Source organism: Cryptomeria japonica, chromosome 5 (assembly GCF_030272615.1).
Source record: "Cryptomeria japonica chromosome 5, Sugi_1.0, whole genome shotgun sequence".
In the NCBI taxonomy this organism is placed as follows: domain Eukaryota; kingdom Viridiplantae; phylum Streptophyta; class Pinopsida; order Cupressales; family Cupressaceae; genus Cryptomeria; species Cryptomeria japonica.
Window position 1 is genome coordinate 146,923,070 of NC_081409.1, and position 144,179 is coordinate 147,067,248.

A 144,179-nucleotide genomic window follows, 5' to 3' on the forward strand; every position below is an offset into this window, starting at 1 on the left:
GTAGGGGAGTGTAGTCTTTAGAGAGTGGCTCAAGACCCGGATGGTCCCGATGAGCCTAAAGTCTCTGGCTAGAGCATATCCTATTCTTATGAATAGATGCCTACCCCGTTTGGGTAAATGCCTATCCCAGATTGGATAGATGAAACCTCATGTCTCTTATGGACAAATGCCTAACCTGTATGGTTAGATGCCTAGTCTCGTATGGTTAGATGCCTAACCCATATGGTTAGATGCCCATCCCAGTTGGATGGATTCCTATCTTGTTTTGATAGATGTACCTGAGTATGCGATTGAATCAAACATAACTAAGAATAGGTAAGAATAAGTAATCATCATCTAAAAAAATAAAATCAGTTGAGTTTTTGGATTAAGTTAAGTGGGTTATTACACTAGCCTTATATTTTTCAATACTACCATCAACATTATGTTTAATTTTAAATAACCATTTAGAGGAAACAACAGATTTACCTTTGGGTCTAGGCACAATGTCCCAAACATCATTCTTGATAATTGACTGATACTCTCCGTCAATAGCAAGCTTCCAGGCATGATGGTTCAAGGCTTCTTCAACATTGCAAGGTTCAGATTCAATGAGATTGCACATCAATGCAACGTAGTTGGAGAATACTTGAGGTCTCTTGGTTTCTCGGAAAGTGCCACTAGGAGTAGGAAATCTTTCGGCTTCTTGAATGGTATTTCTTACCCAAAGTGGCCTCTTTTTGGTAACAACAATGTCACTAGGTATGTCATAGGGATTCATAGGCTCTAGTGGATCATTATGTTCTTCTTGAGGTGGAGGTCCAACAGGCTCCCTCTGCATCTCAAGGTTAGTATCAACATTCATATCTTGATTGTCATTAGCTTCAACAATAACATAAGAACCTTTTGATTTCTTAAAAGCAATATCTTCTTCAAAAGTGACGTCCCTACTTACCTCAACATACCTTTGACCAAGAATAAGATCCTGAAGGCCTTGGAGGATTCATTGTATCCGATTGGCATGCCTTTCTTCCCAGGGGGCTCCAACTTGGTTCACTTTTCCTTGGGCACATGAACATAAACAGGACTTCCAAAATTTTTGAGGTGACTAATGTCCGATTTGGATCCTGTGAAGGCTTCTTTAGGAGTCATGTTCTTTAGAACATGGTGAGGGCATCTATTCAGAATATATATCGTTGTTCTATAAGCCTCAGCCCATAGAAAGGTCTGCAAATCTTGATCATGAATCATAGCCTTTGCAACCTCAACAATAGTTCTATTCTTCCTTTCAGCAACTCTGTTTTGCTGAGGATTGTATGGAACACAAAACTCCCTCTTAATTCCCGACTCAACACAAAAGTCATAAAAGCTACTGGAGGTGTACTCACCTCCATTGTTAGATCTTAAACATTTAATTCTTTTACTAGAGGAGTTTTCAGTCAATGCCTTAAACTCTTTAAATTTACTTAAGACTTCATCAGATTCTTTAAATTTCAGGAAGTAGATCCAAGATTTCCTAGAGAAGTAATCTATGGAGATTACGTAATAAAGAAATCCACTATGAGATGCTATAGACATAGGACCACATAAATCAAAGTGAACAAGCTCTAGTTTATCTTTAGCTCTATTTTCACTTTTATGAAAAGGGCTTTTAACATTTTTACCTATAGCACAACCTTTGCAAGTATTATCATGAATTTGACTGAGTTTAGGCATAGCTTTGACTAACTTTTCAAGAGAGGGAAGTGCTTGATAGTGTAAGTGTCCAAGTCTTCTATGCCATAGCTCACAGGATTCGGGAGCCTCATTAATGAGGGCTTGAACAGGGTTAGTAGAGAGCTTATATAAACTATCATATCTATTACCAATTACACGAGCAGATTTAAAACTAGATTTCTTAGGCCAAGTAAGTACTTTTCCCTTAGAAAATGCAATTTGATAACCTTTATCTTCTAGAGCAGAAATGGAAATTAATTTTCTTTTAATTTTAGGAACAAACAAGATGTCACTAAGGTGAAGTGAAATACCGGAGTGTAAATTTAAAGTAGTGCCAGAACCTCTTACCGAATATCGAGCATCGTCACCAATTACCACGTGAAGACTGATATCCTTTTCTACTAAGTCTGAAAGATAATCACGGTAGCCTGTGATGTGTCTAGAAGCACCATTGTTAATCAGCCATGTATTACCGTCTATAGGTATGCTGCTTGACAAGGCAGAGATGAATAAGAAGTCATCATTTTGTTCTGAGATTTCATTTAGGTTGGATTCTCTTTGAGTAGGATCATTTTGACATTCTTTACCATAGAAACCAAATTTGTCACATCTGAAACATCGAACATGAGAGATATCTCTTGGTTTCTTCCAAGAATGCTGAGAACTAGGTGGTTTGAATTCTCTATTTCTCTTTGGATAATGCTTCTTCCAATTTCCACCTTTCTTGCATTGGGCTGCAAGCATGTGATGATCATCTACATGAGGACTTTTGAGTTGCCCCCTTGTGATAAGGTGTGACTCTTCTTGAATGCAATCATTCTTAAGGTGATCAAGGGTAGGTAACTTGGTTCTACCACTTATGGTTTGAATAAAAGACTCTCATGAGTGTGGTAAACCATTTAGGGCAATCATAACAAGGTCCTTGTCTTCCATGTTATGTCCAATTGTACCTAGCTGATTCTTTAGTTCTGAAATTCTCATAAAATAAGAACTAACAAAATCTTCTTTTGAAATTTTGGTATTAAGTAATTGTTGTCTTAAAGTAATTGCCCTACTGAGATTGTTAATTTCATAGGTACCTTGTAGATGACTGAACATTTCCCTTGCAGTAGTGAATGAGGCAATGGAGGTGACTAGGTGATCTTTAACTGAATCAATGATAAGCTTTCTGGCCTTGACAACATCCTTTTTGAATTGTTTTAACTTAGCTGCATCTGTAGGTTCAGTTAGCTCTTTCGCTTCTATGAAGTGAAGAAGATCTTCTTCCTCTAGAGCCAACATGATTTGAACCTTCCATGCAGCAAAATTGAGATTTCCATCAAGCCCATCTTCAACTTTCAGCCCCATAGACCTGACCTGTGAATGAGACAACAATATGAAAATAAAAGAGTACTAAATTTTGAAATCTGAAAGTTGATCTAGCCTATAGCTCCGATACCATGTTGAATTTAATACTTTCAGATTAATATAAAACTTAGAAATCAAAATTTAGTTTCTAACTAGATTGATTAGCTAAAAGATTTAGAGATTTCTAGATTTAGGCATAACATAGAAATGAACAAAAATAAGAACAAGACACGGTTAACCTAGGAAAACATCCTAGGAGGAAAAACCCATCCAGAAAAGATCCTCAGATTTGATTATGGATTATATTCATAAAATGATTACAACACTTATCTCAAGTACTTGAAGATGTCTGAGATGTTTGCTCTTAGGGCTGATGAAATCAACAACAGGTTTGCACTTCCATGAGCATCAGGTCTACCCCTTTAACACACCAACGAACACTCAGGCTCATACCCTAGATCTGCACTTTTAGTGCATCTTAAGTCTACACTTTTGCTTGAGACTGGACTGCAACCTTAGCGCCTTGAATCTAGAATAGTTCGCCCTCCTTTATGATGGTATTTTCTCTTAATGTAGCACCTTCGATGACAAAGATAATTTACAATTATTCCTTCTTCAAACTTCACACGAGGCAGATGTATAATTCGCATTTAGAGATCTTGTGTTAAGTGAATAATGAGGTGAAGTTGTCATTTATTTATACGTGGTGCAAGATCTTAGTTAGGTCAGCTTTTGCTTTATAATTAACTTATTTATTAATTTCCTTTTGAGCGAATTGCCTTGATAGAATAGGGTCGGCCCTATTTTGTGGGAGCATGTTTTGAGTGTGGCGTGAGGATTTAGGGGTGCCGTGAGAGATAGGGCCCAACCCTACCCGTTGAAGGAGGGGCCAACCCTTTGGGCGGATTCCAATGTTGCCTAAGGCAATTAGAATCCGCCATTCCTTCCTAATTACAATCAACAATTGATAGTGTTGATTTCATGCTCTAAACTACCAATCCCATAGTCGGGTATTGTGTGTCTCCTTAGGACTGAAGGTAGCAAGAAAAATCGCTAACAATTGGCATTGTATATGCATTATTCCCCATTCATGGGAATGAGATGAGCTTGGGTGTGGATATTAGAGTCAATGAGGGGAGTGACTCTCAATGGGGGTCGAGGCCCGAAGTGGCCGCTAGGGTAACTCATTGGAGAGTTAACTAGTGCAAGTGAAAACTTAACCAAAACATTAGGGAAAACATACCAATTAGATAATTGAGGATGCCCCTTGCATTCCATGAGTGCTTGGTTAGGCTAAGGGCGTATTAGGAAGGCCTGACTGTTTGTGGGGCAATGATTTAGCATGATCGAGTCTCATTGTCTTCATGAAAGGACTACTCGGTTCTATATGAGCCATCTCTTCGAGTTATGCAATGACACTCCTGCCTCTTGGTCTCTAATATCCAACCACATGTAGACTTGAGTAGTGACCCTATGTGGATTCATGACTTGGTACCATCTATATCATTGACATTGCATTGCATTGTTGTGAGCCTTGATGTGTCGTGTATGCTTAGTGTATGCTGTGTGTAAGCCTATTGTACCCTTGCTTGTTTTGTATGAGTGTATGGGTATTGTGACTATCTCCATGAGCATTGTGGGGTGGACCTACAAGTACCACATGGTCGGGTGGCGTTGCACACCATTGTTGGGGACCGATGGACTTAGTTCGTGATCACCAAGTTGAGAGCTTCATCCCATTCCTCAACACATGATCTCCTTCTTCTTTGCAAGCTGTAAAATGAATGTAATTTGATAAAAGCATTGTAATTATTTGTGAATTTTATATTGAGAACACTCCAAGTGGAGAAAAATGTAATGAATCGTATTTGATAAGGATTAGTATATATTTCATGGACCAGTGTTGGAACCAACCACCAAACATGCTCATGCATGCTTCTCATTTTATGATATACTATGTTGTAATCATAGGAGCACTTACATTGGTTCTTTAAAATGGACGTAGATGTGTTTCTCATAGTGTCGAAGATTGATTTAATCATCTCCTATTGTGGTCATAAGTTTTTGACCGAGTTATAAGGATTTGAACCCTTTGGAGCCAATCCAGGTTCATCCAGAATCACTGAGTGGGTGTTTCTTGGAGTCTGATTGTGGTTTCTAGTTACATGGGACTCTTTTGTATTGGTTTGTTTTGGTTGTGAGTGTTGTAGGCTAAGAGGTTGTGTGATGAGTCCACTCAAACTCCGCCTAGTCTTGTAGGTGTTATTCGGTGACTCGATGTCATTCATCTTGACCCATTTCTGTACCTTTTTGCCCAATTCTCTCAATTCAAGGGACATAAGGATATATTGACTTCACCTAGGGGTTCAAAGTATATGGGATGTCAAACTATCCAATTGGGAAGTTCATTTGTTCAAACGAGTGTGCATCTTGGAGGACGACAACACGAGTTCACCAGTCTGAAGGATACTAATGCGTCTTAGGGACACTTGCGTGAGTCATGGACACTTGCTCGTTGCGCTAGTGTCCTCTCATGACACTTTAGAGATTCCTAAAAAAATTCTTTTGACACTTGTACAGATGCCCAAAAACTGTCCTTAGACACTTGTGCAAATGCCCGAAAACTATCCTTGGACACTTGTGCAAGTTCTTGAAAACTGTCCTATGCCATTTTGTTTGGAGAGGATGTGTTGTGAAGGTAGCAATGCCAGGGAACCCTTAGAGGTGGTTTGAGTAGGTTTTGTTTGGGTTTGGATTGTGTTGAGGGTGTCTCTTTGCGACTAAGGTTTCGTGAGAGCTCATCCATGACACCTAGGGCCTAGTAGTTGGTCTTGTTTGCTGATTCAAGTCTTGCAACTTTAGGGGTGTCTTGCATGGTCCTAATTACCTCTTGGACCTTTTCCTAAGGTTAGAGAAGCCTACCCCCTTGTTTGTTTGGAGTTTCAAGTGTTTAGTCTTCCACATGTGCATTGTCAATCATTGGAAATTTAATCTTATCATGAGGTTTGAGTGTTATAATTATATATGTTATGCATGATGACACTTTATTACTTCAGAGACAATATTTCCATGCATTTTATGTGTATTTTGCTCTTATCCTTTAGGGTTCCTTGGTGGGTCGTTACACTAATTATTTATTAATTAGGTGTTTTAATTATTTTTTCACTTAAGCTAAACTTAAGTTTTTTTTGTTAGCTATAGTTTGATTTTCTAATTGTAATTGAGATTAATTTAGTTCCTACTTTGCATTGATTTAGTTCTCCTAATTTTAGCATTAAGGTTTTGCACCTAGGGTTTCATTCGTCTTTTAATAAGGATTCATTCATTCATTGTAATTGTATCTCTAATCAATTTCGTACAATCAATATAGAATTCTCAGGTTGTTATAGAACATATAAGTGTTTTGCTCACAAATGAATCCTAGCTTCTGTTGTTGAACATCAACTTCTACATTACTTTCTTTGATTTTTGTGCTCTACTTTATCTTTATATTAGAAGTAGGCTCTAACACACACTTCTATGAACACAAGAAATTTAAAAATTAATAAAATTTTAAATATACAAATACTTAATAATAAAAATATCAATAAATAATTAATAATAATCACTAATACATTATTAATTATTTTTTAATTATATTAGAAGTGGGCTCTAACCCACAATTCTATGGAAAAATAATTAAAAATTAATCAAATTTTAAATATACAAATAAATAATAATAAAAATATCAATAAATAATTAATAATAATCACTAATAATTATTAATTATTTTTTAATATTTTTAAGTTAAAAATGAGAGGCAAGTTAAATCACTTTACAATTTGACATTTTAGGAAGTGGGCTCCAAGAAGTGAACAAAAAAAATTAAAATTTAATAAAATTTTAAATATACAAATAAATAATAATAAAAATATCAATAAATAATTAATAATAATCACTAATACATTATTAAATATTTTTTAACGCTGAAGGCATCTCCTACTATGGAATGCACTGGCTAACTTTTGCAAATCTATGGTTGATACTTGCTCTTGGGCGTGCAAGATGATTGAATAATCAATGCCTCTCGTATTGTCTGAAATGTGTGTTAATGTGTGGCTGCCATTATGTCGTTCTGTATCATCTGCATTGCTAGCACTCCTTGCTTCATTCCTCGCTGAAATTTCAAAGTGAAATTGAAATTAATTATATAATATAAATTTTACTTTCTATCAGAAATGGCCGTGTAGTTTGAATCCCTTTAATATAAATGATATAACATTGTATTCTTCCAAAAGAGGAAGAAATATAATTATTAATATATAGTATAATGTGATTTAAAAAATAAAATAAAAACATGTTATGAAACATAATATAATGTGGTGCATATTTATAATTCCGAATTTTAAAAAAATATTGAATACTTTATGAAAGATATATATTAAATAAAACATTAAAAAATATATATATTATTTTTAAAACTAATTAAAATAATTTATAATTTTTTTCTATCATAAAACTCTTTTTACATATAATAATATTTTTTTATTTAATTTTAAAATAAAACTCAAAATTATATATAAAATAAATAATTGGTAAAAATTATGCTTAGCTTTATTTTTATTATTTATATATTGTTTACTAATTTATAATATATTTTGTTTACACATAATAACATATTAAAATAAATTTGAGAAATTTCACATTTAATAAAATAATAATAAGATAGTTGAAAAACAAACAAATAATTTATTTTTTAATTTCAATGATTGATTAGTTTTAAATTTTGATCTTTGATTAAAAAGAATCTCTAACAATATTTAAAGGTTATATTAATTTGAATAATATTTTTCTTTAAAGCATTGATTAATTTTTCAAAAAACAACTTCAATAATATTTTATATTAAAAACATCAAACTTCAACATCTACGATATCAAGAGATAATAAAAAATATATATAATCAAAATCATAATACTTCATTGGTTTCATTTATCCACATAAATTTCAATCTATCAGAAATAAAGAGCTTAAATATAAGACCTACTAATCATTAAAAAACTGAATGTAATATAATATGAAATCATTAGATGAATTCATTTAGAGTGGAGATTAAAGTTCTTATTTATCAATTAAGGTATATCTTTATTTCATTTAATTTCATAGTATCACTTGAGGTAGATAACAAGTTAAAGTAAGATCATGATCTTATTCCTTAAAAAATGTTGAGCCTTTGTACCCAACAAAACTTGACACTTAATATAATATTTGTGAGACATTCAAAGGCCACTCAATGAAAGAATTATTTTATAATAATAATGCTAATTTTTGAATTTATAAATTATCCCTTTCAATAATAATGATATTTATTTTATTCTAAAAATTAAATTATTTTTATCAAAATTACGACTAACATTTTTCTATATAAATACTTTTTTGATTTATATTCTTGGTAAGAGACCAATTGCTTTCTAATTTTTGGGAATAGCTAATATCAGGCATGCATAGACTTAAATTTTAACCTTTTTTGAGGAAAAAAATGCTTATTCTAATGTGAGATTCAAGTTTATAGTTAATTACATTCTTTTAATTTCTGCTGCACTTCATCACCTAAGCTTTTACTTTAGTAAGCGGGCTAAGGCTCATCTCATAAGCCATGTCCAGGTCAATTTGACAAAAAAAACAAAAATCGGAAAGAAAAAAACTGTCTAACCTAAATTCCAATTTCATTGCAACTATTTTGAAATTTCTTATTTTGTTTGAAACAAAATTTCTTTTGACTTCCTTTTTACCTCAGTTCACTTGCATCCTGAGTAGCATTTATTGCGAGTGCCACCTGGAAGATATTTATCGGGCAAGAAATCAAATGTTCTAATATTACATCAGCTAGCTAGCACATGAATATTCATGATGCATCTAGTGTTCAATTGAGATGCGCTTGGACAATAATCTTGCCGACTGTCAATAATTATTAATTATCAACTGAACTGTTGTCAATTTGCATGTTGTCCAAAATACCAAGAAACTTTTTCCAAAACTGCGTTAGTTGCCAGAAAATCTCTTCTCATTCTTGAGCCATAATCATACATGTTCTGTACCCATAAAAAAGCATGCGGGAAACTAAGAAAGCATGAAATTTTTTTCTATCTAGTTATGAAACTTAGGAAGGTAGAAAAATGCAATCAGTGACGAACATCATCTACCACTCCTTATAGAAGAATTGCAAATAGGAAAGAATGTTACCCGCAAATATTCATTGACAGTGCAAAGATAAGCATGTCTTTCGCATTCATCATCAAGTTGGCTGACAAAATCTGGAGGCTCTGTAACATGTTAACCATGAGACCAATTGTCATGAAAGCAAGCAATATAGGTTCATGTCTCTATACTTATTTGTTACATGCCATGATTTATAGAAGATCTCTTCTTATTAATTCTCGCCAATATCATATTAACAAAAAAGTTCTCATACATAAATATAACTCTTAATTACTGGTTCGCTCAGAAAATGACCTGTGAGCATCCTGCAAATCAAAATAATCTGGAAACAGGTTCAGTACATACTTGGTCTGGGTCCTCTATGGATATCAACAGGGTTTTGCAATTCAGATCCAGGTTATCTGGGCATGCTGGTCCCTAATGGATATCAACAGGGTCTTGCGACTCAGACAAGGGTTTGTCTGTGTATGTTGCAGACTGTACATGGGTGAAACTAGGTCTAATTTGCAGGATCCGGGAAAAACCTTGGCAGAAGCTCGCACCCAAAATAATTTTTAAAATTAATTTTCTTTACTTTTTCTGACTTCATAGGTTGACTAGGCAACCTAAAAATTTCAGCCCTAACCTAAAATTGACCTCTAAAATACATTGAAATACAAAAAACTCATGACCGAGGAGATTGTGGAGAAAGATTATTAGATTAGAAGTAGGTTGTTTTTTTAAACAAATTCTTTTGTTTTGTTTTTCATTCTTCTATATTTAAATGCATAGGATATATATTTTTTGTTTTCATTGTTTGGAATGTGTTGTTTTCCAAACTTTTTGCTATAAGAATTACAATGATAACCGAGTGATAGTATGTTGACATGCTATAATAAATCCTAGCTGACAGGATGTATTTGGGTTTGTATTAGGTGTGGTGTCAAACATACAAAGGGTGTGGTTTTTCCTGGTATGGGCATCAAAGCTTTCCCAAATAAAAGGGATACACTAGTGCCAACATCTAAAGTGTTGGAATATATTTCAAGTAGATGAAACAATTGCCCTTAGAACAAGTCATATTTGTAACCGAAAGGATCAAGAAGGCCCTTTGCTTTCTCATTTCTTCATATTCCTAAAGTTATAGTAAAAAAAAAAAGGTTATAGTCGAAAGCAACCCATTTTTTGCCATGTATTAAGAAGAGCAAATTACAAATAAGAGAACAATCTGCAAGATTGCCATAGTACATTGCAAGATGTGTCTATGCCCTTGGTTTGGTGTTTCATATTGTCCATTCATCATACTGGCAAGAAATAGTGAGTCTTGTTGATTTTGTAACTAGGTTAGGAAAATAAATAGGATTCGGATTGCCTTAAGGCATCATCCGAATCCTTACAGGGCAGGGCCCTATCTATTGTATTTATATGTAATGTGTAAAACAAATAGGGCTGGGCCCTATTCCAATGTTGTCCGAATCCCAAAAGGGGGCTGGGCCCTGCTTCATTAAGGAGGCATGTAAATAGGGCTGGGCCCTTTATCTCCTACACGCCAAGCAACATGAAATATGTTCATCATATTATAGGGCCGACACTATATCACTTCGTGTAACGTGTGGCCCTAAATAGGTGCGCTCCCCTTGCAATATAACTTAATCATTATTAGTACGCCAAAATAGGGCAAGACATAAGGTAACGTGTAAGCCCTATAATTGTAATTAAGTCTTGGCACAAAACTTAAGGTGAAGCCGACTTGAATTGGTCTCCACGCCAAATATAAATAGAGATTAATGTGTACGCATTCATCACTCTCAGTTTTCATCATCAATGTGAAGTTAGCTCTGCAAGATCTGCCCACTCATTCTGGAGGTTAGCGAATCCTCATTGAAGGCAAGCAAACCACTTCTGATCAAGGAATCAACGAATTACTTCTGCCATCAGCATTTGCCATACATGCGATCTTGGACAGTAAATACATTGAAGAGGATAGCGAGTTCCTCTTGAAGGTCTACAAACATCATTAGGTCTGCAATCTTCAGTGAAGAACTACGAAGAGCTGGACGCTGTATGCTGATGATATTCTTATATAAGAAAGAGATAAGTCTGCTATCTTCTGCTGTTACATTGTGCCCTAGCTGGGTTACGACTGTAACTCTAATTCTGCCCTAGGTTGACAGTTATATGAGATAAGTAATCTGATCTTTATTGCCATTGTATTCTACAATTAATAAAAGGATCTAGATCTGATTTGTTGCTGGGTTTTTCCTCCAAGAGGGAGGTTTTTCCAGGGTAGTCTTGTCTTGTGTGATCCTCTATTTGTATGCTTTACTGTGCAACTTTAGTTTTCTGTTATTGTGGATATTCTGATCATGAAAACTAACAAGTCTAATTAATGAGACTCCAAATAGTTACAATTGCTTGGGCTTTAAGAAGGTGTGCAACATCTTACTAACAAAGGAGGTGAAAAATGTAGAACCTTTGCAGTCCATTAGAGATTCCTGGAAAGAGAAAGGTGTTCATTGTTTCCAATGAATGGAACGATGCCAAAAATTGGCCCTTGATAAATGTGATTATAGTGTCCTCTAATGGGTAAATGTTTTTGAAAATTGTGGATTGCGAGGGGCATGTGAATAATACATAATTTATTGCTAACATCATCATGCAAGCTTTTAAGGAACAATGTTGTTAAGTCATAGTAGACAATGTCAAAAATTGTACAACTAGTATTTTGGTGGTTGAGGCACACTATTCACACATCATTTGGACACTTGTGTTGTAAACATGCTCAACCTTAAGCTTTAAAGAATTGGCAACAAAATTGATTAAATCAAACAAGTGCAAAATTCGATTAATGTCTTACATATTAAAAATCTATATAAAATGTGTTGATAGTATCTTTCTTGAGGCACCTATTCCACCTAAATGTGAGAAACTGATTAAAAAATAGACCCTCAAGAAGGATCTCTCTCAATGTATTTCATATAGATTTTTAAAATATATAATATGCTAATTTACCTCCTTTTGAATTCAAATGTATATATAGCATGTAGTCAATGTTTATTGTGGTCTTTTTCATAAATATAGTCCCAAGCCATTTTCTAAGAAGGTTGAGTTCATGTTCATGTGGTATGGTCTAAGAGCTTCATCATCTATCGTGTCCAACATGATATCAAAGCAAGTTGTTTGTCTAAACTATATTGTTATAAAATTTAGATCTTAAATAATAAGAAAATCAATGATTAAGGCAACCTATTGATTTCTCTCTCTTATTTTAACACAAACCCTTTCTCTACTCTCCTCTTTCTCTTCAATTTATTTTAATATTTATTTTCCAAGTCGAACTTAGTGCTAGATGTGCCGATAATCAATTAAGTGTATCTTGTTTGAAGGGTATTTTAAATTTAGAGGTTGGGTTTTTCAAAATTTAAAAAAATCCATTATTAGGCATTTAAGGAAAAAATTATGGATTTTTTATTTCCCTATTCCCTAATAACAATTATTGCAAAAAATAAATCACAGTTCCCCTTTTTTAATAAAACAAAATAAATAATCCTTATTAGGGGGTAAACTAGACCCAAAGTTTAGAGTTGGCCAACCTAAAACAAGGTGCCCATACCATTTGGACTGAACTCTACTATCCTAGCTAAAATGAAATCTAGCCATGCCTAGCCACAATGGCCTTGCAGCCCCCACCAAAACTAGCCCACGGCTGAATAGACTTGGTTGACCAAGTCCTTCTAGGGCACAATAGCCATGGCCAATTGACCTTTTCAGGGCGCTACAACCATCCAATTCGTGGATCCAGCCACTTTGGCCTGCTGCCCCAACAAGAAAGTTCATCTAACTACTCTTTTGGTCCGACTGTCCACTCATCTCAAAAACCTTAGGAGTGCAATTTGCTCTTATTTTTTTGAGGCTGAAAATTGCACATAACCCAATAACTTTTTTTGGGACTATTTTGTTTTTCTGATTGAACATGAGTGCGTGGGTCTAGTGTGACAATTTGTCATGCCAGCTTTAAGAGAAATCTTGTGCCAAATTTTTCTATGTTCTACATGGTAACTCCAAACTTCTGAGTGCCACATCTTTTCACTTGGAACCATTTTTTTTTGGTACTGAGGTGTATTTCTACTGCATTTTGGATCATTTGCATGTGATGAAGTGAAGGCAGATATGTCTGCAAAGGGCTGTGGAAGCTATCGTTAAGGATGTCAAGCTCTCTTTTGGATAATGCCATTCCTACATTCTCAAAGTGTTGCGATGAGGACAAGTCTATGCAGAGATGGTGGTCTCTCCTCCGAGTAAGGGTCTTTCCTGTGCTACTTGTAATGAGTTAAATTGTAGTGCTAAAAATCTTGGTGGTGGGTTGAGGCTTGTGTAATTTGCCTCCTCCCCAGATGGACTATTCTCCTTTTTGTTGTTGTGGGGTAGTAGTTTTTAATTTGACTAGTATGTCGGTTTGGTGGTTCTAGTTCGATTGTTACTGGTTTCGTCTAGGACTTCAGATATTCTTTTTGTGTTGTAGTCTTTTGGGTTAGGGGTTTGGTTTGGTTTCTGACCATTACCTAGGTGAAGCTCCTTCCTTCGGATTTGAACAAATCTCTCATCATTTTGAGGGTCCTTGATGTTGTTGACAAAGCTTCTTATTGCATGGGGAATGCCCTCATTGGACGATTCTTGAGCTTTTATCTGAATATTGATGTTGTTCAACGCCAGTTTCTAAAAAGGTGGCATGTGACTGATCAGATTCGGGTGGTTACCATCGCAAATGGATTCTTCTTGTTCTCTTTCCAATCCTTTGTGAAAAGCATGAGATTTTTGTAGCAAGGTCCTTGGTTCCTTGGTAAGTCTCATTTTCATTGAAAAATTATCTACTAGTTTTGTTGCTATCAAGGAAAATTATAACAAGGTCTTCATTTGGGTTAGGCTCCTAGGGCTTCCTTTAGAATATTGGGACGAAGAGGTTATTCGTGGTATTGCCAATTCTTTTGGTCAGTTTTTATTTATTGACAATGTCACAAAATCTATGAAACATTTGGTTTTTGTTAGATTGTGTGTTGATATTGATAAGGCACTACCAAATGTTATAAAACTATGTTCCAAATCTGGCATTTGGGAGCAAAAAATCCATTACAAGTTCTCGTAGATTTGCCTACATTTGCCTACATTTCCATAACGGTAGACACTTCTCCCATTCTTCCCAAGAATTCAAAGAGAAACACCACATTTAGACAAGGGTTATCACGAATCATGTTGAGCTTGGGAAAGAGTGTCAAAATGTTGTTAAAGAGTGATCTGATACAAGGAATGAAAGAAAGGTTTTGGACATTGTTGTTGTGGGTCCTATTGGGGATGTGCAGGAGTCTATTCTTAAGGATTAAGAGAATGGTCCATTTCGGTCAAGCTTTATCTCCACTCCAAAATTCTTTGGTAAGGTTTGGATTTAAACCTGCGTGACTGTTATCATGGTTGCCCTTTTACTGTGGAATTGTTTTGTGTTTCTCAAGGGTCTCTCTAGTTTAAAGGTTCATTTCTTTTTTGTTTCTTGTCTCATGTTTTTGTTGGCTGTCGTCTCCATGTTCTTGTCTCATGTGGTTCTTGCTTGTTCTTACTGTACAAGGTTTTGGAGTCCTTCTTAAACCTTCTTCCATACATAGCTCCAGTCAAAAGCATTAATCTAATAAAAAACAAATAATCAAATGTTGGTCAAGATGGACCCTTACAAGAACACATGGTAACTTATAAAAGTATCATAAAAAATCATAAATACATTTACTAACAAGAAAAATAAATACTTTTTTGCTTCATATAAAATATCAAAACTATCCTATATGAAGTAAGGTGTTCATCTAAACAAGTATTGTTGTTATTTGGAAAAACAGTATTTTTATGTGTACAATTATAAGGGTTGCTATGCATATGCATTGGAGTGCTTTATTTCTCGTATCAACAAAATAAAATGTGAGTACAATAAATACCTTGTATTTTATCATGAAATGTGAAGGATTGTCAAAAAAAATAAATGATGATTTAAAGTTGAATATAAGTTGTATTTTAAATAATAATATGTTGTTGTGATAACAATTGATAGTGTTTTTGTGTTCAACTATTGGATCAATTGTGCTGGATATAAAGGTTAGAGATGACGTGATTTATGATCACCAAAGACTTAAACAAAACAGATTCCCCTCCTGCAATAGCCATTTGTGTTGCACACGAGTTGCTTCCCTAGAAAACGTGAAAGAGTCTTCATCAGTTGCATTTTTTGCAACATAGGTCTGCATCTCAAAACTCAGTGACTTGGTGTCAAACTCACAAGTATCAAGCAAAGACTCAGCTATATGGAAAAAAAGACGATTCTAGGCTTTAAAATATCATTAATCTTCATTTTTTCACTGATTCGGTCAGTTTTTGTCATTTTCTTTTGCAGTGAGTGCATTCTCAATGGATTGAATTGATTGTTGGATGATTGGGAGTGCAATTTAAATGGATTTATTTTTTTATGGTCAGTTGAAAGTGATAAAATTATGAAAATTGGAATGTCCTTATAGCCTTGGAAACCTTAATCCAGGCCTAATGGTGAGGACTCTACCCGAATGCACTTGAGGCACTGCCTGCAAACCCTGCTGAGGGCTGCTGTCCCAAGACCCCTGTCAGGGGCACTGCCCTTCAATCCCACTAGGAGATGCCACCCCCATAGCCCCCAATCCGGTTTTTAAAAGTAAAATGTAAAATATTATTTTAAGCTGTGTCATAAGGAAAAGCAAAGATGCTACCTTTATTTGGCCTTAGATAACAAAATAACCATTTTGTTCCTATTTTTATATTTTTCATTTGCGAAGTCAAACTTGATTCGGAGGAATACTACTACAATCAACATAGACTTTATGTTCTCTAAATTCATTCTTTGGGCTACTCATACATTAATTTCTATTTTTTTGTGTAATTATGTTTTATTTTGTTTTTTGCCAAGTTTTGTCAAGTCTCGAGTCTGAGTCAAAATTTTGGGCTGCAGGGTCTTTATTTTCCTACTATGGGGACAATAGCCCAAAGAAACTAGAATAGTCTAAGAATTAGCTTCTACCCATGTGTTATTGAACATTGCATTAACTTTTGATGAAAGAATAATCCAATTGACACAAGCAACTTAGGATAATTCTCTTGGAAAAGAACTTTGATTCATTATTTGCAATCGCAAGTGTAAGAGCAAAGCTTATAATAAAAATTTGGTAGGGACAAATCCATCAGTTACAATGCAATTAATATCAATTGAAGCAGTCATCAGATGGGTCTCATGTTGAAAACACTTCTACTGCTCTGTTTGATCTATTTGAGTGTGGCTGTATAAGTAAAATGAAGGTTTCTATGGCTCTAAAACCCAGTCTTTTTGTATTATAGTGTCTACAATAGATGCTAATCTTATTGTAATGTAAGATCTAGCTCTCTGTTGGAAAAATTGAAAATAACAACAGCATAACTAATGCTTTTTGAATTTACTACTAATTGGCATGAATTGTGAAGGACTATAATTCTACATTTTGCATGCAAAATGAAAATGCTAAAAAGATAATCATAGTGAAGTTGGGATGTTAATATCGACCAAAGAGAAAATTAAATGCCTTTTTTTATAACTTTAAATTAAACTGTTTATTCCTTGACTTTCTTTTATCAAAAATTTGCAACTGAATTTACCTGGAACACAAGGTAAAGCCTCTGGTTCACGTATCCAGATGGGTTTCCTATATTGTAAGAAGATATAGCGGCTGCAAGCATCTCTGTTCTCACCATAACTCAGTGTTCCTGATGTTCCTTCAATTTGATTTGATTCAACTAAATCCTGCACCATGAAAGAATAAAATGAATAGAACAGAATGATATTGGTTGCCACATTGCTCAAAAGTAAATATTAAGTTATAGCATCTATTCAAATTGGTACTCTTAATCCTAAACCATTTTATACAATATGAATTGCAACATTGTACTGTGTACCCATAAAATAAAATCATAGAGTCATGCTTAATGCCAAAAATTATTGTTGTTTCTCATGTGTAAGCTATAATTGTATACTTGTTTCTAGTGGCTATCATTGTTGTCATCATTAATTTTAGATAACATGTTTGCAGGGCTAATGGAAGGAGTTTTTACTTGCATAAGGCAAGGTGAATATGAAATTTTGTACAATGAAGGAAAGGCAGAGATGTTATGAGGCAGGAAGATGGCCATGAAGGCTTCCAAAATGCTTCTAGGCAAGAGCGATGCACTTTTTTGATGTTGAAAAAGGGTGCGTAAGTTGTCCAAGTGCATGCTCATGAGGAAAAATGTCACTCTTGAATCAATTTCAAGTGGAGTAAAAGCTTAATAGATCAAAATGAGTACTTAAAATGTCCTAGTAGATCAGAAGGTGCACTTTTGGTCACTTATATGAAAAGTGGAACGGTTATAGCAAGTCAAGTTCAAATTACAAAAAAATGTGAATTTTAAGTGACTAGTGCAATGTTAATGACAGCTTAGAACATAAAATCACTTATGTGATTCAACAATGCACTTATTCAATTAAACGACAAAACTCAACATCAAAATAGATCAAAAAGCGTTACAACCTTCTTGGAGCACATGTGGAGAGAAAATTACTAAAGTCAAGTGAGAATAGAACAAATGTGAAGTATAACCCCCCTTGAGGTGTCTAGACTCACTCACGTGACATGTCAACACAAAAAAATAATGAAAAAGTGCATTATGATGCCTAGGGTCACCTCAAGCAAAAACTCGAGTGAAAACATGAAAAGTGGATGGGAGACCCTTTAAGCATCCCAAGTTACTTAAGTGACATGATATCAAGTTCAAAATAGGGCAAAAGGTGCATTCTAGTGCCCAAAGACACCTCAAGTGCGTTGAGTTACATCATGTCAATGAAGAAACATAAGAAAAGTGTCATTCCAACTCTCAAGTGCACCCCTAGTCACTTAAAAATCAAAATGTCAAGTTGAATTAGATGCAAAAGTGTTTAATGAAGAGAATGATGATCATGGTCTCACTTAATCTTAGCAAAAGAGTTACTACAAAGATGCAAAATCTAAAACTGTTCAATAGAGAAGTAACAAATAATATTGAATTTATGTTGGGAAACCCTTACAAGGAAAATCCCAGCAAACAATTGCACTTTTCAAATTGCATTCACAATAAAAAGATAACAAGATGATAAGAATCAGGTCTATGTTATTCATAAGATCTTCAACATGCAAAAGTTGTGTTGTAGCAATCCCATCAACAATGACTTACTCCAAAAACCATCATATATTCTCCAAACACAACATCAAATTTATGGTCAAAATTCAATATTTATCCAACCAATTTGAGTGCCTCAATTCATGCAATAAATTAGGATCAAGAAAAATTCACCTCAAAAGAATAAGACGCTCCTCAAGAACAATGTATGTTCAAACAAAGGCACCAACTTTTGGGCCCGAAAGGAAACCATTTCGAAGGAAATCTCTTCCTCAAAGGAACATCACCAATGAACCTACAAGGATGAGGAGTCTAAGAATAAGCTTAGAAGGAAGAAATGGTTTCTCTTGCAAGAAGCCATGGGAACTAGGAGATTGTTGACTTAGTTGAGGACAAGTACATTACATAGAAATCATGTCCAATGAAGAATTTGAGAAGATTAAACCAGAAATGGAGGAAGATGATTCCAAAGAGAGGAATAGGAAAGACACTTTGGGAGGCACCCTGTAATATCCCTACATTAATGTTTCATAAATATCATTATTACCATTCTTTTCTTTGCACAATAATTTGTAGATCAATTATTAACATTAAAATTATGTAAATGTTGTACTATGAAATAATATTAACAAAAATATATTTACCACTTAACATATACATTAGTAACATTGTATTCTGAAATAATATCAAAACATTAATGTTAATAACATACATATTAAATTGTTTATTAGTAACATAATCGAATTAAATGGGAACCGGCGCCTAAAGACAAAGTCCCTAAGTCTACCGGTCAACAAGGACAGAGACGTCCCTTGGCCAAGTGGACGTGTCTCTCTAACCAAGTCATACCGAAGTTATAAGTAGGCGGGGAAGCTTCTACCATGGGCATCGGGAATTATAAGAAAGGAAATAAGGTCGCAGGCTGGTCACGAAGTGGCAGTGCTGAGCGATTAACTTGTAAGAATACCTTCATCCTTCTAATCACAGCTGACTGTAGACAGCAGTAATAATTTTGTACTGTTATTTCTTTTAAATTCTTTATATGATGATTATAATAGTAATGATATATATATATATAGGAAGAATAGTAGAATCTGGAATGAATACGTACATTTACATAAATGAATATAACAGATATAATAATATAATAACAGACAAACATAATAGGAACTGTGTGAATATACGTATAAATAAGGGATAAATTGACAGAATTAAAAGGATTCACAATAACACTGATTCAATAATTATAATAGAATAAGGTAACTAATACACAACTGAACAGTCAACTATAAGAATCTAGATCATAAGAATAAGTGTTAATTAATAAATTCTTGTAATAGAACTTCTTGAACTAACCTAATCTTCAATTTGTTCCGTATTTCTCCACATCCCCAAGGGAGATGGGGGCTACTAGGGAGGGGTGGAGTAAATCCATCCGATAGGATGCCCCAAGGGTTAAAGACTCCTCCTGAAATCTGGGCTGCATGCCCCAAGGGTGAATGGACTGAGTTCAGTAATCTGGGCTATCTTGAGAGTTGGTTTCAAGCGCCCTAGACAGCCAACCCTCTTCTGGGAAAAGGGACGAAACACTTGGAAATTAGGGGAATGATTTAGGAAGTTGTATCACAAGGTGCTTTTAACTATGCTTAATTAAGATAGTAATATAGTTGTTGCTTTGATAATTGACAGAGCATAGATAGGGGACATTACAAACCCTAGCCACACTTAAGGTGCTCTTAAGTACCATCCTTTTAGAGCTTGTGGAATCTTAAATGGGCAGAAAATTACAGTGTTGATAAAAAAATGGGATACACATAATTTCATAGATAAGAGCTTAGTTTTGAGGAGAGGTTTAAAAATGATGGATTTCAAAAGGTTTAATGTTGTAGTGGTAGATGGTTTAATCACTCCTTGCAACAAGAGGAGGATGCAAGGATTTGACATCATTTTGAGAAAACACCAGATTTGTGATCACTTCTATGTGGTTGGTCTAGAGGACACAAACATAGTATTGGGAGTATACTGCTTGCATTACCTTGGAGAATTCACACAAAACTATCAGACAATGGAATTAAAATTCAAATCAAATGGCAAGCAAGTAGTGCTTCAAGGTCTTTCAAATGAAGCCCCACGAATTTTAGCAAAAAGGATGGAAAGATAATATCACTAAGGACAAGTTGCATGAGCAGCACAATGCTTAATAACAAACACAAAATATCCTCTGGGTGAGTGTGTGGGGGAAAAAGCGAGACTAGGTCAACATGCCCTAATCCTACCTTTTGACACACATTTGTGGAATACGAAAGAGCCTAGAGGTATCACACAATTGGCTACTTCTTTTTGTGGAAGAGAGAGCCACGGGCTACCTATTAGGATTTCTATTCCTTTGTTGCAAATGATAGATAAAATGATGCAAGTTCAACTCCTAATCCCAAAGTGCAAGTATGAACTAATAACAAGATTGCAGAATTGAACTTAAACAATGGAAAGCTGTAAACATAAGGACAAGACAAGAATGTAAATGCGTATTTGGTGTTAAAATCTGAGTGAAAATGTTCGGGACGGGGGCGTGGGCGCCACTGTCCTGATTCTGCCCCTGAAACTGCTCTGGAAACTGCTGTTTTGCAACCTGAAAAGTTGTCAAAAATGCTGAAAATTTGCTGTCTGACAGAAGGACCAGGGCGCCCCACGCCCCTGTCCTGGTCTTTTGCTCTGAAATTTGGTGTGTTGTTCTGTCTTCGTCTGCTTCTTTCGGATCTGCAACTTGCGGCATCGTCCGAATCCCGAAACCTGCACTTATATCTGAAAAGGTGTTTTGGGCGGCTATATAGGGTTTTGTCTTAGTCAAACCCCCGCTTTGGTGATTTCCACCTCCACGAATAGCCAAGTTGTATTGTAAAAGTACTGTGTGTGCAGACCTTGTGTGTGTGCAAGATCCTAAAATGCAAGTAAGCAAACTAGAGCAACCTAGAAAGTAAACCCTAATTGCTTGTAAATGATAATGTAAATGCTTCAAATCAAAATGCAAAGTGATCTAAAGCATGAATACAAATGATATAATGAGGCTTATGCAAAGACATGAAAACAACATGAAATCATACCCAACCCCAAGGGAGGGGTACAAGCCAATCTTCAGTCGGTGATCCCCTATTGCTCTTCAATGTCTTCAAAGCCCTAAATGGATGAATGAAATTGATGAATTCTTGATGGATGGATGTTGAATGTTGTTGAAGTCTTCAAAGATCTGCTCTTTCGCTGCATAGAAGGCCCTTGGAAACCAAAATTCTGATCCCTTCAAATGAAGAAAGAGAGCTCTTATATATGAAACCCTAGGTCTTAATTTCAACTTTTGGCCGACCTAGAGATTGAATCTCCCGCCAATATCTTGGGGTTAAGCTTTATTTTATGATTGGATCGTGCTCCTAAAATTTCAGGAAAAATGTCCGGGACCATGTGCACGCCGGGCGCCATGGTCCCGACAACTTTTCACCAAATTTTCAGGGCCGTCGGATATAATGATTTTAGAGAGAATCCCGAAGTTACAGCTGATTTCGAGATGTTTTGACCCCCGAAATCAAGCCCCCAAGTTCAAAATAGGACCTAATTAGGGTTTTTGATTAAATGATATATTGGAAGAATAAAATGAAAGGGGCACACTTTAATGAAAGGGCCCAACTTTATAATGTGGAAGATGATGAAATAGGACCTTAGACCTAATTAATTTGATTAATTAAGTGCTAAAGGGGAAATGCAATGCAAAATGCAAAATGCGCCAAGGCGGGTGCTAAACTAGGTGTGAAATTGTACCACCCTAGCAAGTGCGTACAATTTACGACGCTACAGTGAGAAATATCATAATGTTGATTTTTAGTCTATTTTGAATAAGCATAGTGTAATTTCCAACAATATCCCTTCAAGGTTGCCTCCAAATAGAGGATTTTAGTACATATTAGAGCTTGAGTTGGGGTCCAACCTGATTATTCCCACACCCTATCACTATCCCCGAAGACACAATGATGAGATAGAAAAAACAATCAAAGAACATTTGGACATGCAACACACCAGGCCAAGCTCTAGCACATTTGCTTCATTGGTGGTTTTGGTGAACAAAATGGATGTCGCAATGAGGATGTGCATTAATTATAGAGCCCTCAATAAAAAGAATAAAAAAATAGGTACCCCATTAGTATCCCATCCCTAAGATTAACAAATTGATAGATGAGCTTCATGGGGTAGTCTACTTCTTCAAGATTGATCTTTGTTCAAGATATCAACACATTAAGGTGAGAGAAGAAAATATCCAACAAATTGTCTTAAGATGTCACTATGGACATTATGAGTTTTTGGTTGGCAAATGTACCAACCACATTCCAATCTTGCAGTAATGAGGCATTCATTAAACAATTAAGAAAGTTTGTGCTGGTATTTTTTCATGATATTCTTATTTATAGGAAAACTTGAGAGGATCACTTAAGTCATATTGATTAGATACTAAGCATTCTAGAGAAAAAAATAATCTCTACAAAGACTTCCAAATGTGATCTTGGAATTACATAAATCTTATACTTGGACACATAATCAATGCGAAGGGTCCAAGCAAATCAACACAAAATTAATAGTAATATTAATATAGACTGCAATATGTATAACAGTCATACTTAATTTCATTTATATTCATAATACATGAAGAATTGTTATATGGTAGCCTAATCTTTAATCTTTCCTATTGCCCCTAAGAAGGATTGAATGTGGGAATGTTAAGGAGAGGTGGTATTAATAACTCACAAGACAGGTAAGTCCTGCGGTGGAATGGCCCATGCTACATCATACAAGGGCAATAGATAAGAACTGCGGTGGAATGGGCATGTGTTACATCATACAAAGGCACTATTTTTGAAGGATAGTTTCTAGCACCCTAACATGGTTATTCCCCATCCTTCGTAGGGTTGAGGATTAGGTTAGAGGTAGGGATTGGGGCTTAAATATAATAGTTATCAAATGTATTATGAATCATTAATTGTTTCTTAATTTAATATGATTTAAATGCATAGTGATGTATGTTAATCATTGGGAATTGGCAGCCTTCTAGTAGGGGACATTACAAACAAATGGATCAAAAGTTATTTGAGGGACAACATCTTGGACCAACAAATGGGTTGGGCCAAATGGTTGCAGTTGGATGAATACTACTACAACATATCCTACCACATGTCAACAAGTATGTCTTCATTTATGGCACTTTATTTATATAAGGCACTAACTTTTGTTGATTTGGTGTTTGAAAATAGCAGGGTTTCTATTGTGAGTGACTTAGTCAAGCGTAATCAAGACATTTTGAGGTCACTCAAGGCTCACCTCTAACAAGTATAGAAACACAAAAGCTATATATTGATCAAAAGTGCACAAAGAGCACATTCAAGGGTGCAAAGAAGGTGGCTTTGAGATTGCAACCTTACAAGTACTCTTTATCAACAAGGAGGGATTTGAAAAGCTCAAGCCCAAGTTTTATGGACCATACAAAGTTGTGAGGGGAGTTGGAGAGGTCATATATGAAGAAACACACACTTATACTGAGAGACGGTGGGGGGCGGAGGTGGGGGGAATCAGTATAAGACCAACTTTTCAATTTATAAACTTTAACAATCACAAAATAATAATCAAAAGCATCCACACAAGTAAGATCTAACAATTTAGAACACAAGATGCACAAACAACTTATATGGAAAACCCTACGGGAGAAATCCACGGCAAAATAATGCTTATATTGAAAACTTCTTACAATCTTTGTAAGCACCAACCCACATGAGACACTAGTCCCCTCCATTGAGCACCAACTCAACAAGACCACCAATCTCTTTGAATGCAAGGCACCAACCTCCAATGAAATGATGATTTATATGAACTTCTTCACCAAAAGCTGCCTTTGTGTATGCTCAAAAACTTCTTATAAATGCTCCAAATATCTTCAACAACTCACTCAAAAGTACTTTGTAAAATTGCTCACAAACCCCTTCACAAGATTTGCATAAATGCTGCTCATAAATCTGCAATAACTTATCCTCAAACTCTGCTCTTTAATCTGCTCTAAAAAGTGGGAAGATATTCATTAATTGATTGCTTTTTAGACCCTCAAACATCTCTTATTTATACCTCCTCAAACACCTCTTCAACCAAGAGTTGCAACCCCTTAAATAGGTTGGCCAAAACCAGCTAGCATTTAATTTTTATTATTTTATTTTGCTTTGCCCAAAGTAGGCACTAGCCTTAAGGAGGTCACCCCTGTTGTGAGGTATTCACACATCGCCCCATCGCAAATGGGGACCCCCACTTTTTTCCTGCTTTCTAGAATAGCATTAGAATCCTTAGCTATAAGCCTTTGCATTAGAGAGGTACTGATGATCAATAAGTCAGGAGTCAGGTAGATAGCCTTGTGTGAGGTGTAAGTTTGTAAAGTCTAGATATCACGAGTCTAATCATGAGTGAGGAAGGATTGCTAATTAAAGGATCACTACAAATGCTCCTTTTGAGGAGTGAACTTCACTTCATGTACACCCCTTATGTAGCGAACTTCTTGCACTTCTTCCATAGAGCAAAAACTCATCCTAAGACCTCAAGTTGAGCATGTTATCATGTATTGAAGTTGAGAGAGTAAGTGAAAGTGAGCAAAGGAGAGTTTAGTCTTGGTTTGAAATCCACTTCATAAGCTCAGCCTCAGGAGCAAAAGAGGAGCAAGCTTCAACTTCATGAACTGAAGTACATGAGCGAACTTCACAATTTGAGATAGATGAGCGAATTTCACCTTTAGCAACATAGAAGTAAACTTTACAAGCTAAGGAAAGAGTGGTTTCAAGAGCATGATCGAAAGGTGAAGTTCAAAAATGTTGCTTCATGTAATGGATGATAGGATCTAACTTCATGTGCTTGATGAGAGAAGCAAACTTCAAGATCCAAGACACATGACCAAACTTCATGAATTCAGCTACATGAGTGAACTTCATGATTTAAAGTAGATGAGCAAAATTCATGATGGAAGAGCGAAGGCGGTTTGAAAGCATTTACCTTGAGTTGATTCAATTTGAAACAAACTTCACAATTCAAAGCACATGTGCGAACTCCACAAATTGGACAACATGAGAGAACTTCATGTTTTGGCATACATGAGTGAACTTCATGAACTCAAGCACATGAGCGAACTTCAGGAATCAGCCTACATGAGTGAATTTCACAAATTGGAGGAGATGAGCGAATTTGCCCAAGACAAGATACAAGGCAGCTAATAGATTATTTCCTAGAGCTAATTTGATACTTTAGCATGCCTAAGAGAGAACAATTTTGAATAGTGAAAGACGAGTAAGAAGTTAACTCCATGAACTAGAAGGAATGAGCAAACTTCACGTTTTGAGGTACATGAGTGAACTTCACAACTTGAGATAGATGAGCGAACTTCACAACTCAAGGTATATGAGTGAACTTCATGTCTTGTAGATGGAGAGTGAACTTCATGAGAACGAGTTTGAGAGAGAATTTCATGTGATGACCTCCAAGAGTGAACTTCATATGCAAAGAAATAGTGATTTTGAGTTGAAAGCGAACTTCATAAATTGAGCAGGGGGAGCGAATTTCTTCTAGTAGCCTTCCCTAAGGATAATTCAATATATTTGCATCAATAAATGGTGGGAAGGCTCAACATTGGAACCCATAGAATGAAGACAAATGAAGGAGAGTAAGTTCAAAGATAAGGGTAACTTCATGAACATCAGTGTTGGAGCTAAAAAACAACTTCAATAACTCCTTCATGAAGGCAAATTCTCTCTAAATCCTCTTATCAAACTTGCAAAACACATAAAATTAAGAGATATATTAAGTTAGAAGAACTATCAAGGTTATGTAGTAGGTATTTGATATCATGTTTGCTTTTGTTTTGTAGATGAGGATGGTGATTGCAAAGCAAAAGGAGAAAGATTGTACGATCTACATCACCATGCAAGGAAGAAAACTTCATTTACAAGCATAGAATGCCCATAAGGAATCTCAACTCTCATAGCATCAGGGAGTCACAGAGAAAGAATTCCAAAGAAGAGAAACAGTTGTGACATCAGGAGTTCGTTCCAAAGCAACATCAATACTTCAAAACTAAGATTCACACCTTTCACCTCCATGATTGAAGCCCTCAAGAGAATAGTTCAGAGGAGTTAATCAAAGTTAGAAGATCATCATCATCACGAGAGCCGGATAATGTTGAATATCAAGAAATATTCCTTCTTGATGATCTATCAAGCCTACAAGTGCAAGTTAAAGGTGGAATCCTAGTCATCATCCAAATCACTACTTACCAATCAGACAAGTTCCACATCCGCATGTCTAGATGTAATGTACCTGACTCATACATGAAGGTACAAACTTCAAGGCACCTACCCCTGTTATCCATTGGTTGAATATTCTGGAGATGACATGTGTCAAAATGATGTCATTATTTCATTGGCCAAAATTGAGTTTGTTGTAACAAACCCTAATTAGGGTTTTCATTGTAAAATCTCGGCCATTGGTCTCAAATTGATCTGAACCATTGAATTGTATTGAGAGCACTATAAAGGGCTCATATCTCTCATTTGTAAAGGTTAATAGTTAGTAGCAGAAGAAATAGTTAGCGAATAGTAGTAGGAAATGAATAGAATAGAAGATAGAATAGAAGTTAGAGTAAATTAGGAGAAGGAAGAATTGTTATTATGACTTGTAAATGAAATACTCTTTTCATTGAAGTTGTGGTGAAATGTATTATTTCAACAAGCCTCATAGTTTTACTTCTCATTTTGTTTTCATGTTGATTAGATGGAATGGAAGAATTTGTTGAATGTATTTGTGTGGAATCCTTTAGTCCATACCACTAGCCTCTCGTTGTTTGTAAGAGTGCCTCGTGTGGTCAACTGGAATGATATGTGCTTAACTTCGAATTGTTACACATCCATTGCTTATGCATTAACTTGAATGGTAATCAATGCTTGATGGTGTTGATTCGAATATCTTTGAGATGCCCTTAGAAGATTGCACTGAGCTTGTGTCAAATTGTTCAAGTTGATGGTGAGACCTCGCCCAATAGGATTCCATCTAACCATTCACCTATCTTCTTACATTCTAGGTCTTAGAATAGAACTCCCAAACCCTTTATCTTTTGCCCGTTTTTCAATTCAAGTTAGTTTAGGATAGAAAAGCATCACAAGATTGCAACATCAGATGATCGAGTTCCAGCGATTCAAGCATTCAACAATTCAACGTAAGTCCCTTTGTGATACAACGATTCAAGCATTCAAGTCAACAATTCAACGTAAGTCCCTTTGTGATACCAGCAATCACATCAACCAACAGAGCTTATCCACACATCAAGACCTGACATTTATAAACCTTGGAGTTGTCTCAAGTGATCCTTAAGCCAATCTTCAACATTTGAGTAACTTAGTTCAAGAGAGGATAAGATACTTTTGGGTATTTTATTCTGTGTTCGCATGTGCATAAAAAACACATCAACAGTCCCATTTAGAGACCCCACCAAAAATTAATTTAATTTGCTTCAAAGATGGCGGCTCTTATGAGGGGGTTGTCCAAAATAAAAATATTATTTTTGAATTTTTAAATCTCCTTTAAGCATGGATGCCAAACATTAAATACTTGTGCAACTTAATAATTAAAATTGCCTCTCACTTTGATCAATGAAATCTCAATCATATTGCCATAATTTTGGCACAGCTTCTCCAACCATTACACCACCAATTTTCCCTTTGACATTAATGACAATAATGCAACAATCTCCCCCTTTGTCATTGATGGCAACCTTATAAAAAAAATAATCTTGTGAATGCAACTGGGTCATACAACTCCCCCTTTGACATCAATGGCAAAGGGTATTTGGGGCTAATTTTATAAGATAATGAATAGCTCCCCCTAAACACATGCTTCCTTTTAAAAAACCTTAATGATTGGATGTCAGTGACATCACTCGCAATTTCTCCCTTAGTTACTCAAATGTCTCTTTTGGAAGAGGCTTTGTAAAAATGTCAACAATTTGTTCCTTTGTAGCAATGTATTCCAACTTCACTTGCTGGTCAACCACCTACTCTCTTAAGAAATGATATTTAATTGGAATATGCTTTGTCTAGGAGTGCATAACTGGATTCTTTGAAATATTGATTGCACTTGTATTGTCACATAATATGGAGATGGTATGCTCGTACTCAACCTCAATATCTTTCAAAGTTTGTTACATACATAGAACCTACGTACAACAAGTTGCTGATGCAATATATTCCGCCTTTGTTGTAGACAAAGAAATTGAAGCCTATTTCTTACTCAACCAAGATACAAGATTGCTACAAGGAAGAATGCTACCCCCACTAGTACTTTTTTTGTCATCAACATTGCTGGTCCAATCCACATCCATACCTCTTGGATACCAAAATCCAAAATTCGTAGTGCCTTTAGATATTTGAATATTCTTTTGATTGCATGCACATCAATTTCTTTTGGTGTTGCCTGAAACCATACCACCAAACCAACTGCTTACATAATATCGGGTCTTGTAGCTGTCACATATAATAAACTTCCAATCATGGACTTGTAAAGAGCTTGACTGGCCTCAAGAGATTCATCATCTTTACTCAATTTACATCCGACAACCATGGGACTGCTCATTGGATTGCAGTCTTCCATCCTGAATTTATTCAACATCTCCTTAATGTACTTGATTTGTGAAATAAATATTCCTTTATCTAATTGGGAAATTTGCAACCCAAGGAAGAAGGACAACTCACCAAGCATTGACATTTTGAACTCCTACATATTTGTGGCAAATTCTTGGCACATCTTATCATTGCTACCCCCAAGAATGATATCATCCACACAGACCACAACAATATACAAATCATCTCCTTCATTCTTGACAAGCAGATTATTATCCGCAATTCCTCTTTTGAAGTCTTTCTCTTGAAGATACCTGTCTAGCCTTAAGTACCAAGCCCTCAGAGCACCTCCTTTCGTCTACAGACATAGTCCTCATTCTTTAGACTTCTTCCTCCACGTTTCCATTTAGAAAAGTTGATTTTACATCCATTTGAAAGACTTTTAAGTTCTTAAAACCAACAAGGGCTAAGAATATCCTTATGGCTTCAACACAAGCAACAAAAGCAAAGGTTTCTTCGAAGTCAATTCCTTTGACTTGAGCATATCCCTTGCATACCAATCTTGTTTTGTTCTTTACAACTTGGCCATCCTCATTTAATTTGTTTCTAAAAACCCACTTAGTGCCAATCACATTTTTGTCCTTAAGTCTTGGGACAAGTTCCCAAGTTTCATTTTTCTCGATTTGATCCAATTCCTCTTCCATAGCCTTTATCCAATACTTGTCTTCACTTACTTCTATAAAGTTATTTAGTTCAACTTTGGAGAGCAAACACACGCTTGCATGTTTTGATGTACTAGCAGTCCTTCTCGTCTGGATTTTTGTGCCTTTGTCTCCAATAATCAAATCTTCAAGATAATTCTTTTGAACAAATCTAGATGGTGTCTTAGGTGGTGCTTTCGATGGTGTCTTTAGATTTCTTTGCTCAACTTCTCCAATTTCAATTTCTTCCTCTGTTGCTTCTTCTTTGCAACTTTCTTCCTTTTGATAATCTTGTGCTATCTCCTTTTGATGTCTTTCTTCATCAACTTTCACATTGACACTTTCAAAAACTTTGTGCAATTTTTTATCATAGCATTTGTAAGCTTTACTCCTCGTGGAATATCAAAGGAAGATACCTTCATCACTCCTGGAATCAAATTTTCCAAATCTTCATCATCTCTTCTTATATAGCACTTGCTTCCAAAAACCTTGAAATACGTCATTGATGCAACCCTTCCATTCCAAAGTTAATATGGTGTTTTGTTGTGATTCACCCTAATTTGTGCTCAGTTTGAAATGTAGACAATTGTATGAACCGCTTATCTCCAAAAAATATTAGATATATTGGATTCATTTAGCATGGCTCTTGCCATTCCTTGAATAGTTCTATTGTTCCTCTCAACTACTCCATTTTGTTGTGGAGTTCTTGCGGTTAAATATTTTATTTTTATCCCATGTTCACAAAAAAATTCAAATTCATTTGAGGTAAATTATCCTCCTCTATTAGATCTAAGGCATTGGATCTTTAACCTTGTTATATTCTCTACTAAGGCTTTAAATGCCTTAAACTTCTCAAATACTTCAGATTTTTCTTTAAGAAAAGCTATCCAATTCATTCGAGAATAATCATCAATCAACATAAAATAAATCACCTTGCAAGTTTTTCGTCCTTGTTGGCCCACACAAATCAGTGTGAACAAGTTCCAAAGGCTTTGATGTAGAATACTCCTTAAATTTGAAGCTTGTCCTTGTTTTTTTACCATATTGTTTTTTGCAGATAATATTTGAAGGCTTTGCTATCTTCGACATGTTCCTTACGGCTTGTTTTTTAATTGATCTTCACAATGTTACCAAAATTCAGGTCTTCCATCCATGCCACAACCAACTCTCATCTTCTTGCCCCATATAACACTTTTCATTTCTGATTTCATTTAGGATGTAGAAATTACTGTCTGTTCTATATGTGTCTGCTATCACTTTCCCATTCTTCTTGATTTTACATCCTCCATAATGAAATGTAAGAGTGTGCCCTTGGTCACACACTTAGGAGATTATGCTTCAATACTTCAATGTATAAGACATTTTCAGTTTTCATTTTTCCATTATCTAGACTAAGTGTGCCTTTTCCTTTTATGTTTGTTGTAGCATTTTCCCCAAATTTCACTATTCCTTTACTTACTTTCTTCAAGGAGAGAAATTTGCTCTTGTCATCAGTCACATTGATTGAGCAACCACTATCAACATACCATTGGTCTTTCTCATTTTGCGCATGTAGTGCAACTTGTACAAGCATGGATCTTTCCTTCATTTATTGCTCCTTCTTCCAAACCTTGTTTGAGGCATCCTTTTTCTTGTCACGAACATCCTCCTTATTCTGTCTTAGAGGCTCAACAAAAGCATTTCAACAAAACCTTGTTGTGTCCAAGGTTGTTACACATATAGAATATAATGCTATAGTCCATAAGACGAGCGAATGCATTATATCTCCTCTTGGTGAATTCAAAATCATTCCTTGTACAAACTCTACAATTCAATGAAAAGCAATAACCACGGAAAGAATATTGAAACCTGGATGTGTGTGACTAAAATCTTTGAGAAAATGACTTTTTGTAGTTGCCCTTGTTTACCTTTTATTTTTTTGTGGGACTTTGTTCTCTTTTTTATTTTCCTCCTTGTTCTCTTCCTTTTTGAGAGTCTCAACATAGCTTTTTGGCTTTTCTTCATCCATCATCTTTGGTAGATCCACATCATTAAAACTTGCAACATTCTTTGTCTTCTTGCAATAGTAAGGTCATCCAACATTTCAATACTTTTATCAAACTTCATACATCGATTTAGCTGGTTCTTTTCTCTTCTCCAATTCTTCCCTTAAGGAAATGATTTCAAGTTCTAACTTCTCACAATCCCATTCCTTTTCAGTTGATCTCTTAGAACTTCTTCAATTCACTTAGCCTCCTCAACTTGAGTCCCGAGATCTACAATCACCTTTTCTAATCCTTGAAGTAGCTTCGTCTTCAATTCATTGTCTTCTTATCATTTGAGTTTTTAGCTTTGAATTTCACTTCTTGAGTCTTTTGATTTCATCTAGAGCAACAATAAGTTCTTCTAGGTCTACTATTGTATCCTCCTCTCCTTCAAGCTCCTATTTTGTCATGCCCCCGCCATTACTTAGATAGGAATTAGGGCTGCAAAATTAAGAAGAGCTGACCTAGAGCTTAGGTGAAAATAATAAAGATCATGGGCCGACTCTCCTTTGTATTATGAATGAAATAAAAAAAGAAAACCCTACGCCAGCCGACCTTTTGAAAATAAAATAAAATGTATTTAATGCTAAAAGAGCCGACCTGAGTTATGGCGCCCATTTTGGGAGAAATAAGTTTAATTTAGATATCTTTCAAATGCTCCTTGGCCAAGCTAGTTGAGGGGATATGTCTTTTGGTTAGAGAGGCACATTGAGTGTATAAATAAAGGTCGATTGGAGGTCATTTGAGCAACCATTCCTTGAATATCTTTCCAATCAAAAAGCAGATTATAAGAGCAGAAAGTCAGATCTTTAAGATCACATTATAAGATCACAAAATCAGATCTGAATCAGAAATAATTATTTATTACAGGAATAGTATTCTCATCCATCTGTGGTATGCACAAAATAAGAATGACATCTGATTCTGGGGAAGTAGTTCTATCAGCAACAGCATTCAGAAAAGCAGATCAGAGAAGTTAATCTTTATGGTAAATAAGGACAGTATTTAATAATCTTTATATGCTTGATTAAATCATGGTTAAGGAATAAGAGGATACAGGGAGGGGAAACAGCAATGAGGTCCTCTCCTAAGTACGCCACCTCTGGCAGTGACCGAATGGTCCCATGAGGCCAAGGGGGCACAAGGAGTGTTGCCCTTGGGCTTAGGAGGGAGGGATTCTCGAGATACCCTACTGTAATAGTCCTGACTTCCCTATCATGATTGGCCATGAGATTAAGGAATTCAGATCATAGGGGGGAAGATAAAGAAAGGATGGTGAGGGGAATGGCTACGGGAATCCTCACTAGGTATGCTAACTCATGGTAGTGACCGAATGGTCCCATGAGGCCAAGAGGGATTGAATATCTACTCTTGGGCCTAGGGTAGAGGAACATTCAGGCACCCTAACATTCCCTTTATCTTAGTCTCCCTATGGTTGAGATCCATAATTAAGTTATGTCCATCTTATAATCAAGTTAATGTCCCTAAACCCTAGTAACGAGATCTATGTTTTGCTTACTATTTCTAACAAAAGATTTGTTTAATTATGTTTTCAATGATTATCTAACATGTTTGTAGGACCTCAATTTGGGTGATCTAAGTTGGTGCGTAACCCTATTCCATCTCCTACAGCCTTGGAAATTTGATTTTAGGCCAAAACTAGGGCATTTAATAAAAAGGGACATTACATTTTCTTCCGTTTCTTTATATTTTCCTCCTGGTGTAACTTCTTTTGTCTCTATGTCCATACACAAAATTTCTTCTCTATCACTTTTGGAGAAGTTTTTGTCACTTTCCTTGGATGAACTATTGCTTTCTTGAACATATAGGCCCTTTTTATGTCTTCGTAAGTTCTTTTTCTCATGCTTCTCTCGAATGTACATTTTCTTGTTATATTGATGCTTCTTTCCTTTTCCCTTGTTGTATTCTTCTTCCTCTTCGCTGCTATCACTTCCAACCTATGGACATATGGCAGCAAAATGACCTATATTACCACAATTAAAGCATTTAAGAGTATACTTAACTTTGCGCTTGATAGATCCTTTTTTGAATTTCTTTACAAAGCTTCTTCCTCATCACTTTAACTTTCACTTGATACCAGTCCTTTGCTCTTCATCCTACTTGATGCTTTGAAGGCGGCTTCTTGTTTTGATGTTGTTCCTTTCTCAATCCTCATTTCATAAGTGGTGAGGATACCATGCACCTCACCCATCTTCAAAGTGTCTAAATCCTTCATTTCTTTTATGGCGGAAACTTTCACATCAAAACTCATGGGAAGAGATCTTAATACCTTTTGCACTATTACTTCATCCTCAATCTTTTCTCCAAAACCATAGATACTATTTATGATCTCATCCACACAGAAAAAATAGGCACCAATATAGCAATATTCTCTTCGTCCTTCATCTTCAAACTTTCAAATTGTCTGATGTGGGTTTGGAGCTTTGCCTTTTTCACTCTGTCATCCGCTTCATAAGTCGTTTGAAGCTTATCCCATATATCTTTTGTCAATGTGGAATGCATGACTTTGAGAAATTCTAATTTAGTTAGGCTACTTAGAATAGCATTCATTGCTTTAGCATTGTTCTCACTTGTCCTCTTTTCGTCTTGATCCATTGGTGGAGTAGATGGTGCCACATAGCCATCCACAACCAATTGCCATATATCAAATCCATAAGCCATCAAATAAGTGTGCATCTCTACACCCCAAAATGCATAGTTGCTCTCATTAAACAATAGGGCTCGATTTGAAGAGAAACCTTCTTGGCATGCATGTGTGTTCTTAAAAAATTTCGTTCAAACGGTTAGGCTTTTTCAAAGGAACCTACTTTGATACCAATTGATGAAACACCTTATAGTTTATACTAAGAGGGCCAGAGAATCAATGTAAGACCAACTTTTCAATTTATAGACTTTAGCAATCACAAAATAATAATCAAAAGCATCCACACAAGTAAGACCCAACAATTTAGAACACAAGATGTACACATGATTTACGCGGAAACCCTTGTGGGACAAAACAACGGAAAAATAATGCTTATATTGGAAACTTCTTACAATAACTTATCCTCAAACTCATCTCTTTAATCTGCTATAGATCCACTCTAAAAAGTGGAAAGATATTTGTTAATTGCTTTCTTTTTAGACCTCTCAAATATCTCTTATTTATATCTCTTCAAACACCTCTTCAACCAAGAGTTGCAACCCCTTAAACAAGTTGGCCAAAAACAGCTAGCATTTAATTTTTATTCCTCCAAAATATTATGAGGGGGTCGTCCAAAATAAAAATATTATTTTTGCATTTTTGAATCTCCTTTAAGCATGGAGGCCAAACATTAAATACTTGTGCAATTTAATAATTAAGATCGCCTCACTTTGATCAACAAAATCTTGATCATAGTGCCATAATCTTTGCACAACTTCTTCAACCATTACACCACTGATTTACCCTTTGACGACATCAATGACAATAATCCAACAATTTATGAGTTGGAGCTTCCAAAACACAGCTAGATAACAATGTTTTCTATGTTTCATGCCTCAAAAGAGCACTTGGACAACATGTCAACCCTTCAACAAAGTTACCTCCCTTGGATGATGAGGTGAAGCTAGTCTTGGTTCCAAAGGTCATCATTGACATTCGTGAGAAGAAGTTGAGGAATAGAAGCATCATCAAGTACTTAATGCAATGAAAGAATTTTCAAGCAGGAGATGGCACATGGGGGGATGTGAGAATACTTAAGTATCCAACTTTGCAATTACTTGAAGACAAGCAATTTTAGGTAGGGACGACTATCATGTCCCCTTCAAGGTTGATGGCCTTGATCACTTATTGGGGCCCAATTATTGCTATAGGTGGGCAAATTAGTAATACTTTATTAAGTCATTATTTTTTATAACTTTTTGGCTTTTGTATTAATTATTATGAAGTGCTTTTTTTTGTTTTGAGGGAAAGTTATTTGAGAGTCCAAATTGTAATGCCTATAAAGGAAAAATCCAACGCCCTCCTTTTGCCATCCATTATGTCATTTCCTTTTATCAAATTTTCAAATGCAAGCTCTTAAGAATGAAAGCCTTGGCAAAATGATCTAGAGGACAAAAATCCTGGGGGGAAAATCCTTAAATTCTTCCTTCGTGTTGGATATTTGAACAAAAAATTAGAACTTCATCTGCTAGGCAAATTGTTCATTGAAATTCAGCACCACATCTACAAAATACTTGTCTATTTTTGTGCTCTTTGTTGATGGTGCAATCAGCCTTAACTATATTCTAAATTGCAAATATATTACTTCATCTACAGATAATCCATCAAGCACTAGGGCTTTCCCTTTCTTCATCTAAAACACAAACCCCTCCGATTCATCTAAAGAGATGAGGCTGATAAGAAACTCATTCATTTCATTAGAGACAACTTTGGGAAGCAGTCCATAATAAGATTCTCCTCATCCACAAAAAGGGGAGAGTCCTCTGTGAACAAAGAAGAGTAATATTGAATAACCTCATCAGAAATATCTTGAAATGAAGAAAACTGGACTCCCTAAGAAGACACAGTATGTAATGTCCCCTTCTCCTCAGTTCGCAGATATTCACGAGGATGGCCTATCATTTGACCCTCGTAGGCCAAAAAGATTGATTAGGGGGTCGATTTGGCAGATATTTGTGGCTTCACATTTTGTGTCTACTTGATTCTATGGTGAGATAAGGACATTACATGTATGGTGTCACGTGTGCACTTTAATTAATGTAATATATTTTAAAGTGCAATTAAATTAATTAATGTGTAATAAAATGATAAAATTTAATAAGAGAATATGAGTTTGTTAGAGAAGAATCTTCTAGAAGGAACCAATCGATTGGAGGAGAAAAAAATAAATAGAGGGGGTTGGTTCATTGTTCATCATTGGTTGTTTGGATATCTTCTCTTGTGTAGACTTGTGGAGCCAAGGGTTTCTGCAGACTTAATCATTTGGGAACGAAACCTCCCTAGGATTTGCATAACTGAGGTGGTGAGAGATCCTCCAAGCGGTTGCAGCTGAGACTGGAGGATAACTTCAGTCCTTCACATTGTGCTCATTGAGTTTCATGTGCATTTCATGGCAGACATTTTTGTGGTATTTTCAGTTCATCCATATTCATCATATTTGTGCACCGATTTCTATCGGAAGGGTTAGGCAATTTTCCTAGAAGACAAATTGAAGGAGAAATTGGAAGGTTGCTGGTTGTGTAGCAGGTCTGAGACAAATCGAGCTCTAACCTCCATTCCTACGATTCTGCTATTATCACCTAGTGTAAGCAACAAGACCTTCATTTTGTTGGTGTTGGAAATAAGCCACACCCGGACCGACGATGGACTGGTCTAAGAGGGGCCAGTAGCTCAGTGGTAGAGCACTCCAGCAGTGTATGGAAGGTCCTAGGTTCGAGTCCTAGCTGGTCCATGTCTCAACATGGTATCAGAGCCAGGTCCAAGCTAGGAGCCCCAAGCACACGAGAGGTGTGGCTTAAGGGGGGGTGTTGGTGTTGGAAATAAGCCACACCCGGACCGACGATGGACTGGTCTAAGAGGGGCCAGTAGCTCAGTGGTAGAGCACTCCAGCAGCGTATGGAAGGTCCTAGGTTCGGGTCCTAGCTGGTCCATGTCTCAACACATTTAAGGACAGTGCTAGCATTGGGAACATAAGGCGATTCACTTAGGAGGATTTGGGAGAAGAAATAAGATGATTTCAGAGGTCAAATCAGATCTGAGGACAAGTCGAACCAGACCTCTATTTCCTACGATTTTGCTCCTATCTACCTATCTTAGCATCGAACTTATCAATTGGTGACAGCGCTGTGATTGGAGGAGGACAGCAAACATTTTCAAGGGTTGATGGAAGACTTAGGAGCTGATAAATAATTATTATCAGACCTTCATACTTGCAGAAGGGGCGATTTTGAAGACAAGTCGATTTGGCATTGTGAGGGCCCCAAAACAAAGGATATTGATTGCTTCTTCAATCTTAAGCTAGGCAATTCATATCAGGTTCCTTTGGCATCATATTTCCTTGTGTTAATCAGTTATATGCATGTGTCCATGGCTGTCATGTATCTTCAGATTTTCAGAGTAAATCATTGATAATTGCTAAGTGTTTGGGCATTGGTTTGGTCATTGTAAAGAGCTCATTTGACTCATAAATAAGGAGTAATAAGTTTGCATATCATTTGCTCATTGTCCTATGGTTTCATGCCAACTATTTGATGAAATTACAGTCAGCTGTAGGTGTGTAATTTTGTATCCAAATTTGTGTAATTACATTGAAAATTAGTTGCAAAATCATCCTTGGGGGTTATGCTATCATTGAGTAGTTGCTTGTAAGTCATACTTTGATGAAACTCGTGGTTGATGCCTTCAAAAGAAATCTGAAACTCTGTAACAGTCATACAGCATAACACACAGATTGACAGCCAACTGTTTGTCAATATTCCTTGCATATTCAGTCTATCAACTGTAGGGGATATTTCACAGTTGAGGAGATTAAATTTCCATGCTTTTTAGCTTTGATAGAGTTAAAGAAGAAAGTTGTGTTTTTTTATCCCTCTTGAAGCCAATCAACCTGAGACTTTTGCTTCCAAAATATCTCTTTGCACAACTCCCAGTCTATCAGCTCCCTTAAAGCTTCAGATTGTTCTCTGAGAGTCCCCTTTGTAGGTCCAAGATCCCTACTTTGCCTAGTGATAGCATCCAAATAGTTCTGAGCTGCTGACTTAGCCACAAAGATATTTCCAAAGCAACGCCCATTCCACTTCTTAAGCTGATGTTCACAAACTATAATTTCTTGACAAAAGAATACATTGTCATATCAAAGGCTGGCGTACCTTTGCTCCACCATCTAACCATAAGGTCCTGTAGCAAAGGCTCTTGCAGCCGCAACCACATAAGTTAAAACTGAAACAAAGGGTTCTACATGGCACCTATCAAAGTAGTTGACTATTTGATAGGCGAATGGTCAAATCCCCTCCACTCCAGAATCTCAAAGCTGGTACTCCAATTGTTGCCAATCCAAAAGCTAGAGAACAAAAACCTATCAAATCTCTCTAAGATAGAATCCTTACCACATCTCCTATAGCTCCAGGTATACAATCCATTACCTAGCTTAATGTCTACCGAGTTCTGGAAAAGAATATTATCTTTAAAAACTTGCAAAGAGGGTTCAAGCTTATCCACTCCCCTCTTTTTCTCCAAACTAGTAATAGCATCTAAATCACTAGCCAAGATCCATTGATAGTAGGGGGCTTGGGACTGTGCATATTGAATATGAGTCCATGGCCAGGATTTTCTATGATGATCCTTCAGAGCATACACATCGGAGAACAAAAAAGTTCCCTAGAATATGCCTTCCATAGACAAATTTAACTCCTAAATAAACATAACATCAAGAGAATGTACACTAATCAAATCTTGATCATCTTTTTGTCTAGGGATGTTGTTCAACACCTTTCCATTCCAAGATAGGACTATCATTTCTACGCATTAGAGAAATGGGAGCCAATGGATTTAACTAACCTTGATTCCACCAAATTATCCCCCTTCAATTTTATTTTATCTTGATCTTTCTTCTGACCCACCTTGGGAGGCTTCTTTGGGCCACCCCTTCTAAGGTTCTTTTGTTACAGCTCAAGTGGGTGAGATTCTACTAGCTTTTCCTAGATCCTGATCCTCCAACCCCAATGGTTGAGCAAGAATAGCCAAGGCCAAAGCCTCAATCAAGAATTTTTTCCCAATTGGTTCTAGATCATCAAGAGTTGCATGAGACTAATTTGTATCCATTTGTATACCAATAAGTACAATCTGTAAATTGTCCTGAATGCCAACCTCCTTAGATGTCACCTGATCCACCCCCAAAGAGCCTAATCCAGATTGTATCCCTTTTGGACCCCCCTCAATCAAATCAAAGTCTTCTAGGGCATCAAAATGATTAAACATCCTCTCAACCTACCTATCCTTAAGAGTTCTCTTCTACCCTCTTCCCTTGTTATGGGCCTTCACATGGATAAAACCCTCCTAATAAGCTTCCCTTATCTACATAGGGGCTTTCCCTTTATCCACCTTTGGAACTTGGTGACAAGGCACATTGGACGAAGTTCTTGCAAGGTTAACTTTCAGGCATTTCCTCTACATTCATGGTAGATTTGACACCGAAATAGGAGAGCTTTGTAATCGAGCTATTGAATCCAAGAAGCAAATCCAAAGAATCTGGTAGAGGATTATTTAAATCAATTTCAACATAAACATGGGCATAGGAAATTACCTTCTTCTCCATCGTTTGTTGTGATGTCCCCACTGGCTTACCAAGGAACAAAGCAATCATATGAAGAATATCATTCCTCCAAAATTCCAATGGTAGCCAAGAGAGCCACTAAAATAGGACATTTCATATTCTCCTTTTAATTATTTGACTTCAAGTCCACTTTGGGCTCGACAAACACTGCAAGTTGCAAGTGATTGAGTTGGGGATCCATTAGATAGTAATAAAACATATTCACAGTTTCAAGGGTCTCCACATGTCTTCATTGCTACTACCTCTAATTCATGGTTCTTTCAAAAAGCATTTGGCATTCTTGAGTGGGATGCTACCATACAAAATATAGTTTTTTGTTTAGGAACCACACTTAGGATTTTGTCACCATTCCTAATGGAAGGAAACATGCTCAATGCAAATCTATCAAACAAAATTCACAATAGATGGGTCAGTGGAGACCATAAGACACAATTAGTTGCAAACAGTTTTTTCCAAAGTTCTTAGTGTCGATTACTTTGATAACTTTATATAAAATAAAAAATATGAATTCCATTTGATTCACACTTGCTATCGCTGCAACAAATTGATGAGAAGTTCACCAAATGGACGTGAATATTACATTTCTTCTTGGAGACGTCGAGGAGGAGATATGCATGGAGCAGCCACAAGGATTTCTTCAAGATTCTTCTTTGGTTTGTATACTTAGGACTGTAGATTTTTTTAAGCTTTGGTTGAAAAGAATTTTAGATTATGAAAACTGAAATTATAGTTTTTAATTTTTTTTTATATTGAAACTGGAAGTTGATATGTAATGAACTCATTTTTTGCTCTATGATGTGTATTTAACTCTTAAGTTTGATCAGAGCATAAAGAAATCAGTAATATGTTACCAAAATATAATAATATACATATTTTTGAAGAATATTTTTACAAAATAATGTGTTTTTTTAAATATTCGTAAAATTTCCAAGATTTTACGGACTCCAAGATTTTGAATTTTTTTGGGTTAATGGAGTTATTGCCAAGTCTAGGCTTTCCAATTATGATCTAGAATTATCCCACAATTGGTAAAATATTTCTATTTGAGCTTTATTTTTCTGTATGTTCGAGTTTCTTATTTGTATCTTTCCATTCATGCAACTACCCATAGATGGAACACTCGCAGAGCACTTGGCGAGTTTCCAAAAATCACCGAGTTTTTGAGCTCTGCAAGTTTTTACGACTTTAACTCGCAGCAAAAACTCAAAAAACTCGGCAGGTTTCTTTTAAAAACTCGGCAGGTTTCTTTTAAAAACTCGGCGAGTTTCTTTTAAAAACTCGGCTAGACTAAAAAAAGAGGCCCAAACATGTCAAAAAATTATCAATTTTTTTTTTTCAGGTCAGTTTCATTCTCTTCATCAAAATATACACATGAAATATAACATTTAAGTATAAGTGGCATTTCAATATGTCTTTTTCCTTTCTTATACTTTATAACACCCGACGCCTTGACCCCGCAAGGGGCAATGCCTCTTGACCCCAACTTGGGGGCGCTGCCCCCAAACCCCCATCGAAAAATATGGGGGGAAATTGCGCTGATGGAAGTAGGGAAAATTTTAACCTCCGAGTCTGATTAGGCTCCATATAACAACATGATTAGCATTGAAGAAATCCTGGTATTATACATTTTAGAGTTGAAAGTTTGAAACTATGAGTATGAATGATGAAATTTCAAATATTGCGCGTTTGTAGATCTCCACCAAGATCTGGACCTATCTCTCTACCCCTCTTTCTCTCACCCTCAGACCCGGACGAGGGGTACTACTTTCAACCTAATTTTAATTTGCAGATGCTTGGTGGCAAAGTTGGGGTGGAAATACCCCAAATCTCAAAACATTTGCCCTTAGGATCTTATGTCAACCTTGTAGTTCATCCAGTTGTGAGCACAATTAGAGCTTGTTTGAAGCCATCGACACGAAGAAGAGGAGCAAGCTAGCTCAAAAACACCTCAATGACCTTGTCTTTGTGCAATATAATCTTCGATTGCGCGTAAGGAAGGTAGAGGAAGTAGCAGGTGGTCCACTTGACTTGGATGATATAGATCCTTACAGTGATTGGACATCACAGGAGCAGCCTCCATTGTTTTCTGAGGATGACAACACTGAATTGGAGAGGCAAGCTCTGGAGGAGGAGTGGGGTGGATTTGGTTTCACGCTGGATGACATTGAGGAGGAAGAGGATGAGGATGAGGAGTCATTGCCAGTGCCACAAGCAGGTGGAGACATAGCTTCATCCAGGATGGAGGATGAGCCAGCCATACCGAGCGAGGAGGCTTGGTCACACCCACTGCAGACTTCTAGGACTAGACCCTCTAGTTTTACCTCTCCCCTAGTTTTTGCTAGAGCTAGGAAGAGGAAGTTGTAATTGTAATTTGTAATGATGTATTTACTTTTGGTTTTACAAAAACTATTTACTATTTTGCTTCCAGCCATCAGTATTCCTCATGAGGATGCGATTTTGTAGACACTTTGCATTAAATATATCTAGAATCAGCTTGTTTCTTTTGTGTTATCATTTATTGACTCATTGGATGCATCTTCTCATTAAATTTTGCAAAAGAAATGCATTTTTTATTAAAATTAAGCGTGTTTTTACGTTAACGAGATTTTCGCCGAGTTTTTCCTGAGTTTTTGCCGAGTTTTTTTCTCAGGGGCTTGGCAAGTCGAGCCGAGTTGTGAGTAGTCCAACTATGCAACTACCTACTATAGTTTGCAGCACGTAGGCATCACAAATTGAGGGAATTTACTGTTTTCAGAAGCAAGTACTCAAAGAAAAAAAATTATAATCAATTATTACAGTTGTTCATTAGATTTATATTGATGAGTCAGCTATGAAATATCTAGGCCAATATTTGAGGAAAAAAGGGTATTTACTACTCATTTTATGTGTATTTTAGTTTAGAAAAATTGTTGCTTGGTGACAAAAGACCATAATTTTCCCTCTTGTTAACAATGAAACAAAGACATCCAGCACAAGCTTTTTCCAATAAACAAGAATAATTAATAGGCAAAAAGTATGTGCCTTTTGTTAATGCATGGTAGCTTATGCAAGATAAGATCTCCCTAAACTTCCTTGTTCTGTTATTTACATGCTTCATGTCTGATTTATATTGCTTATGATTTTCGGATTGTACAAACACTGCTTATCATTATGCCATCGGGCTAACAACTCGATAGCATATTAATGTCAATTGTTAATTGGCATTAATATGCTATCGGGGTATTAACCCGATAGCATATTAAATGCTATAAGTTATCGGGTTAAATTCGCCGATACATACTTGCTATCGGGTGCATAACCATTAACACCGATTCACATCTGTTATCGGGCATATTTGTTATCGGGTTTAATGAATACACCGCTTCATTTGGAATTAACATTGGTTAACAAATGCACCGGTTGGATTACATACATCGTGCACTTTGAATCATCGGTGTTTATATGAACCGATTCATTATATTGATCAGTCATTATATTATGTTATTACAATATGCTATCGGGGGTTTTGAACCGATAATCAGCATTGTGTTAATGGTATAATTACAAAGGCACCGATCAATGGGTGCATTGATTGGTCATGCCTAAAAGGCATGACCGGTCAATACACCAATTGACCGGTTGCCTAAATGATATATATGCCAATTGAATTCATTTGAAGAAGATATAGAAAACATTAAATGATCTCTCTCCTTCAGACCTGCAGATAAAAATCAGAATTATTAGACATTGACATAATTCCTCATATCCATATATAGCATACATAGTTCATAACTTGTTCTTTAATTGAAATTGAAATAACTTTACACCTTTTGATGTTCATGTTTCATTACAAGAGTTCTTTACGAATAGTGATTTAAGACTTCGTAGATATCATCCTATGAATGAAGTCACTATGAATATGTCAAGGAAAGATAATGAGGAGATTATTAGTATCAATGTCCAAAGCAATTTTGAATGAAGATATGTAATATACATTTGATGGAGCAAATTTTGATATTTTAACAAGGCACACTGAGATGAGTTGTGTTATAAGACGTGTCGACATGTGATTGCATGAAACTACATCAAGAAGCACTAATGCTCATGGATGAAGTGAATTCGATTCAATTATTACCTTCATTCAGCATATGTAGATTGAAAAGAGACTACATGGAATAATTCTATCTAACAGAACTCTGCCTTTAGACTACACATCAACATGAATTAAGCCATATTATATGCTAACGGCTGACATAACAGCACCATGACATCCTATTATATAATAAATTCCATTAATGGTAGATTTATAAATAACTTTCAATTAGTTCATGTTAGAGACTTCTTCATTTGAAAAATTTAGGAAGGACAGAGCACATAGGAAAGATAAGTTCATAGAGCTTTTTATTTAACTCTAATGTTAACCTGACTACTATAAAAAATTAATACTTCCTTCACGAGTTTATCTGTAATTCTAATGAAGTTTTGGCTGGAGGAAAAATACTTAAATCAAGCTTTGTGTGGTTTTTGCATTAAAATAGAGCATTCTTAATCAACCAGAAATCCAGTAAAAGACATACCAAAAGACATCTATGCACTTCGACTCTGGAATAACATGCACTAAATTTCACAAGGAAGAATCAATCGCTGATGTTAACAGACAATAAGGAACTCAATGAAATGGTTCCACTCAGAACTCAACCAATAAACTTCATATATAGGTGTCGAGTCTTACCCACCTCTTTTCCAGGGTGATTAGATTTGCTTCCTTTAAAACATGTGCTCAAAATTGTGCTGAATTTCTGTTTGAAAACAAGGCATTTTCTACTTGAAACATCCTTGAACTTTTTGCCAGATTGTGCAAAAAGCCTTAAATAATTCAGTTTGCTTGCATGGTTCCTTGGAATCTTGTATTTTCCTGCACTTGAACGTCTGGCATACTTCACAAATAATCGCACCTGCAGTGAGTTAAAAACAAATTAATGACCAATTTTTACTAAGCTCACCAATAAAACTGAAATTGTGTGTTCATCCTGCTAGGAAGAAGATCAAGGTAAGCATTGTAACTTGTTCACTTAAGATAGTAATCAGATACAGAAAGTAAACACACAAGTTTTTAAGGGCTCAAAGATCTTTAAGAATGCATTTAAAACTTTCATTCAATGTAGCATTGCTAAAGTAATTAGTATTTAGTAATGGTCAATTAATTATTAGTCGTAGGCTTTAATAAAGATTTTCCGAATTTTGGATTCATGTTTTATTTCCTTTTTAGTATGTTATTTTGTTTATCCTACATTGACAATGTGGTTTTTAGTTCATTGAAATCCTATAAAAGAAAGCTCACTTCTTATTTAATCAATGAATATCTTGATAATCTTTATGTGTTTGATTTCCATAATATGGTATCAGAGCTCAACCAAAGCCATGAAGACTATACAAATGTGAAGACTATAAGAGCATGAAGACCTAGGGACTGCTACTGTAAGAGACAAATCAAGGAACCGTCAATGTAGCACAGTAAAGAGTTAAAAGGATTTGTACAGAATTGTAGATAGTGACATTTCCAAAGGTAGTGTGGGTTTCATTTCCAAGGCAAATCAGAGGTCAAGTGGGCACAAATTTTTGAGAATCACGACTAAGGTTTTATGAAAATTGTGGGTTTTTCTTGTGTGATTTGAATTAGGATTTCTGTAGTTTTTGTGCCTCCCAATAACAAATTACATCCCTTTTCTATGCAAAACCAGACTTTTTTTGCACAAAATCATGGCCCTTTTTTGCATGAAATAGTGGATTTTCTCGCTGTAAATTGCATGTCATTTAACCAAAAATTCATGTGGGGCTTTTTCATCCAAAGCCATGAAGACGATACAAATGTGAAGACTATAAGAGCATGAAGACCTAGGGACTGCTACTGTAAGAGACAAATCAAGGAACCGTCAATGTAGAACAGTAAAGAGTCAAAAGGATTTGTACAGAATTGTAGATAGTGGCATTTCCAAAGGTAGTGTCGGTTTCATTTCTAAGGCAAATCAGAGGTCAAGTGGGCACAAATTTTTGAGAATCGCGACTAAGGTTTTATGAAAATTGTGGGTTTTTCTTGTGTGATTTGAATTAGGATTTCTGTAGTTTTTTGTGCCTCCCAATAACAAATTACATCCCTTTTCTATGTAAAACCAGACTTTTTTTGCACAAAATCATGGCCCTTTTTTGCATGAAATAGTGGATTTTCTTGCTGTAAATTGCATGTCATTTAACCAAAAATTCATGTGGGCCTTTTTCATCCAAAATCACACCTAGTTCTACATGAAAATCACTAGTTTCTTGCAAGTATCTGAGTGCTTGTGGTTAGGGCACAGAAAATCATGATTTTTACATCCACAACTAAAGTTTTTTAAGGAGTTTTTTACTATTGTGAGCTAGGGCATGGGTATCTGTATTTTTTTTTTCAAATTTTACCTTTTGTTGGGTACACGAATTTTTTGCAATAGCATTACAAGAAGGAAGCATTTATTTTTGTCTTACTTCAAGACAGAAGGTTGAGAGAGGGGAGATCAATACAAATGGCCCCATTAGTCCTATGTTACACAGGGAAACCCCCCCCATCCCTCAAACCCTCATCACTGTCCCCTTGGACATTTTAGGGGCAAGAGGGCAACAAGGGACATCCCCTATGTAAGATGATACCCCAAATTCCAACCCAATTGTTTGCATCAATATTGCACTTTCTCTTCATCAACTGATCAGACATTTTACCAAACACTTTGCATGCAAACTGCTACAGATATTCATATTGCTGATATAACAAAGTTGGCTACTGGTTTGAAGTTTAATAATGTGGATATGCATTAATTATCCAATGATCAGATAAAGATTCATACTCAAGAAACAGTACGAGGTAATGATATTTATTTATTTGTACTGAGCAGGGTTTTTTAACACAGACATTAAGAAGATGCATTTGACTGAACAGGAACAATACATAGACACTGAAAGAGATAGAATTATTTCATTATTACAATAATTGAAAACAAGTTACAGAATCAGAGTATTCCTGACCTTTCAATACAATTTACTATCTGGAGTTGCATATAACAGTGCTCAGAAAAGCACAGCAGTGGTAATCTTCACTAATCGGTACTGCTGGAGCTGATACTGTTCATATTTTACCTCTCTGTTCACTCAAACCTTAGGTAGAAAGTCAACGATGGATTAAATAGGCCCTATAAAGCTCCCACGTAGCCTGTGGTATGACTGAATTATTTCCACGACCCCTATCTGCCAGATTTTAGACTTGCCATGTTGCCCAACCATCTTCATAACATCTCAACGACCCTTCACAGAATAAACAAACCATTCTCAGCTCCTTATACTCTTTTCCCCTCAGTTAACAAACTGCATATACATATAGCATCGCTTAGCAAGGTGTAAACTTCAATTCACTTTGTTTTAGACTTATCTTCTTCCCACGCCCCTATAGAAAATCAGTAAGTGTGATGGTGGTCCAATATGACCCCCGAACTTCTTCTTTCACCTTCACGACCTGGATACTCCCATGCATAAACTTCAAATAATTGGCGATTGAAATAAAGTGGTTTACTGGCAGGAAGACCTCGATTCTTTTTCAAATACTCACGCTAAAGCTTACAAGGACTCCCACAAACTTCAGACACCCATGCACTTAAACTAAAGCAACCAAACACTCCCCAGTTAGAAAAAAACCACTCCTAAGGAAATGAGGTGGACGAGAAAAACATATTTCACTTGTCTTAACCCCACGATTATAGTTATAAAAAACAGCCAAACTTTCCCTTTCAAGCCGCACCACATAGATATGAATATTCGACTCATTATAATCTTGCAATAAATCTTATAATTAAACACTCATCTCCTGTCCAAATGTTCCACGATTTGCATCAAGCGCCTTCAAAATACCTCCATGTAAGCTAACAAATCGACCTGCTCACAAAGATTTGTCCCTTCTGCTATTATTTTATTTGAAGCTTGTCTTTATTGGCACGCATCTGGCAGAATAATCTTATGCACGTCTTCGAATAAGCAATACATATGGATAAAAATAGAGGATAAAAAGTCCATAATCTATCTTGCAGCATGCTACTTTGCTCCTTATGGCTCAAAATTCTATAAGAAGAGGAAATTAGACAAAGAGGACCCTTATGCAGCCCTGAAAAAAGATATATCAGCGTATAACCACAAAGGTGAAATCATCTTAATTGGAGACTTTAATGCTAGAACAGCCAATAACCAGTCTCTTTGCCTTAATTTTGAGGAGGGAATAGGGGATAATCCTTTATGGTTAGAGGAAGAAAGGAGCCAAAAATGGGAAAGAATGTCTCAAGATGAAAAGGGAGCTATCACACATTATGGGGCAGAATTGCTAGGAGTTTGCAGCTTGTATGATCTGATTATATGCACCGGTTTAAAGGCTTGGCCGAGCTCAGGGAACATTACATGTCACACTTACAATGGTCAGAGTGTGGTGGATTATGTTATAAGCTCAAAAAAACTTGTGACAAGTGTAATAGATATAGAGGTGAAGGACTGTCCCATAGAAATGAAATCAGATCACAGCCCAATATATGTAAAGATTAGCATGCAAAAAGACAATCAACACCAAAAGAAGATGCAACAAATAGAAAAGAAAGAGATCATTCAAGGGACTATCCTCTTGACACATGAAAACCAAGAAATCTTTCGAGCAATGGTCAAAAAACAGCTGCATGTTGAGGGAGCCAATGGGTTGGTCAATTCAAACAAGGAAATGATAGGCAGCGTCAAGTTGACCTCTATAATCCTTAGGGCTCTCAACTCATGCAAAAGGTCTAGACCTAAAAGGGGCAGCAAGAATAGCTTCCCCGCAAACCCATGGTATGATGAAGAATGTAAGGTAGCAAAGAAAATGGTCAAAATACGGGGTAATAACAAGGAATATACAAAACTAGTGAGAATGAAAAAAGAAGATTACATGCAAACAAGAAGAAAAGAGCTAATTAAGCTTGGGAGGCACAACCCAAGAGGCTTTTGGAAAGAGTTGCAGCAAAGAGACATAGGCAAAGAAAATAATATCATAGATCTTAAATGGCTAGAATATGCAAAGCAGCTATGAGAGAGATCGGGACAAAGATACCCCACCCACAATCAGATCAAGAATTAAACTCTTCTCTTCAGACAATATTAAAGAAGGAATTAGAAAGCGTGCGGTGGGTAAAGCTCGAGACATAGATGGCATACAAGCCTCACATTTAAGATGGGGATTGGAAATCCTCATGCCTCACATCAAAAGAATATTCAATGGAGTCATCCAAAATGGATTTCCAACAAATTGGTCGACTAGTCTTGTCATCCCCTTGCTCAAAAGTGGTGACATTAATAACCCCTCAAATTACCGCACTATAATGATCAATCCTCTCTTAGGTAAACTTTTGGGAGTATGATAGAAAGATGAATCAGTATTTGGGCTGGAAAGGAGGGAAAGAGAGCAAAAGGGCAAGTGGGCTTTAGGCCAAAGTACTCTACCATTGATCATTGCATTACACTTAGACATTTGATTGAGAAGGTTTGGGATAAACAGGGAGGGGAAGTCTTTTGCTACTTTGTTGATTTCAAAAAAACTTTTGACATAGTACCCAGAAGCAAATTGTGGAGTAGAATGGAAGAGTTGGAAATTCCGGTACAATATAGAGCCGTTGTTCATAGATTGTATGACCAAGTTTGGGCTAAGATACGAACCATACAAGGATTATCATAATGCTTCAGAAGTGACATTGGGGTTATACATTGACAAATTAGAGGAATCCATAGACAAGTTTGGTGACGGGGGAGTTCATTTGACCAATTATGTAATAAAGTTGCTTTTATATGATGATGATCTTATTTTAATGGCAAAAACAACACAAGATTTGAAAGAACACTTGAAGGCTCTAGAACATTTTTTTCATGAGGTGGGGATGCAGGTGAACACTAGCAAAACCAAGGTCATGATCTTTACCTTGAAGAGAAATAAGTTCCGTAGAGAATTTGTTTTTGAGGGCAACCTCTTACAATTGGTCAATGAATACAAGTACTTTGGCCTAGACTTCCACAATAAACTCAACTGGGAAACATCTAGAGCAAAAAGGATCCAAGGGGGTTGGAAAGCCTTATACTCACTTCAAAATAGATGTAGAAGAGCTGAATTATGGGATTGGAAAACTAAGAAAACTCAAAGTTACCCCGAGTTTCCGGGACGGGGATGGCAGGGGACGGCGGGGGACGGCAAAGGGGACGGCTATATAAAATATAAGAAAAATTTAAAATATATAAGGAAATTTCAAAATTCTAAATGTTCATATGAAAACATGGATAAAGCATGCATACATACATTATATTCATATGAAAACAATACAACATGGATATAGCATGTGTATGATACTATGAAAAGTTGAAAACATTTTAGAATGTAAATTCTGAACATACAACATTGTTAATACTCAATAGACAATATGCAATTATGCATTCATAAATCAGAATTTCAATTCATTCACATTGTCAATATGCATATCAATAGACTCGGAGGATAAATTTTCCCTACTTCTATCGACGCAGTTTCCCCCCAAATTTTTCAACGGGGGTTTGGGGGCACCGCCCCTTGCGCGCTCCCTGTCGCGATACAGGGTAGGGTCGAGGGGCAACGCCCCGCAAGGCCAAAAAAACTTATTCTTTAATAAAGGCGTTGGGTGTTATTTTTCTATTGACTACACTACTAAATGCCAAAAAAATTAAAAAACTTATTTTCTAATCTCTGTGTCAAAATGCCCAAAGGCTACACTGCTGCCATATAGTTTCATTGTTAAAATTATGAATTAAATTAATAAATTTAAAATTTAATTAATGTTATCTTTTAATTTTTTTAATTTTTAATAACAATTTGAATTAATAAGGGGCCAAAATTAGAAAATTTAAATAAAAAATTGAAAATACAACTTTTTAAATTTTTTTAATATTTTTTAAGGGCCTTAGATATGGGGGACGTCTGGCCGTCCCCAAGACGGATTGGGGACGTCCCAGCCGTCCCCAGCCGTCCCCGGGACGTACGGACGTCCCCCATAGCTAGGGCAGGCGTCCCCCCGTTTCGGGGACGTCCCCTCAAAATATAGGGCAATTTGGGGATGAGGGGAACCGTCCCCAAGTCCCCGAAACGTCCCCGGGACGGGGACGGGGGTTTTCAGGTTGGGTACGCGTCCCCGGGGAACTCTGAGAAAACTCTTTTTGGGCTTCTTGTGGATCCGATGGTATTATATGAATGTGAAGTATGGGGTAGTAGCATTTCAACAAGAAAATGGAGACAAATAGAGAGATTACAAAAACATTTAATTACGGCTAGCCTCAAGATTAAGTCATCTATATCCCATATGAGATTGTCCTAGCGGAGGTAGGGGCTTTCCCTATTGAGGCATCAACTATGTTCCAGCTGCTAAGTTACTAAAGGAGGTTAGAAAACATGGAGATACATCGCTGGCCAAAATTGGCAGCGGGAGAGAGGCTAGACAGAAGGAAGAGCACATGGATGAAACAAAACATTAAGTGGATAAATAATGGGATATTAACCTAAAAGATTGCCCAAATAACAATGGAGAAATAAAAAAATATGTGCAAGAAAAATTCAAAGAAAACATATGGGAAGGTCAAATAGAGAGGAAAAAGGAATACTATATCAAACATTTCAATCCCACACATGACCATACACAAAAGAACAACATAGAAATGGGCATAAAGTGGAAGGAAAAAATGTTAATTGCTCAAATAAGGCCCAACTCACATCAACTTAGATGCGAAACAGGGATATGGATGATACCCAAAGAGGAATGGGAATATAGAAGATGTAGATGTTGCACTCAAGGGGTGGTGGAGACAGAATTGCATTACATCATGGAGTGTCCAGCCTACAATGACATTCGGATCAACTATGTTGAGACACTAAATGTCAACACCTTGAGTAACCTATTTGACAAAGAAAAGATAACAAGAGTTGTGGATTTCCTAATCAAGATACACAACAAAAGATCCAAGATGCAAAAGGAGAAGGAGGTTTAACAGTCACACTATTTTGTTTGGGTTTGTTTGGGCTTTGCATGCTTCTTTGCTAGCTATCTGTGGGTCCCATAGGTTGTTTGGCCTCATGGACGTTATTAAAAACAAACATTCATTCATTCATTCTCCCCTTACTCAAAAATCCTCTTAATTTTTGTCTTATTGGTTTTCAACACATAGTTCAAATTTATATTCTAGCTTCATTCTTTGTCTTTGTCATACCACACACCAACCTCTTGACCAATTGTTTTCTATTCTTCCTTGATCCAACAACCCACAATATAATACAGAAATTCAAACACGAGTTTGAAATCTAATCGAACACACAAAACTTTTAATCCTCTGCTATATTACGAAAAATTTCAGAACCAAAAGAACATTTACTCGCAAATACGATTAAACTGATCAATATTTTAAATTCTTCAACTTCGAAATCTGCAATCACGCTGAGGTTGAGATCCTGAATCTGAAGCCTATAAATAACAAAGGTTAGTAATGACCCTACTCGTATATTTTGACACAACATCGCAGTCAAAGCAAAGCAAGCCTCATAGGGAAATTACAGAAAAGGGAAAGGTATCGTACAGTGTGGAGCAAAAAAATATTAATGTTGGCAGAGAAAATAAAAGGCAGGCTTCACAAGAAGAAAATGGAAAAAAAGAAAATTAATATTTCACAAGGGTGGAAAAAAGATAAAAAAATTAAAAATAAGAGTTTTTAACTATTTCAGTTCAGGATCTATAGGTTGGAGATAGACAAAATTGATTGTTGAGTTAAAATCAGAGTGAGTGGTAGATGAGACGAGAAAAAAAAAAAAAAAAAAATTTGTTTTTCATGCATTGAGTGTCACAACTACATCAAATTAAATGCTTCTAGTTTTAACATACTGTTTTACATCCATTATATGAGTGTAATATGCCTTATGCAATTAAAAACAATTATATCCTATCTTTTCAAAATATTCTAAACCAATTTGTATTTTTATAACAATAAATATTATAAATTAAAATACTATATTATATTTAATCTATAATAAATTTTTACTATTTATTTTTTTAAAATATAGCATGTCAATCCATAGTGTCTAACAAATTTAAGTTGTCATATATGATCCAAAAGTGAAAAAAGGGCCATATAGACCATCAACTTCCAAGCTGTATCCCACCAAGGGCAATTGGGGACCTGCCGCATGGCATTAAAGGAGTTTCTTGTGCAACAAATCAAATACACTTGTAAGAGGTCTTTTATTACATTTGAGGAAACATCTAAAATTCTAATACTCTTCCCACTGTACGATAGGCTCAAAGGGACTATTGTGTAATTTTCCACTATTTTCATTTCCAAGTGTACTATCCATCCAACAATCTGTCTTCATTATACGGTGCTGAACACAATTTTAGACCAAACCATATGACCCTCATCAACTATTCATTGTGTACGACTCTTTTAGAACACTCCACCATATGACCTACTTCTATAGAGGAAATTAATTCTGATCATATGGCCCAATTTCTATAGTTCTCTATTCATTGAATGGCCTAGTCACCCCACGCAGCTTCTCATTGTAGAACTTACTTATTACACATGCTTTTTATTCTGTACAATGACTCTTGGAAATTGTCTTCTCCATTGTATGAGCCTCAAGCCAACAAACTTCACTGTGTTTGTACAATTGATGTTTAGAAATTCCCTTGGAATTGAGTTTTTGGATTGTACAGTTGATTACGGCACAATTTGTCCACACACTTTCTACCTTGCACATTCATGAGGTATGTCTTTCTAAACAAGATTCAACTATATTGTTTATACAATAAGTTCAAGATGCAAATGGGAATACTGAACAAAATCTTGAAGTGCCTACAGTACTGGTTAGGTTTAAAGATCCATTCGCTGAAGCATTTTCAAAGTTTAATGTGCATTGAAATTGAGTTCCTTGTTTGTTTGGTCCACAACTATAGTTCATTAAATTGTATGGCCCTTGGCGAATGCATTTTCTATATATTGCTTTGCATTTTGGCTATATTGGTTCTACTAATGCTCTGCATACATTTCAATCTGTTGATGATCATAGTTTCCTCTGTCAATTCTGCTTTCTACTTCCAGCTAAAACCATCCCTACTGATCAGCATCCATCTTTCATCGCAAAATGATCACTGATTGTAGAATGATCAAGTTATGACCAGGTTTTTCTAATAGCCAATGGAAAGCATCAACAAAAGGTCTTCCTTGCTCTACCACCATCCTAGATTTGGAAACCTTACCTAATGTTACTTAATGATTATGTATTTCCTTTGTAGTTTTGAAGATGAATTTACTTTGGAAGGATGATGCAATTAGCATTGTTTCGCAGTTTTTGGGTAATAATAGGAATCAATTCACAGATGGTTGTGTTTTGCTTGGAGACCATAGAGCCCTTTAAATAAACTTTGCATAGTCAGGGAAAGAAGCTTGATCCTTGGCTGATCATCTTTGGTCTACTTCTATTATAACCTCATGCATCGATAAAGATATATTTTATCACTCTATCTGTTCATTATTTCAAGTATTAGTTTTATCAAAAAGAAGAGTAAACAAAAGACACTAGCAAGATACAGAACTATAAACTAATCCATATGTTTCAATTAGTCTATCTGACTGAGCATTTTGAACCCCATAAATTACAATGTTGTCATGTAGGATATTAAGGCTCCAATTAGTTGTGAATAAAGCCTTAACTATTGTTGTTTGCCCTCTCGGGTAAACGGTTAAATGCAGAAAGTAAATGCACAGAACATAATGGAAATATATTAAATAACCAGCCTCTGTATTAATTCCACAGTCCATGTACAATAAGTGCTTATAACATTACATCTCACACAACTAACATGATCATACTTTGAAGAAAAGGTACACAATATATAATACCCGAAGGGGTGCGACACAACCCTCGCGACTCCAACTACCTACCCGTCGGCTAACTAACTGACCGCTGTAACTCATTATTACCGACAACAACATAAACATAATATAACAACATAACATAATGATTATTCCCGGCAACATCATCCCCCCCAAGAAAAGAAGTCGACTCCGACGACTTAATACCAAATAGAGATGAACGGCAGGAACTACTGACGCCAGTCGGGCCCGGATCTTATACACTTGCTGCATCCTCGCCTGAAAACCCTTTTCTGCTACCATCCGATGCTTAAGTGCGGATTTCACCAATATTGCTTCCTTTGCCATCACAGTCCTCCTGTGCCTAACCCAAACTTGTTTGCAAAACACGTTTTTCAGTCTCAGCTTCCACCAACTGCTACTCAAATGATACTGTCTCCCTAGCCAATTTGTCCTCGATAGCCACCCGTGCTGCTCTTCCGGCATCCAACTCCTGGGTACGCTGAACTAAGTCTCACGCGACTATTGCCTCCAACCTGGTGGTCAGCTCCTCCCGAGCCCTTTGTGCATCCACCAAGGCAACCTCACATCCAGCTGAGACATACTCCGAGTTCCTCAAAGCATACCAGTCATGCCTGGAGGTGGCCACAATCCGCTGGCACAAAGGCTAGGAGACACCTCAAATCCTCCATCACACTCCCCAAAGGCTAATAACTGAACTAAATAACTCCCTGGTGTCATACAACTGTGCGGATTCTACAATGCCTTCCCGCAACTCTGTTTGTTCACACCCTCCAAATCTGTCTCCCTCTACGGCTTATGGCTTCCCGCCAATGCTTAGCGTTAGGCTTCTTTCTCACCGTACGGAACAACCCACACTTACCATGACTTCTCAGATGCCCTTCGCCCAACTCGAAAAAGTGTCTAGGGCAGCGCCTCCAACGGGGTCTGGGGCAGCGCCCCCGCGGGGTCGAGGGGCAGCGCCCCTCGCGGGGTCCTGGGGCAGCGCCCCAGGTGCGCTCCCTGTCGCAGTACAAGGCGGGGTCGAGGGGCAGCGCCCCCGCTGCCAACACCAATTTACAACCCTCATAACCATACGAAAGTCCATGGCGCACAACATTTCTGTGATATTTTAAGATGCCAAAAACCCTTCTTCTCCACTCTAAATTTCCAGTGTCTTGGCTTCAAACTCCAGCGAATCATTTTAAATCTGGTCGTCGTCGTTTTTTTTTGTTTTTATTTTTCCTTCTTTCTTCCAGCCATACGGTCATCTGTCGTACGGCCCCGTGCGGTGGTGTTTTTTTCACAATTTTTTTCCTGCCGTAAAGTTAACTGTCTCGTACGACCGTACGGTTTTTTTTTGTTTTGTTTTTGTTTTTGGTTTTTTTGTTTTTTTTGTTTTTTTGTTTTTAAGTTGTCTAGAGAGTCTTCGGCTCGGGTCCCCTGTCTCTGGGATCGCCCTTCATCCTTCTCGGTTTTCCTCGCCCAAAAGTCTCCTGCTTTTGTCCTATGCCTCTCGAGTCGCCTGCCCGGCCTCTCAGGTCCCCTTCCATCCTCTCGGGTCCCCCTTCGGGCTCTCGGGTGTCCGTCCGGCCTCTCGGGTCCCTTGCGCGCTTCGCGTGGTAGGGTTTCAATTTGTACCCGTTGGTGGCCAATCTATTTTCAATGTCCATCCGAAGACCTGGAACCAAAAATTCTATAGGGACCACGGTCTCCTTCCCGTACATAAGAAGAAGAAGAATAATAAAGATTTTGAAGACTGCGGTCTTCCATACAGGGTTCCAATCGTTGCCAACACTCTTCGGATTATCTACGTCGCCAGGGTTTGGGGCGTCTCCCTTCCAATATTCTTTGTATTCCGACAGGTACACCTCTATTGGTTGCTCTGGTTCCTCTACTTCGAGCCTGTAGCTTTGGAACATTTCGTAATCCTCCATTTGCCAGTGGAAGAGCCCGTTAAGTGAGCATACCTCATCTTCAAAACATCCCTCGAATTCGAGCACCCCTTCACTGTTCGGCTCCATCGCGTTCTTGCCCTTGCTTTCATTGGGACCCCCTTCCCCTTTATTAGAGTCCTCTGAGTCCGAGTCGGAAGAGGCGAGCTTTTTGCCGACATCTTGGGTGTGTAGGTCAATGGTATATTTCCGCCCTCCCTTCTCCATGGAAAGTGTATTTTTCTTCCAGTTGTGGGTTACCCTCGCATTGATCAACCACGCTCTCCCCAAGATGGCGTCATAGCCTTTCTTCTTCGAGGGAATAACCACGAAATCTAACAAGAATGGTTGCGTACCAATTGTCACTTGCTGGGCCATCAACAGGCCAAGTGGCTTAATGCCGTGTTGGTCCGCTCCCACCAGGTTGAATGTGGGTGGCCACAGGGTGGGCTTCCCCAGCCGCTTCCATGTTTCTTTTGGTAGTACATTCACCCCAGATCCCCCGTCCACAATGGTGTCCTTCAGAATGGTCCCATGGATACCCATTTCTACCACAGCTGGGTGTCTACCACTGCTCAAGGCTAGTAACATCGGGTCAGTCGAAGGGCTGACAGAAACCTCCACCTGTGGTGTACTCTTCGAAGCGGTGGCGAGAACCCCTACCTGTGGTGCACTCGACAATGCGGTGGCGGGAGCCCCTACCTGTGGTGCACTTGACGATGCGGTGGCGGGAACCCCTACCTGTGGTGCACTCGATAATGCGGTGGCGGGAACCCCTACCTGTGGTGCACTCGACACTGCGGTGCTTTGCACATTGGTGAGGATGGCAGTCCTCAATTGTGGCATAGAGTCTAGAAGGTCTTTTACCTTTATCGGCACCTCTATCTGCAAGATTTGCCCAATGATGTTATTTTCCGCTTCCGTACGGAATGATGTACTCGCCACCTCATTGTCCCGTCATTCGATCGTCATCTCACGTTCAATATTGGCCTTTGCCTCCCGTAATCTCTCCTTCTCCGTACGGGGGTCGGGATAAGTGGCTTTTTTCGTCTGGGCGCGGGTGATCACCAGTACTTCTTTCTCACCAGTCTTCTCAGCCTTCTCAATGTTGAGGAGATTAACCCCTGCCTGCGGGCAATTTGCGTCCTCATGGTCGCCTAGCCCACACCAACGGCAGAGGTGCTAAGGGGTGGCTTCCTTCGTGCAATCACGGGCGAAGTGCCCCCACTGATTACAGGCCCTACATTGGATAATTGGCCGGCCCTTGGCGTCATACTGGATACGGCTTCCATTATTGTTATTGTTGCTATTCCTTCCGCCGCCGCGTCTGTTGTCCCGGTATCCTCCAGATGATGTCGTTGTGTTAGTATGTTGGCCAGTACCCAATGGAGCGGATGTTGTGGCCTGCTCCGTGAACAGCACCTGGTTCATTTGCGTACTTTGGGTTTTCATGTTGTATGGGCACTCCTTGGTGGAGTGTCCCATCACTTGGCAAATCTTGCAGAATGCCTTCTTTTGGCAAGTACCCTTTGTGTGCCCTTCCTCTTTGCATTCAGTGCACCATATGTCCCCTTCGTTTCGACCAGTGCTTCTCATTATTTTGAATTCCTTTCTCATTCGCTCCATGTCTTTCTGGAGCGCTTGCACCCATTTGCCAGCCTCGTCGTCGCTGCTGCTTTCCTATGAAGAGTCATCGTCCTCGGATGAGGATTTATTACTTTTCTTCTTCTTTGATGTTTTGTGTTCACTCTCCAGGTCCATCGCCCTATTATAAGCGTCGTCATATGACGTCGGGGGTACAATTTTCATCTTCCTCCGTAGGGAGGATTTCAACCCTTCAACGAACCATCATTTCTTCAATCCATCTGCGGGTTGGCTTTCCATTTTACCCAAGAGTTCTTTTAGCCTCCGACTGTATGCCCGTACTGTCTCCCTAGTACCTTGTTTGGTACTGTATATCTCCGTTACAATTTCATTGTCATCACGAAGCAACCGAAACTCCCCCGTGAATTCCTTCTGTAGATTGGCCCACACGGCCACTTTTTGCTTGTCCACATCGGAGTACCAATCTATGGCAACTCCTCGTAACGTGGCTAGGAACTGCTGTACCCAGTCATCCTGGTCTGTTACTCCATTGGCGGACCAAATGGTTTCACATGTACGGCAGTGCCATAAGGGGTCTTCCTTGCCCTCCCCTGTGAACTTTGGCAATTTTTGTTTACTCGCCATCCCACCGCTGGGTCTCGCTCCTCTAATTCCTTGTGTGCTTGTACCTGGCGATCCTCCGCCTCCTGCAACTGAACCTCCACTCGTGGGTCCTCCAGAAAAAGTTATTGACAAAGAACCGAACAAATTGCCTCTCGTACGGTACCCTTGTGCTCCCTCGGCACCTTCGGTCGTACCGTCACCTTCCGCTGTCTCCCTCCGGTTGTCCTCCGAAATGGACAAATTCTTTAGCAAGTCTCTGGTAGCGTCGATCAGGTTTAGACTTCGCCTTGTTTGTTCCACCAACTCTTCCCGACTTCTTACCCTACGGTGGTATTCTGGCGAACTGTAGAGTTCTCCTTCGGCACCCTCCGTGACTCCTTCTCCGTTCCCTTCGGGCAACCCTATGACAGTGTAATTCTCTCCGTCTATCTCTGCCTCCGCAACCTCCGTGACACCTCTTGGGTTCCCTTCGGGCAACCCCTTGGCCGGTCGTCCCTCGGCAAGCTACCTTAGCCTACGCCTTCGTTCTATCTACTGTCTGAGATTCAACACGGTTTGTGCCACTTCTCATTCGTCACTCTGTATCTTTTTATTTTTGTCCTTATTTAGTCTACTGGGCATAAGTCACTTCCATACACAGCAAACACACGCCACGTACACAAAAAAACTTTTATTATTTTTATTTTTATTTTGCCTTTCGGCCACAATTTATATCAGCAGTGTGTCAGGATTATTACAAGGTTCAATTTCCCCTTCGCCTCTTGCCATCACGCTCTGCGTCCCACGACGATTGTTCCCTTTGAGCGTCGTCAGCCTCTGGGTAAATCTCACCGATGGGTAGGCCCGTTGTGTCCGTGCGCCATCCGTGTCTTCCGTTCCCAAGTTCGTCTAGGCAACGGCGCCGAATGTTTGCCCTCTCGGGTAAACGGTTAAATGCAGAAAGTAAATGCACAGAACATAATGGAAATATATTAAATAACCAGCCTCTGTATTAATTCCACAGTCCATGTACAATAAGTGCTTATAACATTACATCTGACACAACTAACATGATCATACTTCGAAGAAAAGGTACACAATATATAATACCCGAAGGGGTGCGACACAACCGTCGTGACTCCAACTACCTACCCGTTGGCTAACTAACTGACCGTCGTAACTCATTATTACCGACGACAACATAAACATAATATAACAACATAACATAATGATTATTCCCGGCAACAATTGTGTTGTGTTTGTGATTTTCCCTATCACCGTGATTGTTGGTGGAAGCAGACCCAAACCCAAGCTGAGTGTTAAAAAATTGAAGGCACATATTGTCTATTGTAAGTTCAGCATTCTAATTTGGTTTTAGTAGGGATATGTAGGCTAGTATGATTGAATCCAAAGGCATGATTGTGGAGTGCTCATTAAGATTCACACCAAAGTTCCTAGAGTGGCCAAGGGCTAAGAAGTGACGAAATCAATGTCCAAGGGCTTCAAATGAATGGAGTTCCAAATGCTCTCTGGGATAACTGGACTGCATCTATTCATTGTACATGGTAAATAGAAGAAAGTTTATTGTTGTCTATGCTTCTTGATTGCTCAAGGTTATCAATCCAAAATGGCAATTGGTGTATAGTATCAGCCATGATAGGAAAAATTTATACTGCAACACTGGATTTTGAGATTTCTCATCACTTTTTTGGTCGTTTTAAAAATTGTTGTGATGTCCTGGATAAAGGGGCATTGCTATTTGTAAAAAGTTTGGCATCAATTTATAATGGCTCTTTTCTATTTCAAAACAAAGTGACATTGTTAGACCAAGTACAAACACTCTTGGGCACAAATTAGCAGTTAGAAACTTTGAAGTTTTGAGATATGAGCACTGGCTGAGCTATTTTTTTTCCATGGTTTATAGCCATTATAGATTTTTTGGTATCCATTTAGATGGCAGTATAAATGCTTCAAAAGATGCTACAATCTCCATGTTGTCTTATGAATAGCAACATGGCTTACAAAAAATCCATGTTCATATGTTTGCATTTTACACGCTTAATAAAATGAAATATCAATTTTTAGTTTTTGCATCATATAGAGTCGATGCTGACACTTTTGCTACAAAAATACTTGAGATGTAAAAAGGAATCTGCATTCTAGTATTACAATCAACTAATACTCGAGATCGATGACAACCTTTTGAGATTGCAATCTGAATTTAGTGAATGAAGGATTTCTCTAGCTATAATTTCCATCTCTATTTATAAGAAACAAACTTTACTTTTCCTAATTTCTACTTACAAAATATTCTTCCCTTGAGCTAATTTTTGGGATATGCTTTCATACGGCAACTATTATAGGATTTAGAAGTAAATTGGACTGACCAAAACCACACTTCACAGAGAAACTAAGCAACACCTGAGGTGTTATTTAATATTTATATTAAACAGTCATAGTGAGTAATTTAGGCTTCACCTTTGCCTGACTACAGGTGAATGTCTTTTAAGTTTCCAGACCACAGGAAAATATCTTTAAGTTGTTAAATTATAATGTTAATGAAAACCAACATGGCAATCCAAACCTCATTTGCTTGAAAACCCAACAATAGGCCCTTGGCCTAAATTCATAGATTCCCCATCCCAAATTGTAGCTATCCAGCTTGTTAGCCTTCTGTAAGGAACCATATTCCAGTAAAAAATAAAATGCTTTAAGTTTTTTATTATTCAGTAGTTATAAATTTCTGTTGTATGAGTAAAGACAAGTTGTAACGATTTCCTAAATGAGTATTTAAATGGTTAATATTATAAACAAAATGCACCTATAAGTACACTAGACACAAGCATGGGTCATACAAACTAAAGCCATTTACCATGAAATTTGATAAATAGATTGAAAGTAATGAATCAAACGGAATTCCTTCCTATGTATCCAAACAATAATTAAATCTGTCCTTTTCCCATTATCAGAAATTGTACTTTCATGGAAAAGAGAGAAAAATAAAATCCAGCTAAAGTATGGAAAGAAAATCAAAATAATAAAATATGTAATACTTGTAAACAATATATTTCATGAGCACAAGCATCCATTTCAACAATACTTTCATTGTTTGTAACACCACCTTTGCCCAATGAGCTCTTGCACGCTCCTTTGCTACAAGCCTATTTAAACGCTTCTCTTGAATAAGCAACTTAGGAAAATTCCTTTCGAACTGCAAATAGAACAAATGGAGTTGATTAGTATCAACAATTTTATAATTATAATAAAATCATAATGTGCGAGACCAAAGAGAAATGAAAGCTCAATCTATCAGACTTTTTTATGTAGCTCAAGCATAGATGTCCATCTCAACTCATAAAAAAATCCAATACTGGAAATGTAGAAAGAATCAAAACAATGGATCAAGCCAAATATGTATTTTAAGAAAGAAGAATCTAAGGTTCAAATTGTAAACACTGAGATAGACATTTTCTACTCCCTTTAATAAGGCAATACATAAATTCCAATTAAATATATGTTTCACCTTAAGTACATTAGAAGCAATATGTAAATAGAAAAAACAATTTTTTTTTGGCTTGATATCTTATGTATTGATTAGTTAGAAAACAGAATTTAAAATTAAGAAAATAGTAATTCTTAACCAAAAAGGTCAAAGAAAAAACACTAAGATAAAAGAAATTTACACTTTTTAAGAAGACAATCCAGACAATCCATGGATGAAAATTAATTTTAAACAAATGTTTCACCAAAGTATATTAGAAGCAATATATAGATCAAAAAATATTATTTCTTGGGCTTGATAGCCCATGTATTAAACCAAATGAATAATGGGAAAACAAACTTTTGACTATTCAAAAACTACCTCCATCCCACACCCTCAACAAATACACACAAATGCAAAAGTTTGTAATAAGTTTGTATTGGGTGTATATGCAAGGCTATTGTCCTTGAGTATTGATAGCTGCACTCACATCTGATGGAAGACAAAGGTCAACCATAAGCATAATAACTCAGCAAAAGGTTTTCATTAAATGTGTGAACAAAATATTGTCAGTGATGAGCCATCAATAAACAAACATCTTTTGATAATCGTTGTTGTCAATGTGGCAGAAATAGGACTCGCTAATTTGAGTCTCTACTCATTTATCTAGTTGCCTTGTTTAATAAACAAGAAATGTCATGATGTAGGGGTGGTCTACACTTTATATGTTTATGATCTATAAACAAGGAGGATATTCTGCACACATTGCTAATTAACAAAAGAACTATATCTTGGTTCTTTAAGAGAGCATACATGACTGAAACTATTAAGGGTATTCTTCATGCATTGCACATTAGATGACCATCAACAAAAAAATTATATCTTGGAATTTTAGAGAGCATGCATGACTGAAACTGTTAAGAGTCTAATATGCAAGGAAATGAAATAAAAGAGTACAAAATGCCTAATAAGAATACACATAATACCCCTAGAAGAATCCAATTCGGGTAAAAACTTAAGCTAAAAAAGTGAGAAATAACTCACTTGCATACTTCAAATTGGCAATACAAGAGATGGCAACCCTTAGGCCTACAAAACAAAGGTTCTACACAACAATAATTCATGTGGCAGCCCAAGGGTCAATAATCCTCATGAGGTCATCTATAAATAGAAGTCATCCAATGACAAAGTGAATCAAGCATGGAGAAAGAACACAATGAAGAGAAGAATTTCCCTCCTGAAGAAATGGTACTACTCCAAGCATGTAATAAGGTTGAAGTTCGCTGGCCAAGGACACAAAGACTATCAAGGGTGCAAGTTCTTGTTCCGGTTCAAGATGCCATTCCCAAACCCGAGTACTTCAATCACAGAGTGTCTTATAATAGCATGAAGATCAAACAGAGGATGATGTAGATAGAGTCATGTCTCTGGACACTTAGTTTCAATTATGCATTTGTAATTTCATTTTGACAAATTACATGTAATGTCAGAAATTGTAATTGCATATCATATCACTTGCATTCTTGTGACCTGTAATTGCATGTAAACAAATTACAAGTCGAAAGTCAGTATGACTGTAATTTGAATAAGTCTTAGTTAGTTAGACTTTCCCACATTTTGCTCTCAACCCCTCCCTATATATACACGAGGGTGCCCTCTGTAATTTAGGATCTTTTTGGCAAGCAAGAAAACTCTGCAGAATTTTGCACTCATAAAGACTTTGAGCTTTATAGTTGTAAATTGTTTTCTCAAGTAATATCAAAGAGTTTAGAATTTCAGATTTTGTGTTGAAGTCTTACTTTGTACCATTTGTGTTCTTATGTCATATTGGGGCATTTTTTTGTGCTTACTTGAAGTTGTAGAAAGTGGTTGAGAAGAGCTTCACTCTAAATATCTGCAAACTTTGTGCTGCAAATATTGAAAGTTGAATTAGTTTAGTTTGTGATTAGAATTTGAGAAAAGTTGCAAGAATTTGTGCTTGTAGTAATTCCCATCTAAAGTTATTTGAAGGTGCATCATATTTGTAGACTTTGCACTGTCATACGCTCTACTTTGTTCTTAATTTATAATTCTAAAAGGATAGATAGGATTTCAGATTCTCAAGACTTTGTGCTTGGTGACTGTTTTTCCGTCCCGGAGGAGGAAGTCTTTGTGCTTTCAAGAAACTTCATTTCCTCTCTTGGTTTTGATTTAAGTTGCTATAATTGTTTTCCCAAAGATTGTTGTTACTTTTCTGTGAAGAGAAAAGAATATAGTCTTTCTTGAAAAAAGAGGAAAGGTTGTTGTGCTACCCATATTAGATTAAGTTAATAGAAAAGGGGGAGCCTTCCCTAAATTAGGAGGGTATTATACTCACATACTGTGGCTGAAACCACAATTTTGCACATCCTCCTGGGTGTAGAAAATTTTCAACCAACAGTTTTTGGCGACTCCACTGGCGATACGATACACATCCAAAAGCCTCATGCTTTTGGTTGAAGTATAACGGTATCCCATAGATGAACTACTCGCCACTCGGCAAAACTCGCCAAGGCCTAAAAAAAAAACTCGAGAAAAACTCAGCAACTTAAAAACACGCTTAAATTTAATTAAAAATGCATTTTTTTGCAAAATTTAGAGAGAAGATGCATCCAATGAGTCAATAAATGAGAACACAAAAGAAACAAGCTGAGTCTACATATATTTAAATGCAAAGTGAGTACAAAATTGCATCCTCATGAGGAATGCTGATGGTTGGAAGCAAAATAGTAAATAGGTTTTGTAGAACTAAAAGTAAATAAATCAATACAATTACATCTTCCTCTTCCCAACTCTAATAAAAACTGAGGTAGAGGTCGAACTAGAGGGTCTAGTCCTAGAAGTTTGTTGTGGGCGTGATTGTGCCCCCTCGCTCGGTATGACTGGCTCAAGTTGTGGCTCATCCTCCATCCTAGATGTAGCTCTGCCTCTAGCTGCACCAAGCACTAGCAATGACTCCTCGTCCTCCTCAATGTCATCCAGTGTGAAACCAAATCCACCCCCTCCTCCTCCATAGCCTACCTCTCCAAATCATTGTTGTCATTCCTCTATAAACAATGGAGGCTACTCCTGTGATATCCAGTCACTGTAAGGATCTATATCATCCAAATCAATTAGACCAGTTGGTGCTTCCTCTACCTTCCTTATGCACAACCGAAGATTATATTGCACAAAGACAAGGTCATTGAGGCATTTTTGAGTTAACTTGCTCCTCTTCTTCGTGTTGATGGCCTCAAACAAGCTCCAATTGCACTCACAATTGGATGAACTACAAGGTTGACATAATGTTTCTCAGGGCAAATTTTTTGAGATTTGGGTTATTTCCACCCCGACTTTGCCACCAAGCATTTGCAAATTAAAATTAGGTTGAGGGTAGCACCCCTCGCCGGGGTCTAAGGGTGAGAAAGAGAGGGGTAGAGAGATAGGTCTAGATCTTGGGGGAGAGAGGAGAGAGTGAGAAGGAGAGTGGTAGAGAGGGGGATAGAGGAAGAATGATAGGGAGATAGATAGATAGACCTAAAATTTGGGGCAGATAAAGTGAGTGAGATAGAGAGAGCGAGAGAATGTTGATAGGAGCATACTGATTACTGAAATTTGACTGTCTGAAAAATTAAAAGATCTACTAAAACCTAGAATTTGCATTATAACTCCTAGAGATCTGAAACCACTCTCAAACATCCTATCAATATATACATGAAATATAACTTAAAGTATAAGAAAGGAAAAAGACATATTGAAATGTCACTTATACTTAAATGTTATATTTCATATCTATATTCTGATGAAGAGAATGAAACCGACTTGAAAAAACAAAAATAAATAATTTTGACATGTTTGGGCCGAGTTTTTGAAGAGAATGAAACCGACTTGAAAAAACAAAAATAAATAATTTTGACATGTTTGGGCCGAGTTTTTGTGAAAAACTCGCCATTCCATATTGAAATGTCACTTATACTTAAATGTTATATTTCATATCTATATTCTGATGAAGAGAATGAAACCGACTTGAAAAAACAAAAATAAATAATTTTGACATGTTTGGGCCTCTTTTTTTTAGTGTTGTCGAGTTTTTGTGAAAAACTCGCCAAAAACTCGGCAAGTAAAAGTTGTAAAAACTAGCCTTGAAGAAAAACTCGCGAGTTTTCAACTACTCGCCGATTTTTCGGCGAGTAGTCCAACTATGTGGTATCCTATTCATTGTAATTTCATTTTTTGAAGTTTGTCAAGCTTTCACCAAGGACATGTAAAATGGCTGCTCAAGGTCCTTGGGCGAATACTTTTGGTCCGTTGAATCTGACTCCGCCTTTACATGCTCTTCTTGATGGTTCGAGGGAGAACTTTTCCAAGTTCTTTGGAGATGGAAGACAACATTCAGATGAGCACATTGTTGCTTTCTATATTGCATGTGGTGTGCTTGGTGTGGAACATGAGGATGTTCAGTGAGACTTTTCATTGAAACTCTTCAAGGTGCTGTTGCTGACTGGTTCTACCACCTCGCAGCATAGATCATCACAAATTGGGCTACACTCAGAACAAAGTTTGAAGAGAGGTTCAAGCTTGTAGAGGACGTGAATACCTTGTTAGCATAGCTAGCTCAAATGAAAAAGGAGCCGTACGAACCCATGCTGGAGTTTGTGGCTAAATTTAACAAGTTGTCTAACAAAATTCCAGTTGTTGCTCAACCTACAACTGAGAATTTGAAGTGTTTCTTTGTCAATGCTCAAGTGCCTGAGGTCAGTTTTATGTTAAGAAGAGCATCTCCAACTACTCTTACAGCTATGCAAACCTTGGCGAGAGAAATTGAAGATGACCTCATTCTTGTCGGTCAAATAAGGATTGAATCAAATGAATCTGAAGAAAGCCCTTCTTCGGAGCTGTCTCTTTTAATCACAAGGACAAATTCTATGGTGTAGAGGCTGGCAAATGAGTTGCTTGCTCTCAAAAAGCAAATAGCTCAAGGTATGTTCTTTGTTCCTCACGAGGATGTTCCAAGGAGATCATTAGCAGACGTTGCTCATAATTCTACTGCAAGGAATCAACACGAGCTTCTTTCATCACCAAAGAAGCTTGCTCTCGAGATACCATTTGTAAAGGCAACATTGAAAGGTTTCGAATTTGAACAAAGTGATCTTGCTATTCTCTTCCAGGAAAAGGAAACAGACATAGCTGGCGACTCCCAATTCTGGTTTATGCAGTCTCAGAAAGCCGTTGATGAAAAGGAGAAGGATGAAATTCATTCTACCTAAGTCCAAGTGAATAAGAATAATCATGTCTTTAGACATGAAAAGATGTACATGCATGAAGATTCCAGCCAAGCTGAAAATAATGCATTTGTGTTTCAAGGTCATGAACTTGAACGAGTGTTGCACGAAAGAACTTCCCATAAGCTTAACAAGGATCTTGTCATAAATAATTCAGGTTTTCCCAAGTCTGAAAATGATGGACAGCATATTGAGGTATGTAGTGCAATCATACCTTCATTTGAATCTCATGAGCAGAAATATTCAGATCAGCTTGAGGTAATGATAGTTAAAGAACTAGTTATTCAAGTTGCAACTGGTAAGAAGGATTCAATCTTTGTACGATCAAGAGGATGTCCAATCAGACATCTTACTTGGTTGGAGGCTAATGGAAAGCCAGAGGTTCCACTTGTACTTGAGCTTGAAGATACACTTGACAAAGAAGCCAAAAAAGCATATTCAACTAAGCAAGAGCAGTCTAGTTTCAAAAATCCACTTTGGAACAGAAATACATATGATTCATCTCAAGAGGAAGGTAAATTTCATCTTTTCCAAGGAGCATTGCATCAAATTCTGGTACACTTGTTTGTGCTCCATCTATACAAAGTTGCCTGCAATCATGTAAGGTACTGCAAGCTATTGAAAAGAGCCAGCTATTTTGCTGCGCCAGTGAATGGTTTCATTTGAAAAAGTTTCCATTGTGGCTAGTTTGGGATAGGTAGGTTTCCATTTCCAATAAGTGCGGTTGCACAATTTTGCGTTTTTTTGTTGTTGTTGCATAAATCGCGTCATCCTTTTGTTGTTTTGTGTTTTCCATGCTTGATTTTGTAACCCAATGGATACTAAGGCACTTAAAGATTCTGGATTCTACTACCTTCGCTCGTTTCCATGAATGAAGGCAGTTCTCCAGTCAGAGCCAATTGTTGTCCCAATTTTTGAATTTGCAAAAATTTAGCAACCCCTACAAATTTTAATTGAAATTTGCAGTTTAAATATCTAAAGGCATGTTTACCAAGGTGGAAAGTCTACATTTCTTGATGATAAATCAATCATGAGCTTATCTTCCATCTCTGTGAAAATTTTGGTTACTTTTGGCCTTCATTTTGGCCATTTTCTTTGTAATTTAGGATTTTGCATGGTACACTGCAAGTAGGAGATTGTAATATGAAATTACAAGATTTTAAGGCTCTAGATACGTTTTCCAAGGCATTTTTCCATCACCTAGGAATCTATTGATGAATCCAAGTCCTTCACATCCATTTTTGTCAATTTTCATTGTCTTAAAGTTGGGTTTTTCTTCAATTTCGGGTTTTAAGTCAATCACTGCAAGTACAAACTTTTAGATGTCATTGCAAGTTAAGTCACTGCAAGTAGGAACTTTTTCACCTCATTGCAAGTGGTAGGAATTTTTGGATGACATTACAAGTATATGCACTTACTTGTAATCGGGCCTCTAAGACCCGATTACAAGTTAGTTCATTGTTTTAATAGTCAAGTTACTTGCAAAATCAGGTCTCTAGAGCATCATTACAAGTTGTATGGGTACTTGCAATCGGGTCTTTAAGACCCGACTACAACTAAGGTCCCTTTAGGCATTCTTGTCAAAGTCAAGTGGGGGTTTTATGTCCAACATTGCAAATAAATCAACTTTACTTGTAATCGGGGTTTTGAAACCCAATTACAAGTTTGCTTTATAAAAGAAAAGAGACACACTTGGTCACTTGCAATCGGGTTCTAGAAACCCGACTGCAAGTATGTAGGGGTTATTTTCTTTGCAAAATAAAATCACTTGCAATCGGGTTCTAAAGAACCCGATTGCAAGCCCTTCATGCTTCACTATTGGCAAATGTATATTTCACTTGCATTCGGGTCCTTGAAACCCGATTGCAAGTGTGCAAGTACTATCCTTTCACTTGTAATTGGTCCACAAAACCTCGACGCAAAGTGTCTTAGCCAAGTCACCTTTCTTTTTGAATGATGAATGCAAGTGTCTATCTATCTTGCTAAGCCTCTTTTATGTGTATCGATCTTAAGGTCCCTGCTGCAAGTTTATATGCAAACTCACTTACTTGCATTTGAGTCTCCAAGACCCAATTGAAAGTGAAAATTTCAGCATCTCTTCTCCATTTTGCACATCCCAAACATTCAAGACTTGCTAGCTTGCTATCAAATCCCCAAGTTCTGATTTCAAGGGCAAACTATGAAGATTTTTCCCACTCATTTGCAAGCAATACACACTTGCAGTCGGGTCCCCAAGACCCAATTACAAACGGAAGTGTAAAAGTTTTTCTCTACATTGCACTCGCATTCCACCTCCCCAAACCCGAAATTGGTCCAAAATACACTCAAAAACACTTGAAAATGAGTCTCTAGGATCCAATTACAAGCGCAAACTTGTATTTTCCCATTACACATATGAAGTTGCATGTTCATTCTCCACAATTGCAAGTCAATACTCTTGTTTTTCCACACATGTAATGCAATCCTCAAAACCTGAAATTTACTTGTGAGCCCATTTTGCATCAATTTATACCTTCCCTTGTCAATCTTGTTTGTACACACGATCTATCAAACCAACAAATCAAGGCATGGGCATTGTTTTATAACAATTTCATCTTAAATAAGGTGTTATGGGTTCTTCATCAATGAACAAAAGAAGAGTAGATACAACAGTAATTCATGGGGCAGCCCAAGGGTCAATAATCCTCATGAAGTCATATGTAAATAGAAGTCATCCAGTGACAAAGTGAATCAAGCATGGAGAAAGAACACAACGAAGAGAAGAATTTCCCTCCTAAAGAAATGGTACTACTCCAAGCATGTAATAAGGTTGAAGTTCGCTGGCCAAGGACATAGAGACTATCAAGGGTGCAAGTTCTTGTTCCAGTTCAAGATGCCATTCCCAAACCCGAGTACTTCAATCACAGAGTGTCTTATAATAGCATGAAGATCAAACAAAGGATGATGTAGATAGAGTCGTGTCTCTGGACACTTAGTTTCAATTATGCATTTGTAATTTCATTTTGACAAATTACATGTAATGTCAGAAATTGTAATTGCAGGAGATCATATCACTTGCATTCTTGTAACTTGTAATTGCATGTAAACAAATTACAAGTCGAAAGTCAGTAGGACTGTAATTTGAATAAGTCTTAGTTAGTTAGACTTCTCCCACATTTTGCTCTCAACCCCTCCCCTATATATACATGAGGGTGCCCTTTGTAATTTAGGATCTTTTTGGCGAGCAAGAAAACTCTGTAGAATTTTGCACTCATAAAGACTTTGAGCTTTATAGTTGTAAACTGTTTTCTCAAGTAATATCAAAGAGTTTGGAATTATAGATTTTGTGTTGAAGTCTTACTTTGTACCCTTTGTGTTCTTATGTCATATTGGGGCATTTCTTTGTGCTTACTTGAAGTTGTAGAAAGTTGTTGAGAAGAGCCTCACTCTAAATATTTGCAGACTTTGTGCTGCAAAACTTGAAAGTTAAATTAGTTTAGTTTGTGATTAGAATTTGAGAAAAGTTGTAAGAATTTGTGCTTGTAGTAATTCCCATCTAAAGTTATTTGAAGGTGCATCATATTTGTAGACTTTGCGCTGCTATACGATGTACTTTGTTCTTAAGTTATAATTCTAAAAGGGTAGATAGAATTTCAAATTCTCAAGACTTTGTGCTTGGTGACTGTTTTCCCGTCCGGAGGAGGTGACATAAGTCCTTATGCTTTCAGGAAACTTCATTTCCTCTCTTCGTTTTGATTTAAGTTGCTGTAATTGTTTTCCCAAAGATTGTTGTTACTTTTCTGTGAAGAGAAAACAATATAGTCTTTCCTGAAAAAAGAGGAAAGGTTGTTGCCCTACCCATATTAGATTAGGTTAATTTTACTTAGTTATAGAAATGGGGGAGCCTTCCTTAAATTAGGAGAGTATCATACTCACATACTGTGGCTGAAACCACAATTTTAGACATCCTCCTAGGTGTACAAAATTTTCAACCAACAATACCTTAGAGGCTTTCAAACCCTAATGTCAATCAAGAGCATACATGAAATAAAGGTTAAGTGCTCCCCAAGCCCTCCATTGTTGCGAGGGGAGTCTTCGTAAAGTGCTCTTCCATTGTTGAGCTCTTTGTAAAAAAAAGATTTCTTACAAGAAAAATAGTTTACTGTTGTTTATTTTGGTGGAATCTCAAACATATTTTCTTAGTTCCTCTATAATGCTAAATTTCTTTTACAGGTGTATGCTGTGGTGATTCTAAATTTTCAATTATTTTTCCATTGTTATGAAGCTGAAATCAGATTTTACATTTAACTATGATTTACATTTATTTGGAAGGTGAGCATTAACTGTATTAAGTTATAACCATTTATGAATACTCTAATTTCATACTCGAAGTACCAATTTAGTATATATATATTCAGTAACACACCTGGAATACGATCATTTTTTAAAATGAAGGTAACATTATATATTGATAGTGAGCACAATTACAAAATATCAGATCCTAGTATCAAGGCTAGAGGACAAAAAATATTACATAAGAGAAACACACCTGTATCATGATGATGAGAAAGAGAAACCGAGCAAATATATACAAACCACCAAGGTATCCTAAGAATTTTACTGCACAATACAGTTAATAAGTATAAGCACTTTTATTGGACTTGAATTTTAATCACTTGTTCCTTGAATACTCTTAACATGACAATGGTACAACTGAAACATATTTCATTACCAAGTAGCAGTGCAAGGTACATAATCATGATTTCTTACCAACACCAAAGTAGCTGCGACGTGTAGTTTCCACAAGGTAATCTGAGAGAACATTGACCTGCAGTGCTACCTTTACTCCCTGCTTCTTGGCAAATGCATCTTGCATTTCATTTATGGTAGTCAAATACGATCCAGATGTAAACATATGAAACATGATTTGCATAAGTTTTTTGTCACCTTTACTCCTAAAAATTCGAGGAACAAAATTCAAACTTATAACATTCCACTCAGAACCCCGTAATGTTACAGCTGATGAAGATATTCCATTATAGTTTCCAGGAAGAATGGCTCCCAAAGTACTCTTATGTTGTGTAAAGGTTGATGCAGTAGCATTTATCTCAAACCCAATGGCTGAAGCTACTAGGCTTCCATTTAGTTGATCTTGAAAGTCCCAAGCAAATAAGTACCTATCACTATTAAGCATGCAACCCTTGCAAGATATTCTGAAGAGTGGCCCTTTCGAAGTGTCCATGCAAAATGGCTTGCTGAAATCCTCAGCAGTTGCATTCATCATGTATCCATCATCACTACTCAAAGAAAGCTTGCTTCCTACAATCTGATTGCATTCAAGCTGACCTACAGTAGTAACATTAACTTCTATATCATTCATGAACATCTGGATGTCCTTTCTTTTTGCAGGTGTCAGGTGTTGAATAGTAACTGTATCGGATGAAATAGCATCATAAGCTAGACTGTTGGACACAAAAAATCAGGTCAAACAAAAAGTAAGTTGAGAAGATTCATATACATCGACAAACTAATAGAAAATGATTAAGAAAACTAGTTATAAGTTTGAATTTCCTTTTATTTCTTTTAATCGTAGAAATAGAAATAGTCACTGAAGCTTTCATTAATAATAGCTCTTAACTGTTACCTAGAATATTATGCTATCTAGAACAAAGTAGCATTACTCACAAACGACATGATTAAATTCTTTTTGGGGTTCATATTTACTGTCGGAGGTAGCTAAATATGAAGCATAGACGAACTGAATATACTTTGCAGTTTGCATATGGAAGAATTAAAGCCAGAATCCATCAGAATAATTGGGTCACCTACCCCTTACTAGTGCATAGCATTTTCCAATGTTTGCATGTTCCTTCTAAATGGAAATAATACAAAGAAGATAAATATTATATTTGTTTATTTCATTCACAACACACGTTGTCAATATTTTTAAGTTTATATTTAAAGGGTTTTTAACTAAACTACATAAAAGGGAAAAAGTGTTATAGTTAGCTTCACAGCACTTTTTATTTTTATTTACAAGTTAAAATTGATTCATTTCAGAAATTAACGGTGCCACCAGAAAAAGATTTTTCATGGGTCTATTGCAAAATCTATGGCCAACTCAAACAAGCTTTGCAGAAATGAACACGTTTAGGCATACATCACCTCAAATGGTATCAACAGAGCTATCTAGACATGATGCTAACTTAAGCCATAAATGTCCTAACAACATAACCCTCCAAGCTAAGTCACAAGGTTCGAATTCGAATTCGAATTCGACAGCCATGAAATTTGGATGAAATTCGACCTGGAAAAATTCGAAAAAAAAAAATCGGATAAAATTTGCCTTATATAAATTACTATTATTTTTAAATATTTAATATTTTTTTTCAATATAAATAAAAATGATAAAACAATAAATAAATCTAAATCTATTTAATAATAATGAGTAAATTAAAATAACATATATATAATATGAAATCTTTAATCTATTTAATATTAATAAGTAAATTAAAATAACATACATTTAATGTAAAATATTAACTTAAATATATAATATTTTTATTTAAAATAAAAATGCTAATATAATCAATAAATCTAAATCTATTTAATATTAATAATTAAAATGACATACATTTAATATGAAATCTTAAGAACCAAAATCACAAAAGTAAATTTAATATGCCTTCTTGCGTTGAAAGCATTACCAGTAGAATCTACGAGGGACAAAGGGCTTCGATGGCGGTACTGTGTGGGAAACAGCGGTGACGGGGCAGGGGTTCACACTCACAAAGCACGAAAAAATAGCTTCAATGGTGGGCACAAACATATACCTTCAGTCACGCGACAAACAAAAAGAGCAAAAAACCCTCAAAACGGACAGACATGGCTGAGCGAGGAGTATTCGGCAACCTTCAAACCTCTGAGAAATCCATCAAAACCTCGACAGATATACCCTAAAAAATGCTAACGTTTCTGCCATACGAATTTTACACGAATGTTTCTGCAGACACCCGCGACCCAGCAGTTGCCGAATTTATGGACGAATTTAAACGATTTTTTTATAAAAGTTTGAAATTCGATTAAATTCGAACCTTACCCATGAAAATCGCCGTATTCTGTGACTTAGCCTCCAAGTATTACTGGCTTTTGAGGCCCTTGCAGAAAGCTTAATGAAAAGAGCAAGGATTGCTATTAGATCATTTATGAGGTTCTCTCATTGCACTGGACCTTTAGAGGAGGAGGAAATGGAGAGCACACCATGAAAAAAATGTACATACGTCAGCTAAAAAGACAATAGAAGTTTTTGATACTTCTTCAACATCCTTCTCAATGTAAAAGTCTTCCTATTGACTAGCAATGGTTGAAGAAATTTTAAAATTACTATTGTGGGTCCTAGACTTAATGTCCCTTCATACAAGAGCCTCAAGTTTGATGTGTTACGAGAAGCAATACAGATAACTTTGAAATTCTGAATCAAAGGTAGAAAAAGATACATTGAATAAAAGAAATATACTTTGAATTGCACTTTTGGGTAATATTTGCAGCTTATTCAATATGACATGCTTGTGTTTCAGCTCTGTTGTACTCTCTGAAAATTTATAAATGATATCTTGACCTGTATCCTGTATCTGTATGTGAGAAATATTTACCTCTCCTTAAAAAGAAAAATTATGAGCTATGCATCTCACCTGGAAGCAAGTCCAGCAAACAGCATCCAACTAGCTACAGTCATTATTCCACCAAGCTCTGTGCTCCTTTTCACTGAGCATTTCTTATCATCCTGCACCCAGACCAGTGTATATTTACAAAATTTGAGATATTACACATGTCAAAATAAAGACAATAAGAGAAACTTCCAAGAACAGCATTCTGCTAACATTCGATGCACAGTAGTATTGCCTTCATTTGGTTAATGGAATGCCTGAGCAACAGGTTGTCAAAAATAATTACTGAATCTCCAGTATTCACATTCAGGGTTGGCAATAGATTGAATTATTTTGTGAAAGTCATCTAGTACCTACTCTAGTCTTGTCTCACTAGCATTCTTTGGAAAAGCCCTTGAAAGTTGAAAACAATCAAACTTTTATTTGGGAAGACTTCTTGTACAGTCCAACCTTCTGCCATTCATGAACTTGTTTCCAAAGCCACCAGAATATATGTAAAACCATGATTTAAAATGAATGTTCTATAAATGTGTAGTTAGTCAATAAAAAAAATGAGTTATTTTTTAATTAAGGAATTAGTCCCTGACAGTTGTCAATTGGTAGTTACCGACGGCTGGCATTTTCAACAGATGACAACTTTGCTATATAATTCTTATTGTACTCAGAATCAGGACAGTGTGAAATGAATCCATGTATCTATTGCACATCCTATAAATGAATGAATAAAAAGACATGTCTTTATGGACCATTGTTGCAAGTAGTTGTTATATTCTATTATTCTGTTATTTTTGTTTACTCTCTATAATCAATCAAGTAGAATTACCAAGTAAACATTTGGTGTTGTTGCCAATTTGAACTTTGGCAAAGTATAACTCATGAACAAGAATCATGGCAATGTAATGGGACAGCTTGTAGATAAACCTGTACAAGCCAACAAGGAACAAGAAGACCAACTTAAACAGGAGCTAGTAAAGTTGTGGGACATCTCGTTAAAGGAACATGTATGGAGGGAAGCTCTCAAGAGAGAAGTCCCTCGAGATGCCATCTAGGACAATCTCATCAACGAAGAGGTTGATCGTTTGTTGTACAGATTGCCAAGGCTAATCGCAAGCCATTTTATCATCCTGCAAAATCTTCAAGCCAAATGGAATCAGGAGCAACAAATACTACAACAGTATGAAGAGAGGAACCGACAGGAAGAGGAGGATAAGACACCAGCTAGAGATGTACCTCTCAAAATTGATGTCCGTGTAGCCTAATAAAGACGGAACAAATATTCCAAGTAGTCACGAAGCAACAAAAGGATTCATGAGATCCCTTCAACTAAGAGAACAAGGAGAACACCGAAGGCGATTGAGGAGAATTGTCAAATAAACTTAAGGATTTCTGACAGAAAGTCCAAGTCCACCATGAAGCCAAGGTCGAAGCATCAACCGGGGTCATAATCAGGAAGACAGGAAGAATTTCATCGTAGTACATATTAAGGGAGAGTGGGAGGAGAAAGCTAGACACCTACCACCCCTTGACAAAGCATAGCATACCAAGACCTCACTAACCAAGCAAGTAATCCGTTTGTATGGTCAACATCAAACAAAGAGAGGGAAGAAGCCCAAAATCGGATTAACCGAAACATTTGAGAATAACATATGCTGCATCCAAGAGTTATATTCATTTCAAAGGAACCAAGAATCATAGGAACTAAGCCAAAGGTAGGGAGTGTGAAAACGAGTTTGAAGATAAACAAAGTGCAAGGGACATTGACGGAGGATGCATAGAGGATTCATACATGGCTGAGAGTGCAAGGCAAGCACCCAAATGTAGAGGTCAAAATAGTCCAATCAAGTTCAATGCACAAAGAACACACCAAGCGAGTAAAATGGTCACTCCCACAGTGAGTCCAAATGTTGAAAGACAGAAACTCCCAAAGTACACAAGGAATGGGTCTGAGGATCCTATTAGGCATTGTAAAACATGTGAGATCATATGGATAGCGAGCAGCCAAGAGGACAAGGATTATTGGCTGAGAGCATTTCTAGCAACACTGCGAGGTATAACCATACATTATTCCATAGAGATTGATGCACAATCCGCAACCTCATGGGACACATTGAAGAAAGCGCTCGAGGCGGAATTCAAATTGTTTGCGAAGTCAAAGATAACTCGAACAAAATAAGTGTGATGTACATATGGAAGCACCTCAAAACATCACATGACTAAAATCATTCTTAGGTCACATCGGCTATTACAGGAGATTCATCAAAAAAATTGCTCAAATATCTTACCTGCTCAACATACTCACAAGGGCCAACTATTCACATGGACTAAGGGCTAGGAGAAGCTCTTCAATGAGATCAAGGTATGATTAATAAGTTCACCAATCCTTGCATACTTGAGCTAGTGTAAGGAGTTCCACGTACATGTTGATGCATCTAATTATGCAATTGGAGTAACATCGACACAAGTGGGACTTGTTGACGTGCGTTTTGTGACCACACACTCCAACATAGAAAAAAGATTTCCAGCGGTCACTTTACTCTCTCTTGATCAGAGTCCAATTGTATGCTAAGATTACGATGAGTTCAAACAATTGACTCCAAGGTTCCGATTTTGCAATGGATGTGACTCAATTGGCTTGATGAGATATGTTGGTAATCCAAGGGGACTTATGCACACTTAAAGAAGATTTTAGCAAATTTATAACTTCAAGGATATTCTCGAATGATTTGGCAATGAATGGTTCAATTTTTTAGGACATTTTCAATTGAAAGCAGAAAATTAAAATGAAGAAGGGTTCAGGAAAACTATTCTAAATCTAAGAACTTAGTAGATGGCAATGTCTAGGATAGGATCAACCAAACTTCACTTCCCCACATTGAGACAACTACATGAAGCAGGTGCAATCTTCAAGGGGTGTGTTTGAAAGATTTCAAATCATCAATGAATACCATCAAAGAATAATATCCATCCAATGATCCGAATTAAATGCACACATAAAATGGCTCAGTCCAACCTTGCACTGTTGATAACAATCAGCTAGCAACAAAAGGAATGAGCAAACGATCTTTTCCTTAACACATTGCAATCAACCTCATTCATCTAAATACTTGAAAGAAATCCATTCTAAGTGAGGAAAGCAAGACCATGCAAGCTATGAAATAAGACAAGTATACACCATCAAAGAACAATGTATTACAATTTACTACTCCAATAGCTTATCGCAACAATCTCTCCTCCTTTACAAATGAAGGAGTCACCCCCTTATATAGACCTCCAGCCTTGATAACATGCAAACCTTAATTAGGGTTTGACCTAAAAGATTCCATACACATGATACAACAAGGTGGGAATAAACATTAATGATCCATCATGTCCATTATCAATTAATTACATTCTTGCCAAAAATGGCGTCCATTGTGCATTAAATGCACCACTTCTTTCAAATTCCCCCAATGTGTAATAAATGCTCCATCATGCAATAAATCGCCCACAATGCCTTGAATGCTCCACCATCTCCAAAATCAGCCACATGCAATAAATGATCCATTATCTCGCCGTGCATTGACTCAACCACCATTTGGTCAAATATTCCAGCAATGAATGCGCCACCATGCTGCCATGCGTTCAATAGATTTTCACTATGCAAGTGGACCCCACCATCATTGGAACTTCTATAATTTTTCGGGTTGTGCTTCATTAATATGGAATATTCTCTTTGCATGTCACCAACTCATCCTTTACAAGAATCTTTCCATTCCGAGCCCACAAAAAACATTTTGGAAGATTTTCTTGCCTTGGAAGAATTTTAACAATCTTTTCCACTTCTGAAGGATTCATGCACACCTAGATTTTGGAGAGAGAAATTTTATTCGGGAAGAATTTTTCCCGTGTTTTTGTGTTCATCATGCCTTGAGGGAGATTTTTTATCAATTTGCCACTTTTCCTATTTTTTAGGAATTTTTCAATTTTGGCTCCGAAATTCAGGAGAGAAAATTCTCTTCTTTAATAAATTTTTACCTTTGCCTTGAAGTTTCTTCATCCTGACAGAAATATCCATCCTTGAAAGAGAAGTTTCCAAATTTTCCTTTGCCATGGATTCCACTTTCAGTTTAACCTGGATGAAATTTCATGTTGTGGAGGAATTTTGAATGGATCAAGGAATTCCTCCTTGACCCCTTGCTAGCGCTCTACACCATACTTGGGCGCTATTTCCATGTAATGGAGGAATTCTTCCTTGAGAAGAAATTCCTCCTTCTCAATTTGGCACCTTGACCCCATCCTTGAGCGCTAGAATCATATGATGCAGGATTTTGACCTCGGATGGAAAATTCCTCCATAGCCTAGTTTTGGCGCTACACCTCCATACCTAGGCACTGAACTGACATGGTCAAGGAATTTTGGTCAAGGAGGAAAATTCCTCCATGACCTCACTTTGGCGCTCTAACCCCAGACTGGGCGCCAAACAAACATGGTGAAGTAATTTTGGATGTGGAGGAAAATTCCTCCACAACCCCAATCTAGCGCTCTACCCCTTGACATGAGCGCCGTTTAGACCATGTGGAGGATTTTGGTCTTGGAAGGAAAAATCCTCCAAGGCCCCATTTTGGTGCCCATCATAATTTGGTGTACATTTTTGCCAATGCAAGGATTTTTCATGATTCTCCACCAGACTTAACCAAATTTTCCTCTTTTTTGGATTGGGATTCCAATTTAGGATTGAAGTGATTTTCTCTGCCTTAGAAGATTTTTCGATGCTTTTTCCACTTCAAGAAAGAATTCCGGACACAACCATTTTTGATCAATTGTTTGCTTTTTCAACTTTCCGGATTTAGGCAAATATTCAAGAATGTCTAGTCTTCAGTGTCGAGACCCCTGCCTGTGGTAGACCTGCCAAAAATAGACTTACTAAATATTGTAAGTACTTCAAAAAGTCAAAATTAGGGCAAATTAAGATGAGATGACACTAACTAAAAATAGACACTTACTAAAAATAGAAACTGCTAAAATTAGTAAGTTTGATTTTTGGCAAAATAAAAACAATCCAGGAGGCAATGAAATTCCCTAAAAAATAGGAACTTTCTAAAATTAGTAAGTTGCTCAAAATTCGCTCAAATTTCACTGGTCACTTCCTTGAAGGGTCCTAATTTCATTGCAACATTTAGTTTTTCCAAAACCCTAAGGAAAAGACCCCAAATCTAAGTCTGAAGGGAAAAACCCTAAAATAGACCAAACAAGTTCCAGACTTAGCCAAATTTACTCAAATAACTTGCAGACTTGATCAAATTTCACCCAAAACACTTGTAGACTAGGGAGATCGAAGGGATTGCTGCGAAAAGACCTAAAGAGCCAAAACCAAAAGACCAAGAGGACCAAAAAAGCGGGTGGTCCCCATTTGTAATGGGGCGATGTGTGAAAACGTCACAACATGACCCCAAGGATTGCATCATCTAGTCTTCTTGGCCAATCGGTTATTGTCAAAGGCAAAGAAGAATTACAACACAACAGAGAGGGAAGCAATCGGAATGGTTATATTCGGTGCAAAATTTCAAGCATTACCTATTGGCAACACCATTCACCTTCTACTTCAATCAACAAGCCCTTGTGTACGTAGTGAACAAGCTAGTTCAAGGTCAAGTAAGTAGATGGCTCTTACTATTGCAACAATTTAAATTTACCATTGCCAACATTGTCAGCTAACACCACTTTGCCAGCAAAACCCACCTTGCCTGCAGACACCACATTGGTTGAGGAAGCCAAGCAGATTGATCATTTGCTGAAGCTATTTGGGCTTTTATTGGAGGCTCGGACATTTCCCTCATCGAGTTCTGCAAGGGTCATGGCTGAAGGACTTGAGCAACAAGAGATGAAAACAATTGTTCATGGTTGTTGACACTGCCTAGTTTGGTCTTACACAAACAACTCCGCCTAGTGTGGAAAATGTTCAAGAGATTGCACCACAACCGCCTTTGGCTTCACCAAAGTTGTCCATGGTTGACCCACTTGTTAAGCATCAAGATGAGGACTCAAGTAAGTCAATGGGAGTAATTATCAAGATTGATGAGCTCGATGAGGACCCACTTGGCACGATTTAGAGATATATACAGGATTTACAATCTATGGTTGTAGTAATGTAGGAGGTTGGAGACATCTCCAAGTCATTGGATGTAGGGCATTCTCCGTTGGTGGTGGGAGAAGCCCAACATATTTTGGCACTTATGCAGAGGGAGTGTGAAGGGGAGTTTACTCAATGCTTCACTTCTTGAGGATGGACTGAAGTAGAGACTACCCAGATGATGGCAACTTGGCACGCTACCAGGCCTGCAGTGAGGGGGAGACATGATAGAGTAATTTCAGCTTTTTTTGCCATGGAGACCTCCTTCAAAGATCTGATCTGTAGGCTAAAGTACCAAATAGTCTCCACTAATGAGCTCACACATCACAAGGATGAGGTCATCCAAATGGTGCAGATAGTACTTGCTCAGATGGTTGAACATACACTAAAGTTTCAAGATCTTGCTCAACAAGCCCAATTCACTGAAGGAAAATGGACTAGAATGACAACCATAGAGGCCAAGCTGGTTGAGAAGGAGATAGCAAATCAAACGCCAACTAGTTGAAGTTGCACAAATGGTGAAGATAGCATGGGAAGCGAGAATTGGTAGCAACCCACCATTTAAAGTTGCGCACAAAGGAGGTCCATAGGCTTTGACAACTCCAATCTCTAACGTTCACTCCCACATCTTCTAAACATCCAAGGACATCTTCTCATCCCACTTCTCAATAGCTTTTTGTTGGTGTTGTTCAGCTTCCAATTTTGTCAATTTGTCATCTACAAGACTTTTTTTGGGAGGGTCGATGTAGTTATTAAATAAATAAAATGAGTTATTTTGTAATTAAGCAATTAGTCCCCGACAATTAGAGTTAGTAGTTACCAACGGTTAGCATTCAATCAACATCGCTTATGCTATATAATCCTTATTGTACTCATAGTCAGGGACTACATGAAATAAACTCATGTATCTATTGCACATCCTATAAATGAATGAATAAAAAGACATCTTTCTAGAACATTATTGCAAGTAATTTTTATATTCTATTATTTTTGTTTACTCTTTGTAATCAGTCAAGTAGAATTACCGAGTAAACAAACTCTCCTCAAACATAGGTGGAGTTGGGTTTAGCAGAAATGGGTGGTGAATTGCAAGGTTTGGTTTGAATTGGATACAAGGACAAGACAAGACTAGGTTCGCCTATTTTATAGCCTAGGCCCTAGTTTTCTTGTTAATCCATGTGGGCATAAACATTTTTCCTATTATTGTATCTTCATTTTTCACAATCAGGATTGGCAATAGATTGATTTTTTTGTGGAAGTCATCTAATACGTGCTGAAGTTGTGTCTCACTACTATCATTTGGAAAAGCCCCTCAAAGTTTAAAGTACCTAGATCTTTATTTTGGAAGACTTTGTGTACAATTGTTGACCTTTCTGGCATTCAGTAATTTTCTCTCAAAGCCACTGGAAAATTTAGAAACTATGATTTACAATGAATGATCTATAACTATCCTCATAAGCATATGCACATTTGCCATCCTATAAAGTTGACTTCTGTAAAATCGGGTGGGGAATTAGATATTGGTTTAAGTTTGGATACAGGGCTGGGATGGGCCTAGGTTTGCTCAAGATCTGGGTCAAGCGCCCCAAGTTCCCTACCCCACAAGGAACCCAAGGTGCTCAGGCCAAACTCTAAGCAAATCAATCTGAAGGCACCTATAACGAAACCACAGATCAAAGATGTTTAACTTATTTTTAAAAATCAAAAAACACATTTTAAATTCCTAATTTGGCATAAAGTGGTTCAAACCATATTCAATTGATAAATATGAGAGACCACAATACCCACTTTACCTCCAAGTTGTGTTCTTTCTCATTCCTCAAGCTTGTTAGGTATGCTTTTGAAGGTAAAGCATTGACAAAAGGATTCTACCATATTTGTTGAGTATCACAAGAGAGAAATAGCTGCACCTATGAGTTTTATAAATCAAAGGTAAGTTTGTTTTCAGATTTGTTCTATTTTTTAGAATTTTCACATTAACACCTTTTAAATGTATCATAGGGTTATAAGTTTATAAAAAAAAATTTGGTTATTTTGATTGTATTGTTGTTTTTGTTTTGTTTTGTTATGCATGCAAAATGACTTCTAGTTTAGTAGACCTTGTGATAGACAGACAATTCAAAATTGACCTAATGTCACCTCTCTGGCAACATGCAACCATGATTGGGAAGCTTCTTAGAGATAGGGGTTTTCATTGTTAAGTTTAGCACTTTCAGATTAATCGAAACTCAGAAAATCAGAATTTAATTACTAATTAAATTGATTAGATGAAGGGTTTGTTATTTTCCAGATTTAAGCATAACAAAGAAAGGAACAAATAAACACAAAACAAGGTTACCCTAGGAAAACCTCCTAGGAGGAAAAACCCAGCCAAAAGATCCTCAGATCTGATTATGAATTATGTTCATATGAGGGTTACAACGCTTATCTCAAGTACTTGAAGGTGTTTGATAATGTCTTCCACAAGACTGCACTTTCACAAGCATCAAGGAGTCACATCTGCACCTTTAACCCTTCAAACAGCAATCAGGTCCAAACCCTAGGTTGGTAATGTGTGAAGTCTGTTCTTTGATTGACTGCAACTTCAGTTTGCCCTCCTTCACACCAGTTCGCTCTTCACATGAATGAATTTCACACTTTAATTGGCAGAAGTAGTTCACTGATGTAACTGAGGTATTTCGCTGTGATGGCAGATCTAATATACTTCCTTTAGCTTGCAATGGCAGACATATGTTTATTCCTCCTTAACTCGCAATGGCAGACATATGTTTATTCCTCCTTAACTCGCAATGGCAGACATATATTTCTTCCTCCTTAACTCGCAACTGGCAGACATATATTTTGCATTGGATCAAATGAATAAATGAATGTGTAATTTGTGTTTTGCAATTTATCTTTATTTATATGATCATTTCACCCATATAACCCCAAGTCGGCCTTGATAGAATATATGCATTTTGGCGCCAAGTTAATTTAGTGTGGTGTGATACATATGTGGCGAGGAGTTATGGGGCTGGTCCTGTCTTGGGGGCACGTCACCCTTTTAGGATAGGATCCAGTCCTATATGGGTTCAGATGTTGCCTTAGGGCAATCCGAACCCTCTTACCTAGTTATAAACAACATTCATTGCTATAGTAGTCAATGTAGTAAGGAGTATTAAAGCTTATATAGTTGAATGAAAACTCATATATGACCATGATTGGGAAGCTTCTTAGAGAGGGGTTTTCATTGCTATACTTATAGTAGTCAATTTAGTAAGAAGTATTAAAGCTTATATAGTCAAATGAAAACTCGGCTATGTAATATGACCAGCCAAGAAATAAAAGTTTGTCCAAAGCCAAACAAAAAAGAGTTGCCAAGGCATATATTACAAAACAAGAAGATGCTAACAATGTAAGTGAGAAAAAAAAGATGAGAAAGAAAGAGCATGTCCTTTAAAAAATATGAGAAAGAAAGAGCATGTACTTTATCCAAGAAAGGATCACACAAGCCTCTTCATGGCCTATGGTATCAAACATCAACTAACCCACATCCTTTCATTCTGCCACTATTTTCCCAAGAAGTCGAAACCCCTTCTATTTCCCATAAAAGAGACACATTGGAAAAAGGCCTTCTAGAATGATACGAAGAGGATTGCAAATCAATACATTTCTCATTGCATTTATCCCAATGAGCTTCCTTTCATCCTTGTGAGATCGTCAAATTGGCGGTAAATAATGATGGCAATTAGTAATGCAATTGTTTATTAGACCATTCCTAGGTATGAAAATGTGTGCACCACCTTATTGTCCAAGGAAAAAACTTATATAAAGACATGCTTGTAGACAATCAAGGAAACATGTTTTGAAACAAGAATATCACTTTTTACAAATGGAAGCATTTTAAAAATATACTATTAATTCATGTCATTCTAGTGTGGCTACATAGTCAATGTTTTTGAAGGTAGTTGACTGTGAAGAGAAAGTGAAGGATGCAAGCTTCATTGTCAACATCCTCATAGAATCTATTGAAACGGTGAGCCCCAAAAAATTTTGTTCAAGTCATAGCAAACAATGCTAAAAATTGGAGGGTGGTAGGTTTATTAGTGGAAACTAGATATGGAAATATTTTTTGGTCACCATCTGTCGTCCACTCCCTCAACTAGGTGATAGAGAAAATTGGCACATAGATCAAGTGAGTCAAAAAATCTTACAATTAGATTGAGGAGATTCAAATGTTTGTGACAAATTATTTTATGTCACGTCATTTTTGAGGCCTCCAAGGTGGAGATGTTGAAGGTAAGTTTATGAAATTTCAATATTTTATTGTTCTATTTTTTATTTACTTTAAGTTTGCTATCAAATATTCTTTATATGATATATCATCTATTTTTTTAAATGTTTTATTTTTTTACACCATGTTAGATTATTGAGACTTGATTCACATTACGCACGTTCATCTAAAGACAACTCATTAAGTTGCAAGAGCCTTTGAGCACCATGGTCATCAACAATTTTTGTAGTTGATGGAAATCAGATACAAATAGAACCCAAAAGGTCAAGCCATTGATCTTAGATGATGATTGGTGCGCTCTAGTTGATTATATTTTGAGTTTCAATGGACCTACAATGAATATGATCATCTATTATCTAAACTCTACATATCCATAGGTTCAAAGGAGAAAGATACATATCATCTTCTATAGACAAACCTATGTAAACTCTGAACCCTGCATATCCATAGGTTCAGGAGAGAAACATACATATCGGCTTCTATGGCTGAAGCTATCTAATATCTGAACTCTACATATCCATAGGGTCGAAGGAGAAATATGCATATCATCTTCTATGGTCGAACCTATCTGCTTATATTGATAATGGAAAGCACTTCATCATTGAAAGAATAAGGAATAATGAAAGGAAAGGAGAAGGACTTTGTTGTGATGTTTTCACACATCGCCCCATTGCAAATGGGGACCCCCACTTTTTCGCTTTTTAGATAGATGTTTTGCTTAGATTGCCTTAGCTTAGCAATAATTTCCTAGTTTTAACCTTTGCTTATGAGAGGGTGTCGTATCATGATTAAAGTTGTTAATTAGCTAATATTATCAAAAGTTGTCATGAAGCAAGAAATGTCGTTAGAGGATGTGAAAAGTTGTCAATTTGCAAGGGAGTCATTCATAGAACTAAGTTGTCTAAATTTGTCTAGTTTTGTCCTCATGCAAATCGAATTTCCACTCTCCCTTTGAAACTGAGCGAAAGTGATGAAAATGGTTGCAAGATAATGTGAAATTTGTGATGACGGGTGAGGAATCCCTATGAAGATCGATTTTCCACTCCTAGGGGTCTTGAAGCAAAGAAATGATGATGAAAATCCATTTAGTCCCTATGGAAGTCAAATCTCCACTAAGCAATTGAATCAAAGATCAAATTGTCCATATGAGGGTCGATTTTCCACCCTCTCCACAAGAATCAACTTACCTATGGGGGTTTACGTCAAAAATAAGGACAAAAGTAGGGACAAAAATGAGGATCAAAAGTCCCTATACAGGTCGAATTTCCACTAGACAAATTACCTAACAAGCATTGACAAAATTCATAGGGACTAAATTGTCCCTATCCCTATCGAATTTCCATTTGAAGATAAAACTCGCAAAGAAAAATGAATTTTCATACGAACTAAAATAGTCCCTATACATATCAACTCTCCACTCAATGTTAAAGCTTGCAAAATTTGAACAAATTTCATAGGCACAAAACAAATCCCATAAGGATCAAATCGTCCTTATCCAAATCGGGTTTCCACTTGTGGATGAATCATGACAAGGTAGTGCGAGTTTTCATAGGCATTAATTCTTGTCCCTATATCTATTGATTCTTCACCATTGCATTTGGTGGAATGAACTAAGGACTAAGTGAATTCTATAGGGACTAATTCAGTCCCCATACATATCGAATTTCCACCTTGCAATTAAAATTCAAAACCTAAGTGCTTTAATTAATGGCTATTGAAAAATCGCATGAAAGGTACGAGGGTCGGCTTAAGCATTAAGTGTTAAACAAATGTGAATTTTAATTAAAACAAACATAAAAAATGTCTCTAAGGCAAGTCGTCTGGAAGTGTATGAAGGTGAAGAGGTGCAATGGTTGAGAAGAAGACATATAACAAAGAAGAGAAGCACCTAATTCAAATCAAATTCATATCTAACCTTCTAAAGTTTGCATAAAGGATTTAGACACAGCAAAATCGTAGAAAGGAAATTTGTTTCAAATTCGCTCCAAGGGAATGAAACAAATTCGCACAAGAAGGAGACAATATTCAAAGCCACAACCAGCATAAGGAATTCAGACCATGAAATCATTCCCAAGGATAGAGGAAACAGCGAATTTTGCTAAAATCAGATCTGGAGCAAAGGAGCTCATAATTGGAAAGAATAAATCAAAGTTTTACAAGCAGATCTGAGTGTTTCTCTTCACCTTTTTGAGTGTTTTCAGATCTGGAACATCATTTCCAAAAGTTTGAAGAGGACAATTTCCAGATTTTTGAAGGGTTTCGAGAAGCAAATTTTGTCAATTATCTTGCATTTTTCTTACTTACGGTGTCATTCATAGTCAAGATTTAAATGTTTTCTTAGTCTTTTTCAGGTTGATGCAAGCAATGTGATGTATGGAGCATGCAAGATCAAGGACTCAACAAGGTCATGCAAGGAAATGGATGAAGATGAAAGCCCTACAAGGATGTAAGATGCACAAGATCAAAGTGAAGATTTGGATTAACTCAAGACATGAAGAGGGCTTCACCATGATGCCAAACAAATGAAGGAAAGACAGACATGACAATGATGAGAAAATCAAAATCAAGGCTAGTACAACAATGAAGATACTTCCTACGTCATGAGGATGATCAAGCATGAACAACATGAAGGAGTTTTAGGTCAGGAGGTTGCGCTCAGCATGAAATCAAGAACTACATCAATGTAAGAGACAAGTCAAATGAGACAACATCACAAAGGCGAATGTGGAGGATCAACATGTCAAGTCTTGGAGGAAGATAGTGACAAAGACAAAAGGATGTTTTACAATCTTGAATTTCCTATCCAAGAATTATTGCTAGTACTCCAAGGTGAAGGACTTCAAGGTGAAAGATTCAGTGGAACAAGGCAAGTCAATCTAGTCTACAAGGCAAGCTAAGGTGGCATTCCAGTCATCATTCCACCAATCAAAGGAATCCAAGTCAAGATGTCCAAGTTCAATGCACCTGACTCATCCTATGGACTACATGTGTCCATCATATTGTAATTTTCTCATTGGCTAGAAGGAGTTTGTTGTAACAAACCCTAATTAGGGTTTTATCTTGTAATCTCAGCCATTGATCTAAGAGTCAACATGGGCCGTTCAATGTAAAGAGTCCTCTATTTGATGCATACTACTTCACATTTTCTACCATAGAAAGTAGATGTGAAGTGATTGCAATGAAGAGGACTTTGAATTTTTAATGTTACAAACTATATGCATTAACAAAGATAATGCACTGAAAACTGCAGATAGTATAAACTCAGAAATTACTCAGGAAATTCTGACCTTTAATAATAATGTGAATAATCACCTACAGGTTGTTATTGAAGCAGAAGCAACTGAGTTTACATCTGATGCAAGGGGCAAAACAATCCTTGAAACCAAAATCACACACACACCCAGGCAAGTCACTGCCACATAAGACTACAGCAAAACTACTTAACTTTGTTCAAATTCACTTCACAATAAATTTTACATCTGCAACAAATTAATTACCAGCTTGGACTTTTCAATGACCCCTCACTCTGCATAACAATTCATTATCTCAGTCTAATACCTCACGAGACAAGAATCAAAGCAACTATACTCTCCATTACAAAGCATTTAACTGCTCATACAAATGACAAAATCACACCTACGTTCACTCAGACATCAACTCTTTACTCATGCTGCTATCTTAGTCTTCTTAATGCCATTCTCAAATTCATCTCCTCTTTCCTTTTGCAGCCCCTTATAGTTCTCCCTACACATCATATGTCCCATGCACAATATGTTTCTCTCCCTTGCACTAGCCTTGACCACCTTCTCACGCAATCCCCTCTTCTTCTTGGGCCGCTGTACGCCCACACAACTCAGCCACACACTCCTTACAGCTTTGGCCAATGCCTCCATCATCGAGGCCCTCACTACTTCGCAGGTCCTTTGTTTACTCTCTAGTCTGCAAATTTATATCTTTGGTACATAGACCTGTTGATGTGTATTTTGTACACGACCAAACACAGAATAAAATACCTAAAGGTACCTTATCCTCTCTTGATTAAAGTCTCCGAATGCTGAAGATGTCGCGAAAAGGATCAATCGGGATGTCTTCAAGGTTCTTTGTTGTAGGATCTCTACGTGTGGATAAGCACCAGTGGTCGTTGTATATGCTGTTTCTTCAAGGGGTCTTACGTACTTTCAGAGAAAGCTTGTCCACGTTTTCTTTCCAAATGCAGGAACAGGATTTTCCTAACACTAACGGATTTTCAAAAAATGTCAAAAGATAAGGGTTTCTAAGAAGGGATACTTGAACTAATCCTAAGAATGACTCAATGAAGACTGGACTTGATAAGATTCTACCAATTTCAGTTTCGCCAAGAAATTACAACTCTACTGGAATTGATGCGATCTTCTAAGGGGATTCAATAACTTTCAAATCATCAAGGATATAGATACTATCATAGAGATACATATCAATACTTCCAAGAATGATTGAATTCTTAATCAATCTCAATGTTTCCAGTTGACCACACAAGGCGTCCTTACAATCAGTAAGAAGCTAGTGGTTTGGAATATGAATCTTATCAAATATCAAGCACAACACTTCGTCCTTCAAACTTAAAATTTAAATGCTATTTCAACTGAGAGTGATTCAAGAAGATAAACAATCATGAAGATAGCCACAAGTATTGCAATAAAACACCATAACTTCAATATTTTATTGATCTCATAGCCAAATGGACAACAATTGTTCAAAATTCTTTCTTCACTACTCAATCTTGCTACAACAATAACTTTCTAACTTTCTTCTCTCTAAGCTTTCTCTCTTTTCTCTAACTTTTCTCTAACTCTTCTAACCCCTTAAAATGAAATGAGTGAGGGCATATATAGCATCCTCAAATACAATGAACGGCCTAGATCAATTCAAGATCAATGGTCAAGATTTCACAATGAAACCCTAATTAGGGTTTGTTACAACAAACTTAATTCTGACCAATGAAATAATTGCATCATTTGGACACATGTCTTCTCTAAAATATTCGACCAATGAATAGCCGGGGTAGGTACATCGAAGTTTGTGCCATCTTTAAAGAGCCAGGTACATTGAATCTGGACATGCTGAGGTGGACCAACCCAACTGGAGGAGTGATGACTGGGATGCCACCTTGTCTGACACCTGGTTAATGCTCAACTTGGTGATGCTTTTCTTCGAATGCTGGATTGGAAAACGGATGGAGAAGGTCGTCCTTGATGCTGTTGGACTAGAGGAGGTCGTCCTTGTCCTGGCTTGATCTTGTTTGATGAGAGTCTGCCAAATAGTTGATCCTCCGGCTTTGGGGGTCGTCATTTGATGCCTACACCAAAACTTAAAATTAGTCCTTGAGCACAGCATAGAATTTAAGACCTTTCAAGGGAATAATTTAAAACATCAATTTGAAAATGACATGATAAATCCAGGATTACAAATTCTCAAATTAATTATGAATGAAAATTAGATCTTCAAGATTTAGACTTTAAAAAATTGCTATGAAAATCAAAACAAGTCTTGAATAAGAACTTCAAAAAGGATTCTTCATACCTTCACTTTTGAAAGCCTAACTATGAACCTTGAAAAATGAAGAAAGAAGATCAGATTTTGTTTGGACAAAAATTGAAATTTCTGGCCTTCTTTTGGATGAACTACACCTCAATTAGCCTTCAAAAGAACTTCACCTTCACTAGCCTCCAACACTTAGCAAGGAATTCTGGAAATTTAGCCTCCAATCTGCTAGATTTCGCTCCTCCAATCTGCTCCTCTAAATTCGCATAAGAAGGAATGAATGAATGATTTGAATTCACCACAAAGCATCTCCTTTAAATAGGGCGCTCACCCTAATTAACCATGAGGCCGACCTAGGTTTTTTAGCAATAAAACAAATAAAATTCCCTTTGGAAAGAGGCCGACTTGCTTGTAAAAGCAAAGAAATGAACTTGAGCGCTCACCTTTTATTTTTTAAAATTTTAAAATTAATTTCAAGGCCTCCAAGGTGGATTTTATATTTGCTTTAAGGCTTTAAAAATTAATTAATTCAATGGTAAAGACCTTAATTCATGCGAATTTGATCTAGCTTCCCCAAATGTCTTGAATTTGGCAAATTTGGTGAAAATTTAGGAATATCAAGGTTTGATCAAGGCTTAATGAAGGCTCTTTGCTTCTTAGGCACTGAAATATCCAAAGTGATGAAGGCCTAAATTCTTTCAAGACTTGATTGAATTCTCATCTAGGCTAGTTTGCTTTATGAATCAAAATCTTCACAACCTAGGTTTGCCATCACAAATTTGCATTTTGCCTTCAACTTAGCCTAAACAAGGTGAATAATAGGTGTTTTCAAGAATTTCGCCCTGGACCCTTTGGAAGGGTCAGGAGCGATTTTTCAAATTAGGTCCTGAGTACCTTGTTTTTTACTCCAAAATCTCCCGGAAGGCGAGCTTATGTTTGTTTTGACCTAATCAAAGTCTTGCATTTCAAACTTTTATCATTTCACATGAGGAAATTAGGTGAAAATGTAAATTTCGCCCTGGACCCTTTGGAAGGGTCAGGAGCGATTTTTGCTTATTAGGTCAAAATTCACCTTAATTTGATCGTTAACCCCCTCCAAGGCAATCTCCAGGGTTCATTTATCTCCATTACTGGGTTAGCTCATCAAAACTTTTAAGGAAATATTGAATTTTGGGAATTTCGCCCTGGACCCTCTAGAAGGGTTAGGAGCGAAATTCTCTCCTGAGCTCAAAATTCTCATTTTTGAAGGTCCAAAACCTCTTCAAGGCATTCCAAATAGGTTCTTTCCTTGTAGTCCAGGCTTAGTCTCACTCAAATTCGGGAGAAAAAGGTGATATTAGGGTTTTCGCCCTGGACCCTCTGGAAGGGTCAGGAGCGATTTTTCTTGTTTAGGCTTACTCCTTCATCATTTTGTCTTGAATCCACCCCTCAAGGCTAGGCAATGGTCTTCTTCATTCACTCCATCCAAGCTTGGTTTATTCCTGCAAGGCAAAATAGGGGATTTTGAGATTTTCGCCCTGGACCCTTTGGAAGGGTCAGGAGCGATTTTCCTTCTCTGACCTAGAATCATCAAATTTTGAAGCAAACATCTAATCACCAGTGGTCTCAAAGGCCTTTTCCACCTTGGTCTAGTCTTGCCTTAGCACAAACTTGAAAGGAACATGTTGGTTTTAGGATTTTCGCCCTGGACCCTCTAGAAGGGTCAGGAGCGATTTTTCTATTTTAGGGCAATTCCTTCATCCTTTCATCTTCGAATCATTTCCAAGGCATGGAACATCACGCCTCACTCCCATCCAAGTCATGAATAGCAAAATCTTGTCTTAAATTTGCAAGAAAAAGGGAGAATTTGGAAATTTCGCTCTGGACCCTTTGGAAGGGTCAGGAGCGAAGTTCCCTCTTGGCTTCAAAATTTTCATCCTTAGCAATCCAATTCCACTTCAAGGCAATTCAAAAGTCCTCTCAAACCCATGTCTAAGCTTGGTCTAGTCCAATCTTTGGAAGAAAAGATAGGTTTTAGGATTTTCGCCCTAGACCCTCTGGAAGGGTCAGGAGCGAAAATCATGTTCTAGGCTTGATTGCTTCTTCTTGACAATTTCAATTATCTTCAAAATGCAAAACACTCTTCCTCACACCCATTCAAGCCATAAAAACTAAAAAGTTGCTTTGACCTTGCAAGGAAATAGGTGTTTTTAGGAATTTCGCTCTGGACCCTTTGGAAGGGTCAGGAGCGAAATTCACCATTTGGCTCAATTCCTTCACTTTTTGATGATTTCTTGCAATCTCAATTTACTCCCAGGGACAATTCTTTCTATGTTTGACCTTATCCCATACTTGGCTTAGCAAAATTTGATATCAAAAGGTGATTTTGAGGAAATTCGCACTGGACCCTTTGGAAGGGTCAGGAGTGAAAATTGCAATCTTGACCAAAAATCTTCATTTTTCCACCTTGAAACTTCTTTGCCAAGTGGGATTTCATGTTTCATCATGCTAGGATTAAGGTTTCATATCCAAGAAAGGCCAAAAATGTATTTATAAGGAATTTCGCTCTGGACCCTTTGGAAGGGTCTGGAGCGATTTTGCCTTTCCTGGCCAGAATCCTTCATTTTCTTCATTTCTAAACATGCCCAAGGTTTTCATCCTGTTCATTCTTCCTTTCACCATGCCTTTGACACTTCAATTTGACCAAATTGAGCAAGAAATGTCTCCTATAGATATTTTCGCCCTGGACCCTCTGGAAGGGTCAGGAGCGATTTTTAGGTTTTAGGCTTATTCCATCATCCTTTCAAGTTGAATTCACCTCTCAAAGGAAGAAAACACTATTCCTCTCTCATCCATGCCATAAAAACCAAAACTTGACTTGACTTTGCAAGAAAATAGGTGATTGAGGAATTTTCGCCCTGGACCCTCTAGAAGGGTCAAGAGCGAAAATTCTCCTTTTGGGCAAAATCCTTCACTTTCCAAGTTAAAACATCTTCAGGAGGCAAAAGCAAGTTATTCTCGTTTCATTCATGCCCAAAACTTGACCTTCTTTACTACATAATAAGAGCTTTTGGAAATTTCGCTCTGGACCCTCTGGAAGGGTTAGGAGCGAATTTCACTATTTGTCCAAAAATCCTTCCTTTTGCAAGCTTCCAAATCTTCAAATGCAATAGGAACGTTCAATCCTCCCTCCAAGATACCCTGCACATCAAAACTTAGCCAGAGTTAGTGAAAAATAAGCTCTAAAAAGATTTTCGCTCTGGACCCTCTGGAAGGGTCAGGAGCGAAATCTCCATTCCAGGCCAAATTGCTCAGTCTTCAAATTTCAAACCACCTTACAATGCAAAATTAGATCATTTTCTAGGCTAGGAACAGGATTGCAAGTCTATCCAAGGCAAAAAATAGTGTTTAGGATAAAATTCACTCTGGACCCTTTGGAAGGGTCAGGAGCGAAATTCCTCTTTCAGGCATCATCTTGCTCTTCAAAAAACAATCAAATCCATCTTTAGGCAAGAACACATCAATTCACCTCCAGACATGCCCTAGAAAGCATCATTCAGTCAAAAATGAGAAGAAAAGGAGGTCTAAAAGGATTTTCGCCCTGGACCCTCCGGAAGGGTCAGGAGCGATTTTGACATTTCCAGGCTACATGTTACCTTGATTCGCTTCATCTTCCATCAAACTTAGTCAAACCATCTCCTTTTCTTCACTGGCTCTGCTAGACAGGGAAACAAACAGGACCCTAACAAGAAAAAACTCTCTTTCATTCTAGACCTGACCTGAGACCTATTCTCCCCGACTAGATCTAACCAACTTGACTCTCCTGAAAGGCATGCTTCATTCTGGCAATCCTGAGGCTTCAGGCAGACGACTAACAACCTCCCTAAACAAGACCCTAAAATGAGCTTCCAAGGTTTAGCCCTAATCTAGCCAGCCCAGGCAGACCACTCACTCACTCAAAACCCTAAAAGCAGAGAGAAAAACAAGCAAAGAGAAAGCAAAACCTAAGGCAAAAAGAGGGGGTCCCCATTCTAATGGGGCGATGTGTGAAATGGTCACAACAAGACCCCCCCTTCTCTTTCCATGCCTACAAATTTTCTACCCTCACATTTATGCCGTTGCGAAACTCCCAACCACTGACTTTTCAAAAACCACTGCCCTGTTTCCACGACAGTCACAATTTTCTGACCTTGCTCAACACATAGGAAGGAAGTTGGCAACAGTTGTGGAATTTGACGTTATGTAGCCAAGTGTCTAAAGCCTGCATTTTGTCAAACAATTAAGGTGTGTTGTCTTTAATTCCACATTTTGCATGCATGTATACCCAGGCAGTGTTTTAAAATTACTATTTGGCACAAGCAGGCAGGATGCAACCTGCATCAGATGCAACCAATAGAAAGTTTGTGAGAGAATCACCCTTTGCGATTGCGAACAATCTGTAGAAAACTCCATCGCTATGACAATTGCACATTGAACTATTTCTTTTTCCTCTTCTTCCAACATCTCGCCAGAACAACTGTCAACCTGCTCCTGCAACTCTACTTACCACTCTTCGCTCCTCTCATGGATTGGCATCCACCATGTACTGTCCTCCTCTGCCAATGGCTCTCTTCTCTCTTCTTCCCTTTTGTGGGATCCAACCCACCATCAGCTGACCACCTCCACCAAAATGCACATCCATTGAACCCTGCAACACTATACAAATTTTCCTCTACATACCACACATTACTACAACAAACCTTCTAAACTAACTCATCCATAACATGAAAATCACCATCATTCTCAAAATGATTTATTGTTGTAACAACTCTCTCCATTTCTACATTCTCATTTTTATCAATACATAATTACATTAAAATCTATATTTACCTCATTACCTTATATTGCAACTTTCACTCCACCTGCAATCAATTTATCCCATTCTTCTTCAATCGGAATTAGTAAATTCTCTTTTTCATTTTCACATGTATCCTCTAAAGGATTCTCTCTTGCTGCAACCTTATTATCCTCACATCCATTCCATAATAACATTCAAAAAAATTAAACTTTGCATCATTTACCTTCACCGTTGCAATTCTTTCTTCACTGTCAATCATCACATCATTCAAACATAAATCAAATTTGGTTCTAACCTCATCAAAATCTGGTATTTCTCCTTTCCTTACTGCTGCAACATAATTTTCAGCCTCCTCATATCCATCTATTCCATTCACATGCAAATCGGAATCATCAGTAGACTCACTAAATGCAAGTTTCACCTTTTCTTTTGTGCCTGCAACTTGGTTGTTCTGTGCTTTAATGTCCTCCATTTCACACAACTCTTCTGTTGCTGCTGCAACCTCTATATTTTGACCCTCCATGTTTTCTAATAGACATTCCTCAGCTTCAAGTTCATCAATCTCTTCATATCCATCCTCCTCTTCTTCTGTATCACATGTATGACATTTTGTTGCATCTGCTTTCTTTCCTACATTGAAAACATCATTAGAAAGATGATAAAAATTACCTTCAACTCTTCTATTTGCTGATTTTCTTTTTTCTAACTCCATTGCCATTTCATTCACTTGTTGCTTCAACTTTATAAATTCTTCTCTTGTTCAATCTCTTATTCTCTCTCTGATTTTCTCAAGTCCAGGAATTGTCAAAATCCTTCCAATGACAGAACTCCTCTTTTTCTTTCTCTCTTCCATACTCAAAGAATCACAAAGCCTCAACATAAAGCCTCTAAGTAGCTCCTCTTGCAACTTGCACATTCATCTGCAAGCAAAATCCACACTCTCCACCCTCAGGTCCTAGTGCAAACTGCCTCCAATCAGCGGTTATGCCTGCACACTCAGGAACTTCCACTCTAATACCACTGATGCAAGAGGTAAAACAATCCTTGAAACCAAAATCACACTCACCCAGGCAAGTCGTTACCCTCAAACTCAGATACCAATAACATAAGACTGCAACAAAACTACCTAGCTTTGTTCAAATTCACTTCACAATAAATTTTACATCTGCAACAAATTAATTACCAGATTGGACTTTCCAATGATCCCTCACTCTGCATAACAATTCATTATCTCGATCTAATACATCACCAAACAAGAATCAAAGCAACTATACTTTTCATTACAAAGCATTTACAAAGCAACTATACTCAATTGTATTGTCTAACCCTAATGTTTTCACAAGAGAGTAGTAAAATTGAGTAATATACCAAAGCCAACTCTGTGTACAAGACTTGAAGTCCTAGGTGAATTCGACAGTAAAGATGCCTCTTAGTTGTGCTGTTTAAGCCAAAGGTTTCCACCAGAGACAAGTAAAATTGAATAATATAACAAAGGTATCTTTAGGTGGAAATCCCAAGTGAATTTGATAAAGTAGATACTCTTGGTCGTGTTGTTTATGCCTAAAGTTTCTAGAAGAAGTAAATAAAATTAAATAATATGCAATAATCAACTCTGTTTATAAAATTAGATAAGTTCTTCAGTGAATTTAAGAAAATAAACACCCCTCAGTTGAATTGCAGAAGTTCAAGACTTCTAATATACCAAAGCCAACTCCAAGTACAAGGTAAAAAAAAGAGGTACCAAGTGAATTTAATGGAATATAGAGCTGTCAATTCCAATTCTTGGTCCAAGATCAAGTGAAAGTCCTATGTGAATTTAAAAAAATAGATACACAAATAAACTTGAGTAATATAACAAAGCAAAAGTATTAGGCGGATTTCATGGAATGTCTAGCCCTTGATGTTTCCACAAGATATAAGTATAATTGAGTAATCTTGCCAACTCTCAGTAAAGGATCAAGTGAAATTCCTAGGTGAATGATAAATAATTGACACTTATTCGCCTAAGATAACCCCAAAAAACAAATAAAATTGAGTACTACATCAAAAGTCAGCTGTCGGTACAAGACCAGCTGAAAGTACTAGATCAAATTTACAGAGTAGGTAACCGTAAATTGTTTCATGTAAGCCTGAGGTTTTTCCAAGAGAGTGAACAATTTATAGAAGTAAAAGAAAAAAGAACTGATACCACCCAAAAATTTAAAATTCCATTGAGAAAATCAAATGTAGCATTTGTCCGGATAGAATTTTAGTTCACCCCATAAAAGAATACTCACAACCCAATGGCGCAAGGAAAATCGGTTGTCCCATGTAGTGAGCGAAACCCTGACGCGAAACAAGAAGCCTTTTCTCGGCTCAAACCACAGCAATGGAAATGTCAACAGCAACCAAAGTCCCACAATGGCCATCGTTGTCCACATAAACGTAGAGGGGGGATTCGATAAGCCCGATAGAACTTGAAGATTTTTTAACAGGAAAACATGCGAATTTTCAGAGGCATTTCCACTAATCTGCGAGAAGCTGACACATTTATCAACCATGAAGAAAAGCCCTGGCCTGCAGCTGCATATGCTGTCATTGTTACTGTTTCTGAATTCTAACATTCCTCGGCTTTCACATGATGTCTCCATCCTTGTGAAACAATCTGGATGAACAATGAATATGCTTGTTTCTTGCAGTGATTGTGATCTAACTGCTTTGCTCTTTTTTTGTACTGGTATTCAACTTTACATTGCGACTGGCAGAAAGCATTTTTCATTCTGGCTGGAAACTTGATCTCCAAGTTGCAAATGTATTCTTTTTACTGGTCAACCATGTTCGTTTGCAGCAGACGTGAAGAATTATATTTTGTAGAGATACGACCTGCACACGCAAATGGTAGGTCCGTCAGAAAGAATAACAGAAAAACTTTTCTGAATAATTAATGTAAAAAAAAACTTTCGTGAGAATTAATGTCGAAAGGCCCTTTGGTCAAGGTTTCTCCAATTTTTATTATTATTTTTTTAACAACAGAGAAATTAAGAGTTTAGTCTGGAGTTTAGTTTTATGTTTAATATTTATTGTCTTATAAGTTGAGTTAATTGATGTTCCCTTTTTTTAAGGGCTTTGTCTTCTATTTTTTAATAATTTTTTTATATATTTATAATATTATGTTTAATAAGAAATTATTATGTTATATTTAATTTTTATTTTTTATTTTTTTTCTTGGTAGATATAGAAATATTGAATGTAAATTGCTATTTTAAAATTAATATAAGTAGTTAGTGAAAATAATTTATTGAATAAAAATAGTTGATATAATAAATTGTGAAAGAAAGAAATAAAATTGATTTTCTTGTGGATAAAAGTATAAACTAATGTCATATTTTACGTCAATTTATTAGCACAATCGAATTTAAGTGTTTCTTATTAAAAATTAATTTTGGTCAAACATATATCTAGCTATCATCCTAGATAAGTTATATATGAGCCACAATTTTTTCAATTGAAAATGTATACTAAATATATATTTTAAACCTGATGTTCAAAAAACTCCTACTTTTATAAATAATATTTTTTATTATTTATAAAAATATATTAAAATATCCTTTCGCACATACATAAGTGAAATTAATTTTATATATGTGTGTGTGTGTGTATATATATATATATATATATATATATATTATGCTTTTATATATGTATACATACATATGTATGTATATGTATATCTACACACACACACACATGTGTGTGTGTAGATGTATATGTATATGTATATTTATACATGTATGTATATATGTATATATATGTATATGTATATGTATATGTATACATGTATGTATATATGTATATATGTGTATATGTATATGTATATGTATATGTATGTGTATGTGTATGTGTATGTGTATACGTATATGTATAAGTGTGTGTGTGTGTGTGTGTGTGTGTGTGTGTGTGTGCATATAATCAACATATAGGTCCAAGGTTCAACTCTTGTCACGAGGGTTTACCTGGTAGCTAGATTGTTTGAGCTTGCTAGTTTATCTCATGATATCATATATATATATATATATATACAAAACATATATTGGCCAATTCCTTTATAATTTAAGTGTGACACGACTTTGTATTTTTACTTGATTAGAGATTGAAAGTGCAATAAGAATATTAACAATAAAGTGTTTCAATGTACTTAAATATATGATAAACCATAAAGATCAATGAAACAATGGTGAAACATATACAAATAAATAAATCATATTGACATCAAATATATGAGATTTTTTTAATGAGAAAAAAACCTAAGTTTCTATTAATCTCGACAAAGAGTACACTAATACAATTCACTTATCTCTCGAAAATTACAATAATCTAACAAGAAACTACCAAGTTTTTTCCAAAAAGTAGGAAACAAAATCATGACCCATTAGCAAAAAGTCGAATATCTTGTAGTCTGATTTTGCGACAACATTCAAAACTGGTGAACCAATATCCCTTACTCATGATTGTAAGTGCAACATGGATTCTTTACAGGGAGAGGTGTTGGATGTTCACCAGGAAAGGAACAAAAATCAGGAGGTAATGAGGTTGAAGGCAGAGGCAAAGAAAGTAGTGGGAGAGCAAATAGACAATTTGGGTGATGCTTAGAAGGTGAAAACCTTTATCCAAATAGTGGTGATGTAATGTATGATCTAACAATGAAAGACTTGGTGGGTGAAAAGGGAGGTAACCCCTCTACAACAACAAAGGAGTAAAAAACTTGACTGACAAAGAAGGGAAAGAGCAAGGCAAAGAAGACAAGGGAATGGAAGAACAAGCAAATGAAGGTAAAACCTTAGAGTATTTACTTCTTGATGATGTGATAGATTGTATTGCAAAATGTCAGCATAAATCTATAATTTTATTCTTTTTGAAAGGTGTACCATCTAAAATGGATTCTTATAAATGGGCTAAATTAAATTGGGATAATAAAGGGTAGGAAATAGAGGCTCTAAGAGGGCTGGGAAAAGGGTATTTCTCATACAAGTTAAAACCAATTGATCATGCACAAGTAGTCCTTCAATATAGAACTTGGGTTATCTATGGACAAATTTGTTATTTACAAGCTTGGAGTTTGGATTTTCATCCCGAGGATCTGTCTAGATCCAAATATTGAATATGAGTTGAGCTACCAATTCTGAATCTAGCATTTAGACCCTACTTAAAGGAAGTTGATGCATAACTTACAAGAGACATTTGATGTAAAAATAATGCAAATAAGTTCTCTAGCCAAAGGTTTCACCCAAGTGGTTCTATAAAAATGAACCTAAATAGATAGCTACCTGAGAATATCAAGCTAGTTGGTCTAGCATTTGAGTTCTTTCAGCCAATAGTTCATCTAAATAAGCTTAATGTTTTCTTCTTCTATCATCGGGATAGACATCTAATAAGCTATTGCCCTATCAGGTCAAACATATATAATCAAAATTAGTTTGTAGTTTCTCCTGGTTCGCAATAACAACCACAATCCCCATGGCCTACTATAATGCCTAATATAGACCCCCAATTAAAACAATAAGTCAATGATGCCCCCAGGTGAAAATGACAATGTTAAAAACCCTCCCTATAAAGATTTCATGATGACAGATAGTTGGAGCATGGTTAGAAAAAGGAAGGAACCACCAAGATCAATTGCTATCTAGAATAAGGCATCACATTCTCAAAATCATATTCCATCTTCCACTAGGCCTAATGTAATAAATAAGGAAACAAATCCTCCAAGTTATCCAAAAAGACATAGATCTCCATCTTCTTTGGTGAGACATGGATATTTGATAGAAATCGAGAGACAAAGATCTAGATCTCTTTATTATAATGTTAAGAGGTACAAGAATCCTTAGAATTTGATTATGCTTGCTAATCACTTTGATGCCTCAAGAGGAAGACTCTTCTAATTATGTCTAATCATAAATTATAAAACTCTGTCTTGGAATTAAAATAATCACAATTTAACTATGAGTTGACTTAAAGTGAAGAAACTAGAGTTAAATGAATTGACTTCACCACCTCCTCCATTACCATCTTGTTCCAATTTCATTGAAACACTTTGTGCCAAAGTGTAAAATTGTTGTATTTTGAAATCTTCTATGTGTGCATACCCCATCACTACATCTTCTTCATTTCTATGCACTCCGCCATTTCTACATCTATAAACTCCTCTTCTTCAACAATATATCACATCACATCTTAATCTATGTACTCCAATTATATAACTTGTCTTTCAAAAATGAGGTGTAGAGAGACAAAAGTGTAAAGCCCAATCACTCTTTTTCAATCCTTTATTTAAATCCCACAAAACTTGAGATTGTTGTTCACTATGTTGTAGTGTCATTGTTTTTTATCCTCTAAAACATAATTGTCTTTGTACACCTCTTTTTTGCTTCCTTGAAAGACAAGTTATATCAATGGAGTACGTAAATTCTGATATGATAATTTTGTCTCTCTACACCTCATTTTTTGCATAGAAATGGAGAAGAATGTAGATAACATTCACTCACGAAATATTAAGATTTATTCCATTGAGTTGTAGTTGTCAAATACCACTAAAATATTTACCTGTAGTTTTGGTCTCACTAAAGATAACATTTTAGCAAGTAGAATTTAAACTAACATTTACGATTTACTTGCTAAAAATCACTAATAGAGAATTTGAGTGTGCAGTGTGCTTAACCAACGCTTGTCATTGTTGTTTAATTCTACATAGAAACTAATATTTTATTATTAGTTACTTTTGTATAATGTATTATTAGTCATGGTATAAAGGATTGAAACATTTAAATGAGTTCATAAAATGAGATCTTTTAGAAATTTGATATAGAACAAGTTCATTTAAATTAGTTGTTGGAGATTTGCATTGCTGCAATAAAATATTTATTTTTGGTCATACTAAGGATTATATATTATATATTATATATTATTAATCATGAGCACATACTTATATATTATATATTATTAATTATGCTTTTTTATTGTATAGAATATTAGTAGATTTAAGAGGATGATGGCATAAGATCTAATGGAATGTTTCTTATGTTTCAAATTTTAATTTTAATATCATTACATAATGACGAAAAATAGTTTAAATATTTTAAATTTTTACATTAAATATAAGCAATTAAGAATAAAAACTATCCATTTAATTATTTACAATTCAAAAAAACAAAAACTAAATGACATGTTTAAAATTTTTAATGATTTATCAACTTTAAATTTTATCAAGAAATGGTTTTAATATTTGTTAGAATATTTAATCTTTACTTGGCTTAGGTTTATTTGTATTTAATTTAGGATATTCCTTTGGAATTCCTACATGTAATTTGTCCTCTAGTACATGTGTGAGGACAAGTCATTTCTTTTATTTTCCTTTATTAAGGAATATTAGATTTCCTCCATAAGAGGATGTGGACACATGACACACAAATTTTATGAATGGTGGCATTCATAGATTTGGGAGTTACTTTGTAACTCCTCTCCTCATCTCTATTTAAGAGATGTCTCCTCTCTCATTTCTTCTTAATGACAATTTTGTAAAGAGCCTCTCTCTCTCTCTCATAATATCACAAGGGGTTTTTCTTTGCTTTTCCCCTTTCAAAAGTTCTTGTGCCTCCTTCTTCACATTTGGGTGATTGCTCCAAGGTTTCTGCATTTCTTTTGGTAACATTTACTTCATCAATAAACTTACTTGGATTTTGTTTTTCTTTCCTTGCTCTTGTATTTCCTTTTATGGTATCAGAGCAGGTTTATAACTTGTTTCAAGTTGAGATTGATGAAGGTTACCATTCTGTGGAGTTCAACTTGTTGGAGGCATTGTTGAGAGGAGAAGAAGTTCTTTTTCTAATATTTTCTATTGTGCAGGTTTTGGTTCCAGTTTTTTTTTTTTTTCAAACTTGTTAACAAGTTTGCATGCAGGTCTAATCTTCTTAGATTCTAGTTTTTTTAATATAAAAAAAAAAGCTTTAGAAGGCTTGCCGCCAAAGTTTCTTCTTTCTAGTTTAAAGTTGTGGCTTTGAAAGGCTTGCCACCAAAGTTTATTCTTTCTAGTTTTTTTTATTGTGACTAGTTTGGAAGGTTTACTGTCAAATTCAGCCTCCTTAATCTGTTTGGTCGGCTTGCCGCCAAACCCATTTTCTATAACTTGTTTTGGAAGGCTTGCCACCAAGACATTCTCCTATTTGCTTACAGGTTCTAACGTCTCATTGACTTGTAGTTTCATGATAAAAAGAAGTTTCATACTATATTATCTCTGGTTTTTACATTAAATTCACCAGTTTGTGTATTGCAAGATTTTGTTTTGATTAGTTATTGATATCTTTATTTATTTTTCTAGCTAATCTTGTATGCAGGTTTTACTTCTCTGGTTTCTCATACAAAATTTTAGCTCAATTTTTTTATTATAGCATACATTGATAATTTAACGTCTTCATCAGTCTTCTGCAGTTTCGTATACCTTTTTTCCTATTGTTTCTATCTTTTTTCTACAACTTATGTAACGTTTTATCTAATATATCACTCATTCTTGTTGTTGCTTTAATGTCTCTGAGGATTCTTTTTCCCCGTCCCGTCTCTGTAACTTGTTTTGTCCTTACTTGTAATTCATTGTCGGTAACTTACCCTTCTCTACTCTTTTATTTGTTGTCTGCAACTTATCTAACTCTGAGTTTTTTTCTCTTTCTTAGGCTGCCTATTTTTTGATAAAAACTTTAACACATCTGCTCACATAACATTTTGCCTCTATCTCCTTCATTAACAGTTGCTAACACTAAACTGAATTTTAAATCATTCAAAAGTTTTTCGATAACTTTTTCTTTAAAACTTTCAAAGCTTTATAAGCTAAGTTTAGATAAGGCTTCTTTAAAAAGTTATGAAGTTTTATATATATTTAAAAAGTTAACAAAAGTTTATATTAAAAACTTTTTAAAGTTTATGAATTCTTTCTAATAAAATGCTTTAACATATAAAGTTTTTTAATTAGGTCTTAATATAAATTTGTTTTATTTTATTAATTAAGATTTTTTTCGTTTTGTTTTTTCAAAGAACAATTTATAAAACTTTATTATTAAACATTTCAAGTTTTGTGATATTTTTTTATAAAGTTTGTTTTATTAAAAGAAAATTTAACTTTAAATTTATTATTAAAAAATTGAAAATAACATTTCTTGATAATTTTAATTTATTATTTAAATTTGGTTTATTTTTTAATCAAGGAGATTTTTTTTTTAAAGGGAATAACTGTTTATTTCTAACCCTTATCTTGCTATCATGTCTACTTTAATTTCCGAAATTAAATTAAATAGTTCCAATTATCATTCATAGAAACACACATATCTCGTTTATTTTTTCATTTCAAACACCTTTTGGATGTTGCTACTGATAAAACCTTAGAGCCCGCTTCAACTGCTCCTCAAGCCGACCAAGATAGATGGAAGGCTCAAAATGAGGAAGCACTTGGTTTAATTGGTATTTCAATGGTTTCTGATTTGTATGTTCTAATTGGAAATTGTACAAAAGCGTATGAAGCTTGGGAAATTTTAAAAACAACTTATGATAGCTCAAATGAATCTCGAAAAATTCAGCTTCAAGATCAACTTGAAGATTTAAGGTATACGGATTTTAAAACCATGGATGAATTCTTATTAAAATTTGATTCTATTAATAGTCAATTAATTGGTTTAGGAGTTACTCTACCTGATTTACGTTTAATTCATCTTATTCTTAAAAAATATCTTCCTCATCAATTTCAACAATTTATTACGAATATTCATGCTCAACTTGCTATTCCTAGTTTAGCTACTCAATTAACTTATGATATTTTTCATAATTTATTACGTCAAGAGGAAGCTAAATTAATTGAATTTGGTACTCTTAAAAGTAGTGAACATGCTTTTATGTCTAAAAACCAAAATCATAGCAATAATTTTAGATCCAATAATAATAATAATAATAATCACAAATCTTCTAATTATCAATCTCATTCTAAATCCTATCATAACAATTCTCGTAATAATAATCATAATAATACGTACAATAATCAAAGGAATAATTCTCAAACAAGACCCCATTGCACATATTGTGGGAAAGATGGACATATTACTAATAATTGTTTTAAGAAGCAAAATGGTAAAAATCCCATGAACCAAAATAATCAAAATAATCAACATAAACCTCATTATAAGAAAGGTAATAATAATGGTAATTCATCTCGTCATGCATTTACATGTACTTATAATGTTTCTCAACCACTTGAGTGGATTATTGATTCTAGTGCATCTCAGCATGTTACTTCTCATAAAGAATGTTTTGAATCTTTGTATCCTGATACTTTCAATATTCCTGTTTAATTAGCTAATAATCATAGTTGCAAAGTTGAAGTTATTGGTCATGTGAATGTTCCTAATGGGAAATTACATGATGTTCTTTATGTTCCTGAATTAAAATCAAATTTGATTTCAATTCCTAAACTTTGTCAAGATTATAAGATTAACTTTTATCGGGGCATGTGTTATATCATTGATCCAAAAACTAATCATGTTATTGCTACTGCTAAAATGGATAGTGATAACTTATTCAAGTTCTATGAATTTGCTCCTACAAAGTATTCCTTGCTTACTACTGTTGATTTTACTATATGGCATGAAAGACTTGGCCATCTGAATTCTGATTATATTTCATTGATGCAAAAAGCAAACATGGTTGATGGATTGCCTAGTATTGTTCCTTCTCAAATTGTTTGCAATGGTTGCATGAGTGGTAAGATGCATAGGGAACCCTTTCCTCATGGTCAATCTTGGAGGGCATATACTAAATTGCATCTAGTTCATAGTGATCTCTTGGATCCCATGGAGAATCCCTTCATCCAAGGTTCAAGGTATGCTCTTACCTTTGTTGATGATTTTTCAAGGAGAACATGGATATATTTCCTTCATAGTAAGGATCAAGTGTTTGATGTGTTTACTGAATTTCATATGTTTGTAGAAAGGCAATCTGGTTCTAAAATTAAGATTCTTCGTACTGACAATTGAAGAGAATATGTCAATAATGTATTTAATGCTTATTTGAAATCTTTTGGAATTAAAAATGAGCTTACCATTTCTTATGCACCATAACAAAATGGTGTGGCAGAACGGAAGCATAGGACCATTGTGGAAATGGCAAGATGTTTATTGCATGCAAAAAATATGGATTACAAGTTTTGGGCTGAAGCTATGGCTTGTGCAACTTATTTAATTAATAGAACACCTACCAAAGCCTTAAAGGATAAAACTCCTGAAGAAGCTTGGTCTAGTAGAAAGCCCAATTTGTAGAATTTAAGAATTTTTGGTTCCATAGCTTATGTTGACAAACCTAAGGAGAAAAGAAAAAAATTAGATGCTAAATCTTCTCCTTTTATTTTTGTTGGTTATGATGAAAATACTAAAGGTTATAGAGTTTACAATCCTATTACTAACAAGGTAAAAGTTGCAAGAGATGTTTGTATTGCAGAAAAAGGCATTCATGATTGTTCTAAAGTGGAGGATGATGAACTTTCTCAAAGCAAAGTTGTGCTTGTGGAGGACCAACCTCCTCTTAACCCTACTCCTAATGCATCTCTTTCTATTCCTTCTAGTGATAGTGATGATGATAATAATAAATCTACTCCTCATGACTCTTCTTCTAGTGATGAATCCATTACTTCTAAAAGAAGACCTAAATGGTTTAAATCTTTAATTCAAGATAGTGATGAATACTTAGCTAGAATGGATAGACTTCAAGCTAGAAGAGTTAATTATTGTAATTATGCTTTAATGACTACTATTATGAATTCTAATGATCCTAAAACATTTGATCAAGCTAAAAATCAACCACATTGGTAAAAAGCAATGAAGGAAGAATATGATACTTTAATTTCTAACCAAACTTGGGATTTAGTTCCCTTGCCTCATGGTAAAAATATTGTTTCTTGCAAGTGGCTTTATAAAACTAAATTGAATGCTAATAATCAAGTTAATAAATTTAAAGCTAGATTAGTTGCTAGAGGTTTTTCTCAAATTGAAGGCTTAGATTATACTGAGACTTTTGCTCCTGTTGCTAAAATACCTACAATTAAACTTGTGCTTTCTTTGGCTTCTAGAATGAATTGGCCTATTCACCAAATGGATGTTAAAAGTTCTTTTCTTAATGGTGATTTATATGAGGAAATTTATATGTCTCAACCTCTTGGTTTTATTAAAGAAGGTAATGCACACTTAGTTTGTAAATTAAAGAAATCAATTTATGGATTAAAGCAATCTCCTAGGGAGTGGTATTCAAAGATTAATGCATTCTTTCTTTCTCAAGGCTTTATTAGAAGTAAAAATGATCCTAACTTGTATATTAAACATAATGAAGATGATATTATCATTATTATCTTGTATGTAGATGATTTGATTCTTACTTCAAGTTCCAATACTTTGATTTCTGATATTAAGTTTCAACTTAATCAAAAATTTCAAATGACTGATTTAGTCTTTTACATTATTTCTTAGGAATGCAAATTTGGCAAACCTCTAAAGAAATTTTCTTATCTCAAAGTAAATATGCTCAAGATCTCATAGATAAGTTTAACATGAATGATGCTCACCATGTTTCAATTCCTATTGAATTAGGCACTAAGTTAATGCTTGATATGAAAACTCCTCTTGTTGATCCTACTTTGTATAGACAATTAGTTGGAAGTTTGAATTATTTAACACTTACTAGGCCTGATATTGCTTATAGTGTTGGTTTGGTTTGCTAAAAGAATTTTAAGATATATTAAAGGAACTATTAATGTAGGTTTGTTTTATGATGCAACTTCTGATTTTACTTTATGGTTTTATTGATTCCGATCTAGGTGGAGATCCCAATGATGGGAAATCTACTTGTGGTTATTGTTTTTTTGTTGGTTCATGGGCAATTTCTTGGAATAGTAAAAAGCAACAATCTACCTCTCTTGGATCCATTGAAGCTGAGTGCAAAGGATGCACTAATGCTTGCAAAGAAGCCTTGTGGCTTAGAAGACTACTTGAAGATTTGGGTCTACCTCAACACGAACCAACTCCATTGTATTGTGACAACCAAAGTGCCATTGCATTGGCTAAAAATCCAGCTTTCCATGCAAGGACAAAACACATTGCTCTCCAACACCACTTTATTAGAGAACAAATTAAAGACAAGCAAGTTTCACTCCTCTATTGCAAGGGGGAAGACCAAGTTGCAGATATTTTGACCAAGCCACTTTGTAAAGAAAAGTTCCAATTTCATTGTAAACATCCTGGATTGCAACCCATTGAAGGGTTTGATGTAAACTCCCCAAGTAAAGCTTAAGGGGGTGTGTTAGAATATTTAATCTTTACTTGGCTTAGGTTTATTTGTATTTAGTTTAGGATATTCCTTTGGAATTCCTACATGTAATTTGTCCTCTAGTACATGTGTGAGGACAAGTCATTTCTTTTATTTTCCTTTATTAAGCAATATTAGATTTCCTCCATAAGAGGATGTGGACACATGACACACACATTTTATGAATGGTGGCATTCATAGATTTGGGAGTTACTTTGTAACTCCTCTCCTCATCTCTATTTAAGAGATGTCTCCTCTCTCATTTCTTCTTAATGACAATATTGTAAAGAGCTTCTCTCTCTCTCTCTCTCTCTCTCTCTCTCTCTCTCTCTCTCTCTCTCTCTCTCTCTCTCATAATATCACAAGGGTTTTTTCTTTGCTTTTCCCCTTTCAAAAGTTCTTGTGCCTCCTTCTTCAGATTTGGGTTATTGCTCCAAGGTTTCTACATTTCTCTTGGTAACATTTACTTCATCGATAAACTTACTTGGATTTTGTTTTTCTTTCCTTGCTCTTGTATTTCCTTTCAATATTCTTATTAAAGTGTGTGTGTGAGAGACATTTATTAATATATTTCAATATAGATTATTTTTTCACTTAGTTTTATTTGTACATCAATAATACTCATGTGATGGGGTTCAAAGTGGTTTGACTTCAAGTGGGTTTTTTTATAGAGATCAAATATGAAACAATTGCATTACAAAGTCTATAAATATTTCTCTAAAAGTCAAGAGTAGCCTAGTGGTGTTGAAATTCACATATTGGTAGCCTCTCACAATTATCTCTCTTTTCTTTTTTCTTTTTTAATTATGGATAAAAGAGAAATTTTGAATGGGTCCCACCAATTTAAAAAGACTAATAAAGGCATATCATATGCACCCAAACATCAACATAGAACAAATTGAGCAAATCAACAAACCATCAACCTCCTATCAATAGAGGTGAGGATAAAATAGAAAAGGAAGACTACCTAATATCAATAGTAGAGATAACAAGTCAATGCAACTTGAAGACAAATTATTTTAAGGAACTTTGAATCCTACCTACCATCTTATACTTCTACTCCATCTGTCCAAATTCTTTTTAAGAAAATTTCCCATTATGCTTCTTGGCCTAAACTATCTCCCTTTTTTTATTATTAGAAGCCATCAAGGTGGACACTATTTTAGACCCAACTATATACCTAATGGCATAAGAATCAAGGATTTCTCATACAAGGCCTCCATTACAATTCCCTTCTTGTGAATCATATTTGATTAAATCTCATCAAGATATGACCTGCACTCAAATAGTAGCATGACCAAGTATGTGGCAATGGTGACAAAACAATAGGGAATTCTTGAATGTGATTTATTGTACCCATTACCCAACTTAGAGGATAAGGTGATCAAAGATGGAAGATTCATGTTAATATCAACTTTAACATAGAAAACGGTGAATAAAAAGAATTTTCTAAATTTGGTCGACTAAAGGTTAGTTGAAAGAGGTAGAAATACTCTAAAAACCTTCCTCCTTTGAATATTACAACTATAATATAACTATTATAATTGAAACTAGAAATAAAATATCTCTTTAAAGGCTGAGGTTTTCATGAAAGTTAAAGCTACACATCCATGGGCCATGGAGGGTTAAAGGCCAACTCCACAAGAGTGAGTTTTTTCTCCTACTCTTTTAGCTTACCTTATACTCATGGGGGTATTCTTAGAGGTTGCACAACTAAAATTAAAAACAAAAAATAGTGATAGCTCAATCCAATTTATTGAATTGACTATAAAAATTGTCCAAAAGAGTCACCTTCATCCTTTATTTTCAATCCAATAGGTTGATTTCTTGTATGAGTTAAACTACACCCCAATTTTGTTTGAGGAATTTATTTTTAGTATCTACCCTTGAGGTATTGTATAGGTTCTCATATCTGCACCACGAATCCTCCCAAAAAAAAGTTGATTGTCCATCATGTATGTCCCAAGTGATGAGGTAATCAGAAACTAAAGGTTTACATTCTAACGTAAAGTTCCAAATCTTGGAGCCATGAGGAGTATTAAAGGTGGTAAGAATGTTGGAGTTCTCATTATCATCTAGATATTTAAGTTGTAGGATCCAAGTCCATTTGAGATGGGTCTCTTTAAACATTCTCTATATAATCTTACCACTCAGTGCCTTGTTTTGAAGCTTTAGTTGTCTTAGTCATACACTCCTAGTAGATTTTGGCTTATAAATTTTATCCCACGATATTGGTGCAATTTTATCCTTATCCAAGTGACCTTGCCAAAAATAATTTTCTCATTTTAGCAAGACATTAGATTAATGGCAAGTGATGTGAGTATTGCCTTCAACATCATAATTCTTCCTGCCCAAGACAACAAACTTTCTTTCCAAGAATCTTCTCTACTAAAGACCTCATGAATATTGTCCCATAGTTTGTTTATTCTTGTACCTTTGTCCAAGGGAAGCCCAAGATATGTGCATTAAATAAAGCCCTTTATGAAACCCAAAACTCTCATTGTTTCATGCTCTTTTCTTATAGTTGTGAAGAAAATAATTTTTGAATTGTTTGCACCAACTTCCTAACTCAAGGATACATTATATTTTATATATATATATATATATATATATATATATATATATATATATATATATATATATATATATATATATATATATATAAGAAAAATTTCTTGATTACCTTAGCCTCTTGTCTCTTTGCAGCCTCGAAAAGCAAGGTGTCATCAGTAAATTGTTGATGAGAAATATGGGGGAGGTTGTTGGTTACACTAATCCCTTCAAGGTTGCCTCTAATTTTTACTTAGTTTAAGAATATTCCAAGAACCTCTACCATAATGATGAAGAGAAAGGGTGACAAAGGGTCTCCTTGTTCAACACAGATAATTTGAGACTTGCTATCCATTCAAAAACCTAATCAAGTCAACCATTGGAGAATCTAAATGTATCCATTGTTTTTATTAGAAATATTCAGTCCACTTGATTATAAGCCTTCTCGATGCCAAGCTTTTATCATTATTGTTGAAGATTTTGTGTTGTGTAAAGCATGGATTGTCTCTTGAGCAATTATAACTCCATATAAGATGGATATGCCTAGAACAAACCTTGTTTGTTCATATAAAATAATATCTAGCAATATATTCTTGATTATATTAGCTATTGCCTTAGCTAAAATTTAGTAAAAACATGTTACAAAGGGATATAGGCCTAAAATCCTCAAGAGAAGAAGCTTGATATTTCTTTGGAATGAGGGCTAAAAAAGTTTACCGATTTCTCTAAAGATCTTGCTAGAAGCTCCTAAGTCTTCTATTGCATGATTCCTCAACACTTAAATTGAAGGAGGAGGACGAAAAACCATCATGAATTGGTGCTTTGTCTGGTGCATCTGAAAAAATACTACCCTAATCTCCGCCTTGAAGATGTAGGTCATTAACATCCTATTTTTCTCTTTCGACTCAAGCCAAGGAATGCTTTCCAAAATCTTCTTTGGAGTTGTCAAATCTAAACTATTCTAATAATTTAGCAACTCTTTGAAGTAAAATATTGCTATTGTTATGATTTCCTCTACTTCTTCTACCAACGAACCATTTGCCCTCTAGATTTTAGAGATTTGATTCTCTTATCTTCTTGCTTTTGTGTTGTTGTGAAAGAATTTTGTGTTCTTATCTCTATCTTTAAACCATACCTCCTTGGATTTCTGCCTCCAGTAAGTTTCCTCCTTATCCAAAAGAACTTCATATTCCCCCATCAACCTTTTCTCTTCCAAAAATTATGCTTCCTTCATGCCTACAACCAAAACTTCATTGTTGAGGTTATGAATCTTCTCTTCCACAAATTTCTTGGATTCAAAATTTTTCTTAAAGTGAATTTTATTCTATTCTTTGAGCTATTGCTTGATGTATTTTTAATTTCATTGCCACTTGGAAAATCTTTGTTCCATCAACTCTACTCTCTTGACACCAATTTTCAACTACCCCAAGAAGTCTAGATGATCCAACCACTTGTTTTCAAGATTAAAAGAGCATATTAAGGGCTTTTTTGACCTAAATGCTTAGTTAGTGTATGCAACTAAAAATGGTCTCAAGATAATTAATTAAATACTCAATTATTTAATTAATACCCCTTCCCAATTGATTGAAATCACAAATAATTTGATTAATTTCCCCATTCATCTACTAGTAAATAAATCTACATGATTTATTTATATAGTTCATTTCATATCCCCCTTTGATTAATTAATTCTAAATTATTTAATCCCCCCCATCAGTTTCATTTTTTTAATTCCTAATTAAGATTAACAAATTCTTAATTTGTTGAGATTAATTATCTTTTCCTAATATTTGAATTTCAAAATTCAAATATGAGCGCATGGCTCCTAACTTCTAACCACCTAGCCTAACCACCCCCTAACCTAACCCATTCTATCTAATCCTAGGTTTAACTAATCCTATCCTATCTTGCACATCCTAACCTCTTTTATTCTAACCTCCAGTGGGTTGGATATCCCCTCCTTGAGACACATGGCACTTGTTAGCACATATTTTTACAAAATATTTTATGCTATATGGAGGCCTTTTTCTTTTATCATATAAGCATTTATTGTTGGTTTGTATGTGCAGGAACTTTATTAGCACAGGTAAATTTCTTTAAAAGATCAGTTATTTCAGGAGTATCAAGGTATCACTTGGGCACACTAAGGGCATGCAATAAGTATAGACTGCACAAGGAATCCATTATGGAAACATTTGTTAGCAGAGAAGTCATTGTGGTATGATCTAGGATTGTCTTCGAGTATGTATCAGATCCTGTGGGAAAGGTTGGGATCACCAATTTTTCAGGATGGATGGCTCATCTGTGCTAGATTGCAAAATTTCAATTATTGACATAAGTAATTCCGATGAAACAACATTTGAAAGCAAAAGAAGGATTATCGACATAACTTATATCGATGAAATGAAAGGTGGATGCATTGGAGCGCTTAAAAATACTCAACACGGTGTGCACTCTTGAAAATGTAATACCATTAGGATATCTTGTTTCGATGAAGCAAAAGGCGGTTGTTCCCTATAGGCATATATCGGCTTATCGGCAAAACGTAGAAATTGTTATACCGATAACCTATGAAGCCATCAGTGTAACTTGTGACGATAAGGAAAAGCGGGTCATGGACTTATAGTATCGAGAGATCGGAAATAATGAGAAAAGTCTATCCTGATACCCGATGATTGAAGAGAACCGAAGGGGGGCCCATTGGAAAAAAAGGACCATATCAGAGTAGTCCAAAAATGGTTAGGCCGATCCTCGATGACTTGAAGAATCGGAGGGCGGAACTGTCGATATTACCTATACCGATAAAACAGACTCGGAGGTATAAAGCATAAAGGTTCATCAGAGACTCATCGGGACTTCGGGAGGAATAGAAAAGGGCCATTCCGACCCCCGATGAAGATAGAAGCGCCTGCGGGGATATCGATGTAGACTATATCGATAAAGTAAGCATTAAGTAAGGACTCATCGGGACATCGGAAGAAGAAATTCTATGCTATGTCGAGTCCCGATAGGACTATTAAGGCGGATGGTGAGTTGCTAGGAGTTCTTTGAGGAACCTATGATGCGAGGTATGTATGTGCTTCATAAATTTGGATCTCTCCTGGTGTGCCCTCTCAAACCCTAATTCTTTCATTCGAAAGTAAGATGCCTTTGCATTTCTGTTTACATGCAAGTATTATTATGTCAAATTTTAGTATTATATTATTATTTTATATATCTTGTAAAATAAATCCAAATGCAATTTACTATGTGCAATGTTAAATTTTCCTGAAAATCATGTTATCTAGACATTGAGCAGTTTTCTCCTACAGGACATTACACTAATTGAATTCCATCACAGTATTTTTATTTTTTTACAATCAGTCTTAATTATATTAATTGGAGAGTATTTAAGTTTAAAAATATTAATTTTTATCCTCCAATTAATATTATCACATTTAAATTATTAGTGTTATGAAACTATATGATGTTTTAAAAACTAACAAAAACTTTGAGCTCATGTGATGTGTAGGAAATAAAAGATTTTGTGTTTGATCAAATAAAATGATCAAACACTATGTAGTCAGTTGAAGGAAATAAAGAGTTTATTTTCAAAAGCAATATATAAATACTCTAATTTACACATATATTTAAATCATTTAAATAAATGATTTAAGGGCACATTATGAAGAGCATACTTTGAATCTTTTAAATAAAAGATTTAAAGTATTTTAAGGGAGGTAAAAGGTTTTTTATCTCATAAGGAGATATTGAGGAGATGATGAATATTTGCCAAGAAATATTATCAAAGCGGAGGATAAAGGATATATTATTAAAGCATTATTTAGTATGGTATTTTAGGGATTTCCTTTTAAATTATATCTGTAAACCAAAGGCTGTGTCCTTTGGAAAACAACTGTATGTAGCTTCCTTCTGTAAATGAAAGGGTGTGTCCTTTCATTCTTTGTCTATTGGCTCACATATTTATATGGAGTCATTTTTTGTATGAGAGGGTACGATCTATCACCGCCTGTAAGGGCTATAGGCTATATGTATTAGACAAGTTTGTAGGAAGAAGAAGTATCATTTTGTGCAAGCAAATTGTAATGAAGTATCTCCAAGTGTAGCTTTTGAGTGCTGTCATTTCTCATAGATTAATATACAAGGTTCGTTGTTTCTAATTCAAATATAGTGTATACTTATGTGTTGATGAAATATTCTTTGTCCTCTTGATAAATTTGTTTAAGGATTTGCTATAATGTGAATCACATGTTGTTACATTAAATGTGAGATTGGGTTCTTATTGTTTATGTGACACATACTGAACCTTTATAGTGATCATTAACATTGTCTCCTGAGTTGATAAATTTATTTGTCCACAAAGTATCATATATATTCTTGGATAGAGGCACTGGTTTGTTATTCATTCTCTGAGATTCTGATTTCATACGCATAAGGTCCTTGAGAGAGAAACATTCTTCTAAAGTCTTTTGAACTAATCTATTGCATATTTCTTGTATGCCCTAAAAGCATTTTATTTCCAAAATACAACAATCTTTATACATAATTATCTTTACATTCAGTTTTCAATTTCAAAAGCATTCAAATAAAAGCAATCAACAATAGCAGGAAAATATTGTCATTCTTGCAAAGAGTTGTCTTAGCAAAGTTTAAATCCACTTTAAATAACTCTTGTTGTGCTTGAGAGGGGGAGGTATACCCACCTAGGTTCAGTGGAGCCTAAAGTGCGGAGGGATTTAGTCTTTGACTATTCCTGTTCGTTGGTCAAGGCTGATTGAACTGCTTGAGGATTTGGCAAATCTTTAGGTTTTCCAATCTGTGGTTTTGGGCACCAATAGATTGACGACTCTGCTGGGGAAGAATTATTAAGATTTTGTTGGGGAGTTAAATTGAAGATATTGGTAAAATATAATCTAGAATCTCTGGTGATAGATTTTTGAATTAGTAACCAATTGTGAGTTCCCCATCCGAGTCCCACAACCAACAAATTGGAGACTCTACTAGGGAGTTGTCATACATAGTTTGAAATTCACCTAGAGGCTCTAGTGTTTTTTTATTGAAGATTTGATAGGTTTTATTTTCCCCATCCGAGTCACACAACAAATTGGCGACTCTGCTGGGGAGTTTTTTAGAACAAGTTTTCAGAATCTTTGGTAGTTTGTTTCAGACTCTACTGGAGGGAGGATCCCAGAAGATTAGTTAAGTTGGTAATATTTTCCTCTTAGGAGGTGGCGACTCTATATTAACAGTTTTTTCAGTTGGTGACTCTACTAGGGGAAGAGACCCAAAGGGAGATGAAAATTCCTCTCTTTGATGCTAAGGGTGAACTCACAAAGCTGGTTCCCACTTTTGCCAACGAAGGAAATTGGTGAAAGTGGAGAATTTCGTTTAGGGGGGGTTCGAGTGAAGTGGGGGTGTTCGAATGGACTACTCTTTGGGGTTCGAGTGAAGCCCCCACTTCGCTCGAACCCACTCTTTCGAGTGAAGCACCTTTAATGCTTGATTATGTCATTTTTAAATTATATAGGGGGGTTCGATCGAACCCCCCTTCATTCGAACCCCCCTAAAAATGGGGGTTCGCTCGAACCCCCTTTCGTTCGAACCCCTTTTTTAACACTTCTTTGGAGCTTTATACATTTTTTTGCATATTTTTGGCCTTCAAACCTCTGGTTGAAGGCTCAAATGGAATGATCTTGACAACCCAAAATGTAGTATTGTAGTCCTCAAAGCAAGCTTTCCAATGAATATAATATTATTACATATTGAGTTTATTATGAACTTGTTTTTTAAATTTAACCAAACATAGGTTTTTCACCAAACATGAACTTATCTGTTCAACGCATTGGGAAAAATAGGAAACTAATTCAAAAAAATTCTGAAAAATATCTAAGCCCCAGGTATTGATGTCTTCTTTCTAATAGAAAAAGAAATATTGAATTTCGATATATATATAGAACAAGTTATGTGTTCAAACTTAAACCTACGTCGGAATTATGACTAGTCGGACTTCAAAACTTAATAAAATGAAAAATATTGAACATATCACTATCAAACCAACTGCAAGCCCTGGATATTGATGTTACAAACCAAAATTTGAAAGAATTGAGTTTTTATCATTTATAGAAAAAAAATGTTATGCATTTTGGGAGGCACATCACTCTTAAAAAATGTAGTTTGTTGTAAAAAACTACTTTTCGAGGGAGATGGAAAATTTTTAAAAAAATCCTTCAAAAAAATTTGAAAAAAAAAAAAATAGAATCTAGAGACAAAATGCTACAAATCACTAATTTACATCATCTCCAAATTCTTTATAGTTTAAAAGTTATAGTTGTCGGAAGTTGAAGATTATTTTAAAAGTGTTCATCTCAGTGTCAAAAGTGGCAAAAAAGTGGGAACCATTATTGTGAGTTCACTCCTAATAGGAAATCTATTACAGGATGTTTTAGAATTGGTTAAAAAAAATAAAATTATAGGGGACAATGGGCCATTGGACCTTAGAATATTTTCATGTAATTTTGATGATTTGTTTTTACATCTTGCACAAGTTGTACCAAGGTTCTCTGGTGAGCATAATGAATTAGTAAGGTGGCATTTAGAAGCATTCTATTCATTTATAGAATACCATGACATTGACGATGAAGGGAAAGTAATGATATTATTTGCCCAAACATTGGAAGATAGGGCAAGGGAAGAATATGACTCACTACCTGCACGTAGCATTTCATCCTAGAGAGAATTTGAGAAATGGTTCTCACATGAGTTTTATATTGTAGATGTTGAAGGAGATGACAGTTGTTATGAGCAGGGTGAGGAACATATATTCAATGAAAATTAAGAATCGTATATTTCCCCTTTGGAGGCATTCTTTGATTTAGAAAAGTATAAGGATGAATCTATAACACAATTGTTCATAAGGATGTTCAACATTTATAAAGAAATACCTTCAAATATCAGGCCTTCATTTTCAAGAAAAATGTGTGAGTTAGGGATTCATCATGATCCTCAGGTAAAACGTTTGCTCAAAATTTTAGAAGAAGAACTTGATGTTGTTCCAATATCACATGAGGAGGACAATATGGATTTAAATAAAGAAGAATTCATTTGTGTGAATGAATGCAAAGGGGAGGAAGAACCATTTCTTAGTACAAAAGAAATTTCTTATCTGTTAGAAAAGGAATATGAAAGGTATGTTCAGAAAAATGGTCCAATTTTTTTTCAAATTAAGCAAACTAATGGATTAGGGCACATTCTGGGTATGTTTGATAAAGTAAGTGATGATTCCCAGGAAAATATGTCAAAGGAATTTGTACACGGTGATGAGTATAATAGGGGATGTGTGCCTGGAAATAGTTTTTCAAATCTTCAGTACAACAAATCTCCAGAGGAAATTGAAGAAAGGTTTCCAAGATATGAATTCTTTTCTAATCCATTTTGTGAAATAGATATACATACATTTTATGCACAGGAGGACATCTTTGTAGAGGACATTTGTGAAGACATTATTCCAAAAGATAAAGCACCTAAGACCTCTCATGAAAGTACGTATCATAATAATCCTTTAAATAATGAATTATATGAAGGCTCACATCAAGACATGCCTATATTTTTTCATTTGTTGTAGTTAGAGGGAAGCAAGTTTGATCATAGTTTTTCAAAAATGGAAACCATAGAGGAAAATATGGTAATAATAAATGGTGATATGACCAAAAGGAATAGTATATTTTCGCAGAATGCTTCCAAAAATAATGTTTGTCCGGAAGTATCATATGAGAAAAGGGAAGGAGAAAATGCATTTGGGGATGACCTAAATTTTTCAAATCAACTATATGATGAAAGTAAAATAATAATATATGATGACTTATCTCACAAAAATATTTTTGAAAATCACTTTCATGTTAAATCGTTATGTGAAAGAAATAGGGTGTTTTGGGACATAATGTCAATAAAGAAGATACACCATGACACAAAGGATAATTATGAAAATTTGGGGGATCCAAATTCATATATTATGGACATAAATATTTCAAAATGATATAAGAATTATTTACCAAATATTTTTTACCCAAGGAGTATTGCACAGTTGAAAAATGCATTGCACCGTGAGAAAAATATTCAAATTTATGATATGGAAGTTCTATGGGAAAATTACACTCGAGTGAGATTCACATATAGTAAATTTGATTTAATTTTTTCCAAAGATGAAGCATATGATAAAAAAATTAGGGTTTTCAAATAAACATTGGATAAATATTTCTCAAATTGCAAATCCGAAAGCCATATATAATCAAGGATACAGTGATCAAGTAATATTGGTGGAGTGTATTTGTGCCTATTATAGTAAAGTGGAGAAAAGGAATACAATGAAATATATAGATATTGGGGCAAGGGAAAATTATAGTGTTTTCAGAGGGTTCATATTGTTGCATAATCAGAATTTGGTATTTGACAGAGGGAAGAGAAAATGTTAATTTATGGGGGCCTAGGGCTACCCGAGATTCAGATAATGATCTACAGAAGGGGTGCTATTTGATGGTCTGCTTCTCCAGAGATAGTTGGGATCTTTCTATGTCCTTAAAGAGAACATACATCCCTAGAAAGAGCCACTGTTAGCACATATTTTTACAAAATATTTTATGCTATATGGAGTCCTTTTTCTTTTATCATATGAGCATTTATTGTTGGTTTGTATGTGCAGGGACTTTATTAGCACAAGTTAAGTTCTCTAAATGATCAGTTGTTTCAGGAGTATCAAGGTATCACTTGGGCACACTAAGGGCATGCACTAAGTATAGACTGCACAAGGAATCCATTATGAAAATGCTTGTTAGCAGAGAAGTCATTATGGTATGATCTAGGATTGTCTTCTAGTATGTATCAAATCATGTGGGAAAGGTTGGGATCACCAATATTTAGGATGGATGGCTCATCTACATGCTAGATTGCAAAATTTCAATTATTGGCATAAGTAATCTCGATGAAACAACATTTGCAAGCAAAAGAAGGATTATCGGCATAACTTATACCGATGAAACAAAAGGCGGATGCATTGGAACGCTTAAAAATACTCAACACGGTGCACGCTCTTGAAAAAGTCATACCATCAGGATATCTTGTTCCAATGAAGCAAAAGGTGGTTGTTCTCTATAGGCATATATCGGCTTATCGGCAAAACGTAGAAATTGTTATACTGATAACCTATGAAGTCATCGGTGTAACATGTGACGATAAGGCAAAGTGGGTCATGGACTTATACTATCGAGAGATCGGAAATAATGAGAAAAGTCTATCCCAATACCCAATGACTGAAGGGAACCAAAGGCGGGCCCATTGGAAAAAAAGGACCATATCGGAGTAGTCCAAAAATGGTTAGGCTGATCCCCGATGACTTGAAGAATCGGAGGGTAGAACTATCGATATTCCCTGTATCGATAAAATAGACTCAGAGGTATAAAGCATAAAGGTTCATCGGAGACTCATCAAGACTTTGGGAGGAACGAAAAAAGGCTATTCTGACCCCCGATGAAGATAGAAGCGCCTGCAGGGATATCGGTGTAGACTACACTATAAAGTAAGCATTAAGTGGGGACTCATCGGGACATCGGAAGAAGAAATTTTATGCTATGCCGAGTCCCGATAGGATTGTTAAGGAGGATGGTGAGTTTCTAGGAGTTCTTCGAGGAACCTATGATGCGAGGTATGTATGTGCTTCATAAATTCGGATCTCTCCAGGTGCGCCCTCTCAAACCCTAATTCTTTCGTTCGAAAGTAAGATGCCTTTGCATTTCTGTTTACATGCAAGTATTATTATGTCAAATTTTAGTATTATATTATTATTTTATATATCTTGTAAAATAAATCCAAATGCAATTTACTATGTGCAATGTTAATTTTTTCTCAAAATCATGTTACCTAGACATTGAGCAGTTTTCTCCTACAGGGACATTACACTAATTGAATTCCATCACAGTATTTTAATTTTTTTACAATCAGTCTTAATTATATTAATTGGAGAGTATTTAAGTTTAAAAATATTAATTTTTATCCTCCAATTAATATTATCGCATTTAAATTATTTGTGTTATGAAACTATATGATGTTTTAAAAACTAACACAAACTTTGAGCTCGTGTAATGTGCAGGAAATAATTTTTTTTGTGTTTGATCAAATGAAATGATCAAACACTATGTAGTCGGCTGAAGGAAATAAACAGTTTATTTTCAAAAGCAATATATAAATACTCTAATTTACACATATATTTAAATCATTTAAATAAATGATTTAAGGGCACATTATGAAGAGCATACTTTGAATCTTTTAAATAAAAGATTTAAAGTATTTTAAGGGAGGTAAAAGGTTTTTTATCTCATAAGGAGATATTGAGGAGATGATGAATATTTCCCGAGAAATATAATCAAAGCGGAGGATAAAGGATATATTATTAAAGCATTATTTAGTATGGTTTTTTAGGGTTTTCCTTTTAAATTATATCTGTAAACCAAAGGGCGTGTCCTTTGGAAAACAACTGTATGTAGCTTCCTTTTGTAAATGAAAGGGTGTGTCATTTTATTCATGTCTATTGGCTCACATATTTATATGGAGTCATTTTTTGTATGAGAGGGTACAATCTATCAATGCCTATAAGGGCTATAGGCTATATGTATTAGAGAAGTATGTAGGAAGAAGAAGTATCATTTTGTGCAAGCAAATTTTAATGAAGTATCTCCAAGTGTAGCTTTTGTGTGTTCTCATTTCTTAGAGATTAATATACAAGGTTCGTTGTTTCTACTTCAAATATAGTGTATACTTCTGTGTTGATGAAATATTCTTTGTCCTCTTGATAAATATGTTTAAGGATTTGCTATAATGTGAATCACATGTTGTTACATTAAATGTGAGATTGGGTTCTTGTTGTTTATGTGACACATACTGAACCTTTATAGTGATGATTAACATTGTCTCCTGAGTTGATAAAGTTATTTGTCCACAAAGTATCATATATATTCTTGGATAGAGGCACTGGTCTGTTATTCATTCTCTGAGATTCTGATTTCATACCCATAGGGTCCTTGAGAGAGAAACATTCTTCTAAAGCCTTTTGAACTAATATATTGCATATTTCTTGTATGTCTTGAAAGCAATTTATTTCCAAAATACAATAATCTTTATACACAATTATCTTTACATTCAATTTTCAATTTCAAAAGCATTCAAATAAAAGCACTTAGCAGTAGTAGGAAATTATTGCCATTCTTGCAAAGAGATGTCTTAGCAAAGTTTAAATCCACTTTAAATAACTCTTGTTGTGCTTCTTGTTGTGCTTGAGAGGGGGAGGTATACCCACCTAGGTTTAGTGGAGCCTAAAGTGCAGAGGGATTTAGTCTTTGACTATCCTTGTTCGTTGGCCAAGGCTGATTGGACTACTTGAGGATTTGGCAAATCTTTAGGTTTTCCAATCTATGGTTTTGGGGCACCAACAACACTTTTGCCACATGTCTTCTCCCTTGGACACTTGCCCTCTCATGAGCAAGATTCCTTGACACTTGTCACCACAAATATGACATGTGTCCCTTCCTCCAACCTGTTCCTAACTTCCTCAATCCCAGCCTTTGATATCTTCAGATCGAATCTAGATCGTTGATTCCTACCACCTCAGCTTTGTTCTTGGAATTTCTATAAATACCCCTCATTTTGGAGCAATAAAGATCCCTCACATTCATAGTTTTTGCATAGTTACTATAGGCATTTTACATCTTGATCATCTAGCAATAACTGTTAATTAGATTAATCATAGTTTATTTTCATATTAATCTAGTTTCATTTTATCAATCATGTAGCTTGAATAGACCATTCTAGCTAAATTATCCATTAATCATCATGCATATCATATCATTTGCACAATCAATCATGATCAAGTAGATACTCAACTCTTGAAGGTCATTGCTCCACTGAGAGCCAACAATTCTACAACCTTGAAGGTCCTCAAGAATAGAGGAAGATGGGACATTTGAAAGGAGGCTATGGGTTTGCATATTTAATTCAGCGTTTGTATTTGCTTCTTACTTATGTTTTATTGTCTCATCTATGTGTATGCTTGTTTCCATTGACACACATTTTTAGCATCGCATTAATTAGCGCCCACCGTGGGGCCCATCCCCTTTGATCTTCAACAAGTTTGCTTGTAGTAAATCTCATTGATAGGTTGATTAGCTCTTTCAATGCATAGATTGACTCTTTTGAGTTCCAAATTCATGGTCTTTGTCTCTGTTTTAGCATCTTGTCACTTCAAATGGCATTTATGGGAGATTTTTCAACTTCGATTTTGTGTTTTTTCTGTACTTTAGCATTTTCAATCTCTAGCTTAGCATTCTTGGTCTATTTTGCAGCATTCCTGGTCATTTGGGTAGTACTCCTGGTCATTTTGGCAGCGCTCCTAGTCATTTTATCAGCACTTCTGGTCATTTTGGTAGTGTTTTTAGGTTTCAGAGCAATGTTCTTGGTCATCATAGGAGCATTTTTGGTTAATTTGATGACGTTTTTGGTTGATTTGATAATATTTTCAGTTTTTCATTAATAACTTCAATGTCATATTTTGCATTTCTCATTTTTGCATCTAGACTGTCATTTTCCCGAACCTAATTTGCAGTTTGTTGATTTTGCAGGTACCTATTTTGATGTAAAAGACCGGAGTTATAAATCATTTCATTGCCAAATAATGCAATATAAACTACTAACTTTGTTTGCAGCCGCGAGATTTTGCACTTGTTTTTTATAAATTAGGCACATGGACTAATTACAATGGAAATGGACAAACATGTCTTATGTGTTTTGGATGATAGGCAAGCATGCTCTCACCTTTTGTAGGTGATCAAAAAGCCAAACTCATCTTTTCTTTTCAATAGTGCATATCTTTAGCGGGCCTGCCCTCCGGAGAAGCCCATAAGATCGGTGAGAGGGGAATGACCCAAGTGGGAACGGCTAGCACCAAGTACTCCAATCCACTTTAAAATAAACGTGATTTGATAAAAATAAAGTCAATGACAGTGCTCAGGAATATCTCTCCTTCGTACCTTCGGGTATATTAAACCTTGGGTTTTAAGGCTGGGAGACCTCTTAATTGAGTTTATACCCTGACACACCGAATGAATCCTTTACTAGTTTCAATTAAAATTAGAAGCTACCCGGTTTACCTCCGAACATTAATATCTTCTTAGCATAAGGAGGGGGAAGAATCTCTCCTGAAGACACTCACCATATGTCCCTCTTGAGCGTATGTGTGAACTCCCCTTTTGAGACCTTATTGCTAGGCTCATAACGAGACTCCACTAGCTCTCGCAAAGGCAAAAAACATGGGCATCCTTTAGGGGGTGACAAGGCTGTGTGAGCTGATAGGGTACGAAGTGTGGGCTAAGAACTAATAATGAAGCCAATCTACTTAGGATAGACTGAATGATGTATTTTCAATTGTTCAAAACCCATGAAAACTTGGGCTTTCTTTAAAGCTTCTTGAACATACACTTTATGTATCCATTGGGACAAAATACAATCTAGCCTATGTGTTTGTAAATCACGTCAAGGTATCACCCATTGAAATTCAACAAAAAATGCAAACTCAAACTTCAAACTGTCAAATTTTCAAGTTTCACAACAGATTAACTCTTTTAGTCCAAATATTATCTCTCTCGGTCCAAACAACAACTCTTTCAGTCCAAACAACAACTCTTTTGGTCCAAACAACAACTCTCTCGGTCCAAACAGTAGCTCTTTCAGTCCAAACAACAACTCTTTCAGTCCAAATAGTAGCTCTCTCGGTCCAAACAATAGCTCTTTCAGTCCAAACAACAACTCTTTAAGTCCAAATAATAGAACTATTGGTCCAAACAGTGGCTCTCTTGGTCCAAACAGTATCTCTATCGGTCCAAACAATAGCTCTCTCAGTCCAAACAGTGAGCTCTCTCGATTCAAACTTTAGCTCTTTTGGTCCAAATGTCAGCTCTCCTGGTTCAAACTTTAGCTCTTCTGGTCCAAATGTTATCTCTTTTGGCCTAAACTTCAACTTTCTTGGTGTGAATGTTAGCTTTTACATATTTCGACATTAACTCTCCAAGGTTGAGCTTTCAAGTATAAGCATCGGTTGTATGAGTCTACACATCAACTCTTGGAGTCCAAACAACCATTGTCTGAGTTCCAACATCAATATTTTAAACTCCAGAGTTCCTGGTTCAAACTGTAGCTCTCTCGGTCTGAATGTCAGCTCTTTTGGTTCAAACTTTTGCTCTCTCAGTCTGAATGTTATCTCTCTTGGTTCGAATGTCAACTCTCTTGGTTTAAACTTGAGCTCTTATGGTCCAAACATCAGCTTTTTCGGTCTAAACGTTAGCTCTTTCGGTCCAAACAATAGCTCTCTCGGTCTAAACATTATCTCTTTCAGTCCAAACATTAGCTCTTTTATTCCAAACATCATCTCTTACGGTCTAAACATCAACACTTTCAGTTCAAACATTAGCTCTCCAAATAATAGCTCTCTTGGTCAAAACGTTAGCTCTTTCGGTCCAAACTTCAGCTCTTACGGTCCAAACATTAGCTCTCTTGGTCTAAACTTTTGCTCTCTTGGTTTTAATGTCATCTTGCTCATGTTTCAACATTAGCTCTCTAATTTTGCACTTGCTAGGTCTAAACATCAGTTGTTTGAGTCTGAAAATCAAATATTTGGGTCAAAACAACAATCTTCTAAGTTCAAACAACCATTTTCTGAGTCTAAACTTAACTATTTTGAACTTTAGAGTCACTAAATTGCATAATAGCATTTTTGGTTCAAACAACAATATTTTTGGTTAGTAGAGTAGCATTCCTGGTTAGTATCATAGTGTTTTTGATCAGTACCATAGCTTTTTCAGTCCAAACAACAACGTTTTTGGTCAGTATAGCAACGTTTTTGGTCATTTTGTCAGCGTTTTTGGTCATTTTGTCAACATTTCTAGTCATTCTCTCAGCGTTTCTAGTCATTTTGTTAGCATTTCAGGTAATTTTGTCAGTGTTCCTAATAATTTTGTTAGCATTTCTGGTAATTTTGTCAATGTTCCTAGTAATTTTGTTAGCGTTTATGGTCAGTATAGCAGTATTCCTGGTAATTTTGTTAGCATTTCTGGTAATTTTGTCAGCATTCCTGGTAAATTTGTCAGTGTTTTTGGTTAGTATAGCAGCTTTTTTGGTCTTTTTGTCAACTTTTCTAGTAATTTTTTCAGCGTTTTTGGTAAACCATACCAAAATCAAAAAACAAAAACAACCCATTTCTCAGATAGTCAAACATAGAGATTAGGTCATCTTCTCGGGGTACTCAATCAGGTTATCTTATGTCAAAGCTAGACACACTAAATTTTTCAAGTATTCATCTCTAGCAAGTTTAGGATCCAACATCTCAAAGTGCATAATCATATCATCTTTGATAAATTTATCTCTCAAACATAGTTTCTCATCAGGATCTATCATCCTCTATCACGAAACTACATCGCTTGATCAAGCTAACCTCGTTATCTATTATAGGATATATCTTTCCTATTGAACTTGGTCTTATCAAAATCGCAAAATTTGCACTCCAAACTAGGATTGAAAAAATTGCACACTCGCAAATACTTGAATGATCATTTTGTGTCATCTGAAAAAGAGGAAGCTTAGTCAGAAAGTGATTTTAAAAAAGAGAAGATTTCTCTACATCAATCGAAAACTCTTATTGAAACAACATGTATTATTACGCCGCTCTTGTGATTATCTGCATGATCGTGGAAACGAATTTGACAACAAACCTCTTAGAACGCTAGCTTTACAACAAAGATCGAGATTATCCCAATCTCTCAATATCTGTGCGATTGTGGAAACGAGTTTGACAACGAACCTCTAAGAACACTAGCTTTACAACAAAGACCGGGATTATCCCAATCTCTCAATAGAAGTGGTCGTATCAATTTATCATATTTACCTCAACAATTGATCGGTTATTGAGACACATTATAGAAAATTGAAATCTTGCAAAACATTTAGATCACTTGTATGCACGTGTTAACTAGGGCTCATAAACAAAAACTTAAAACAAAAGTAAGAGAAACATTTACAATGGAAGAAGAGAATCCTTTCTTTCAACAATTTGCATCCACTACTCAAAATAGTGAGCCTGATGAATATCGAATAATGACAGAACAAATCAGAGAAGCTCAACAAGACCCAAAGGTCCCTAGATTCTTAGAAAGGGTCCTTGAAATGAACAAGGAAAGATATTTTCTCTCGTTGGCACGTCAAGGTGTCAAGTTACCAAGTGATTTTGACACTACTATCTTGAAACGAGGTGAAAAGACAATTGATACTCAAAATGATTCCAACCATACGCGAAATGAACGAATTTTGAATGAGGTCCAAAATGAAGAAACTCAAAATGATATCCACAATGAACAAGTTCAGAACAACCAAAATAGTGAAGCAAGAACTAATGTGGATAATCCCCTTTTGGCTCTCACGCAACAGATACAAACACTTCAAATGCAAATTCAAGATATACAAAGGGGAACTACTAAGAGGTATTCGCTTCAAGAAATATGTCCTTATCCATTTGACAGAAGTCTCAACATGATACCTTTTCCTCCAAATTGTGAAACTCCTCGATATGACAACTATAATGAAAGAATTGATCCCCAAGATCATGTAAGAGAATTTGGTATGATGAACATGGAGTCCACATATGAGGACACATACTTAGTGAGGTGATTTCCAAAGAGCTTAAGTGGACAAGCTATGGAATGATTCTCGAAACTTCCACCTGGAATTAGAACATTTGCAGAATTGGTGGACAAGTTTGTTTCACAATACTCTTATAACATACAAGATGGGATCACAATGCTAGACTTGTGTACCACCAAGCAAAAGAGTTGAGAACCTTTCATGACGTTTCTACAAAGGTGGAGACGATTAGTTGCGCGATATCCTCGTACGGTGCCAAATAATGAAAAGATGGAGATATTCATTGACAATCTAAATGAACAAATGAGTTATAAACTAAAAATGCAATGTCCTCCAAGTTTCGAAAAGATGATTGATAATGGAATCAGGGTTGAGGAAGCTATGGTAAAGATGTTAGAGTATTCGGGTATTTACTTGATTAATTAAACATTATTTGTTTAATTATTTAAGTTCCGTTTATCTCTTTTACACTTAAGCTAACTTTAGGTGCATATAATTAATTATTTTAATTAATTATTATGTGCAAACCTAGGTTTTCCCTTTTAGGGTTTCTTTACCTATTAAAGGTTGAGTTCTTTCTTTTCATTGTATGAAGAAGGATTATTATTGACAATACATTTTGGAGATTATTGAGCTCTCATCTTTTGGAGCATATTTTTCCTGTGTATTCTTTCCTTATGTGATTTACTTCATTGCTTCTCCTTGTAACAGGTTTTTTAGCTTGTAGAGATTATTTGGGCTCTTGTGGTGTTGTATTTTCTCAACTCCTATATGGTATCAGAGCTTCAGATCTGCAGCTACCTGTTCCTGTTTTTGAGATTTTTGGCTTTGGAAGCAGATCTGGGGTTTTAGAAAGTTTTTTTATGCACCTAGGGTTTGACCTTTTTTCTGAGCACTTTGGACCTAAACGGACCTCACCATCGTGCTCAGAAGGCCCAAAAACCCCTATGGTCATATAAAATTTGACCTATTTTGGTTCCTGAGCCTCTGGGAGTATTTTTTCTCCAGATCCAGGTTGTACGACCTTGGCATGCAGTTCGAGAAAAAAATTCAAAAAAAAATTATTTTGCATTTTTACGGCATGCAGGCCGGATTTTAATTTTTTTTGAAAAAAAAAATAAAAAAATATCAAAAGCGATAGTTGTTTTTTTTTTTTTTAAGTAAAAAATAAAAATAAAAAATAATTTTTTTTGGGAGTTTGTTCTGCATTGCGCAATGTACCGGGCTGACAGTCTGGCCGCCATACGACGACTAGACCTATTAGTCTAGTCACCCACCATGGTCCTTGTCAGCAGCTCCCTCCAGCCTCCTTCCGGCAAGGCCCCCTCCAGTGACACTCGCCACCGCTTGCGGCCCCCTGCTCCCCGGCTGCTGCCTCCCGGCCTCCGCCGGCCCCATGGTCACCACCTGCGGCCCCTGCCACTGGACCTCCTCGGCCTCCTCTGCCGCCGGCCACTGCCTGTGCAGCCTCCTCTGCCTGGCTCGCCGCCCAGCCGCAGTGCAGCACCGCCCCGCCACGTCCCACTGCCCCAACGGCCCCCGCTCGGCCGCCACCTGCAGCCCGCCGCCCCAGCGGCCCCCGCCGGTTTTTTCTAGCCGACCACCGCCCAGCCACTGGGACGCCACCCGGCCGTCACCCACTGGTCACCGGACCACCAAAGAGCCACCAGACCTCCTTTTTGGCCTTTTTCAGGGGGGGTTTGGTTTTTTGGCTCTATCTTAGGCATACAGAGTCATTTTTTTGAAAACGAATAGGCATCAAAAAGTTGGTTCTGAGCCCGACCTCATGGTGTTGGTAATTTTTTCTAATTTTGTTGTTTGACTATGTTTAATTCCAATCAAAGTGAGGTCTAGTTTTTGCACTCCAGGAGCCATAGAATGAGCATTCGACCTCCATTTTTCGAAAACTTTATATTTTCGGAAAGCGTGTGTTGTGTAATTTCCAGCCATTTGAGTTTTATTTCCAGATTCTACTCCATGCATATTTTATTCAATTTTTTGCTTTTCAGCACTCTGGTGGATATCGTGGTTGTTTCGGGTCCTGGGATCTCTTCTCTGAGTAGGATGTCTCTATTTTGGTTCACATTTCTATTTCCAGTCTTCTTATCATTGTAGCTTGTATTTATGCAAACACATTGAGATAAAGTGCCATCATGCACTGTTTACTTGGAATCTTGCATATTTTGTGTCTTGTTGTACATGCACTATTGATCAAGTGCCATGAGGGGGTTGATGTTTGCCTGTTGTTTGCCATCTTCCTTTGTCCAGTGAGTGTTCCTTCCACGACATTCGCCTCATGATGATGTGTCTCAGCACCTTTGATGTTCTTGGTTCTTCGTCATGCAGTTTTTTTTTTATGTCCTTTTCAGTGTTCTTGTCCCTCTCCCACTTCCACATTATGGGGAGGTTTATCCGGTTGGTTCTACTGCTTCCGTGGTTCGATTGATTAGCTCTTCAGGCTTTGGTGTCTCATGCCATTTGTATCTTCGAGTTCAGTTGTTTGCCTTTGTTTGCCATCTGATTCGAGTAGTGTTATTTGAGGGCACTCATACATATTATAGTCTTCTCTACCTGGTCATGTTCTATTTTAGTGGAGGTTCTTCAGATCAACAGTTTCTCAGAGACAGAGTTTACAGGTTCTTCATGCTTCAGTGATATTCTTTTTCATCTCTTTTTGGAGTAGATTTTTGTTCCCAAGTGGTTTTCTCTATTTCTCCAGTTCATAGAGATTTCATTATATTTGGGTACCTGATCAGGCCTTGTTGCCGGGACCCATCTTTATTGCTTTCAGTAGCTGTTCTAGGTTTTAGCTTCTCCCTAAGTCTAGCTTAAGGGGGGGGGGGGGTGTTAGAGTATTCGGGTATTTACTTGATTAATTAAACATTATTTGTTTAATTATTTAAGTTCCCTTTATCTCTTTTACACTTAAGCTAACTTTAGGTGCATATAATTAATTATTTTAATTAATTATTATGTGCAAACCTAGGTTTTCCCTTTTAGGGTTTTTTGACCTATTAAAGGTTGAGTTCTTTCTTTCCATTGTATGAAGAAGGATTATTATTGACAATAAATTTTGGAGATTATTGAGCTCTCATCTTTTGGAGCATATTTTTCCTATATATTCTTTCCTTCTGTGATTTGCTTCATTGCTTCTCCTTGTAATAGGTTTTTCAGCTTGCAGAGATTATTTGGGCTCCTGCGGTGTTGTATTTTCTCAACTCCTATAAAAGAAAGGAGAGTTGAAGATATACAAAGAAGGAGTTAATCCTCCTCCCAACAACAATACTAATAATAACAATAATGATAAGCCCAAGTTTTGGAATAGAAATCGAAACATCGTCAATGATGGGATAATGGATAATAACAATTTGAAACCAAAGCAACTAGTTTTCAACTTATCAAATCACACAACAATGATTCAACAAAATAACAATAAACCAAAACCACTTTTTAATAATTTTTGTATGAAATTTACTAATATTGGTGAGCCACTTGGGTCAGAATTAAAGACACTTCTTGCAAACAAGTTGATTACCTTGCCAAAAGCAAGAGACTTTGAACCCAAGGTTAAACTTGCTTGGTGGAATGACAATCATTATTGTAATTTTCATCGAAACAAAGGACACCAAACAAATGATTGTCAACGGTTAAAACATGTCATCCAAGATTTGATTGACAATGGTGTCATAACTGTGGATGGGCATAATACAAACAAGTCACACACAACTTTTAAAACTTACTTCCTAATTATGAGAACGATGAATCATTAGCAACACAAAATGGCATAGGTAAAGCAAAAGTGAACTATGTTCATATCTATGATAACATGGTCAATGTGATTGTGGTTAAAGAGAAACAACAACAAGAACCTGTTGATGTTATTACAAGAAGCAAAGCCAAGGTTAGGTTCTACAACTGACACATCATCCACTTCAAAATAATATAGTGTAGTGGATCAACTACAAAAAAATCACACAAAAAAATCAATTTTAGAACTTTTAAAACTTTCACCCACACATAAAGAAATTTTAGAAAGAGCGCTAGTAAATACGACGGTACCCAAAGATATTGGTGTAGATCAATTCCAAAATATGGTGGGACACCTCACAATACCACATTTCCTATCATTCGCAGAAGAAGATGACATGTCTTTGCAACATCCACATAACGCTCCCTTGCATATTGAAGTCATTATTCATAAAACATGTGTTGAATGTGTCCTAATAGATGGAGGACCTGACTTGAATATTTGCTCATTAAGTCTTGTTCGCACCTTAGGTTATTTTGAAGATGTAGTTGATCCTGGTAAAAAGATCATAATCAAAGCATACGATGAAGAAGAGAATTCCTCCAAAGGAATTATGGTATTACCAATCAAAGTAGGACCCTTGCAGAAAGATACAACATGCCAAGTTCTAGACCTAGATTTATCATACAACATACTTTTGGGAAGACCATGGATTCATGACATACAAGCTATTCCCTCCACTTATCACCAATGCCTAAAGTTTCCAATACAATGGGCAGGAAATCACAATTTCAGTAGACTCGAATCCATTCCAATATTGTAATAATTTGAAACTGGCACAAGAGGTCATTGTTCCACATAATAGAGAGGCATCCTCTTCAAGCACACAGTCCAAGGAAAAATTATTTTCCTCAATCTTGTCAATTTCTGAAAAGCAGATATAGTTGAGGGATCAAGGGAATGAAGAATATTCACCGGCATAGTTACCCCTTTCTCCTAAATCTTATGGTAAACCATCAAGCTCAAAACAACAACCAGTTGTAAAACCTCTTCAAAAATTTGATGGAGCATTTGTTAGCACTAGGATGTTATCTGAAGAAATAGAGGACAAAGATGTGCTACAATGGCTATACAAAGATGAATAGGTTCAACAAAAAATCAATTTTGTCAGAATACCCACAAAAAAATATGGAAAAGGATTCACCGTCCTTCATAAAATGGGATACACTGGAATGGGTCCTATAGGAAAAAGAAAAGACGATATCTTAGAACCCATAAAACCTCATACTCAACATGATAAAGATAAATCAAGCTTAGGGTATGGGCAAGTTACTCCACAAGAAGAAACATCTTCTAGGCAACAAAAAGATGAACATGACAAAGACAAGAACAATTTGCAATCAAAAGAGAGGAATCATCTACCAAACAACAAGAACAAGAAAACATAAGATCACAAGAAGAGAGAGCTTCTATAAGCAAGAAAGACAAAATAATGGCACTTCCCAAGCATAGTCAACTTCTAATCAAAATAGACAAGAAGTTGGTATAAGGAAAGAAGAACCAATAACAAGACTAGCAGAACTAACTATCAGCCCAAAAGAAGCTGAATATGAGAGAAGAAAAGAGATAGCGAGGAAAATAGAAGAAACAAACCAAAATCTATATGAACAAATCTACAGATTGTAAGCTGCCAGTGAGACAAATTCCAATGAATGGGAATGGGATTCCTATCATTCTGAACAATCAGCTGAAGAAACCTACTATGTAAAAGATGCGTGTGTCAATATAGTTCAGGCATATGTAGAACAAGTGTCAGGAACTAGATCACTTGAATTAGAATCACATTTGGTCGACTTGGATTCAATCGAGGACGATCAGGAACTACTTGTGAGAGGTCATTTTGATGAGAGTACCGTCCTAGATATTGAAATGCATATTAAAGACTTTGACATTTCTATCATGACCCTTAATACCTTTGAAACATCTCAACCCGGTAATCCCTTACCTTTAATACATCCTGAATTTATCGATTGGGATAATGAAGGACATATCGAAATTGATGCATTTCCTAATGAACACGCTATTGCCTTATACCTCAATGCAATTGAGCCCATGACAACTCCCACTAGGGTTTCGCTAATGCATCTTCCAGTCAAGTGGGTGCCAAATCTCCTAGTTGCAAAAGTAAAAAAAATAAAAATATCAAGTCTAATGCTGAAAACCATTTATTGGCAATATTAGACCAAGGAAAAGTAAAAATAAAGGATGCATCTAACAGTGAAAACCTCCTTGAGGAACCGGAAGATGGGAGATTTGACACCTTACTTGAATATTATCAGGAGAGATCATCTATACTGATTGAACCAACGGAGATAGTCAACAGTAGAACAACAGATCAACCAAAGATTCTACATCTGACAACCTCTTTATCAGAACAAGAACAACAAAAATATATGGAATTTTTTAAAAGACGATAAATCAAATTCGCCTGGTCATATGCAAACATGCCAGGATTGGATCTATCTCTTATAATGCATCACCTAAATGTTGCTCCAGGAGCCAAACTAGTAAAACAAAAATTGAGAAAGATGCATCCTCATATAGCTCTCCTAGTCAAAGTAGAATTGAAGAAATTACTGGACGTGAGATTCATCAAACCTGTGGCATATCCCTAATGGGTATCAAACATAGTTCTTGTTTCTAAACTAGATAAAAATATCAGAGTATGCACAGACTTCAGATATCTCAATAATGCATGTCCAAAGGATGACTTTCCTTTGCCTAATATTGATATTATTGTAGACTTAATTGCTGGACATTCCATGTTTTCTCTAATGGACGGCTTCTCAGGAAATAATTAGAATAAAATAGCTCCAGAAGATCAAGAAAAGACAACTTTCACATTTCCATGGGGTACTTTCTACTGGAATGTCATGCCATTTGGACTAAAGAATGTATGTGCTACCTATCAGAGAGCTATGAAAACAATATTCCATGACATGATGCATACATTCATGGAAGACTATGTAAATGACATATTGGCAAAATCATGCAATAGAGATGAAAATATAGAAATACTGGAAAAGATCTTTGACCGGTTAGAACAATATAAGCTAAGGCTCAATCCCAAGAAATGTGCCTTTGGTGTCACTTCAAGTAAGCTATTGGGATACATTGTTTCATCTAGATGTATAGAAGTAGAGTCGACTAAAGTCAAAGCAATCATGGAAATGGTATCTCCCAAAAATATCAATCAACTCAGATCACTTCAAGGAAGATTGCAGTCAATTAGAAGATTTGTTGCTCAGTTGGCAGATATGTGTCAACCATTTACTCATCTATTGCACAAGAATAATAATTTCAAATGGGACAATCAAAGTGAAGAAGCATTCAACAAAATCAAGGAATATCTTATACAACCACCCATCCTAATGTCACCAATTCAAGGTAAGTCGTTGTTACTATATGTATCAGCCACATAAGTATCATTAAGAGTTATGCTCACACAAAAGGATAATGGAGGAAAAGAACAAGCTATCTAGTACATCAGAAGAACATTAGTGGGATATGAGCTCAATTATTCACTAACAAAAAAAGCATGCTTAGCAGTAGTGTTCACTTCTCAAAAATTGTGACACTATGTACTCTCTCACTCAAGCAAACTAATTGCTAAAATAGATCAATTAAAGTATTTACTCAGCAAGGCGACATTAATAGGAAGACTAGCAAAATGGGTCATGATCCTGAGTGAATTTGGTATTGAGTATGTGGACAAAAAATCTATCAAGGGACAAGTCATTGCAGACCAGCTGGCAGAAGCATCACTTCAAGATAATCATCCCTTAAACATTGAATTTCTAGATGCTAATATCCTCACAATCAGCAAACAGACATGGTAGTTGTACTTTGATGGTTCAAATACCCAACATGGATCAGGAACAAGCATTTTATTCATCACACCGCAAGGTCACACAATTCCAAAGGCATATAAATTGAGTTTTCCATGCACCAACAATACAACAGAATATGAAGCTTTGGTCACAAGAATCAAGATGGCCATAGAATGGAATATCACATAGCTACAAGTTTTTGGATATTCTCAACTCGTCATTAATCAAATTAATGATGATTATCAAACAAAGGATGACAAACTAATGCCTTATAAAAATATGGTAGATGATTTCAAGAAGTATTTTGTAGAAATCACTTTTGAGCAGATTCCAAGAAATGACAACAAAGAAGAAAACACCGTGGCAACACTTGCTTCTCTACTTCAGACATAGGAAAATCAAGAGCATTACAAATTCCTGGTGGAAGAGTTGTTTTAACCTACCCATGACTGTCTTGATTCCCAAATTATATGTCCCCTTGTTGGGCATGATTCCTCCCACTATGGCCAAATTTATACATACCTGAAAGATAACACCCTCCCTCTTGACTTGTCAAAGAACCAAAAGAAAAATTTCATCCACAAATCCTCTCATTATACTCTTGTCACATATACCCTTTTTAAATAAGGTTTGGACGATACTCTCTTAAGATGTCTCGAACAAGAAGAATATGAAAAAGCCTTAAATGAAGTCCATAATGACATTTGTGGCACTCATTCAAGTGGTCTTACTCTTTTGAAAAAACTCATACGCTTGGGCTATTATTGGCCAACTATGAAACAAGATTCTTTTCAGATAGCAAAAACGTGGAAACAATGTTAGATCCATGGCAATTTAATTCATGGACCAGCACAACAACTTCATGCTTTGGCAACATATTGGCCTTTCTGTCAATGGGGTCTTGATCTAGTAGGAAAGATAAATCCTCCTTCATCCAATGGTCACAAATTCATCCTTGTAGCTACATAATATTTTACAAAATGGATTGAGGCAAAGTACCTCTCACAAATATCATAGGAAAACAAATTTTTGCATTTATCTTGAACTACATCATATGTCGCTATGACATACCTTGACCATTATCACTAATAATGGGCGACCGTTCAAGAGCCTGGATGTACAAGAGCTTTGTGAGGAATTTTATATCCAACATAGATTCTCTACACCCTATTATCCACAAGGGAATGGACAAGAAGAAGCATCAAACAAAATAATTTTGAAGATCCTCAAAAAGACAGCGAATGATGTTGGTAGAGATTGACATATTCAATTGAACCCTGCTCTATGGGCCTACCATACCAATATATGTACACCCACGAGAGCCACACCTTTCTCTCTTGTCTATGGATCAGAAGCAATACTGCTAAAAGAAGTAGAGATACCTTCTCTACACCTATCATTAAAAGTCCTCATCCTAGATGAAGAACAAAGGGTATCTAGACTGCAAGAGCTAGAATTGATCCATGAACGATGCCAAAATTCCTTTGATCATTTGTAAGGTGTGTCAGTAAATAATGTGCCGAAGCTATAATCGCAAGGTCAAACCAAGAGCATTTCAAGCTGGAGAACTAGTGCTAAAGGAAAATCCACGCAACCAGTCAGATTGAGAAAAAAAAGGAAGTTTGAACCATACTAGTTGGGTCTGTTTGTTGTCACAGTAGCATTTGGTTCAGGAGCCTATCAGCTATCAATGTCAGATGAGGATCAACTCGAGGAACCCATTAATAGCATGCATCTGAATTTTTTTTGTCTAAAAGCAGAAAAATCCCAAAAAAGTGAAAAAACAGAAAATCCAAAAAAAGAGTGAAAAAGCAAAAAATCCAAAAAAAAAAAATCAAGAAAAGTGTAATAAAAATAAGTAGTGAAAACTTGGAAACATGCGCTACTTATCAACTAGCTCTTCCATCTATTAGTTCATGCATCCTTTCACTTGCATTCATTTTCATCAGCACTATTCATATCCATAATAAAGCCTTGTGTACATAGACAGGACTCACAGGTGATTTCTCATCATGGTTTGGATCATCGTTGTACATCCATAATAACGTTTGGTTCTAGACTGGGGGCAAAATCTAGAACCTAGCCAGGGGCAAAAATTTTCATCATTGAGCTTAATCAAACAGGTAGAACAACAGTTAGGCAACACTCGTCAAGCAAAAACTGAGACACATCCAACGTTGAACACAAGATCAAATAATCAACTATCAACTATTAGTCTAAACATGACAAACACATATCAATAGATGATATCTTTTGACTAAAGGTTTTAACACTTGGACAATAATGGTTCAACTTTTATATCTTGATTTTCGCTATCATAATTCTTGAGTGACTCAAGGATATCTCTGACTAGAGGAACAAGGAAGGAATATGATATTTTCTTGTCTACTATCTATAAATTAATTGTTAATATGTGCAAGTTTGTCTCAGGACATGATGATCAAAGTATCATCGAGGACATTTCAGATTTGCATATAGAAATGGTTAATACTACCTGTTTTATGCAAGCAAAACTTAGGTCATCTTGGTTGAATTATACCTCAATGCTTGTGCTAACTTGCAATATCAAAACCGAGGAAAGTAGTGCTCAGGTCATCATGGTTCAATTATACCATCAATTTTTGTACTCACTTCCCACATTTTAAAGGCTCTATGATGACAAAAAGCAATGACCAAATGACCCGTCCGATCACAACATTTCATTTCATTTGCATTTACATATTTCAAGTAGATTGCATTTCATTTTGCATGGGATCACAAGAGCTCATATTTTCCAAGGCCAAGATTTTCAACATGGTGTTATCTCTCTTATTAAGTGATTGAGTACATCATACATTAACAAAATAAATTAATTTATCCATCCTGTATGATAAGTCCGTTCATTTCATCACATATAAGCATTGCATAATAAGACATCATTCATATAGATCATTCAATCATTCATTTAAAATAGATCATTCATGGCATAAATATCAATCATGTAAAGTGGCATCATCATTGCATTGCATTGCACATGCATCACATAGAACATACCCATACATCATGAAAATAGTACACCCATCATATAAGAAGCATACATCTATCATCTAGAATCCATAACCATATAGAAAGTAAAGTATACATCATGCAAATAGCTACACAATATAATCATATAGCAAGTAAAATGCATCCATAATCTCATAAATCATATAGAGCAAATAGAATCGACTACATATCATATCATTAGAAATAATCAAGGTCCAATGTACGATGATATCACAAAAATATCGGAGATACATCACAAAAATATATCACAGGAATCATCAATGTCTCATCAATGGTGTATGCAAAATCAGATCAATGATCAATCTCTCATATCAATGTCAACTGGGATGATGAGATTAACTCTTTCCAGATGTTGTTTGCCTAACCGAATATTATGCTACTCCCTTGAATGCACCAACATCAGCACATCTAAATCTTCCTATAGCAGGATATCAACAAAATATCAGTTTGATCTCCTTCCTATCCGCTCACTGGAGATTTCCATCAATCTCTTTGAGCACCCATCCATGACACTCATTCATAATGAGGTCATGCATCTAGTCTATTCAATCTTGAGTTTACATTATTGACACTCATTAATCATGAATTCAATCAAATTCGTCCTATCAGATCATCAAATCTTCAAGTTTATATCATTGACCCTCATTGATCATGAGGTCAATCAAACTTTATCAATAATCAAATCAACCAAAACATTAAAGTAATAAGAGAACTGATAGTTTCATCAACCAAAGTTGCAAGAATCAAATATCTTTATCAGGAAATCAATTTCGCACTGAATCCAAACAATCAAACAAAATCATCAATTCTCTCAATTGATCTCTTGAGGAGGCATCCTCGCATCATCATCTATCAATCAGTGTATGGGGCATCATATCAAATCATGTCCACATCAAATTGAAATTTATCGTATCAAGATCAAATCCGCATTGAATCATATCATCAACATCATTGAATCAAGTTTTCTTTGAACCAATGTGTGGTCACACATTGCTTCAAAGAGGGGCAAAATGTATGCACCTAATTAAATACGTAGTTATTTAATTAATACCCCTTCCCAATTAATTAAATTCGTAAATAATTTGATTAATTTCCCCATTCGTGTACTAGTAAATTAATCAATCAATTTAGTTCATTTCATATCCCCTTTTGATTAATTAATTCCAAATTAATTAACCCCCCCCCCATCAGTTTCATTCTTCTAATTCCTAATTAAGATTAATAAATTTTTAATTTGTTGAGATTAATTATCTTTTCCTAATATTTGAATTTCAAAATTCAAATACGAGCACATGGCTCCTAACTTCTAACCACCTAGCCTAACCACCCCCTAACCTAACCCATTCTATCTAATCCTGGGTTTAACTAACCCTATCCTATCTTGCACATCCTAACCTCTTTTATTCTAACCTCCTATGGGTTGGCTATCCCCTCCTTGAGACACATGGAACTTTTTCCACATGTCTTCTCCCTTGGACACTTTCCCTCTCATGAGCAAGGTTCCTTAACACTTGTCACCACTTAGATAACATGTGTCCCTTCCTCCAACCTCTTCTCCAACTTCCTCAATCCTAGCCCTTGATATCTTCAGATCAAATCTAAACCGTTGATTCCTGCCACCTCAGCTTTGGTCTTGGAATTCCTATAAATACCCCTCATTTTGGAGCAATAAAGATCCCTTACATTCATAGTTTTTGCATACTTACTATAGGCATTTTATATATTGATCATCTAGCAATAATTATTAATTATATTAATCATAGTTTATTTTCATATTAATCTGGTTTTATTTTATCAATCATGTAGCTTGAACAGATCATTCTAGGTAAATCATCCATCAATCATCATGCATCTCATATCATTTGCACAATCAATCATGATCAAGTAGCTACTCAACTCTTGACTTGTAACTATTGAAGGTCATTGCTCCACTGAGAGCCAACAATTCTAAAACCTTCAAGGTCCTCAAGAATAGATGAAGATGGGACATTTGAAAGGAGGCTATGGGTTTGTATCTTTAATTTAGCTTTTGTATTTTCTTCCTACTTATGTTTTATTGTCTCATCTATGTGTATGCTTGTTTTTATTGATACACATTTTTAGCATCACAGTTAGATTAAAAAGTGATATGATCCAGATCATGCTTGAAAACATTTCTCTCCATTACAAAAGGAAAATCTCCTAGGTTGCCTTTCTTAAAAAACCTATCCAACTTCTTTGCTATGTGAATAAAACCCAATTATCTATTAATCCAAGTACGTGTCATTGGAAGATTGAATTTCCATCAACAAGCTTCCTTTGACCCACTCTTCAAAGTTTGATTGGGACTTGATTTTCTTTTGTACTCCCTATTTGTTTCTACCGATGAGGCCCATTAATGTCCTAGTTTTCCTGGTTTTATAGAAATCATGGACTCTGTTCCTCAAAAGGTGTTGGAGAGTTACCGCATCATAGAAATCATGTGAGTTATGCTTTATTACTCCTAAGTTAATAAAAGAGCCACACCTTTATTCTTGAGTTACTGTTGAATAAAGGAGCTTGTTCTGGGACAGACTCATGTAGTTAGATTTGTTATTTTTGGTTTCTTTTTAAGAATAAGTTGTTGGTATTTTGGTATGGTTTTGTCATTGATGTCAACACCTACTAAAACTCTAGCACTTTGGAGATCCAACAACATTCACCGGCAACAAGTGACTTTTGCATAGTCACCGGTATATGGTACACCGACAGGATATAATGATCATCGGCACTTGGAATGGCGTGGAAAACACTTGGTAATGTTGAGGACATCGTTTGGACATCTTATCTTGGAGAATTGTTTATTGGCATATTCGCATTTGCATATTTGCTATTACCGGCAAATAGGTCAAGGTTATGCACCGACAGGTTTATCTTTTCCACATCATCACAACACGCTATGGAGATGATTAATTATTGTTGTAAATGTATTAAGCCGACATGTTGAATCAGTTATTGCATCGGATATTGTATTATTTGTAAAATGATTTTATTGTAATATCTTGTAGAGTCGACCTACTAAAATTGGTCTTAGGTTATGGTATAAATGTAAGATCTTATTTGTAAGATCAGATGTGGACGGTGAAAAAGATTTTTGTGAAGGTATATGCGAGATTAAGCAGAGCTATACACACAGATATCATTTGAAGGTGAAGCTAGGTTTTTGTGAAAGCATAACAGAACTACACCGGTACTGAATCCAACATATGAAGATGCTATTTTGAGTAGTACATTCTTATTGGATTTAACCATCCAATTGTAGTCAGTGTGACTCCCATTTGTGATTGAGCAGTGAGCTCTAGGCGCTTGGCCTTTCTGTATGTGGAGACCCCATTTATGTACACTTACTATCTGCAGTAGTATCATTTGATTGTGGGTAAGGTTTCCCACCATGGTTTTTCCCCTTACAGGGTTTCCACGTACAAATATTGGTGTTATGTGTTGTGGATGACTTTGTCTTTTTGTTTCATGCTTTTTTCTTTACCGGTATTGCATTTATCTGTTAAAACTGTACACCGGTATTAAGTAATAATTTGGTTGAGTTGTTTTTGAATAAAGAAGTATTGGACAATTGATTCATCTCCCCCCTCTCAGTTACCTCCGGGATGTAACAATTGGTATTAGAGCTTAGTCCTCTTTTGCAGAAGTTTAACAGCTTGAGGAGATCCAATGTCTACTAACTATTTCAGGAAGGACAGTCCTAAACTTGATGGAACCAACTATGGCATGTGGAAGATCAGAATGGAGACACATTTGAATTGCATTGGAAAAGACATCTGGGATGTTACAAAAAATGGTTATACTGCTCCTACTTCCAGTCAGCCTAATCCACCTAACTTGACTAAAGATGAGGAAAATGATTGCAAAGCAAGAGAAGCACTGTTGAGCGCATTAAGATATCAACAAATTATGGGATTATCAGACAAATCAACTGCTAAAGCTATTTGGGATCATTTGGAAACACTGAATGAAGGAGATTTCATAGTCAAAATTGCAAAACTTGAAAGCTTCGGAGTCAGGTATGAAAATCTGAAAAATGGAAGAAGATGAAAGGATTTCTGCTTTTATGGAAAGAGTTAATGAAATTGTTTTGGGTAGTAAATGTTGTGGAGGAACCTTAAGTGAAGATGAAATTGTTTCAAAAGTTTTAAGAGGATTGCCACCGGCATATAAAATGAAGGTTACTTCTATAAATGAGTTAAGAACAATGCCTAATACATCAGTAACTAGGGATACATTGATTGGAAAACTTTTAGCCTTTGAAATTGAGGAATTTGGTCCTGTTGCTACTATAAAGACAAATTTATCCTTTAAAGCATCAACATCATCTGCATCATCATTTGACAAATCTGATTGGAAAGCCTTTTATGCAAGAGAACTTGAGGAAAGCAGTAAAGAAAATGAAGAACTTGAAGAGCTTGAAGCACTATTTGCAAGAAAAATGCCTAAAGGTCCAGATGGAAGTAAGTATGAAGGTAAAACACCCTTTAAATGTTTTAACTGCAATAAGATT

The 144,179-nt window shown here is 36.1% G+C and overlaps 1 protein-coding gene across 2 annotated transcripts; it reads right to left on the reverse strand.

Moving 5' to 3' along the window:
- Positions 1–8,728: 8,728 nt before the first annotated feature.
- On the reverse strand, positions 8,729–99,274 carry LOC131067616 (uncharacterized). 2 transcript variants are annotated; one of them, XM_058002694.2, is made up of 9 exons: positions 98,611–99,271; positions 75,641–75,732; positions 72,720–73,411; positions 72,499–72,569; positions 62,332–62,421; positions 44,865–45,083; positions 16,907–17,051; positions 9,263–9,342; positions 8,729–9,111 (listed from the first exon to the last, which is right to left on the reverse strand). In XM_058002694.2, the coding sequence occupies exons 1-9, from the start codon at positions 98,962–98,964 to the stop codon at positions 9,013–9,015; spliced, it is 1,842 nt and encodes a 613-aa protein (XP_057858677.2). In that variant the 5' UTR covers positions 98,965–99,271; the 3' UTR covers positions 8,729–9,012. The 2 variants fall into 2 exon arrangements, with proteins under 2 accessions (XP_057858677.2, XP_057858678.2); XM_058002695.2 differs by lacking the exons at positions 8,729–9,111; positions 9,263–9,342 and having other exon boundaries at positions 16,913–17,051; positions 44,861–45,083; positions 98,611–99,274.
- Positions 99,275–144,179: the final 44,905 nt, after the last annotated feature.

What these genes read in the sequence shown, in the direction of transcription:
- LOC131067616 (XM_058002694.2), bottom strand. Translation starts at nt 98,964, where the DNA reads ATGGAGACATCATGTGAAAGCCGAGGAATGTTAGAATTCAGAAACAGT. An exon ending in TTTCCTTGCGCCATTGGGTT is followed by an intron (nt 75,733 to 98,610) that starts GTGAGTATTCTT and finishes GTCTGGGTGCAG; the next exon opens with GATGATAAGAAATGCTCAGT. An exon ending in CTGTCAATGAATATTTGCGG is followed by an intron (nt 9,112 to 9,262) that starts GTAACATTCTTT and finishes TTATGGGTACAG; the next exon opens with AACATGTATGATTATGGCTC.